The sequence below is a fragment of the Balearica regulorum genome, chromosome 11 (genome assembly GCF_011004875.1).
Source record: "Balearica regulorum gibbericeps isolate bBalReg1 chromosome 11, bBalReg1.pri, whole genome shotgun sequence".
In the NCBI taxonomy this organism is placed as follows: domain Eukaryota; kingdom Metazoa; phylum Chordata; class Aves; order Gruiformes; family Gruidae; genus Balearica; species Balearica regulorum.
Genome location: NC_046194.1, coordinates 23,305,101 through 23,444,343, shown reverse-complemented (window position 1 = coordinate 23,444,343; position 139,243 = coordinate 23,305,101). Strand labels below are relative to the sequence as shown.

General features: G+C 50.5%; 4 protein-coding genes and 2 long non-coding RNA genes across 16 annotated transcripts; 3 read left to right on the top strand and 3 right to left on the bottom strand.

Moving 5' to 3' along the window:
• Positions 1 to 12,398: 12,398 nt before the first annotated feature.
• Positions 12,399 to 14,080, top strand: LOC104637720 (brain-specific homeobox/POU domain protein 3). Its single transcript, XM_075763048.1, has 2 exons — positions 12,399 to 12,558; positions 13,175 to 14,080. Exons 1-2 carry the CDS (start codon positions 12,439 to 12,441, stop codon positions 14,078 to 14,080), a joined length of 1,026 nt encoding a protein of 341 aa, XP_075619163.1. The 5' UTR covers positions 12,399 to 12,438.
• A 40,729-nt stretch (positions 14,081 to 54,809) lies between these two features.
• LOC142603398 (uncharacterized) lies at positions 54,810 to 71,073 on the bottom strand. 5 transcript variants are annotated; one of them, XR_012837324.1, is made up of 5 exons: positions 70,751 to 71,073; positions 64,339 to 64,430; positions 60,798 to 64,160; positions 60,257 to 60,683; positions 54,810 to 56,099 (listed from the first exon to the last, which is right to left on the bottom strand). It is a non-coding gene; the product is annotated as an uncharacterized LOC142603398 (long non-coding RNA). The 5 variants fall into 5 exon arrangements; XR_012837325.1 differs by having other exon boundaries at positions 60,257 to 60,943; positions 61,339 to 64,160; XR_012837327.1 differs by having other exon boundaries at positions 60,257 to 60,405; positions 61,339 to 64,160.
• Positions 71,074 to 72,992: 1,919 nt separating this feature from the next.
• On the bottom strand, positions 72,993 to 89,490 carry LOC142603399 (uncharacterized). Of its 3 annotated transcripts, none has more exons than XR_012837330.1 (4): positions 84,050 to 89,490; positions 82,395 to 83,769; positions 81,261 to 81,774; positions 72,993 to 74,225 (listed from the first exon to the last, which is right to left on the bottom strand). It is a non-coding gene; the product is annotated as an uncharacterized LOC142603399 (long non-coding RNA). The 3 variants fall into 3 exon arrangements; XR_012837329.1 differs by having other exon boundaries at positions 82,395 to 84,266; positions 84,707 to 89,490; XR_012837328.1 differs by having other exon boundaries at positions 82,395 to 89,490.
• A 6,330-nt stretch (positions 89,491 to 95,820) lies between these two features.
• On the top strand, positions 95,821 to 108,829 carry LOC104643156 (endothelin receptor type B). 2 transcript variants are annotated; one of them, XM_010312369.2, is made up of 8 exons: positions 95,821 to 96,128; positions 100,191 to 100,718; positions 102,068 to 102,180; positions 102,660 to 102,864; positions 103,558 to 103,707; positions 104,482 to 104,615; positions 105,266 to 105,374; positions 106,284 to 108,829. In XM_010312369.2, exons 2-8 carry the CDS (start codon positions 100,269 to 100,271, stop codon positions 106,431 to 106,433), a joined length of 1,311 nt encoding a protein of 436 aa, XP_010310671.2. In that variant the 5' UTR covers positions 95,821 to 96,128; positions 100,191 to 100,268; the 3' UTR covers positions 106,434 to 108,829. The 2 variants fall into 2 exon arrangements, with proteins under 2 accessions (XP_010310671.2, XP_075619874.1); XM_075763759.1 differs by lacking the exon at positions 95,821 to 96,128 and adding an exon at positions 97,781 to 97,908.
• A 724-nt stretch (positions 108,830 to 109,553) lies between these two features.
• LOC104643157 (DNA-directed RNA polymerases I and III subunit RPAC2) lies at positions 109,554 to 117,001 on the bottom strand. The gene is made up of 5 exons (XM_075763765.1): positions 116,848 to 117,001; positions 112,405 to 112,502; positions 110,689 to 110,765; positions 110,081 to 110,163; positions 109,554 to 109,752 (listed from the first exon to the last, which is right to left on the bottom strand). Exons 1-5 carry the CDS (start codon positions 116,884 to 116,886, stop codon positions 109,705 to 109,707), a joined length of 345 nt encoding a protein of 114 aa, XP_075619880.1. The 5' UTR covers positions 116,887 to 117,001; the 3' UTR covers positions 109,554 to 109,704.
• On the top strand, positions 116,935 to 137,748 carry VAMP7 (vesicle associated membrane protein 7). Of its 4 annotated transcripts, none has more exons than XM_075763761.1 (8): positions 116,935 to 117,070; positions 124,023 to 124,177; positions 127,359 to 127,416; positions 128,008 to 128,145; positions 132,047 to 132,137; positions 132,720 to 132,787; positions 135,011 to 135,103; positions 135,779 to 137,748. In XM_075763761.1, exons 2-8 carry the CDS (start codon positions 124,032 to 124,034, stop codon positions 135,845 to 135,847), a joined length of 663 nt encoding a protein of 220 aa, XP_075619876.1. In that variant the 5' UTR covers positions 116,935 to 117,070; positions 124,023 to 124,031; the 3' UTR covers positions 135,848 to 137,748. The 4 variants fall into 4 exon arrangements, with proteins under 4 accessions (XP_075619876.1, XP_075619877.1, XP_075619878.1 ...); XM_075763762.1 differs by having other exon boundaries at positions 116,943 to 117,070; positions 124,019 to 124,177; XM_075763763.1 differs by lacking the exon at positions 116,935 to 117,070 and adding an exon at positions 117,264 to 117,380 and having other exon boundaries at positions 124,019 to 124,177.
• Positions 137,749 to 139,243: the final 1,495 nt, after the last annotated feature.

Here is a 139,243-nt window from a genome sequence, read left to right as displayed (position 1 = left end):
TTGCTCCGTGCCTCAGAAACCAGCTTAAGCGGTGACGCAGTGACCCACCCTCGCCCCACACCACCCATCGGACCGGGAGTTGGGACCACCTTTCCCTACACACCTTGCACCAACCCATGAGGTAGCTCAGGCTGGCACTGGGGCTCAGACCGAGTCCAACAGCTGCTGTGGCGCTTCCCTTCTGCAGCTCAGTTTTGGGATGAGCCAGACAACGCTGGGGAGATGTCTTGTCCTTAGGACAAGTCTTGTCCTTAGTCTTGTCCACAGACTCCAACAGATGCTGACCAGGCAGCAGGGATCTGAGCACAGGCCCATTCTCACCTTGATCTTCCTCACATGGATTTTTTTTTTCCCCCCCCCACTTTCTACTCTGCTGCAAGGCTGGAGCCTTCATTTCCTATTTTCCACGTGATGTGTCCCACGAGGCAGCTATCTGCCATGAGTCACATGCTATCCTGCATCCTCTTGTGTGTCTCCTCAAAGGTCCCCTGTAGAAAAGATTGAAGGAGAAATCACTCCACTCCACTCCCAGCCTTCCTCCCTGCTCCGTGCAACTCTGCAGCCATCTGTCTGTGATGTGGGCTGACAGGGATGGAGGACACCTGAGTGCAAGGGACACGTGGATATTACAAGCTCTGCAGGACACACTGGGGAACATCATTCAGAGACATCCCCGTGGGGCCACCTCCAACACAGCAAAATCTGTTATCTCAGAATCAGTTTTGGTAGCACAAGAGATTTGCAGAGACGGTGGGAGCTCTGGTGCCAAATTTACCGTTTCTGGGACATCTGATTAATATGGGTGCTGTGCCTGCACAGAGGGAAGGACCCATGGAAGGAGAGCAGCCAACAGCAACAGCAAGTCCTCAGGACAAGGGGGACAGCAGTCCTCCGTGCATGGAGGGGGTGCAGAAGGCTCTGTGTCCATGGAGGTGGGAAGGACAGCATCCCTCGCTTGCTGCAATGGGGACTGATTTCGGATTCCCTCCAAGGTGGAAACGTTTGGGATGGGACATCTCTAGTCTTCAGGATCAGGTCTCTGAGTCCTGGCAAAGGCTGAGGAGGTGAAAAAGGCTCCAGTTCCTCCAGCACCTGCCAGGCTCATCTTCTCAGATGATTGCAGAGCTTCTGCCTCTGGGTGTAAGGCCAATGTCCCAGCCACCCATGCTGGGCTCCCAGCTGGTTCCCTGTGCAGAGGAGGGGGCAGGGGGAGACTCCTTATTGAAAGGAAAGGGACTTCATTTGGACCAATTATTCTCAAACTGAGGTGGAGGATGCCATCATTTCAGCATTTCCTTTTTTTCCCCTCCTTTTACATTTGTTGTATGTGTGTTTTTTTTAACACTCTGGCAATGGCTGAATATCACACAAGTGCCCTGTCAAGAGATATATTCAATACACACTTGACACCCAAGCTCAGGAATACATGGCCCGTGGCAAACATGAATTATTCAAATGGAAATCAAGATAATTTTGCTTCTAACTCAGAAAACCAAGACTCTCTCTTTCCTTCCTTATTTTTCCTCTCTTCCTCTCCTCATTTTCTTTCTGTTCTTTCCTTCTTTTTTCTTACAATTTCTTTCTTGTTCTTTCTTTCCCCCTCTCTCTCTTGCTGGAAATCCTAACTGCATTAGTTTCTAGGGAACTCCCTCTTCTGAATAAACCAAAGTGAGGACCAGAAGGAATCTCCTTCGGATGAGGAGATAGTTTGTCCCCTGTGGCTGCTGTATCCCTTTGGCTTGGGCTCGTGAGCAGTGGGTCCCCTGTGGCCAGGTGCCATGGAGGTGCCACTGCAGCTAGACGTTGGATCATCCAGCCAAAACCTCATCTCTTAGTCAAATGTGACTTATTTGGGAGAAGCAAGATGTCATCACTGGCCTTTGGGATGTTTTTCCTGCATGATATGGCCTTTCCTCTGCTAAAGTCTCCCGCGGGAGTTGGTCAGGATGGGGTGAGCTTATGGCATGAGGGGTCTGGGATGTGGGGGTTGCATGGGCAAGGCTGCTTGGGGAACCCTGCTCTAGAAGGACCTGGGTTGGACTCATGGGACCAGGGATTAGCAGTAGGCTGAAGAGCTGAAAGAATGTGGAAGAACAGGGCCACAAAGTAGAAATGGGAGCGATGCCCAAAGCTGGAAGGAAAGAAGGGACCTCTGTTCCTACCTCTATTCATGATGTCCCTTCCCCTTCCTCTCCCTCCCTCAGTTCTTAGAAATGTGGTCTCCAGCTGATCAGCACCAGGCGGTACCAAGGGCACAGGCTCATGGCAGCTCTTCCCCAGCCTGGGACCAGTGGGACGCTGACGCCCTGTTGTTTTCTGAGGAGAGCCCGAGGTGACTCTTAGGAAGGATTTAGAAATGTGATGCCTTGACCAGAGTCTTGGGCAGCAGAGGGGGCATTGCCCTGTTCCCTCCCACCATCTGGAAGGTCTCTTTCCTGCTGTTGATGGACTTCTCTTCCATAGACTGATTGAGCTTTGGCCTCTCCGCTGACTAACGACTTGGTGCTGGGGAGCGCTGCCTGCTCAGACATGGGCTGAGGTTCTGCACCGAATCATGGCACAAAAAAGAACTTAAATTTTTTGTCTCTGCACAGAAGCACGCTGGGTTTTGACCTGGTGCTTTGGCTTACAAAGAAATACAACACGCTTGAGCCCTCCAGGCGCAGCAGGGACTGTTCACAATGGCACTTCTGGGCTATGCAGGCTTTGAGGTGTGCCGACACGTGGAGCGGTGCTGTTCCCACCGGTGTCTGGAGTGCTTTAGGAGCCACAGGGATGCACAATGGGTCAGAGGAGAAGCAACCCCACCAGCAATCCACAGGGTCTCAGCCACCAGGTCCTGGCAGACCCTGACAGCCGGTGGGGCAGTGAAGATGCTTCCCACAGCATCCATGGCTGCTTCCATCTGATCAAAGCCGTTAACTATTTTACGGCTCCCCTTCCTCCCTTCCCTGGTAACATCCCCCCTGGGTGGGAGTAGGCTCCAGCCAGCTCCATCCTTCCTTCCTCTCCCTTTCTCCAACCCTGCTGGCAACGCTGGAGTTTCCCCATCCCGGTGAATGGCCGTGGTTACTTGTGAGGTTGGGACTGGCTGTCAGCCAATCACAGCCCAGCAGCGGGGATCTAATAGCCCCGGCGCCAGCCATTTAAGAGGAAGGAGAATATAGGTCATCAGTGACATCATCTCTCGGAAAGGGGGGGGGGGGGGCTTGAAAGGAGAGGGGGAAGCAATCGTTTAAATTTGGAGAGGAGCTAACTGGAAATTTGGGCCATCAGGAGAATAATGGGCCGAGAGGAAGAGATGGGGATATTAATAGAGCCGGTTTCTGTAAGAGCTGGAGCGAGCAGCAAGGGATGGAGAACCACAGAGAGCCTCCGTGTCGGCAAGCGTGTGTGTGCTGGAGCAGCCTGGGAGGTCCCAGGGGCCCGGGAGCATCAGCCTGGATTCCTGCGTGGCCACGCTCCACAAAACCTCCCTTGGCATCGCAGGAGCCCAGCAGGTCTCTCCTCCTGGCCCTCACCTGGTGGTCTTCCACCCCCCCTCCACCCCATCGTCCTGACCAGCTGCCCCTGTCTCCCAGCCGCAGCAACCACCACCCTGAGAAACCCTCTGAGAAACCCCAGTGGGCTCACGGGGACCGGTGAGTAGCTTGGTGGGGTCCCACTTGCTCCTCTCTGCCCGGTCGCTGCGGCCATCTGAGCCCAGTTCCCTTCACCTGCAGCCCCACAGTGTTTGCAGGCTAAATCAGGCAGGTGCAACACCCCCAGGCAAGTTTTGGTTGCATTGGTAGATTAAGATCCTTGACACCTCTTCCTGCTCACTCAACAGGGACCCAGAGAGATGATGGTATCTCCGTACTCAGAGATGTTCACAACCTCGTTATATAAAAACCCAAGCAACTGGCCTTGCTTCAAACAGGGTGTTGGACTGGAGACCTCCATGTATCTCTTCCAAATCTGTGACTCTTCAAAGAGCAGAGGACCTGCAGACACCACCGGGACATGACTTGGACATCCTTTTCCAGAGGGCAACACCACTCCACCTTGCCCCATGTTCCAGGTACATCCCAGGGCAGGGCTGTGTCAGTGAGTGGAAGGGGAAACAGCCCCCCCGGGTACCAAAACTCTCTTGGCAGCATCTTACACTATCAGTGTACTCCCTGGTGTGGTTTGACCCAAACCGAGCGGAACCCTGCCACAGCAAACTGGGGGTGCACTCGGGGCACAGCGCAAGTCCCAAAAACAACCTGCACAAGTCAAGGGTGTCCAGCAGTGGGGACACAGGCTGTTCCACATTTGTCTACCTCTGGACCAAACACCTTTTACAGGTACATTTCATGCTCTTCGCTCTCACCAAGCTCTCACTGTGCCTGGTCCGTGGCCACCTCAATTAATTCCCCACCTCCCGTGAGTCTCGGTGTTGCTGCGGGGCTTTGCTGCGCAGCCGTGACACCGCAATGGAGAGCAGGAGAGGGAGAGGGGCAGTGCTGCCAGCTGAAAGAGATGCAGGAGTTGAATATGTATGAAGAGGGGAGGGAGAAAGGAAAGGGGTGTTCCCTTGTTAAATATTTACCATCCCAGGCGGGTGATGTGATATTTCCTACCCTCTAGGAATTTCTAGGGACTAGCAAGGTTGGCCAGAGAGGAGCAGGGGCTTTCTCCCAGCCTTATCCGAGCAGCAAAGCCTTGTCCCCATGCCAGAGGTGTTTGAGGTCTTGGGGGCAGCACTGTCCCTGGAACGGTCTGACCTTTCAGTCAGTTAATCCTTTGCTTGTCGAGGTAGCTGGTGGTGCTGGGGTGGGCTTGGACAGGCTCTAGCAGACCTGGCCAAAGCAAGGACCTGGGATTTCCTCCCAGCTGGGAGAGGAAGAAGGGCTTTATTCCTTATGGAAGAAAGTCTAACGGGTCAGAGTTTATGAATTCACCTTTCCTGTTTCCCTCCTCCTTTTGCAACCAAATATCTACGGCAGCCGTTGCGGACTGTCTTCTGGGAGCTCTTTCTTCTTTGCCTGAAGAAGGAGGTCAACCACCTCTTTCCTTTTCTTCGTCAGCATCCTCCAGTGACCACCAAACTCTATGTACCAATATCTGCCTATTGTTCCCGTACCTGGGTAGAGCCGGTGTTACAACTGGAGCTGCCCAGAAGCATGGTGTGTGAATGACTTGAAGTGTGCGTGCAAATAAAATACTACTAGCATTTTTAATTTATTTTTTTTTCGGGAAAGCAATGCTACAATTCTTTGTTTGTCTCAGAATGTGGGTCAGTTATTGCGGGTCTTAGTTGGTCTTTGTTGACCTTGATGTAGTTAACTGTGCTCACAGTGAGTTCCCAATGAGCAGTGCTGAATTCCCCAAAAACCACAGTCAGGAGGACAGTCCAGTTGGCAGACTCAGGACATCACCAGAAATGCTTCAGTCAGTTGCTTGTCTTGGTAGAGGGGCATCAGGGCATCACTTCACCTGTGATTTCCAGGTCAGCCTGGCCAGGGAAAAGCTTCCCAAGCTGAACAGAAATGCTTGTTTGCCTCTTTGCTGCTAGAGGAGTCTTCCTGGTCACTATGCAGGGCTTATCTCATCTTTGGTAGTCTGTTCCTGGCTGCTGCATCTCTTTTTTCCAGCTCCTAATTTCATGATATTTTGTAGAGGTAATGATTTGAGGCCTTTGCTGCTATTCCTCAGCAGTAACTTCAGGAGGGGGTCCTCCAAGGGAAACATGTGAGGTGGCTTTGCCTGCTCCTTCAGCATTTCATCAGGCAGCAGGATTCACCTCCTGTGGCAGTGGAGTCCCTTAAAAGAGAGGTCCCTGTACAACCAGGGAAGCCTTGTACATGTGTCCCCTTAGTTTTCCAACCAAATCAAGCTGCTGAACTGTGCAAAGGGAAGAACGTGAGCTGGGGCAGATCCCCAGGTCAGGAAACAGGCTTTGTAAGCAGCTGAGCATCTCCCAGGGGCAGATCGCTCAACCGCTTTGCTGTTCTCCTCTTTGCTTGGGCTAAGGGACAGTTGTTTTCTTGGGACCAGAGCTGCCAGTGGCAAAAGCTGGAGTGGAAATAGCCAGGATCCATGCAGGGTCAACCACTGCTCTTCTGATCAGTTTTCAGGCTGGGCTGCACTGCTGCATGTAGGGACCAGGGCTGGACGTAGCCGTGGTGGGGAGGAGGGATGCGGTATGTCCGTCCCATGGAGGACAGTCAAGGAGGAGGGTATGGGGCAGGGGTGAGACCTCTTGTTCCTCTCCTCACACACCTCCGTCACACCCAGGTCACTCTGAGTTTGCCCACCTTGCCGTCCTGCGCCTGATGGGCACCTTTGCACAGCCACCGTGATCTAGGGCAGGGAGCAGCACCTCCAAGCCGTGGACGACAGCAAAAACTGCTTTTCCTGCTGGGCAGCCGAGGAAAATGCTCCCTCTGAGGCACAGAAAGAGAAACTTGGGCTTCTTATGTAAAATAAAACTGTTGGTACAGGGGAAGAGCCCCTGTTTTCCAGTGGAAAGCACACGTTCCTGCAGAACCCAAGTGCACCCTAAAAGTGGGCTAAAACATGCCCTTTGCAGTCTGCACGGGCTTCAAACGAGCGTGCTTAGCACCAGTTACACAATAGAAAGGGCTCAGGTACTCTCTGGCTGCAAATACATTTGATACACTGAAAGGGTTGCAGGAGCGTATCAGACGAAGTTCCTTACTTTGCTCAGGCAGCCTATCAAATATTTAACGGGCTGCCATAGGCAATTACATTAGAGGAGATAGTTAAACACCCCCTACCCTAGGGCACCCCCCTGCAATGTAAATCAAACAAATTGGACTCTTTTCACAATTGACACACACGATTTTACTTACTGTAAATAATTTAGTATTAAAAAGTCGAGCTACGCTTTGCCCCATCTGGATTTTCTTTTCTCTTGCTCTCTCTCCTGCTCCGCGGAGTTGAGCAGCACGGACTCCGGGCTCCTAATGCAATAGATGGAGTGGAGGAATTTTGCTGCCTGGGTGAGCTGTTAAAAGATTCCCATTTCCTAATGGAAGAAACCACACTCAGGAAACTTGTGAAGTTGCCCATTTAAAAACAGTCAGAGATGTTCCCTGCCAGCTAACAAGGGATGGGAAAAATCCCTCCCTCCGGAAGGAGTTTAGTCTATTGCTGGTTGGCATCTCCTGGGGTCGTAGCAATCTCCTATAAAAGTTGGCTGAATGGTTGCACTTTTTAATTAAAAGCTATCTTTCACGATTAGGCTCAGCGGGGTTTTAATAAGGATTTTTACAAGCTGGCTTGCAGCATTGGCCTGCACAGATAGTCTTTCTCTTACACCTAAAGTGCTAGACCTGTGCATTAAAATACGCTGTGCTATTCCGGCTAAGGAAGAGATCTCGTCGTCATCAGGAGCTATTTCTGTATTCCTCTCCCAGCCTCCAGAAAAACAGGCATTTTGAAAGCATGGTATTTTGAACCATGACTTGCTGTCTTTTTCTAATTCCAGCAGAGAACTGGGATCCGTTGAGCATCCTGTAATGCCACCGTTTGCCGCAGAGGCGCGTGGGGTATCGCTTCGGTGTGTCGTGATCCTGGTTTTGGTCTCACACCATGTTTAAATCAACACAAGCACCCTGTCCAGGAGAAATGTTCTCCTCGATGCCCTGTGCCTCTCTCGGAAGTGAGACAGCTTATAGGGTTTAGTTTAGTTAAAAAGCGCTTGGGGCTTGATTTTCCGTTCCTGCACTCAAGCAGGCAATTTAAACCATCACCCGAGCACAGGGTACGGACCTCTGGCACGTAGAGCCGCTTACACATTTTCTGACAAAACCAATTTTCATCAGAAAACGTCAATTCTGATGAGATCGAAGCATTTAATCCCCAAACATCTTAATTTTGACGGATGGATGGATGGATCCTCCCCAGGGTTTCCACAGGTGGCGGTGGGTTGTGTCAGATCTGCCAGGCGGCCGAGCAGGAGACGTGGGGGATGCTGCCAGAGGACAGGCAGAGCCGCGGGCACCGACTGGGACGGTTGCCGATAGCGAGAACTATCTGCTATTTGGGGCTGAAATGAAGGGTGAGCCTAAATTTTCCAGTGCGCTAGAAATTCACCATTTTTGGCCACTTCCACCTGCTCAGACCCTGCTCAGGACCACAAGGAAAGGGGAGGGGGGGAGAAGGGTCCCCCTTTCTTGTCACACTGACCAGGTCGGGGGAGACCCTCTGCGCGCTGATTTCCTGATCTCCACATCACCGCACACAAGGTTTTCCAGGAGCGGTCGGGACAGGCAGTCCGTACAGGTGGGTAGCTGTCCCCTAACATCTCTGCCCACACTTTGGGGTGACACCCGCTCTCGGCTGCCCACCAGCATCCATCACCTTTACCAGCCCGCTGCTGGAAAACGTGTCTGAGCTCGCACAGAGCGAGCCTGGGACCGCTGAGCCGGACCTCCGCTGATGAGAAGAAAGTGGCAGCGGTCACCCGGGGCCGGAGCCATTTCCAGCCAACACAGCTGTCTGCTCAGGAAGGGCCCCGTGCTCCACCGTTCTGCAGAAAGTCGTATCCCTTTTCCGCTGGATCCTCTCCCGGAGACCTGGAAGACCGTGTCCCCTCTGCTCTGTGTTAGCGTTATGCTGGAAGCTGTTAATCGCTGCCAGCGGGTTTAATTGGTAGCTAGAACACACAGACCCCATTAAAGCCCACGAGGGTGCCAAGGGCTCTCATTCAGGCACAAATGAAGGAGCAATCAAACCCACTTAGGTAATAAAAACAGCTGGAGTCTGGAGGCAACTGCCTGAGGCACCAAACCACATGGCAGGCAGGACAATCCTCTAAAAAGTCTGCATTGAGTTGTCCTTTGATGGAAAACGTGGGGATTAGGCGGAGTGCTGCAAGATTTTATTGGTTAGAGACAGGAAGCCAGACAGAGAAACTATGGGTCATCTTCAAAAAGCAACAGAGAGATGGAGTTTCTTGAACACGGATCTTGGTGGAGGGAGTCTCCAAGATTAGTTTCCAGTGGGAATGACAAATGAGAGCATCTGATGCTCTGGCTGTAGATGTCACGATACCCACAATATCCCTGGCCCCTTTTGCTAATTTTTCGTGCCACAGCAGGTAACCACAACATCTGACCATCACAAGGAGCCATGGTAATGTGAAAAGCTTTCTGGCTCTTCATTTCCGCATTGGGATTTATCTCAGAAAGGATTCCCAAAGCCACCAACCAGGCTGGGGTGCCAGCTCTTGGCCCGGAAGCGGGGCTCCCCCCCCACCCCCCCCCCCCCCGAAGGAGTTTATTTTCCAAGGATTCAGACCATGAGGCTCTTTATTCAGTGTATTTATTTGATCCTAATAGGAGAGATCCTGACTCTCCTCTCTTTTATCCTGATTCTGGTGAAATACCTCCTGCTTCACAGGAGTTACTGATATGGATGGATAAGAGAGGGGAGCCTGGACTATTGCATTTTATGGGATGCCATTTACTTCATCTGTTTCTTATCTAATTTTCCTAGGTGAACACCCAAGGCTAGTTGAGTCTTTGGACCGGCCTGGGACAGCTGTTCTACTGCTCTAGCAATCGTTTCAGTGGTTGCAAGTGTGGAAAATGACATCAGAAATGGCTTCGTGCACTGGAAAAGGTCTTTCTGTGCTTCCTGCTGAGCTCGCTAGCCTGGTGCTGTCCTCGGGGGCTGAGTTCATTCAGGTCCTGAGCTTCCTGAAGTTGTGGAAAGCCAGCTGCTGAGCCCCTCAAAGAGAAGACTCTCCGATTTCTCCCTGCTCCAGCTGACTCTTTGAGTGATGCGCAGAGGAGGAGCGTGCCCAGGTCTAATCCCAGAGTCCCCAACCTCCTGGGCACGTTCTGGGGCAGGGTCTGGAGTCAGCTCCTTGCAGGAAAATGCAGCTTGGGACCAGGTTTGCTTCCTTGCGGGGAGTTAAATCCAGAGCTAGGAACTGAAGTGCTCTCTCCAATCTTCCATCTCTGAGCTGCTGAAATGCAGAGACTGAGGAGAAAGAAGATAGAGGGGTCACCAAGAAGAGCCCAGCAAAAGAAAGTATGAAATACCCTGAGAAAAGCTTCTGGCTGTCACGAGAGAGTTAAATCTCTCGTAAGGGGAGATTTAATCCAGGGGTTGTCAGCTGAAGGGGAGAGAAAGCGCCTGGGCACACTGCAGAGCACCCAGGAGGGACAATTCGCCTTTGCAATAATTCTGCCTGAGTCTCCGTTGTACAGAAAGCTTCCAGTGAACCTCTCTGGCAGCCGCTCTCCTCTATCACCTGATGCTGCAATCTCTCTGCAAGCAGCAGAGGGGAGACCATGACTCAGAGAGCTCTGCTGATAGAAAGCAGAAGGGGAAGAGGCTTCGGAGCTCCTGCCTGCTTTTGCCTGTGGATAGTCAGAGCACCAGCTTCTTGGCAGGCCACACTGCTGGGCCCGGTGGCCTCCGGCACGTGTAGGATGCTGTAATGAGCAGGAAGGTCTGCCTGGACCGTGTGTGTAGGGGCTGCCCGCTGGCCCTCTCCCATCAGGCCACCAGGGACGGGGCTTTCCTGGCAGCACCACAGTGCCAATGCAGTTCTCCCCCCAAGCAGACTACTCCAGCGTCGGGACTCAGCCCCCTGTGGCGTCTCCTCCATCCCTCTGCACAACTGACGTGCTACGCAGGTCTAGTCTAGGGACCTTCTCGCTGCAGAAGCATCGCTGTTTGGTGGCTCTGCCTGGGCAGCACCACACATCGTGATGGTTGCTCTCAAAGTCTCCTGTCACGGGATCTGACCTTTCCCCATGCATGCCCAGAGCCAAAGCACCATCTTTTGGGGGACACTTCAGCCTCCCAGGTAAGGCTGCGATTAGGTTAGGACTTGCCTTCCCTTGTGACTCTTGTGACCCCGTGTGAGCCAAGGTGCCCGGCAGGGTCCCCAGGAGAAGGGACGCCTCAGAGGATGCCGTGTGCTGGCTCTGCAGAGAAGGGGCCAGGAAAGCTGATACTAGCCCTGACTCCTAAAACACCGGCACTGTTGTCCTTACACACATTGCTGCGGCTGGATTTTCTGGGCTGGATGAAGACACACTGTTCCCTTGAGAAGGCATTCGCTCTGAGCGCGACCAAGCACCCTTCCATCCTCCATCAACCCCATGGCCGCTGTCCCCATCTCCAGCAGGCGCTGGGGGTCCCCCTCCATCAGTCCCCCTGCTCTGGGCTGACAGTGCTGCTGCCTCTTACACCTCTCGTGCGCCTTTCCGCAGGGCTGGGAGCAGCTGGGGGGCTGCACAGCCCCCCCCATCCAGCATGCGACCGTCAAACTTCACCTCCACGCTTTTTTTTTCTTGCAGCAATAGGATCCAGGCTTGGTGGCAGGCGGGGAGGAGAGGAAACGCCATGGGCAGCGGGCTGCCTGGAAATTCATGTGGATGGGTAAGTTCGGAGGCAGAAAGACCGTCAGGCAGAAACAGGCAGCAATGGGCTGGAGAGGGGAGGACAGAGACGTTGCAGAGACAGACAGACAGACGCGGAGCCCGTGGGACACCGCACTGGCAGGAGGATTTGGGTAATCGAGCCAGGTAGCTTCCCCGAAACAGGGCAAAAAAAAAAAAAAAGTTGGTGAAAGTTTTCCTTATTGTTCTTATGGTTTTTAACCCAAGGTACTTTTTCCCTCCAGAGAAGGAGAAGGGGGATCGGGAAGGCTCCTGCTCACACCCGGGCTGGGGTCTGCTCTGCTCCCCGAATCCCCCCCGGGGGGGAAAGCCAGCTCGGAGCGGCGGGCAGGGCGGGCAGGGGCCGGGCAGGGCTAGACGGGGGCCGGGCAGGGGCCGGGCAGATGTCAGGCAGGGTTTCGGCAGGGCGGGCAGAGCCGGGCAGGAGGATGCAGCCGGGGCACATCGGCGGCCGTACCGTACCGTGCCGGGCCGGGCTGAGTCGGACCGTGTCGGGCCGTACCGTGCCGTGCCGTGTCGGGCCGTGCCGGGCAGTACCGTACCGTGCCGGGCAGTACCATACCGTACCGGGCCGTACCGAGCCGAGCCGAGCCGCGGGGCTGCTCGACGGCGGCGTTCCGGGGCGGGAGCAGGACCCGGCGGCAGCAGCATCCCCCCGCCGCCGGTGCGGGCTGGAGGGACCCCGGAGCGACACCCCCCCCCCCCATCCCCGCGACGGGAGGCGGGGGGGACCGGGAGAGCGGCGCGGTGGCGGGGACCCCCGGGGCTGCGCAGTGCCGGGGCGGGGGGCAGGGGGGGGTGAGCCCCCGTTTGGGGGGGGGGGGGTACAACCGGAGGGGGGGGGGTGAGCTCACTGCCCGGGGGCGGGCGGTGGGAGGTGCCTCCCGAAACCCGTCCAATGAGCGGGCGGGGGGGCGGGGGGGCCGGGCTATAATGCCATTGATGCCGGGCGGCGGAGACAGACAATACCGCGCCCCCGGAGCCGGGCTGCCCGGAGCGCCCTGCCCCGCTCCGCTCCTCTCCCACCATGATGTCCATGAACAGCAAGCAGGCGTTCAGCATGCACCCCATCCTGCACGAGCCCAAGTACCCCCACCTGCACACCAGCTCCGAGGCCATCCGCAGAGCCTGCCTGCCCGCCCCCCAGGTAAGCCCGCACCCCGGCGGGGCTCCGCGCTCCCCCACCCCCTCCCCCCCGGGTGGGTTTTTTGGGGGGGGGGGGGGTCCGCACCCGCGGACCGTCCTGTCCTGCGCCATCCCCAACTTACTTCGGCAGCCGACGAGTTCCGTCTGGGTTTGGGTTCCGTCTGGGTTTGGGGGGGTCCCCTCCCTGCTCCAGGGCGGTTGCTCGGGGGCGCTGGGGGCTGTCCCTGCCGCCGAGGGTGCTCGGAGCGGGGAGAGGGGCTGGGGAAACCGGGCACGGAGCGGGGAGGGTCGGTCCCGGGCTAGGAGGGAGCCGCCGTCTGACCCAACTCGGCCGTGCCAGCCGGGGGAGCGGAGGCTCTGCGGGGCTGCTCTCTGTTTTGGGGAGGTCGCCCTGGAGGAACGGGGCGGGGGATGCCCGGGGTCCAGCACCCTGCTCCTGGTCCTTTTATTTGGGGGGGACACACACGACATACGCGGGTTGAACTCGGTCCATCTCACCCGTCCCAGGCACTGCTGGAGGGGCAGAGTGGGATCTCCGTAACGCTGCTTTCCTTTTAATCCTCTCCCGCTCTTTTGGTTTGTTTCTACTCCCACTTTTATCCCCCCACCCCGTCCAGATCCAGGGTAACATTTTTGCGGGCTTTGACGAGACCTTGCTGCGGGGTGCTGAGGCACTGGCCGCTGTGGATATAGTATCGCAGAAAACCCACCCCTTCAAGCCGGATGCCACCTACCACACCATGAGCAGCGTGTCCTGCACTCCTACCTCGTCCTCCGTCCACCTGCACCACCCGTCCGTGCTGACCACGCACCATCCCCACCACCACCACCACCAGCCCTCCCAGGGCCTGGACGGCGAGCTCCTGGACCACCTCAACTCTGCCCTCCCGCTCGGAGGGGTGCCGGGCCCGGATGTGGGCTCCACACCTTCGCACCCTCACTCCCACATGTCGGCCATCAACCACATGGCCCACCACTCCCAGCCTATGAACATGTCCCACCCTCACGGCCTCGCTTCCCACACTGTCATCTCTGGCCCCGAGACGGAGACGGACCCCCGGGAGCTGGAGTCCTTTGCCGAGCGGTTCAAGCAGCGGAGGATCAAGCTGGGGGTGACCCAGGCGGACGTGGGCTCCGCGTTGGCCAACCTGAAGATCCCGGGGGTGGGCTGCCTTAGCCAAAGCACAATCTGCAGGTTTGAGTCCCTCACCTTGTCCCACAACAACATGGTGGCCCTCAAGCCCATCCTAGAAGCGTGGCTGGAGGAGGCCGAGCGGGCCCAGAGGGAGAAAATGACCAAACCTGAGATCTACACGGGGGGTGACAAGAAACGCAAGCGCACCTCCATCGCTGCCCCCGAAAAGCGATCGCTGGAGGCCTATTTCGCCGTGCAGCCGCGACCCTCCTCGGAGAAAATCGCCGCCATCGCCGAGAAGTTAGACTTGAAGAAGAACGTGGTGCGGGTCTGGTTTTGCAATCAGAGACAGAAGCAGAAAAGGATGAAATTTTCTGCCACCTACTGAAGAAGGGGCTGGGAGGGCAGTGGGGGGGGGTGCCTGCCCCCCCCAAACCGGCCCGCCGCAGTCCTGGCCCCCGGCCCCTCTGAAACGGGCAGGGTTTGGGGTTGTTGGGGTTTTTTTTTCGTTTGTTTAAAAAAATAATTGGGGAAGAAAAAAAAAAAAAGGAAAAATAAACCTTAAAAAAGGGAAACCTGCCCAAAGCGAAGCGAACAGTTTGGTGCCTGCTCCTCACCCCCCGGGCAAAGTGGCCCTGCTGTTATGACTGGTACAGACTGCTTTTGTAGATAAAACTGGAAAAAAAGATGGAGAAAAAGAAAAAGACAAAACGAAAGGCCTAGGGGGGGAGTTTTGGGGTGCCCGGAGTCAGGGCAGCAGCGGCGAGAGCCCAGCGGGTCTTTGTTGCAGCCCCTCGCTCCTTCCCGGCTCGGCCATGCAGGCGGAGGCCACGGCACCGCTGTCTCCTGGGTGCCCGGTCCTCTTCTTTTACAAAATTAAAAATTAAAAAAAAAAAGAAAAAAAGAAAAAAAATTAAAACAAATAAGAAAGAAAACGAGCTGGAAGCTGCCCCGGACGGCTGTAAATATGGAGGTGCCGGCCCGCGCTCCCCGCGCTCGCTGCCGGGGTCCCCCCGCACACACACGCACACACACGCACTTGCATGGTTTTGTTCGCTCTCCCTTGCCCCCAGCAAACCCATCGCATTTTTGCAATAACGTTTCTGTTTCTACCTCATCGGCTAAATTAAAAAAGAAGGAAAAAAAAAGAAAGAAAGAAAAAAAAAAGGATTAAAAAAAAAAGAGAAAAGAATAAAAAAAAAAAATTTGGCACGTCCCTGGAGTCGCGGTTTGTTCGGGGAAAATTGAGATTTATTTTGCTTTGGTTTCACTCAAACTGTTCGATATCCGTATGATATGATAAAAAAGAATTCCTACGCTTCGACAATCAAGTCATTGGGGCTCACAGGAGCGGCGCGGCCGTGGCGGGACCGGCCCGGGGCAGCGGGGATGCCCGGGCAGCCCCGACCCCCCGCGGGGGCGGCTGCCTTTGCAAATAGGGAACTCTGCACTTTCTAAGGCAAGAATACTTTTTTTTTTTTTTTTGCTTTGCATATTTAATAGAGAAATTTGCCTCCTTTTCCTCTTTTTTTTTTTTTTTTTTTTAAATTAAACGAGATTTCGTTTCGCTGTGTGTGTGCTGAATGAAATTTGGTGTCTGTGTACGCTGCAGCATTTCAAATAAATCATGCACGTTTTACCTCACCCTCCTGCCTCATGGAGTTACTGCGGCCGCCGGGCAGGGCTCCGGGCAGCCCCCCCCCCCCCCCGGCCCGGGGAGCCCCTTTCCCGGGGCGGCTCCTCCAGCCCATCCCCGCCGCCTCCGGCCGCCGGCTCCGGTCGGGATCGGGGCTCGGCCCTTCCACCTCCGCGGGGAAAGAAACGAAACGCAACGAAAGGCAACGAAATCCGGGCAGAGCTGCCTTTCCCCACCCCGGGACGGAGCGGGGGGCTCGCCCCGAGCGGACCCGCCGTTTTTTTCAGCCCCGCCGGCGGCTCCAGCGGGGTCTGAAGCCGGGGGCGGGGGGTGTGCGTGTTTTCGTCCTTTCCCCACCCGGGACCAGCCCAAATTCTGTGTGTTTTGAAGCCCCACGTGTCGGTCCCGGGGTGGGTTTTGCTTTGAAGCCCGGGCGATGCTCCCACGGGCTAAATTCGTTGGCCGGGGTCGGGCGGAGCGCAGCCCGCATCGCCCGGGCTCTCCCGCAAACGACTGCGGCCACGGGCCGTGCCCCTCGCCACCCCCCTTCCCGGGGTGTGGGGGGATCCCTCCAGGCATCTTCTGCCACCTCCCCGGCCCTGATCGAGGTGCGACTTGAGAAAAGGGTATTTTAACTCCGCTCGTCCCCGAGTTTCGTCTCCCGCAGCCGCTGGCACCGAACCCTCACCCGGATCGAGCGCAAACCGCCCGGCAGCTGGGCGGCGGGGGGAGCATCCCTCGGGCTGTGCTCTGTCCCGGGGGGGGCACGGAAAAAGGGGGGGGGGTTCCATGCTTTGTGGTTTCATGTTTGTTTGTTTGAGAACTTATTCGGGGGAGGGACGGGGACGGGGCGGGGGAACATCCGAAGGCACGGAGCGGTGCGTGCGGAGGGAGCGGGGGTGCGATGCTGCACCCCGACAGCCGGGGCCCTGCGGCAGGATGGAGCGGCTCCCGAATCCGCAGAATTTACAGGGGAAAACAAAATGATAAAATAAGCTGAAAAGAGGGAAAATCGCGCAGCGCCCGAAATAACTGTCGGAAGAGCAGCTTCACCTGAGCGAGCGGGGCAGGCTCGGCGGTGACGGGCAGAGCCCTGCCTGCCCTGCCTGCACGGTGCGAACGGGAGCAGCACCGCGTCCCGGCCCCCCGCCACCAGCCCCGGCCCCCCCCGGCCCGCACATCTGCGGCCGCACGGCTCCGTTCCTGGGCGCTTCGCAAAACCCCATCCCCGCCTTTGTTCTTTCGCTCCGTTCCTGTTTTTTCCATGAAGCGAAAAGCGCATTTTCATAAATAGACCTTGGCCAAGTGCTGGCGATGAAATTTTAATGAAGGCTGGATGCTGAGTGCTGCCCGGGGGGGCCTTGGAGAATCAGCTCCGCGCAGCATTAGCAGGGCCCTGTTCGCTCTCCCCCCCCCGCCCTTTCCCCGGCTCTCCCTCGCAGACATAACACATTCCACTCTGCCGCTGCTCCTGCTCGCAGCGTGTCCCCCCCCCCCCGGCCGCCCCCTCCTCAAAGCCGAGAGCCCGAGCCCTGCCCGGGATGCGGCACGGGGCGCCGGGGTCTCAGCGCCGGGCTGGGGTCGGTGGCCGGTGCCGGTGGTTGGCAGGTGCCGCTCTGCCCCCGCTCTTAAAAAGTTTGCAAAGGCGAGCGATGCAATATTTATCACCCGCGATCATAAAAAGGCGAGTCGGTATTTCCCAGGCACAAATGGAAAGCGCTTAGGCAAATGCGCGCTCGGCTCGGGAGCTGGAGCGGGGCTGGGCCGCCCGGGGCTCCCCCGCGGCGGGGAGCAAAGCCCCGGTCCCGGGACGGCGCTGCCGGCCGCCAGGTAAGGGGGGGGGAACCGTCCGGCTGGGGACTGGAGCAAAGGATGGGGCAGCCCTGGACTAGGAGCAGCAGGATCCAAGGCAGCGGCTGCGGTGGCCGGGAAGGGCGGGCAGCAGCTCCGGGAGCGGTGATGAGGCCTGGAGGACTCATCACACACGGGGGACTGGGCAGGAAGGCGGCCCGGGGATTGATCCTGCTCCTGCTCCAGCAGCGCCCGCTGTGCCCAGGCCGGGTGCACGGGGAGGTGGTCCGGGAGGAGGTTGAGAAGGGCCCATTTTGTATCCTCAGTAGCCACCTCCTGGGCACAGGTTGGGGAAAAGCTGCTGGTCCGTCCCGGCAGAAGGTCCCAGCCCTGGTCCGGCGTCTCAGTTTCTGTGCCCGGTTCCTGCTGCTGCTCGCCAAGGTGCCACGGTTGGGGAAAGGCTGGTGGGCAGGAGTGGGCAGGGAGCCCGTCCCAGAGGCTGCGGGGCTTCCCTGCTGCTCCTCTTCTGGGGCAGCACATGCGGGTCTCACCTCGGGCCCCGGCTGGACACCTAAAGGGAACCCAAACCCCTCCAAATTCAGCCTCTCTGCAGTGCGCTTTGCACAGGGCAAGGACCAGCCGGCAGAGCTTTGGAAGAAGGAAAAGAAATACACGCAGAGAGGTGTCATGGGCACAAGCACACTCCCTGTTCCTGGAGTGCAAAGAACGTCCCTGAACCATGACCCTAGAGCCAAAATAGCATTAAATGAAAGGAATATTGGTTGCACTGGCCACTCAGCTCTCACCATTTTTTTAATTTTTTTTTTTTTTTCGTCTGAGGTTTGATACATGAGCTAGCCTTGAGATTTATCAAACCTGTTGCTTTGGCAGCAGGTCCACCTCTAAGGGTACCTGCTCACCCACCCCTGATCAGCTGGTCCAGAGCTCAGTGAGAAGGTGATGGCCACCCTAGAGGACTCGGTTCTTAATCTACCTCTAAGCTGGTGGAATGGGTGGGGCTGGGGTGGGCCAGACTTTCTCCAGCACTCCAGCCAGGAGATGAGTCATCCTGGGAACTCAAAAGCATCACACACAGCTAACTCACCAGGGATTTGAGCCTTGATATAGATGCATTTGGGGTCTTCAAAGCAGGGGTGCACAGGACCTCTAGGTTCCAGTTACGGTCAATGGAGAGGAACCAAGGAATCTACAGGGCAGTTCACCTCTTTTAACATTGACTTCTCAAGTGGGGCAGGAGAATGGTACTCCAGAGGCATCTTACTCACCTTCAAGACTATAAAGATGCTGAATGACCAGCTCAGATGGAGACATCTATAAATGGGGACATGACAGCTTAGCAGAGATGAGTCCTACCCCTGATGCCGCAAAGGCTTCCTGAGGAAAGTTGCCCACCAGTTCTGGGCTGCCGAAGCTCTCAGACATCGGTTCTTGGAGCTCTGCCCAGTGAGCCTGGGGAGCTGGTGCGTGACCCTGTAGCAAGGATCTCTCTTGCAATACAGCGCTTACTTCTGAGCTGTTTAGCTCCATGCCACACTTTATTATTATCCCCCCCCCCCCCCCCCCGGCTATAAAAGCCAAGACTCTTCAAGAATTTGGGTATCTAAGGCCCTTGAGCTTATAGATAAATGATCAGGCCAGTGTGTCCCTGCCACCGCCCATCAAAGTGCGCAGGAATGTGCTTGAAGTTACCCATGCTCTGCTGAACTAAGTCTGGCAACTTCAGGCAAGTGCAGATGCGTTTGAAGAAATCTTGGGGGAAGCACTGTCCCTCCTTTATGTTTTAGAATAGATTAATTTAGGATGGAGTATGGAGAGTGATTTAGGATGGAGTATGGCTGTAACGCTGCACCAGGTCCCTTCCACCCCACTTCGTTTCACAGGCACAGGGACCGACTGCGGTTCCTGAGCTGCAGGATGACAGCAAATGGTGCCAGCACAGCTCTTGTGTCAGCACCAAATCACACAGCCGAGGGGGACATTTCCCTACCGGGGAGGCAAACAAGGCAAGGAAGGTTGTTGATAGCTGGAGACCATCAGTGGGTCCCATCTTTCCATCCATGGAACTTGTAGCTCTAGTCCTCATGAAGAGCTTTAAAGGATGCGGGGAATCAGGAAGGTGGCCACCACCACCACCAGCCATCCCCAGGAACAGCGACAGGCATTGCCTGACCCCAGAGGAATAACCCCAGACTGCATGTGTGCCACTGCAACCAGCTCGTAAACCAGAGGAGGGGTACGCGAAACCCCTCGTTCAAATATTACCGACACGTCACAGCTTTGCACTCAGCTTTGGGTCCGGAGGAGAGAAAACGCTCCATGTTCTTTAAAAGATTCCTGCCTTTGAAAGTCATACAGGTAAAGGGTGCCCCTGCTGACGGACTCTCTTCTATTATTCTATGTGTTTTAGTGCAGTGCAGAGCAGATGTATTTTTAAAGAGACCGGTGCTTGAAGTAGGTTCTGTTCCACTAGAGGGGAAAAAGGAGTAAAACAGTAATTACAGGCTTCATAGGTGCCCGAGCAGGGAGGAGGACAGCCAGGCTTGAGGGGGAACCCGGGAAGAAGGCTGGCAATTAGCTGTCTTTGGAAAGAGTTTGGGAAATGGGGCAGGGTATTGCATCGGGCAAAGCCCATGGCTGACCGCAGGGGAGCAGGCAGGACAATTATCCCCTTCCCCGACTGATCAGTCGCTCCTCACGAGTAACAAGTCCTCGGTCAGGCCATAGGTTTCCCATCTGTGCTCTTTGCTCTCCGCTACCAAACCCTTCCCCCAGCTCGGGGAAGTCGCTGGGGATTTTGACTGAGCAGGGAGTGCAGGATCAGGCCCCATATCGTACGTTCCTACCGGAGCTCAGCTACACCAGGTGGGAAAATAGAGCTCCATAGAGCTGCGCACTCATCCCAGTGACCATAAAGGATCCTAATAGAACTACAAGATTTTATTTATTTATTTATTTTTTTTAAATCTATGTTAAAGAAATACTTCCAGAAATTTAATCTGGTACTTTTCCCATGCAAAGACCAAGGTCTTGATCTCACCAACCCTCACCTACAGGAACAGCCCTCTGCTTACCAGCAGTCCTACTGAAGCCCTGCGGGAACCGTACCTCATTTTTAGCCACAAGCTCTAAAGAAATGCTGTGGGATTCGACTTTGGATCGTTGGATGAATCAGAGAGTAGGGAAGCTCACAGGGGATTTCAGGAACTTTGGGATCCTGGAGATAGAGAGATCAGAGATAAAATCTGTATTTCATCTGCAGCATCTCACCAACATTTCCAGCAGCTATAGGAAAATAAGAGCTCTCTGAGAAATATGAAAATGTCAACTAAGAACGATGTTTTATTTATACCAGGCAAGGAAGGGTTTTGTTTCACACAAGAAAAAAAGTGTTTGTACAAAAAATCTTGCTCCACTGTTCTGTGACTACCCAACTGCTACCTGTGAATCAGAGGGAGGTTGGTGGGTTTTTTTTGCAGGGTGTTTTCAGAGATGTACACCACAGCCCTTGTCTCAAGCTAGTCAGCAGAAACTCTGCCTCGTTCATCGCCAGCTCCAGGAAAGCACTTCCCAGCCTCACTGCACATTACTGCTGGCTAAATGGTGGAGCAAAGTCATGTCTCTCTTCCACAAAACAGAGCACCCACCTGAAGGAGGAAACGCCTGTTGGTCTTGCGATACGATGGGGGAGTATCCACCACACGTGTTCATCCACTCTGGATCTTGTGATCTGTCCAGATTTTGAACTAGTTCCTAACACCACGATTAACATTCAGTGCAGAATTTTTCCTGTCGTTTATCAATATTTTCACTACATTCCAGACTCTCAGCTTAGGAACGACAAATTCATTGTCCCATTTTTAGCCAGGCGCTGCTGACACTAAAACATGAATGTGGGGCTGGGTCAGGACCCCACTGGTGGTAGTGGAAGTTCAGGGCAGGAGTGTTATTTTCATGCAGTCATCAAAATCAGTCAATATAACTTTGGAGGACCCTTTCCTCACTCCGAGTCACACCACGAGTGAATCTGTTCCCCAGCGTACCCGCCTTTTGACTTTCTATCTTGCCCCTTCATCTTCTCCCCCATCTCCTCCATCGTTTCTTCTGCTCCCCCCCCCCCCCCCCTTTCTCGTGCAGGACTCAGTCCTTGCAGTCTGCCCTCTCACGTGAGGTCCAGCCCACCCACTCGAACACCCGGGATCTTGACTAGCCCATCCCATGGGAAACGGTGGCAGTGTGTCCCTGGCTGAGCATGGCTCCTGTTGTGTCACGGTCTGCGCCGCCTCAGCCAAGAGGGGAGGGATGTTTTCCTCCCAAACCCACCCAGCCTTCCTGGTCTGGGGGACACTCATGTCTGGGGGGTTTCCTTCTCCTGCTGGGAGGACCATCTGCTCCTTCAGAAGGACCCTTCAGCGCAGACCCGCTCGCGGGTCTGGACATCCCTGGTCTCTGCTCTGCTCTCCCACCGCCTGCAGCCGGAGCTGAGCGGGTCTGCTCGGGCAGACAAACCGGGACCGAACCAGCAGCAGAGAGGCACCGAGGGAGTCCCAGGCTCCAGCCTCTCCCATTAGAGACCCAAACCTCCCCGCAGGGAGCCGGGGAGGCAGCACAGCCTCCCGTGCATGGGCTAATGGCTTCTGATGACTCTTCCCGGAGATGCTTCAATTGTCTTTGCCCGGGTTTCTCCCTCGCAGGCTGCTCCTCTCGGCGCCTCTTATGTACTGTTTCAGCACTGTGCCTCTCTCCTGCAGCCAGCGCACGGGAGTGCTCACTACCTCCGGGTTCTCGCATGGATTTTTTCTTACCCTAGCTGTGCTGTTTGGTTCAGATCTAAGTGAGCTTTTCAAGCGTGCTGCCTGTATGTCTTTATTAAAAGACACAGCTTAAGGAGGGGGTTGAGGGGGGGGGATCAGCTGTAGATGCACTCTGTAGCCAAAACCATGGGAATCTTCTGCTCTACAACTGTTCGCAGCCCCCAACAGCTGTGCAGTACAGCCAGCCGGATCAGCAGGACATGGGGTCAGTTCTCCGTCCATGACTAATTCATCACAAAGTGCAGCCCCTCTGCTTGTTACCTTTGTGCTGCTGTCTCCTCTGGTGTAAAGGCAGGTGGACAGACAGGGACATGTCCCCGAGGGGTGCGAACAAGCTGGGGGGGGGTGTGTGAAGGTGGGGGTGGTGGTGGGCAAGCTAATCGAGGTGCTGAGTTGTATTCCTTGTGGCGGAGCTCAGCTCTGTTCTGAGACAGGATGAAAAGTGGTCAGCCTGTTGATGATATCAGCTTATGAGGTATAGGTTTCCCTCGGGAAACTTTGAGCCCTGGGTCAAATTTTGTTCTCAGCTACTTTGAAGTGGAGGCAACCATTCCAGGCAGTACCGACATTGTTCACAGCACCCAACGCTGCCTGGCCCCTGGGAGCAGGGAGTGAGCAGGCTCCCGGAGCCTGGGCATGGACCTCCAGCCTTGACTTCTTGCAGAAGTTTCCAAGAGCTGTTAGTGATGGCAAGTGATCAGAAAACAGGCTTGCCTTTCACCAGAGAGCTGGTGTCCCATCAAATCAACACGGTGCTGCACCAGCCTGGAGGAGGGCAGAGACTCAGACACAATTATGGACTTATTGCTGTGATGTACTGACCCTCAAGTCCTGGCCAAAGGCTCTTGACCTTCTGCCACCCCAAATCGACCTTGCAATCCAGTTTAGACATCATGCTTTCCTTTGCTCCTTGTCTGGAAGAGTGCTGTTACGCAGCTGCCGTGCTCTGCACCAGAAGCAGCTGCGTTAAGTGCTCCTCTTGCCGGGGGAAGTGGCTGATTTTTGCCATGATGGCTGTGCATCCCCCCTGTGAACGACTGGCTGTTGTAAGGTACTAACTGAGCCAGCCACATGCTTCATAATGTCAATTGTAGTTCAGTGTTAATTATTTATGATAAAACTTCATAATGTGCTGTTAAATGGGCTGCAGGATATTTTGGTTAAATTAAGGAAACCTTAAAGCTCCCTCTGTAGGGCCTTGCTCTTTGGGCCTTGCTGAGAGCAAAGGTTCAATTAAAGCTTCGGCGTTGTGGCCTCTGCCTATGGCCTCCAATTACTGAAATCATGGGAGCGTGGAGATCAGTTCAATAGCTCAGCTTCGTTGTTTCCAACCGTAAACTTGTAGATGAAGTGCCTGAATCACTGCGCAGACTCAGGAGCCCAATGCGCATTTGGGATGTGTCTGGGAACCAGGTGCCTCAGAGGGATGTATTGTAGCACTTGGGTGTTTATGGGGTGCTGCACCCCAAAGAATCGTGGGGAACTTGAGCCTAAGCAGGGTCTTGAGGCCAGTTCCCCTGCTTCCACCCTTGCCTTTATTTCATTTTTTGGGTTTTTACTGGGGCTACACCTTGGCAGCACAACACGTTGCATCATGTTCTCGGTGACTCCTGACTTCACCAGCCTTTTGCAGCCTTTTGTAGACGGGGCCAGTTCGCTCCCAGAGTCTCCTCTTCCTCGTTCGTGGGCAGATGCACTGGATTTTACTCTCACCTGATCAAGCGGTTCCCAGCGAATGGTTAAGGAGCTGTTTGCAGGGCCTGTAGCTCCGTTCATTTGTTAATGGTGCTTTGCTCTGCGTGCTCACCGATGGGTTAGACCATGACGTTTCAGCTCCCTGCCTGGAAAGGGGCCAAAGCCACAAAGTCCTCTCGGGGCGGCTGGGTGAGTGCACCTTTCATCGATCTCCCTGCAAACTGGGCCATGCACAAGTGCTCCCTCTGCTCCCTGGGAAGCCTATGGGGATGCAAATGAAAACAGCGGTGAGCCCCACGGTGGACTTTACTTCTGCAAATACCTACATGCTTTCACGGTGGCCTATTCCCTCTGACAGAGAGCACCATATCTAGACTTGTCTTTAAGCTACCCTAAAGCCTGCAGTGGGCAACCATCTGCACTGAAAAACTTATCTCAGCCCCCACAGCCCACTTGAGCACCTTCGTGGGGTTTTGTTTTTCCCCCTGTTTGTCCCTTGGTCCTGCTGTATGTTCAGTACTTGTGCAGCTGCGCGAGGCTCAAACAGAGGAGACCCTCTGGTAGCTTCCCCAAACTCCCTGCATCTCTTATCTTCTCTCCACAGCCGAGCACAAACTCATCTGATGAGAAGAGTAACGCCTGGAGGGTCTTTGACATCATGTGGTGCCAAGGAATGTTATCTGTGCAAGGTGTAAGTACTTTGTGGGTGGCTTTGTGTGCCCATGGAGTATGACAGAGATGAGGATGGTTCTTGTAGCTCAGTTTGGGAGAAGGTTGACTCTGAAATCAAATTAGGCTTCTCCAGTACCATAGTTCTGACACTGAGAGTGGGAGGGAGGAGTGAAGCTTCTACTACCTAGAGATTAAAGGCTTTTCTTGCTTTGGTTATTGTTGATCAACAGTTTAACCTAAATAAGTTCCTTCTGCTCACAAGTGCCTTGCCGTCAAATCTCACATCCTGAAAACAACACGTCCCTGCTCAGCTTGACCACCCGACTATACACGCTGGGTGTATGCCAAGCCTTGAACTTCTTTCATCGCATCAGACAAAATCATGTCATTTAGCATCACATTTTAATGCCCTCTGCTCTGTGTGTGCTTGAGAATGGGAGAAATGGACTGCTGTGGTGGTTCCTCAGCAAAATCAGGCCTTAGGACAGCCCCAGTCTGGAAAGAAGTGGACTGGCTGATTTGCTCTCTGCTTTCAGGTCTTCCACAGCAGATAAGAATCATCCTACCTTTTCCCACCCCTGAGATGCTTCTTGACCACCACCTCTCTTGCTTCTCTCCTGCCATGGGTTTTCGATGGGAGCAGACACTAATTCAATAAAGCATGCCATGTTCCCAGCTGGAGAGCAGGGAAGGAGATAAGGTGGGGTGGAAGGACCCTAAAGGAGCCTTTTTCGTCGGGTCAGTCTCACTCTACTTCTCCAATTGTTTCATGGCTTGGACCATCTCAAGCCTACTATGAAGTAGTGGAGGAGCAGCTCTCACAGGCATCTGTCAGCAGCATCGTCTCTTGACCCTGGAGGTGAGACCATTCCAAGGCTGACGCTGCTGCCCTGGCACACGCAGGTCTGCAATCGTAGACTTGTCAGTGTTTGTGCTTGTGGGCCCTCAGCAAGATGTGGTGTTACCACAGGACCGAATCAGGCTGGTGACGCAGAAATAACCCCCTGCCTGTACTGCACTTGCTGTGATGGCTATGGCAATCCACAGTGATTTTTAGATGCTCTAGACAGACTTTTTTTGAAGCCTCGTTAAAGAAGCCAATTGACACAACTCTGACAGAAGAGGCATTTTGAATTCTTACCTGAGTATCCCCTTCGGCCATGCTGTTTCTTCCCATTCTCCCACCATTTATTACTAATGTATTGTATCGACACGGCTTGCTATACTTCTCATGAATGAGGGAACATCTCTCTCCCTTGACTGGTGGATCAATGTCCTTCCAGACCAACTTTCACACCTACAATTTTTGCCAGCCTTGCTGTTTCCCTGCTCTTTCTACTGCCAAGAAAAAAAACCTTGATTAGTAGAGGTTTCAGTCTACACCATGAGATGAGGCCTTCTCCATGCCGGTGAGAACATCTTCTTCAAGAGAGACAGATCACAGATTGGGCAGTGTGAGGAATTTGCCCATGGGGCCATTACAGTGTCTGCTGGTGTCCCCGTCCCGCAGTAACGCCCATGTGCCCACCTTCTTCTCGTTGTGCCATTTGGTGCTGGCATCATCAGCAGTTAGACAGCTGACCCCAGATATCCCTGGTTTATGAAGTGTATGAAATTGCAGATGTAGTAAGGGCAAGCCTAAACAAATTATCATGTCTTCTGCTACTGCTAGAGTACTTGCACCCAAAGCATCAACTCTCGCCACAGCTACTGACTGCAAAAAATCCCTGTAGGAGGTGTGCATAGTTATCATCAGCAGACTGCCCTGCAGTGCCCAGGGCCAGCTAGTTAAAGCATTCGATACAGTCAAGTATTCAACTGCCTGAGCACCAAAGTTTCTGGGAATAACAACCCCCAGAAGCATGGGCAAGGTAGGTCCCAGTGGTGAAGTCTCAGGGTTGAACCAGTGATGAGTCTAGTTGTTATGAGACAAGAGCCTCCCTAGATCCTCTGCGCTCCCTTTGTCACATTAGCCTATGTGCACATCCTGCAAGGATCGAGTCCCTTGTGCACGGCACCGTATTTTCATCTCAAGTAGCCTCATGGTGCAAAGACAGTCTCTTCTAACAGGCCATAAATATAAATAAGCCAGTTGCAGATTGACGACTCTTAGGCATTACCACGTTTATCTATCTGACCCTAGCAGATGTCTTCAGGCCATCCCTGTTAAAACCTCTGCCTCAGTTATATTTTTCCTCATTCCCTCCCTCCCTCCCATCTCCAGTTCAGCTCTTGCCCGATTCAGCAGGTCCACTGCAGTACTCCCTGAGGTAATGCAAGAGCATCTCCTCCGCCGCTGGTGTTTACCCACCTGCCTTGCCTGCAGTCGGCAGCAGGGCAAGGGGCTGCCGATGTCTGTTGAGCTCCGGCTCCTTCGGCTGCCGGGCTGGAACTGCCCCTTAATGCGGTGGCATCGCTCTGGGACGGTGTCAGGGTCTGACCTGGGGACTGTGGCTTGGGGAGGGCAGGGAGAGAGGGGAGGTCACCCTGTGAGGAGCACGGGTGGGAGGGAAGCTGCTTGTCCGCCTTTTTCTGAGCACTGGCGGCACACAAATGTTTGCCGGCTGGGGACAGATCGCCGCGTATCGTACTCTTTTTGCTGGACGAGGTTGGAGTCAGGCAGTCACTTGCATGTTATAAGCCATGACCACCAGCATAGAGGATTTGATAAAAACCTGCTCCTGGGCATCTTTCCAAAGGCGGGTGCATGGAGGAGAGAGGACTCGGGCTGATTGGCAAGGTGTTGCTTTCTGCTCCCAGCACAGCCTTCCACTCCAGCAAGGCAGCTCGCTCCTTAAAAAAACCCAGCACCTGAAAAACAAGTACAGATACAGAGAGTGCAAGAATCCACTTAAAACAAACTGGGAGTGACTGTGCACTTTGCAGGGGATGGAAGTGCAGCTTGCCTCTGCGCCAAGCCTTGATGGCTTCATTCTGCTTCGTAAGGCTCTTTTAGCTCCTGTGGCTGGAGCCAGACTCCCTCTGAGGGCTGGAGAGGGAAGAAGGTGGCCTCCTGCAAGCCACTCCAAATATTCAACTCAGTAAAAAAACCTCTCCTGTTCAGGGGTCTAAATTCTGCTGTAGGTTATCATCACGGCAATAGATGCTAATTGCCCTCGGAGGGATCCAGGTGATGCTAAACACTGCCGAAAGGAAATACCTCCCCTGTGCTCCAAGTCCCACTGCAAAAGCACAGTCACTGCCTCCATATTAACTTTTTATGGAAATAAAAAAATAAAAAAAAAAATAAAGCATCCAGCAAACATATACATACAAAGATCTTCTGCCTTCATGGCTCCCTTTGCTAAAATCCTCATTAGATAGCAATTTTCCCTGATGGTCTTAATTCATCAGCTCTGAAACCTTCCCATGAATAAAAGGAGATCTTCAGGAGTGTGATACCAGGGGAAGAGAGCTGGGCATGGGGAGTGCTGGGGAATTTGAGATGCTGGGTTTATTTACTGCACGGTGTCCCAAATCAGGGTACTTGCTGGTCCCAGGCAGTTTTGGGGTGAAAGCAGCCCCCTGAAATTACCGTTCTATCCCCCTCCTGTCCTCATTGCAGCTCTGGGGACACACATACGCCCCCAGAGACGTATCTTCAGCATGTCTACACTGCTGTCACCGCAGTTTCCACCACCAAATCTGAGCCCAGCTGGGGACTGAGGTTGCGGTGTCAGGAAGAAAAGCACAGTCACAGAGGCTGCCCCGGAGGTGGCCAGTGCAGGAGGAGATTTGTGGATGTGTCAGCTGTGCCCAAGCCTGTTGAATAAGCTCTGCCACTTCCCCTTATCACAGAGATGCTCCTGGTCCAGCATCTGAACTCCTGGTTTATCCCTCTTAGTCATGAACCTAAAAAGATATGGATAATCGGGGAAGGCAAGGCAAGGCAAAAAGCATCCTCAGACCATTGCAGAAGAAGGGTTCCTGTCTTCACCCTTGCCTGGAAGAGGGTGGGGGCTTGGACAGTTCCCCATCTATGCTTCCATGATGGACGACAAACCTTTCCCTCAACCTCAGTGCAAGAGGACCCAATCCTGCTAATATTTTATCACAGCCCTGTCCAACAGGGACACCTTCTTATCTACCGTGCCCAACTTCGGGCCTCTCCTGGTTCCTTCCTACTGAGAGTATTTCCGTCCCCTGTGGAAGAGGAGCTCAGAGTATGGGCAAAGGCAGCATAGAAGCTGCTCGATTTTGACTCTGGTTGGAGAGTAGCAAATGGCAACTGCTCCAGCAAGAGACCCTGACCAGTTCTCTGTGAGCCCCACCACAGAAATGGAAGAAAAAAATGCTCCCACTGTCAGCTTCAGCTCCCACCTTGTCAGAGGTGTCAGCCTCTTCTGAATTTTGGAGTGTTCTTTCCTTTCTTTTTCTCTTGCTGCTGTTCCACCCCCCCCCCCCCCCCCAGCTTTTCTCTTCCTCTTTTTTTCTTTTTCTCTTTTTTTCTTACCCCCCCATCCCCCTTTGCAGCCTCTGTTCTTCATCCATTATTTAGGCTTTTCTGACTGTAACAGCAACATTCGCCTTGTATACCTTGCGTGGGGTTTAAAATATAGATAAAAGCAGAAGGTCGGACTTGAAACACAGATTCTGACGGTTGCTGCTGACTTTGTCTGGAAGCTACAAAATCTGGAGCTGTCTGTGCCCAGTGATGGTATTAGTACAGTTGGTTGGTTGGGGTTTTTTTCTATTTTTTTTTTTCTCTCGTTGTTATTCCTGCAAACTGTCTTGGTATTTGATGTTTTCATTCAGCCTTTCAGTTTCTAAAAGTTCTGGGGCCTGGCTGGCTTCAGGACAGGGGAGCTGGACTCATGCAACTTTTGCTTTGAGGCTGTAGATCTAATCTTGACCCAACATGGCAATGCCTGTAAATTCCTGCTGCTCCCCTGTCCGAAATGAGCTGGGAAGGAATAGGCAAACATCTCCACCCAGGATCCAGCAGTCTCTAATTGGCACCTCCGGTAGGAGATTCAACAAAGCTGAGGACTTTCCCTTTCAATTATAAATGGCCATGTTTCTTTTATGTCTGCTTTCTTCAGCCATCGAAGCAATTGGATTTCGAGGACAAATGTTTGTGGGAAACAAATTTCAAAGCCAATGTGTGACCAGTCCCAGAAAACATACTTTCTGTCAGAATGGCCAACAGGGCATCCAGGACATCCTTCCAACCAGGAGACAGAGATGTGCCGTGTGATAAAGCCAGCCAATTTCAAACAAGCTCCAATTTTGAATATTCATGATGGATCCGAAGATCTGCTAATGAGTCTGAGAACAAGCGATGGACAAGGGAATTGCTCACCAGCTAGGGACACTCCTCAAGCATAGAAAAAGAGGTGAAAGTCAGCTAACAAGATGTGATTACGCGCTACTCACCAATGTTTGCAGTTCAGAAATATACAACACATAAGATTAGGAACCAGGAGGTCCATCCTCACTGAGCCCAATACCTTAAAGTTACTTGTATGTGATTCCTTTATTCACTTCATGCCTGAATGCAAAAGCTTCATGGAAGACATCAGTCCTACGGAAGGATTGAAATTGGCCTGTTACGGGTTTATGGGCCTTCAGAAACAGAGGTGATATACCTTTAATTCATCAACAGGTTGGCCAAGCCAGGTCCATAATTTGCTCTTAAACCTCAAAAGGAAATAAATAAGACTTCCAATAAATCCAGGAATCACAGTACTGCTAATCAAACAGATTAAACAGACATCATGAAACTCAGAAAGTTTTGCGCTAGGAGTACGGGAATCTTTTTATCTACCCAAATGTCTCCCTTCAAATCCTGCTAACTTCCTTGCCTCAGTGGCAGGTTGGCATTCAATAATTATCCATTTTTAAAGCGCTTTCCTTGCCACCGATGTACGGTACATTTGGGAATCCATTTCCATTCTGATGCTTTGAACGTTCGCTTTCTGACACCTAAAGCTAGGTAACCATCCCCATGCTTAAACACTGAAATATTAAAAATCGCTGAATACCCTACTGCTCCTGACGAGGTCAATGAGAATGGCAAGTCCCCAGTGCTCTGGGAAGGGAACCCAGAATTTTTACCAAGAGGACTTTCCTCTGGGCTTTGGTGACAAATGTCCAATGTCCCAAGTTCAGCCTGATGCTTTTCTACAGTCCTGATGGATACCAAGTGCTTGATGCTCCCACTGATAGCCGTGAGGACTGAAGACACCCCAGTTTTCCAACATCAGGTTCTCTGCTTGCAATCATCTCTCAGAAGCCTGAGAGTTACTTTTGTTTTCTTCCACCGGTACTGTCCATTTTGCCTTTGGCAAGCATTGATTTTCCACAATTCCCTGAAGCCCTTATAAAGCAGCTGCCAACACGGCTCCCTAGTGGGCCACTTCTTTTATTTGTTGAACAAAAGAATCATCAACATTGTCTTCAGTGATGTTTGGCGAGTGGAGTCCGGGACTAGGATGCCGAGCTCCCTCTCCTGGCTGCCGGATCAAAAAGAATAGCTGAAAAGTCCTTCGCACCTAACAAATCTGAATTGCCAGACTCTGGCTGAAGAAGGAAGAGCCCTTCCAGCTGTTTTGCAGACTTTCAGAATTTGACGTGTTGGAAAAAAGTTGAGGTGGAACATTTTGGAGAGAGGTATTAACTATCTGCATGCAGAGCCTGCTTCCCCTTTTCTCTCATCTGTCGCTATCAGGAAACAGATCCCAGTGGGCAAATAACACTGAGAGTCTCTGCAGAAAAACCCACGTTTGTCTCTCACTGTCAGTTATCAGTGAAATGTTACTCCACGGGGAGAGTGTGGAAAAGGACACCCACATGTTGCCCGTCCTGGTTTGTCAGGGCAGAGAAAATCCTCACTTTTCTTCTAAAGAAAGAGAGTTAACATTTCTCTCAGTTCCTGCCTGAAATCACACCAGCTCTCACATGCACAAGGAAGAGTGAGCAGAGCACAGGTCGGGATGAAGGGTCTGGACCAGCCTATCATGAGATGTGGCCAGTGAAGGTCAGGTCAATGTGGCCCCAGTGGTGCTGAAAGGATCGTGGGTGGCTATGCTGGAGACACAGCATCTGCAGGACCAGCACGACTGGATGGGAGGCAACCAGCAGCACTTGGGGCTCACAGCAAGACAGTGGGGAGCTCAGCCAGCTCAAACACTCAAAATCTTCAAGTCAGCGTCACAGTGCAGGTGCTAGACACAGCTTAGTTCCACGAGACCATTAAATACCTCCAACTGACCTTTGCCGTTTCCAGATCAGGATGATCTTCCTCTCTCTTTAGCAATACGTAGTAGCCCAGCACATGCTGTGGACACGTAAAGTCTGGTTTTAGTCTTGAGCTGGGATCCTATAGGAATTTGGACTGAAAAGCTCATGGCTCTGCTTTTGCACTGAGGGGTAAAAGCACTGATGTCTTTTGAAAGAGCATTGTGAGACTCGTGTGTCCATCCTGTTGCACTCTCTGTGAGCAAAGGTGTACCACAAAACAAATGTTAAAATTCAAGAAGCCCTGGAAAACTTTTAGTCTCCCCACAATGCAGTTACATGACACTCCAGGTTGGCTCAAGTCTAGGGAGTATAACAGTACTCGTTGTCTTTAGAAATGGTAAAAGTCTCCTTCATTGTAAGTCTCCTTGCTGACACGGCTCTAGCAACTCCCTGGGGCACCATGTGGGTTTGCCCAACCACCCTAGTCCCAGCAGTCCCCGTGAATTACATTTCAGCTGCCTCCCCTCTCCAGCTTCCACACCCAGGCAAAATCTAGGAGCAAGTTGCCTCCTCCAAGAACAAGGGCCGTTATCCTGGGAGCTGTTTAGAAAAGGCTCAGGCTAGGACCCTGCCCAGGTTGTCCACGGCATAAAAATGAGCTACTCTCATCCACGAGCATAGGTGAGCCACTCCATCCATCTGTTCCGCACTGTTTGTCATCATTGGCCACAAGGCGTCAATCTTGGCATAGTCAGGGGATGGGCCAGTGCTCTGCTGGTCACCTCACATGCATCAACATGTGCATGAGTAGAGAATACCATGAAAATCTACACCTTAGGCAGACCTGTCATCACCAGCTCATTTGCCCAAATCTTTTATTTCTTTGAAGCAACTTCACTGCTTCAACCCTGTTCTCAGATAGGACCTAGAAGAACAAGGAGAGGTGCAGACAGAGGTAATAAAGGTGGCCAGAGGCACACAATGGTCTTTAGAGCAATTAAGCTGCCATCCTTCTTCCATCAGTTTTGGTAACCTTGTGGCATATCCTGGCCACAAATCCTCCCATCCTTCTTCTGCAACTGCCCAATACCTTACACCTGTCAACCCTTCTCCTTCCACAGCAGCAACTCACCCTTAGCCACCTGCTTTATTCTCTGTAGCCCACCTCAGGGGCTTTCAGATAGCAACAACCCAATGAGAAGTGTGTGAGCTGGAGGCAGATGGATGTTTGGGAGAGGAGTATGTCATGGTCCTGGAGCTGTGCTCGGGCACGGCAGATAATGGGTCACTTTCTCCGTCTTCAAGACAGATCCAGGGCAGGCAGACCAGGTGGTGGAGATGCTGATAGCATGAGCTGCAACACCCTCTCACTAGTGTCTTTCATGGCCAAATCCTACTTGAGCGAGACTTGTTCTGACAAGACGGGAAAATGAGCTTCACAGCATGGTGATGAGCGGCTCAAAGGAGGAAGAGACTTCCTATGTAAAAGGGAAACGAAAGCTCAGCAACAAGGTCACCTCCACTGCCTCAGGCAATCTGAGGGATGACAAAAGTTGAGACATGTAGCACATCGGCAGAAGACAAAAGCCATCCCTGGAGGGCAGAAAGACAGAGGGAGTGCACAGCATACAAGAAATTTAATGTAGGGAAAGCTACAAGGATTTCTGCCGTTTAAAGGACACCCTCCTGTGTGGATAATGTAGAGTAATGGCTCACAGGAATCTTGGTCAGGATTCTTCAGAGCCATTTATCTTCCAGATCTGGCACTGAATCGTGGTGACTGCTGATGTTGAGCAGGTGGCCAAGTGGCACCCAGGAACACAAATAATTGTGGGAACTGGGATCTTGTCTCCAGGTCTACAACTTCTTTCTGCTCTGCCCACACAATCCGAGTCCATTGGGGATGGATGGGAATTTGTAGTGAACCAAAATGCAAGGCTCAACAAGCCTTTCCCACCATCCAAGCTGCACCAACAAGTACGCAGGGAAATGGTTTGGTTTTGTCTAGGAACTGGATTGTTTCTCTTTGCTGAGGACTTGTGACTGTCCCATTCCATAGATCCAACAGTTTCTAAGACCAGAAGGGTCAGGGCAACTGCTGCCTTGTTTGGCCTAGGAGAAGTACAAATGGCCTTAAAGCCGACAGCACGCGAGATGCAGATGGCTCTTAGGCGAGAGAACAGCTGGGATGTGCACAGGTTTTCCAGAGACGTTGGGGGAAACCGAATGGAGGTTGTCTAGATCCGTGGTGCAAGTTTTAGCAGAGCAGAAAATTGGACATTATTCAGTGCAAAGTGCTTGGCACAGATGGAGTAACTGGGAATATGTTTCAGGGCAGCATTGCAGACTGCACGAAGACCGTGCATCTGGAGTCAGAGTCCTGGGCACACATCCTTTTATTGCTGGGAGAGAGACTCACCCAAGCTCTGCTCCAAATGTGAAGAAAAGCAGTCTGGGAGGTGTTGATTCAGTGCTTCATAGCCGTGACTGCTCTGAGGGCAAAGGGGAGAGTGAAGAGAAACCAAGTCTGAACTCTGCAAGCTGCCAAGACACCCTGCACGGGGGGTGCCAGTGCCTTTCTCCAGCCCCCCGGGGCTCAGCTGGCTCCAGGCTCTCTCAGCAGCACCGAGTGAGCATCCTTCAGTCGTGGCTTGGGTGGGTGCAGCGTGTCAGCACAAATGTGTCTGCAAAGAAAAGTAGCTCTGTGTTTCTGATGGAAACTCCGGAACGGAGGACCTCACCTCGCAGCCGTCTGAGGAGAACGGTAAAGCCAAGATTTGCGCGAGGGAGTTGCATTCTGAATAGCTGCGGCATTTCAGGGGAATTCATTCAGGCACATGGATGACTAAGGAGCACTAAAATCTTCCCATCCTCTCTTATCACCCACGTTCTTTTGAAATCCCTCTCCTGGGTGCCTGATTCACTTGGGATCCTTGAAGATCCCACTGCAGAACAAAAGTGTCTTTCAGCTCCAAATAAAAGAAGAGTTAAAGTGATGTGTGGGCAGCTTGAAAGCTGGTACCACAGCAATATCTTTCAGTGAGGCAGCTGTATTTCCCCTTTCTATCACATGCATTTAAAAGCTTTTAAGAGAGCAATCTATCCCCTCTGCTGGCAAACCCAGTGCTGGGCTGTTCTTTGGGTTCTTAAATCATTTTAAAATACAGAGCAATATTGTTTTAAAAGCCTTTGCTCTCTCCCGGCTGCAGGAAACCTCAGTGCAGCTCAGTAAAGCTCCCTGCACTTGTGAGACACCAGCTCAGGGGCTTTCTGGGGATCCATTACAAGCCAGGAAAGGGCTGGGCACTGCCTGACAATGACAACGCATTGGTACAAGCAAGGATTTTCTCACTACGTCATTTCTAGCCACTCAACGGGACTGCGTGTGTAGCTCAGACATTCCTATTTTTTGTCTTTTAGTATATTAGATCTCGGTGCTCAAGGTAGTATTTTATATTTGCTAAGCTGCTTGAGGACAAGAATGCTCAGCTCCAAAATTCACTTTCAGAGAGTGAATGTACCCAAATTCCTGGTTGTTCAGGCAGGGGTTTGGCTGCAATGTCCTTTAACCTGCCATTCTCACACAGGCTTTCATTTCCAGCCCACATAATTCAATTCTCCCACTTTATCCTTTGCACAAGACGTTGCCATGTGCTCTCAGACAGAGAAACAGGGGTGGGAAGACCCAGAGGACAGTATCCCCTACCCAGGAGTGGGAACACATCTCCTATTTCATCTTCCCCTTGCCAACATCTGAAAATCTTGGCCATTTTCAGTCCCTTTGGCAGTGCAGAAGCCAGCATGCTCCTCCCTGGGAGAGCCAGCCACCCGCTCCTAGTGCCAGAGGTACAGCCAAAGTTCAGCAACCGGAAAAAAACCCAAAACATTTTGCAGACTTCTGGATATACTTTTTGCAAGCTTGTAAGCGTGTCTGGGACCTGTTCCTGGCCAGTTTAAACAGCAGGCATAACATGTGTGGAAGGAAGAGGCTGGAGGAGTCATCGAGGGCATCAGCCTGTGCAGTCAGGGCAGCAGTGCCTCTAGATGCCATCCCTTAGCGGCTGTCCTTGCCAGACCATCCAAGAGATGTCGTCCCCTGATTTCCTGACTCCCTTCCCTTATTTCTGCTAGACAAGATACATGGGAAGGGTGATGGGAGGCTGCCCCTGGTGCGACACAGACATCCCATGCTCACCTGCCCAGCTCATCCCTTACAGGGGAGTCCAGTCCTTTAACTACTCACCACCCAGGCAAGGAGAAAAAATGCTTGCTGTTTTCCCACCAGGCTATCAACCAGCAGCCAGCCCATCTTCCCTGTGCAGGAGGGAAACTGTAGCCTTTGATTTGTTTGTTGGGGTTTTTTTTTTCCCCAGGTGTTTTTTTGTTTTTTTCTTTTTTTTATGTTTTGCTCTGTTCCTGCTGGGTTTACACTCTGGGTTCCCGGGACAAACCTACGTGGCTGCTACCTCCCGGGGAGTCAGGATGCCTGTGCCGTGCAACAAGTGACCCTCAGAGCGGGACTGCCGTGCTGCCTCGGCTGGGCAGAGATGCTCTGCCCCAGGGTCCAAGGCTTGACTGAAATTTCACAGCCTAGAAGCTTCCCAGCAAGTCTGGAGAGGCAGAGGAGCCTCTGTTTCCATTTTGTTTCCCACATTGCAACCTCCTTAGCTCGCGGAGGGCAAAGCTTTGTCACTGGAGCGGCAGTCGGCGAGAAAACTGCTATGGTTATGGGGTGCAGCGTGGAAACAGCCCAGCTCAGGCTGGAAAGGAGGCAGGAGGAGCCCTGAAGGTTAAAAAGGGAGAGGAGAGAGAGGATGTTTCTGCCAGGTGTGGTTAGAGCTGCTCTCACTAAATCATGCCCTAGCAGGGAGCACGGAATCTGCTGCAAACACAGTACAGCACGGTGGATGCAGGGGTCTCTCCCACACCCCAGGATGTTTGCTGAGTGAGGGAAAGGGCCCCCTGTCCTTCCTGCCCCCCCTCCAAAAGGGCTTCATGCTGCTCCATCTCTGCCTGAGCCCATCTCCGAGTTGCTGAACTTTCTCTGGGCTCAGCCGTGCCGCTGCCAGGGATCCTCCCTCTCGTCAGCGCTCGCCGCTTCATTTATCTGCAGGATCGGTTGTAGCCGTATTGATTTTTCCTCTCTCCCTCTCCTCTCTGTGTTTGCTTTTTGAATTATGCAGCGGTGCAGTTTTTCCTCCTTGCGAGAAGCGAGTGAATTGCGGAGGATCAATTGAGCCCTGCCATAGTTTAGTCAGGAATCCCCAGTAGGGGCCAGAAGAGAGAAAGGAGAAGGGAAGATAATGAAGACGGGGTCGATCAATCCAATCGTGGTGCAAAGGAAAGAAAGGAAAAGAAGAGAGAAAGAGGCTTGAATAATCAGTCAGTTTTCCTCATGCAGCTCTCAGATCCGCCAGTCTCAATCAATAATCAACTTTGACACTCATTGCTTCAGAAACAAACACACAAAAAAATTCCCCTAAACTCAAATAATGTTGTGCTTTATAGGATGAGAATAAGCAATGATGCCCTGGTAAAGATGAGGATAGGGATAAGATTTCTTCCCCTTCTTCCTCTTCTCTTTTAAAAGTACATATTATGAAGGCTGGCTACATCTTGGCTGAGCCGAGATGAAAGGAGTGCAAACAGGGCTTTTAGTAGTTTTGTTGTTGCAATTATTTTGCCAATAGTAATGATTTCAAGACAGGACGGAGGATCTTTGATGCTGTGCTGGTGACGTGGAGGGGTGGACAGAGAGTTGCTGGGTTTGTTCCAGCACTGCATGCAAATCTAGGAGATGAAACCTCGCAGATGCAACCAGACGTTAGCTTTGAGCGTGCAAATGAAACACAAGAAAAGTGCCCGACCGAGGCACAGGGACCGCAGTTACCATCTGCGTGTTGGGACAGCACAGCAAGGGATATCCACAACCATTTCCCTCAATGCTGTGCCTGGAAAGCTTAACCAGACTTTCATGTCTATCAAGGATTTCAGTGCTAAGTCTCTGTGTTTCGGGGCTGGCTGCCTTATTTCCAGAAGGATAGGCTGATTCTGGTTCTTACTCCATTTCAAACAGCTCAGGTCAAGTTCAGTTCCTCAAGAAAGCATTATTTAGATCTGGAATCTCAGGACCTGAATCTACCAGTCCACCGTCTGTCGTAAAACTGTAGGAAAACTTTGGAGTCCTCCGAGTCCTGCAACCCAAGCAAAGTGACTGCTCACGCTGGTGTCTGTAAGGTCTTCACATACCATATGGCTTCGCTGGTCCATCCCACCCTGCGTGTGAATAGTTCCCGGCCACAGCATCCTTGGACAAACCTTGCTTTCCTGTAGTGCCAGAGCCAAGGTGCAGACAGGGAAGACTGAACCTTTCACCAGTTTAGGCACAGGGACATTTCCTTGGACATCTTCTCTTCACATCTGGCTGGTGCTTTCCCTGCTGGACATGAACCCTGGCATTTAAGATGGCTCAGTCTAAGGAGCTTCAACAGGCTTTTCCAAGTCAACCTTCCCTCTTGGCTTATTGCTCAGTCCCTCCACGAAGGAAAGGTCACCTCCAACCCATCCTGGGAGCGTTAATCATGGGATTACAGATGCCTGAGGAAGGCAGGAGGCCAGGCTGGTCCTCGAGCAACATTACGGAAGTAGCTCCTTCCTCGCCTCCTCCCAGAAGTTGTTCCACATTTTCTGCTAATAAGGGCATGGGGAGAGAGAGAGACAGAGAGAGAAGAGGAGAAAAACTGCTCTAAATTATTCATTGACAATATCATTATGTGTCATAACAGTGTGTCTGTGATGGGAAAGAGTGAGTGTGGCAGGGGCTGGGGTAGCACAGTCCAGGCTGCACAATAGCGAGATCTGATTAAATATTGATGTGCACTAATTGGCTACAGGGTTTCAGGACAGCTTGGGCTTTGTTGGGATCATTTGTATTCTTGCTTTGGAAATGGACCCCCCCACACACATAAACCCAACATTTTCATGTGCAAGTCTTCTCCCTCCTCCTCCTCCTCCTCCTCTTTTCATCCACCCTCCCTCTCTCCCTCCCCTGCTTCCAGTCCTCCCGATCCCCCTGTGTGTGTACAAATTAACATGATCTTAACCTCTCCTGATTTTCTACAGCACTGACATGCTGCCAACACCTCTGTGCAATTAGGCTAAGCTTGCAGAACTGCTTTTTGGTGCAGAAAACAGGCCTTGCCCTCCTGGACTGTCCTCTCTTTGCATCTGTGTCTGGCCTCTTCTCCTAGCCCTTTTCCCGTTTTTGCCCCCAGAGCAGGCAGAAAGTCCTTCCCAGGCATTTTTTCCTCCTGAAATGCTCCAGATCTTGACTGGAGCCTCTTATGGCCTGCACCCATGGATCTGGGTACAAGCCTGGGAGATGTGAGCAGTGTGAGGGGTAGTAGCTTGAAGTTTACAGGTCAGGTCATTTCATGGTTTAACTTAAACATCGCAACGTCTCCAGCGCTTGGGCTGCTCTGCCCACAACTCCAGCTGTTCTCAGTGTCTCCAGTAGATCCATCAACTGGTGGTACAACAGCAGAGTCCCTCTGCCTCTCCCTTTACACCTAATAAGCAGGTTGCCACAACCTCACGCCTCTGCCCATGGGCTGTTCCCCCACAAACATCAATTTTTTGGCCATGGGGACCCTCCCTTCAGGATGCCCCACTGAGTCTCATGATCAGCCTGAGGTCCTTTCACCCTCTGATACCTCGATAAGAAACAGGCTGCGTTGTCTGGAGCCAGTAGCTGCTCCCAGTAGAACAGTCTCAGAGCAAGGGATACTTCCTGCAATGCTTTGTGCTCTGCTTAATACCTTTACCCAAACTTTTGGCATTTTGACGATGCTGTTTGCAAAGGTGAACATCCAAGTGAACATCCCCAGTATCGGATCAGATGAGACAGAGACCCAGCTAAGGAATTAACTGGAGCTGATGATAACTTTTTTTTAGTTCTCTAAGCTCCTGGCTTTTTGATAGTTATGATTAAAATTTTAAAGAAAGAATGACACGCATGATCTACACTATTTTTCAGCTGAATGGCTGAGAGGTATAGTTTGGGGAAAGGTATTTGCTAAAGATATTTCCCAAGCTACTTTTAAATAAATCAGATGGCACAGAGTGAGGTGAGGACTGGATGAAGCACCTCGCGCGCTCTGGGGTGTGCTTTGCTGAACGTATCCAGTAACACCCTGTTGAGTTTTTACTCCAGTGAATGAAGACAGGACTTCCCAGAGGGGTCTGGTTAATCCAGACAGCATAGCAAGAACAAGACATACCAACATATGGCATACCAACACAAATCAACTCGTAGGGCCAGATCTTGGACTCCGTGGTCATTTTCACTGAGGGCTTGCTTCCATCAGGATGAACGAGCTGGCTCACTTCGATAAAGCACATTGCAATAGGATTCGAGCGATGTGGGCTCAGTTCTTAGCTTTGTCTTTGATTTGCTGCATGACCTGGACATATGCCTGTATTCCTTAGTTTCCCTAGGATTTACCCACCTTGCAAAATCTGGAATATCTACAGGCCAAAGCCACTCTGTATCTCACGGGCTGAGGAGTAATAGTCTGAACCAGCCAGACACAGTAATCTACGAGGGTGAATTTCCCCATCCTTTATATTATTATCCATTTACCCACGCTTCCTAAGGAGAATAACTCTTGAAATGTCTCTGTATTCCGTGGAAACCTTCACACAAAAATCATACTAATACTGCTACCACTTACCCTCAGAACTGTGCTGTTTCCTGTGCAGGAGATGTACCAAAAGCTGAGATACGCACCCCAAAACAGCCGTTCGCTTTGCCTGTTTCAGGCCCTGCCTGGAAGGCAGTGGGCTGCAGTTTCAAACCCTGTTTGCTGGGATATGCAAGAGACTCATACACAGCCCAGACGAACCATAGAGAGAAGGAGCTTCTAATTCATTAATACCCCCTCGGTGTCCTGGTGACTGCCAGACACTAAAGGAAAGACTTCAATGTTGCCTGCAAATCTGAACAAGGATCCAGAAATTATCTCCTCTCCAGCAAGAGCTAATTAAGGATTCTCTGAGAGATGTTTTCTGCAGAGACAGTTGAGATTATCTTGAGAAAATGAGTAGTGAGTACGTGGGTCTGAAAAATGCTAGCTGTATGTTGCAGACATCATCCTTTCCATCAAAATCTCACATTGCTCATTTTAGGGCCACCCTGTGCAAAGTTATTGTGCTTTCCAAGGCCATGTGTGGTTCTGACGGAGAGGGATGCAGTTTTTCAGACCAACACAAAACAAAAAAACCCCAACTTCTGAATGATATCTCTGGTAAATTTTTCCCCTCTGATTTTTCTATAGAAAACAGAAGAAAGGCAAGTCTCCCTGGAATAAAGAGAAAACAGAAGAAGAAAGATCTGATAATAAAAGAAAAGATCATGAGTCTAAACTATTGTGAAAAACAATGAAAAATTTTGGACAATTTTACTGGGAATCTGGAGAAGAAGAATCCAGTCAAAGTACTTGCATGGTAAGGTATTTTCTCCACTAGTTAAAGAAGAAATGAGGTAAACTGCTAAAAAACTGTGATAATCCTGGCTGAGCTTTTCAATCCTGATTCCCACAGCTGTATCCTCACTCAGTACATCCATTGAAAGGACACCAGTTAAAGCCAATCTGTGCGGAAGGAGACGCAGCCCTTCCAAGTGACGCTAGTGCAAGCTGCACTGGTGGAGAAGTTGTTGTTTCCACCTACCTAGAGAGACTTCTCCCTTTCCTTACCCACATACACAGCCCACTGTAGCCAGTACAAAGCCCTAGTCTTTTTGGTCAGAAGTCACTTTTTATTCTGCCCTATCTGGAGAAGTCCGACACATTAAGGAGTGCCTTACCAGGAGGTAAATTCACTTACCACTCTCTTGAGCGTCTCGTTCATCCCAGTGCCTAAAGCGACTCCAGCTCCAAAGTGATGAGTTTGGAAGGTATCTAATCAGTCATGGGAAGTGGTAGATTCTCCAGCTCACAAGGTCTTCAAATCTGCCATAGTGCTCTGTGGAAAGATATCTCAGAGCCTGGTCAATGGCCAGGCCCTAAGGGGCAGCTCCTTTGGACCTGGGGGGGGTACCAAGGGCGGCAGGCAGAGATCCCTCCCCACGGCACTCTCTCTGTCTGCAGCAGCATTTGGCTTGGGCACTTTCTCAGGAGGAAGTGATATCCTTATTTTAATTCTCCCTGGTGGATCTCTATTGCCTGATTTGGCTGGCTACCTTCTGAACCCATGCAAACCTTCGCCATGAGCGTTGCACCTTCCCTCTGCCACGTGAGTTACCATGTCCTCTTACTTGTTTTGAACCTGCCTCCTGCATGTGGAGGGTCCCAGATTTCTCTTAGCAGAGATGGCGAGCAGCCATTCCCGTGTCCAACCCATGACTCTGATGGTTAGCATGGAAAAAGAGAAGGCAGGTGCTGTGTACGTGACGGACGTGGCCAGCCGCCGGCTGACCTGGGTGACTTCTGAAGCGCCTGTGCTCTCAGGATGAAGCTTGGACTGTTTGTTCTCTTTGCTTTAACGATCCTTCTCCCTCTTCTTTGAAATCCTTTGCATTATTCCTTATAGGAATAAAACAAAAAAGAGTTTAGTTAGTTAGTTTGTTTATTTATTTAGGACTAACCCTTCCCTTCCCTTCTGCGTTGAGTAGCGCCCACTTCAAAAGGGGCCACGTGCAAGAGTCTCTGGTGGATCCCACGATGTGGGGGAGATGGAGAAAATGCCTGATTGATTATCAGAATGGAGCTAAGTGAGATGAAAAATAAAGTGATGGGATTCATTTTAAAGGGGAACAGGCCTATCTCAAAGACTAAAATGCCATCAATTTTTTATTAAACAGAATCTTTTCAATAGACAAAATGAGCTCTTCTGTCCTCACTCCTTCACTTGTGTTTTCTCCTTCTTCCCCCCATTTCTGCTTGCCAGTGCTGCCTCCCACACGGGGAGATTCTGCTTTTCCTCTTTCTTTTGTGCTCCTGAGTCGGGCAAGAGGTGCGGGGTTAAATGGAGACCTGGACTCCAGATGTCTGTACATGTGTTTAAGGCTATTACTGGTCCAACAAGCACTGAAATGTGCCTAAAGCTATGGTGAAGGCTCCTCATCAAAAGCCCTCTACTCTTTTCCTCTGGAAATGTTTTTCTCAGTCAACACAAAAAGCTGCTGGCAAGGACAGGGCTGGCGAAAGCAAGGTCTGCTCTCCGCATCTTCTGAAGAGCTCCTGGGTGACCATTTGCCATTGTTTCCTGCTCCGCTGGTGGTGAATGAGATTTTCCGTCTCTCATCTCCTACATCTCTAGCCCACCAATTTAACAAGACCAAGGCCCTTAAGAGCAATCTGGGATTTAAAATCCTTTTGAGATGTAATTTTTTTCTTCCTATGTGTATCTTGCTACCTAGCACTGTAGAGCTCTGGGGCGTCGAAGGCTCCTTTATTGTAAATATCTGAATGTTACCCCCCTCCCCTTGCTCTGGAGCAACCTCATCATCCAAAGGATGGAAAGAAAGATGTGCCGCATGATGCTGGTCCTGAGAAGGTGGGGGATACTGGGTTGGCACTGGTACTGCTGTGGCTAACAGGGGAGTGTAGCAGCAGCAGGAGATGCTGCTGCACTGGAAAGCACTCAAGAAAAGCCACAGGAATGATTAGAAAACATAAGGACTGGGCTCCAGGTGTTCAGGCTGGATCATCAAAGAGATATTGCAGAGGTGAGCTGATCGGGTACAGAAAGTGCCCACAGCAGAAAAGAAATGTCTTGGCGGAGAGGTGTAAGTTATGGCTGTGGAGTGTGCACAGGGAGGGAAGTGAAGGCTGACGCAGAGATCAGTGAAAATATCCTGTCACCAATGTGAGTGACAGCTGCATCCTAGAACTCATCACCAGGGCTTATCGTGTGCCCCAGTGTTGGTATAAAAGTTAGAGGAATGAGAACAAATGCAAAGTCCTGCCCCAGGAAGGAAAAAAATCCCTGCATCAACACAGGCTGGGGCGTGAGGTTGGCTCTGCTGGAAATGTCCTGGACTCCTGGAAAATTCACCATCAGATTGCCCAGAGAAGTTGGGCAATCACTCAAGACCTGACTGAATCAAGTGCTGAGGGTCATAGCTGACCTTACTTCAAGCAAGAGTTTGGACTAGAGACCTCGTGAGGCTCCTTCCAGCCTGAATTATTATTAGCCACAGGGACACAGCGAGTGTGGCATGTTGGTGTCGGAGGTGCAGAGAAAGAGCTGCAGCCAGACACAAGATCCAGCAGGTCGGAGCAGCAGGAGGGACGACCCTGTGAAGCAAAGCAGAAGGCTGGAAGGAAAGAGGCAGCAAGCGGGGGTGGCAGAGGCGTGGGAGGCAAAGAGAAGAGGGGATGGAGAAATCAGGGGGAGGCAGAATAAACCAATTTATTTTCAAACAACCCAAGAGTGACTGAGATTCAGAGCAGCTTTGGGCTCAGCTGGCATCACAACATCACTGGAGATGCTTTAAAAGTCACTTTCCATGTACTATAAAATATACATATAGTGCAGCTCCCCCACCTTACCTGGCACCACGTTACAACCTGTACAACAACTCCTGCTTCCCCTCCCAACCTCTGCCTCGCTTCCCGGTGGGATTTCTTTACTGGCAGGTTTAGAAGCAGGTCCCATCACCCGGGCAGCCCAAGCATCACCCAGCGCCTGTGCTAAAAGGTTAACAGAGTGGCGACAACCTCCAGAACTGGTACAGGCTAAAAGGGGGTTTTATTATCCCCCCTCACCGAGGCATGTCAGAAGAGCTTGACTCTTCTCCGTTCATCTGCAGGGACAGCTGTCCGTCTGCAGCAGGCTGGCATCTCAACGGATGGCTGCATCCCGGCTGGTGTCTCTCGGTCTGTCCTACGCAGATGGGCAGAAGACGACCGATACAGTAAAAAGGCCCGTGTGGGTGACCACGATTTATTCTAACACGTACTTTAATTTATAAACCATCCCACTGGCTTTCTGATGCCTGTGTGTGTCAAGGAGCAACCCAATCTCTGAGTCGAATCCGCCTCTGCAACCACGGCCACAGTGTTTGCTGCAGGTCGCACAGATCGACGCTGCATTTATGTGCTTTGTTCTCTACTAATTGCTACTTAGCGAGGAATTTAATGAGAGACTGTCACCCACTTGCGTTAAAATCACCAAAGTGTGAGGAAAGCTGCTTAGTGGCAGGTGTATGTACATGCATGTGGGGCTGAGTTGGAGTGTTTGCACTTGTAGCTGGGGAAAGCCTCTGGGCGTGTACGTGAATACAGGTTTGTGGCCCTTTATCCACGTGTGCTGGTGCATCGAGGGTGTGTGGAAGTGTGTGTGTGTGTGCGCGTGTGCTTGTATGAAGGTGGTTGTGTGCATGTGTTTGTGCCTTTGAGTGCTGCTTCCCAAGCCAAGACAGGGACACGACCAATTTCAGTTGTGCGCTATATTTTTGTGTGTGCATGAGCGCTGGGCTTCTGTATCAGGGAACACGTGTGTGTGTGTCTGTGTGTGTGTGTGTTGTGGGTATTTGTGCGCGTGCAAGAGATGCAATGTACAAGGCGGCTGGTGTTTCTCACAGGGGCTGCCTCTCATTTGCTACGTTACAGCTTTATCCATGAGCTCTCTCTCGGCGTGGAAACCTTGCTACGACTCCAGAATGTACCAGGGAAAAAACCCCACCGACAACAATGCGTGTTTAGGATCCATTTACCAAGGGGATTTCCCCCCCCCCCCCCCCCCCGCCCCGCTTCTCTTAATCCCTCTTGAGCTGAGTGAACGTGAGCAAAAGAATAAAAAAACACACACAAAAAAAGAAAGGGCGAGAGTGAGGGAGAAAGAGGATTTCCTTCAAATCTGCTCTTTCTGCCCATGATGGAGTCTCATTCCCATAATCATTTTGACAGGTGTGCAATGGTTGAAAAGTTGGGGGGTACAAGGGCGAGGCAGGGAGGGGGAGCACCAGAAACCCGCTTTCTCGGCGCGGGCGGCCCAGTGCGCCCAGCGCGCTGATTAGAGATGACAAGCACACCTGCCGTCTCCGCGGCCCTGCAATTAAAGCCTCTTTGAGGTCCCAGGAAGTGACCGCATTAGAAAAGCCCCTCGCAGCCAGCTCCTTAGCATATTTCCAGTGTCATTAGCAAAGCGGCAAAGGCAAGGCACATCGGCGGAGGGCTCTGACATGACCCGTGCTCCCTTCCCGCTCGGGGAGGGGATGCAAAGTGACTTTTAAAGAGGAGTCTCTTCTTTTTTTTTTTTTCCTTCCCTTTTTTTTTTTTTTTTTGGTCTTTAAATTTTATTTCCAAGCCCCTCTCACCACTCCCTCCCTCCTGCTCTTGGAAATGTTCCATCTTCTCTGGGGTCAGCAGGGGGAAGGGAGCCAGAATTCATTAAAGACAGAAAAGGACTTTGCTAAAACTGGGCGGCTTCTGGGAGGAAAAACCAATTCTGGATTCCAGTGTGTATTCTCGCTCTGCTCCCTGCTTTCTCTTCTTTCTCCTCTTTTCTGCATCCTCTTCCTCTCCTCCGTCACCTCCCTGTCCATCTCTCCTCTCCCACATTCTGCTCTTGCCGGTCCCCGCCGCCCCGGGTGTCCCTTGCCCGGCTGGTTGTGGTCATTGTGAGTGGTGGGGACCAGATGGTGACTGTCTGGTGCACACCATGGAGATCCTGGTGGGAGCCGGCTCGCCCTTGCAGCGCCACGTGAGACCAGAGTCACGGGCATCCACACCAGGCAGCCGTCCATCCACCCGACCTCCAAGGGCAGCCCAACCTTGCAGCTCCTCTCCAAGAATGGAGAGGAAGGGCCAGGGCCGGACCTCCAAGAAGGGCCCCAGGGCCAGACCCCCTTCCCCTTTGCCACGGGAGATGGGCAGGACTTCTCCTGAATGTCCCATGGGTTCACGTCGCTGTGCAGGTCTGAAGGAGGTTTGCGAGCTTGTTGTGCCCCCAAGCCATGTGAGCTGGGTGGTCCCCAGGAGGAGTTTGCCATTGGCCCTCGATGTTCACAAGACCTCTGGAGGAGGGAGGCTGTGTCCCTCGAAATTCCTCAGTCTTCATCACAAGTGAAGCCCTAAACCCATCTCCGTTCTTACTCCATTCGCTCTCTCTCCTTGCACCTCCCGAGCTTGCTCTAGAGACAGGAATTCTTCGCTGGCCTTCAGACACAGCACCTTCTGCCATGCTGTGAAAGATGCTTGGGAGAAGATGCTTTCCCTCCCCTCCACAAGCCCTCCTCGCTGTTCTCCTTCAGCCTCTGGCCTCGCTGAACCCTGTCCTTCAATTCTCTCCTAAAGCAGCACAGACTGCAGCCACCCTCGCTTGTCCGGGCACCTGGACCTTCTCTTTGGCCAAGAAAGACCCTGATCCACCATGACCTCACCACACTCATACTATCCCCTCTACCGTGGCAGGACGGGGCCGTGCATCAGCAGCACCGGAGCTGCGAAGGCATCATATCACCCTGCAGCGTGCAGGTGAGTGTGACTGTTAAGTGTAACAATCCTGACAATAATAAATAATGCACACCGAGCTTTCCAGCAAAAGCATTCAGGGTTGTTAGACTCAGCTAAGAAGCCCAGGCCTTGACAGCAGAACAAAAGGGTCCCTCAGGGACCGTTGCTGATTCCTTCGTGAACAGTGGGGATTAGCAAAGCCATTTTAGCAAGGTACTGATAGGTCCTTCAGCTGCGGAGCATCGGAGCACTGCGCAGACTGTAATGGATTCGTGTGTGCAGCACTGCAGAGGTGGGGTAGGGGCTGCCTCCGTTTTGCACAGGCACAGAGGAAACACACAGCAGATTAAATAAGGTCAAGAGCGGAGCCCCGGGACCGTGTCCTGGCGTGACTCGGGGCCAAAGCAGCAGCTGGTACCGCTCTACCCGAGGACACGTCAGCGGGTGGCACTCACTGCGGAGCAGCATCCAAGCCGGCTCCTCCTCGGTGGTCCCCAGCCCTCTGACAATTGACATCAACCCAGACGTGCCTCCTGGCCCCCGAGCGGTAAGACAGGGCTGCGCAGTGCTGTGGCATCCCCTCCCAGTGCCACCAACTCCTCAGCCTGAATTGAGCACAAGGGTGTCTGCAGGGAATTAGTTTGGTGAGTGATGTGCCTGGCTCTGCCTAACGTCCCCTTTGGGGCACTGCTCTGCTTCCAGATGATGCTAGTTGTCCTTCTGGGACCTTTTCCCTCCAAAAGTGAAGGGAGGCTTGGAGCAAACTGGTCCATCAGTGGGGTGGGAATGAGAGGCGAGGAGTCTCCCCGGCCCTTGTCCGCTCTGGGGATCATAACAGGGAAAAAGAATCAGAAAAATGGATTTGTTGAAAAGCTTCAAGTTCAAATATTCTTCCCTATTTTTTCTGAATTCCTTTCAAGTATCTTTAGTGAAATCTTGAAAACAAAATGCTTCAAGCATCTCCATTGAGGCTTTCCCTTTGTACCACCATGGTATCAAGGACAGCAAGCACTGGCTCCAAGCCTAACAGACCCAAACTCTGCTGAGTGAAAGAAGGAGAGGGGGAAGAGAAATAGATGTGGAAAGAAACATGGCCATGAACCTAAAATAACGACAGTTTGGACTGTCCCACAGTCCTGTACATCAAACCCTTCGTATGCACTCTGGGTGCAAAGGTCTGGATTATGTCCTGTACAATGCTCGTGCCAACATCCGTAATAACGACAACCCCACCGGCCAGCTAGCAAACCTCCTAATCCTCCATCCATGATGGTCCCTGACTTACAGGCTGCCTGGGGAAGGACAGGAGGGGTGTCCTTCTTTTCTAGGAAGGACGTGGAGGGGTGTTTTACAGGCACAGGAACAGGAGAAGAGAGGAAGGCCCCCCTCAGAACAGATACAACTCTGCAAACACCCTATGTGATGATACTCAATTTCTGAGAGCTTCCCCCAACCCGTGGAGTGTGGGTTTCGGCCTTATAATGGTACCTCAGAGGTCCAGGCTCCTCTGAGAGCTGACCAGTGCCCAGATGCTCCATATGCCACTGCCTGCAAGTGTGATGGAGGCCAGCACAGCAGGTCCTCTGGGGCGGCTTCAGCTTATCTACTCCAGTGGTTAATGGTGAGGGGTCTAAAGCTAAGCTGGCCAGTTGCCTTCTTATCCAGGGAGAAACAGCTCCAGGGGAACTGGAAGGATGTCCCTGCAGTGGCTCCTTAGATGATGCAGAAATAAAGCAGGTTCAGTTGCTCACACACCTTTAGGAGGAGAGGAGGCAAATCCCACCCTCCAGGTTCACAAACGCCCCTGGTGTACGGTCACCTCTTGTCACTGCTACCGCTGTGTGCTGAAAGCTTCTGCAAGAAAACTCCCTTAGGAGCATCCCTTCCGACTGTGAGGGAAGGGATGCAGGGATGCTCATCAAGCAGTGCCTGCCGGCGTGCAGCCGAAGGCAAGCGGTGACGCTTGGAGCTGCTGCTGTGTCTGCAGAGCACGAGGCTGGGGCAGCAGATGTGTCTGTCCTGCTGCTGAGTGCAGGTGGCAGAAGCGAAGGGGACAGAAAGCTGAATGGGAGTGGGAGGTGGAGCATGAGATGAGCAGAGAGTAAAGAGGAAGAGGAAAGAAAGAGGTGAACGGAAAAAGAGGAGCTAGAGGAGGGGCGAATACTGCAGGAGGAGTGAGGCAGAGCCTGAGGATGAGCTCTGATCCCGCTCTGTCACTCCAGGTCCCCCCAGGGGACAGGTATCCAGTCTGCGGAGCAGGCGAGTGCTGTTCCAAAGTAATGGTTAAATCAATGTGTTTACGGATGATGACACTAGAGTGACACACAGTGGAGAAGCCTCATGAAAAAATAAACAGGTAATAATCACACTGCGATGTGCACACTCCACTTCTCATTATTGCAGGAAAAAAAAAAAGCCCACCAGGGTGCAATGCTTCAGGAGATTAACCATTCCTTCCCTGGATGGGACCCTCCTCAGGGAGTTCTGGCTCTCAGGGGGTGTCCCCTGCTCCTGCCTCCCCCATCACATAGCAAAGGGGTGCAGCAGTACTTGCGGGCGATGAGATCTCACTTAGCTCAAGTTGAGGGGTGTGATGTATGGGAAAGTGCAGGGAAGAGGCACTCACAGACCTGGATAAGCCGGAGAAAGGCTCCAGCACCAGAAGGGGAAGGCAGCCCCGGTAAGAGCTTGCTGGCCTCACACAAGAGCAGCTTCCACTGCTATTTCTGCACAAACCAGCTGCTGCTGTGGGCATTGCTGACCTCCACATCTCCCCCAAAGCCCCTTTCTGTACCCGTGGCTTCCCACGCACACACAGGCAGGCCCTGGGGACCTGCTCCCGCACAGCTCAGTGCAAGTACGGACCCTCTGAGCCAACTCGTCTCCTCAGATCCTCCCCTCTGCCTTCCTGCCCCAGCTGCCCCCAAGGTCACAGAGGTCCTCTGGCCAAGTAAAACAGCAGGGAATCAACTTTTCAGATGTGTTATTTAATACACTCATTTGCAGACAACTTGATGAGAAACATTTAATGAGCAAATGGTGAGAACACCACTTGGCTGAGTCAGCAGGAGCCGTGACTCATCTGCGAGACCCTGGAGGCAGCCGAGGAGAGCTGGTGGGTCATGCAGGGCTCTGCGAGACCTCCAACGCCAGTGACGGGCTCTCTCCATAAAGCAAAGGTCAATTCAGACCACCAGACCTGCCAGACCACGGCTGTCTCTGTGTCCATGGAGAGAAGCAGGAGTGTTGACTTGAGGCTGTGATTTGATCACTCATAGAAAAGAGCTCGATCTGTTGGACCATGTTGTCTTTTGCTGACAGTAATGGGGACCCAGAGCCTCTGGGATGGAAGGAGATGGTCCAACCGCAGGCCTCACTGCTTCTGTCACAACCCCAACGGGGAAATTACAGCAACAAATATGTCCTATGCTCTTCTAAAATGGATTCACAGGCAAATGGTTGCTGCCACTGCCCTGAGCCGCTCATTCATTGAAACTTTGGTTGCTATATAGAGGAAAGATGGGAAAGGAGCACCTCTACCTGTGTGTGCCTCGATGCCCTTCACATGCCCCTTCACTGGGGCACGCTGGCAGAAGAGAGTCGCTTTGATTCCTTCACTGTTCAAATCTCCATGAAAAGAGACAGAAAAAACCCCCTACAAGTGGCAAGTGAGTGTTCAACGAGTTCTGGGGAAGACTCCACCTTTCCTAAAGCTGTTCTGAGAGCAGCCAAACTCTTCTTTGCCACACACTTTCATTGCCTGCCCTTTCTGTGTTTAAGTGACTACACGCTATATGGCCCCTCTATGGGGGTGTCTCCCATTAGTGTCAGTAGGAGATAGATAGGCAAAGTTGCTCAAACTTTGAGAAAAAGCCCTAGAGGGATCTATGAAATAAATTTGATACTGGAAAAATATTCCTGGACAGACTGAACTAATGCCTTCCCTCTCTTGCAACAGGAAAGGTTGAAAGGAACATCTTCTCCTTGTAGGAGCAAGAGATCTTTATCCCTCCCTGCTGCACATCCCCTAATCTATTTTCTAGCACCTCCGTACCTCCACTGCCAGATACGCTTAGGAGTGGAAAAGTGCAGAGAGATGATGGAAGCTGGTGTTGCACCAGTGAGCAGAACCACCCCCAACCTGAGCAGGAGGAGAAGACAGCATCCAGTATTGGGAGAGCCGTTTGCTACGAGCATGCACCAGACGTGCCCACCACCATTCAGTGGTGAGGTCTCTGCAAACAGCTCAACGCCCTGCTGGGGTGGGAATTGCAACCCAGAAGTTATCAGAGAGGAGGAGAGGACAGAATCCATGTCCACATCACTGTACAAGCTTTACTGCAAGGGGTTGAGGTTTGGGAAGCAGAAGAGGGAGCTCCCATCCCTCCTTCCTCCATCTCCTGTCTTGGCAGGGCAGGAGCCCGGTGGGGCAGCTGGAGGAGAGGGGCAGGAGGCAGAGGGTGACAGCAGCAAGGTGACAGTGCAAGCAGGGACAGGACTGAGAAGGGGAAGGGGCTTTCTCTGAGGCACTTGGTCTGTCCAGGCGTTTGCACTTCAGCCTTTGGCAGTGAGGACTCCAAGGTGGTGGGTACCACCTCTCAAGCGCTGTCTCCAGAGGGCCTTCAAGCACCAGATGTTGTCCTGTCCACTTTTCAAACAGGCATGTTGAGCTAGGGGAGGGCATCTCACCAGCCTCAGGAGGACCTGTCTCCTGTACAACCCACAGGGAAGGTCTGGACAGCAGGACAGGGGCAGCGAACCATCACTTCCAACGCCTGCAGTTCTCTCTTTGCCTCCACCCAGAGAAAGCCCTGCCACGGGTGTGAGCAAGGGCAGAAATGGGCTCTGCAATTCACCCAAGCATCCCCCAGTGTCACCATCTCTGGGTGGCACTTGAGGCTGAAGGATGCCACCTCCTCCCCTGCCTGCAGCTGGGAAGCCGTGTGCCCGTCTCCTTCCACTAGTCTCATTTCTTGAATCTGTTGACTCTGGAACAGCTTCAAAGTGTCAGCGCTGGCCGTCTCCCAGGGAGAAGGAGCGTTTTGTAAAATGTTAGCCGTGTCCCTATTCATTACGAAGCCGTGAAAGGCCCGCAGCACAGAACAATCGCTTCGCTGCTGCGTGATGGGAACAGCTTCTCGGCTTGGGCGGTCGAGACAGGCGGCTTGGCCCGATCCGAGGGGCACGCAGCCCCTTCCCTCCGGCACACACACCGCCCTGGGCGCTGCCCCCCAGCCCCACGGCACCTGTGGGACGGCCCTTTGCATGGAGCGATGGATGGAGAAAGCAGCCAAGCCACCTCTCCTCCACGCAGCAGTGCGTGGGTGGTGAGGGAAGGGAGAGGGAACAGAGGAGGAGGTAGAACTACAGCTCCTTGTTAGTTTAAGCAAGATAACTGATATTAGATGTAATATTGGTTTGCTGCGCAAACCATCAGCCCCTGCATCTAAGAAGAATTTCAAATGCCATCATAGTGTGCCAGGGCTTGGGATGCACCCATGGGTCCATGCACAGGCCATGCTTAAACTTCCACTTGCCAGCAAAAAAGTATATGCAGACGTGTACCCTCTGCTTGCGTGGCTCAGCTCTGCTCACGCCTCCGGCAAGCACATGAGCAGGTTGGCTTCATGCAAATTCTCAAGACAGGCATGTTTTGCCCCAAATCATTGATAGTTTCCGCCGACAGGCAGCAGAGCTGGCTGTAGTTCTTCGACTGCAGGAGAAAAGCGGATCTTGCCCTAAATCTGCTCGGAAGAGGGCCCAGATCCGAGCACGGGGTCGTGGTGCAGTCTACGCTGCATGATGCCCTTGAGGATACAGACTCTTGCCCACTCTGATCTTACCGAAGGCTTGAGCTCGTTGCCTGAGGTTCCCCCTGCTCACTGCATGGGATCCTTTCACTCCAGCCCCATGCTTAGATATGGTGGGGAAGCCCCGAAGCCAACGGAGGGGGCTATGAGCCACTGAAAAGACACGGAAATCCAACCACACCCTGCCCTGAAGCATCTGTGTAAGCTCCTTTTGGGAAGGATTTTGTTAATGCAGGGAGGATTACATCAACAGCTCTCTTCTGCGGCACTACTTTGTTTGGGATGTTGGACAAGCAAATCAATCAGCCTCAATCCAACCCTGAGAGGCAGACAAATGTTTCTTGCCTTTATTGTGAAGACTGGGAAACTGAGGCACATAGGGATTTAAGTGGCTTTATAAGAAAGGGGAAAAAAAAAAAAAAAGAAAAAGAAGATAATCACAGAGCAAGTCAGCCACAGAGAGAGGATTGAATGTAAACCTCCCGGGTGCCAGCCATCAGCTCGAATGACTTTCCTCTGCCGGATGGGGCTCCCCGGTTCTGCCACAGCCGCAGAGCGCTGCTGGACCATGGACTGAGTTATGGGCAGGAGGCAGAGGGCTCCTGGACAAGGACACACGGACGGACAGACAGCACAGCTAAACTCCAGGCGGGAAGGGGAGGGCGGGGGGGAAGAAGACAAGGTTTTGTTAGACAGTGGCTGGACCCTCAGGACTGAGAGCTCATCCATATTTCAAACACCAGTTAGACAAACAAAACAAGAACCAGAGAGGCAAGCAAGGAGCCCGTTTGTCATATCAAAAGGGGTTTCAGTGGTACCTTCCTTGCCCTCCTGTCCCCTTGAAGTTTGTAGCTAGGGGGGGAGAAGGGACAGCTCCCTCTCCAGCCGAATGGCTCTCTGCCACAGCTGGAGACGGCCTGTGTGTAATTAACCTCCAAGCCAATCCCCCAGTGGTGGCTGCCAGGCAGATCAAAGAACTCACACATCTTTGTCTGAAACCGGCAGCCAAGGGGAGCTGGGAGGAAAGCAGAGTAGGGGTGGGAGAGAGAGCGGGAGAGCGCGCGTGTGTGCTCCTAATTGATAAAAAGGGAAGAGCGTCTTCCTCCGAGAGATCTCAAGCCCCATCAAAATGCAGGAGAAGAAGAAGAAGAAGAAGAAGAAGGGGAAAGAAAAAAAAGATTTCCTTTCCCTTACAAGAGCATGCTAAAATCCAACTGCTTTCAACAGAAGAGGTGGTCACTGCTATGGGGGCCAGGTCAGCCCCCAGCCAGGGCTGGAAGGAGAGGGCATCGTTGGTTGTGGTACTGCTACTGCTCGGCGGGCGTGTGAGCCAGGATGCTGGCTTCCAGCTTTGCCCAGGGTGGGGAGGGTGGAGGGGCTATTCGAGGTTTGCCGTGGGGACCCTTTGCAAGGCGAGGATCTGCAGAAGCACTCAAAAAGATGAGGTCAGCCATCCGCCTCATCTTCTCTTGCAGCACCAGTAAAAAGAAGGGTGAAAACCAGCACAGTCTACATCTAACCTTGCGTGTTCTGGCATTGGGCTTGGTCAATTTGTTTACCACCTAACTGCATTTTTTGGAGAGTGGCCCAGACAAATGACTAGGCCACTGAGGAGCTCCTGGCTGGAGCGCAAACTACTGGTCTTGACAGAAGGAATGACCAGATGTGAGAGATGCCAGTGTCAGAAGATGACAGAAGAAAAACTACCTTGTGAGGGATAGCTGGATTTTACAGGTCGTTAAAGGGGATTGACATGAGAAATGCTTGAACTTCACAAATAACTGGGGGACAGTACTGGGGGACCTTCCGGGTCTGACCTAGGACAATAACCCTAACTTCTTGTTCTGACCACAGCACAGGTGTCTGCGTGCTTCTGCAGCCAGGATGACCAGGAGCATCCTGGTGTCACCAGGCATCTTCACAATCAATTCCAACACTGACACTGCAGGCCAGAGGTCTTTCCTACAGCCTCACATGCAAAATACAGCTCACACAGCTTCACCCATCCAAAAATGAGACATCTGAGCCTAAGCACCCCTTTGCAACCACTGGAGAGGGACAGCAGTGCTGCCCAAAGCTGATTTACTCGCCCTGAATTTGAAGTGCGAGACAGATGGAAAAAAAAAACACCTGCCAAAGGAACTGTTCTTTTTTCACCATTTGCAACAAAAACCTGGACTTCCCAGGAATCGGAAGATACATCAGTCTTTTCTGCCCCACAGACCATGGTGTTTCATCGAGTTGCTCCTGACCTGAGTCCAACAGTTTGTGTTTGGTTGAACCACAATTTTAATAAATAGCATATTCGTTGATCCACAGGATTCAGCGAGGCCAGTCTTTTCTTGACAAAATGCCAAAGGCTATGTCCACACCAGCGAGTTAGAGATGTGGAGATGAAAACACAGAAATCTCCATATGGCACCTCCTCAAGTGCAGGGAAGTTCTGTAGGCATGGGCATTCTTGGGTGCTGCATATATTTACCCCAATAACTACTCATACTGTTATTTACACTTCATTATTTTGCTGTATGCAAAGTCTCACTTGGGAATAAAGCAACCTGATTTGGTTAATTTTTAAGTCGTACTTTTAAAAATGCACTAAATAAAAGGGTTGAAGCAGAAATATCAATTATTTACTGCAATGCAAATTGGGGTGAGCACCACCCCTACATCAACCTGCTTCAGGCAAGTGAAAGTCAGTTCATGAAGAAGGAGAGGCCAGATTTACCATTTTGGTTGGCCGTGGTTTCCAGGGCAGGAGTCTCATTGCGGAAGCTTCTCATTTTGCTTTGCTCTGCTTTTAATTCAAGAAGACACAAGTCAAAAGAGAAGCTTGCTGGTGATCAGGCAATGTAGCATTTAGATTGTCAACATGGGCGTAAGTGACTGAGAAGGGAGGAAGCGGGAGTTGTTTGTAGATATTGTGCTCTGGAAATATGCAAAGAACCTTCAAAGGGACTGTGTGACCTGATAAAAGAGCATATTAAAACTGGGCAACGTGTCAGGTTACGTGCACAATGTGTTAATCAGAAGCCTTCCACTCCTGGACTGTCGCAGACAATACTGAAGAAGGGGACACCAACACACTTTAAAACAAAAGCAGCAGTCTGAAGATTGTGCAGCCTTGGATCTGGGAAGTGCCCGGGACGCGCAGCTTCATCCCCCCCCGCCCCGAGCACAAGCTATCCTTGTTGTGTGACAACGGGGGTGTGACAGGGAGCACCCTGGAAATGCCCCACTCACATCGTGGACCGAGATGAAACTCATGGGTGGGACAAGGCACTCGGGATCCAGAGCGGGTGGCATGGTCCAGCCACATTTCCAGCATCTGCAGGACACACAAAGGGAAATAAGACGGATAACAGACGCAATCAGTGGGAACTGCTTTTAGCTGCAAGATTTCTGCAGACCGTGTTTTTGCCTTCAGAAAAATCTTTTTTAACTTACTCAGGTTTGGGTTAAGCTAATATTCCAGTTCCTTCAAGTCCAGAGCAGCTAATGAGGCTGTGCTCTGCTGCTTTTCTTTCTTTTTTTTTTTTTTTTTAAATCCTGTGCTTATCCTGCTGGTATATCAGCCCCTCTTCAGTTATATTGCAATAATATATACTGCAAGGCTTTCCTAACCCTGAGATTCCCCCAGGCAGATTTTGTAGAGTACCCATTTAAAATGATATTAATGAAACAACTTTTACTTAATTAAAGCCAATTATTGACTAACCCATATGCTCAGCAAAGCTTGCTTGCTGACCGGTATAAAATGGTTGGATTTCCCATCTTACCACCCGACTCTGAGCAAGGATTTCAGATATTAGCTAACTTTCTGAAAATCAGTGTGCTGTTAAATGGTAAGCAGCCAGGCTTGTGGGGAACCAGTAGCTCGTGGCTCTTTGGGTGAGCTTTTACTGGGCACTTAATGGAAGTACTGGGGTCAGGTAAGGGCAGGTTTTTGCAGATCCTAGAATTTAGGGATTCTACTTTATGGTAAATTTGCAGAAACTTCATTAAGAAGCTTCCTAATGAACTTCAATAGAGCTGATTTTTGGTCTGAAGACATGTGGAGGACAGGAAGACCAGGAGGCAAGTAGTCTGCAGGTTATTGTAGCTGGTAAGAGGTTGAGGGGTTTTGGTTTGGTTTGGGGGCTTTTTGTTTAATTTTTTATTTCTTTGTATTTTTCAGAAATAATTTTTATGCCCTAAACTAGCAAGTGCCAGGTGTTCCTTCCCATTTGCACCATTTGCATTATTTTAGCTATTAATTTAATCTCATTTCTTCCCATGAACAAGACTCAAACTACCCAAATGTCTCATTTCAGCATTTCTGTTAAAAAAGAGGGTTTCTACTTCTCGGGCTAGGTTCACAAGAAGCCCCTTCCCAACCAGCCTGAGTGTCACCTCCCCTCTCCTAGCCCGAGGGCTCAGCACCCATCCACGCCGCCACGACTCAGGCCCCATCCCTGCGTCTTCCGGCGGGGCTGTCAGGTAAAAGGGGACCCTTGCTCCCACCATTTTGTAACAGCACCCTAAACCCTGTCACGAATCCAGCCCTTTGTTTCTGCAGCTCGTGCCTGCAAAGAGATGAAAGGTGCTCCAAGAAAACAAGTTACTCCGCAAGCGGAGGAACTAATGAAGCCCAATTCCCCACAGGTTTGCCTCTTGTAGTTGGATTCTCTGATGTCTGGAGCAGCGTGAACTCAGACTAGAAGATGCCCCACACCCAGGGCATTCCGAGCGGCTTTCTTCTCCCAGGTGGATTCTCCAGTGTCTCATTAAGGTTGAACACGTGCTGCAGGCTTGCCCTCTCTCAGGCTGTTAGTAGGGTTTTGGTGTTACATCTGATTGCTTCATTTCATTCTATCTTTTTAGACCGCATTTATCAACCACAGCTAAATGTGGTTAAAGCTGGCCAGTGAGTTCAAGTGTCACTGGGTGGAAAGACAAGTGGTAGATGCACACACAAAAATGTGTGATTGCAAACATCCTTTTTTCTTCGGAAAACAGGTTAAAAGTGTTCTATTTATAGGTGCCACAAAATTGCAAATGATACCTATTTGAGGCTGGCCCAAAACCAAATGGACACAAATTTTCAGCTCAGTCCATGAATGTAAGACTTCCTTATCATGAACAAGCTCAAAGCATGCTCCTCTCCCTCCCTCCAGCCCCACCAAGGATTGCAGCTCGAGCAGGATGTAAAGGTAGCAGTACCCAGAGCCCCATCTCAGCACCGGCAAGCGCAAGCGCACGTGCTAGAACACAACCACGGGCTCAGAAGAGCAGAATAGATGAAGATAGCGAAGCAAAGATGTGCACGTGTGAGGGTGTTTGCACAAACCAGCTTGCGTGCACATGGTAGATCAAAGCTGATATTCGTCCACGCCCCTTATGCTGTGGATACTGCAAAGTCAGTGTGGGTCTGGCCAGGATCGCGGTGCTCAGAGACGTTACTCGTTGCAATCTCATGAGAAACTAACGCTGAATCGCAAAGCTGAATGAATCTTCTGGTGAGAAAATAAAAGTGCGCACAGCTTTCAGAGGCAGTCTCAGCTGTACTGGAGGGCTGTCCCTATGGCTGGGGCAGGGTACCGTGGCTGATGTGTACGGTGTGCGCAGATCAGGAGACGGCTCACTGTCACAGGCAGCAATGGTGGGGTGTAGCCCTTCCACCGGGGAGGAAGGAATCAGTATCAAAATCAATAGCTCTTCTTCCGAGGGATGAGAATTATCCAAGCAGGGAGAAGTGGTTCCCTTGCAGCTGGTTGATTTTGGTAATCCATTATTAATGCTTGAGTTACAGGCCTGGCACTCTCGAAGGTCATGTTGGTATAAGAGCACGTCAATTGTTTTGAAACATTTCACCCTGCAGCACCTTTGCCGTGGCCCAGGGACTTAATATGGCAATTCTTCTTATCCTTTGCCTGTGGTTTCTCTCTATGAAGATCTCCAAGAAGCCTTCTTCAATGGACCATGACAAATTCTTGGTATGAGGGCAAATACCAAAATACAACCCATCCCTTTGGGGCTGCATTTCTGTCATCCCTGTCAGAGAGGAGAACCTGCTGGGCAGAATTTTGTCTTTCTTGCCACACTGAGGTGCTGGTCACTGAACAGTCTCAAAGGGAATCGGTCACATTACAGATGGGGAACCTGAATGAGAAAGCTAAGGATGCAATCAAAAGGAAGGACGCTGCATTTGGCTGAGGTCGTGGTTTAGTTCGGGAGTTGTGATGGTGTTTGGATCCAGACTTAACAGTCTTGACATCTAGCATTCATGTGGCTTTGAAGCAGATAGGTGAAACTATCTTACATCCCTTGCTCCCACAAGATTTCCACCGCTTTGAAGGTATATCTCCCAAAAACATCTCAGATTTTCTGAGAATAACTGTATCACAGCATGGAATAGCTCTGAGCCAAAATCCCAAATCCAGATCCAGAAACCTATCTTAACTATTGTCCAGCCCCAAAGAGCCTGAGCTCTAAGAAAGATTATCTGAAGTTTAGTTGAGAAAGAGATGATAGGACCTCTTGACTAATAAATAAATAAATGAAATCAGTCAATAGTCTAAGGAACTCTATTTAGAGTCAAGCCTGAAGCCACAATGGGGTACTAGAGAAGTTCCTTCAGTATGTTTTATGGTAGCAAAAATTTGCTAAGACTTAGGATAGGACAGAAAACATTTGCTTTTGTACCCACCATCACAACAAAATATTCTCCTCCAGTCAGGCACCTTCTTGGCGAGCACAGGGCTGGATATAGTTTAGACTTGACCCAGCTTCACAACAAAGGACGAACTTTCTGAGGTCTCCATCCAACATCATTTGCCAGAATTTTATTAAATTATTAAGTCCTCCCTCTACAAAAGCTGTGGACAAATTCCACCTCCATCAGCGTTACATGCTTTATGCTGAAACCCTTTCCTTCACAAGAGCATTCGCTCCAGGAAGCGATGAGTGGGCTTTGCCTATGGAATCCATATGGGATGGGAAGACAATCTGAAGAGAAACACCAACAAAGCCCCCTTTTTCCACGGAGAAATAGAGAACATAGATGAGAGTGAATTCCAGCAACCCACATGAGCAAGGGTGCCCGTCTCCATCTTACCAGAGGAGCTGGTCACTTTACCAATAGCGATGCTCAGAAATATGCTTTTATCAATAGCTGAATATACTCAAGCCAGCATTTAAATGATTCACATTAGTGTCTCTGTTGCCCCTGTATCATGTCATGAGGTCACCTATTGCACATGTTAATGACCCCTAGGGTAAGAGAGTGGTTTCTGGTGCCTAGCCCACACTCCTCTTTATTCAGTCCCTGTGCATGCCCCAGGTTTTCGCCCTTGTCACTTATTTTATTCTGAATCCAAACACTGCCACACAATGCACTTGACCTTTGCCCTGGAGGGAACACACTTGGGATGAAGGAAGAATTCACTCTTTATTCCTTTCTAATTCTAGTTGTTACTATACCATCACGGACAAATCCCCACTTACACAATAGAAATCAAGTCGTCTGTTCTCCCTAGTTCTGGGACTTTCGACAGGGGTTCCTCCTCCTGCCACAGACGGTCCAGCTTTTGCCCATGTCCGGTTTTCACGTTCTACATCTGTCCCGATTAACCCTCTTCACAACGTGGCAGCAGCTGCAGAAAGGATGAGCGGGACGGGTTTTCTGCCCCTGCCACCCTGGTTGTATATGACAAGAATCTGGCAGAGGCGGGTAGCCAATGTGGCACGTTTCACAGCCCAGCACACAACTCTTTGCTCTTTGGGGGGTTTCCTGGGACTGTTCATCTGCTGTAGATGTGTGTGGCCAGGGTAGGGTGAGCTCTGGGCTGCAAACCAAGCGTGAAGGACATCCAGCTTTCAAAATAAGCAGCCATCTGCACAGGGCATCCATCTAGCCAAACTCTGCAGAGACCTGAGGAGAAATGGCAGGTCTGGACTCTGCCAGCAAGGCCATTGCATCCTATTTCCTCAACAGTACTGACTCCTCCTGCTTTAAATTATACGTTCAACTGAGGACCCACATTACCTGAGGTTTCCTTTCTGGTTGGAAGTTGATTCTGTCTCTCTAAGATACGAACCACCTTTGGAAGGTGCTCCCATTTTTTGGAGTCTTTAGCAGGATCTCCAGAGCATCCTTTGTGCTCTTCTTTGGGTCATGTGCTGAGACGCGGACTGGAGAAAGTCAGTCATTCCACTGAAGCCAGCAGAGCTCCTACAGGATGCTGCTGCCTTGAGAGCGAAGGCAATGGGCTAGATGCTGCTGCTTAATTAATTGGCTTAAACACCTGAAAACTGGGAGTTCCCAACATTTGAAATATAGAGTGAGATGTGGGGGGGAAAGAAAAGATTTACAGAGATTTTCCTCACACCCTCCTTTAGCTTTCATCAGCTTTTAAAAGTGCGCTGAGATCTTTAGGTTTCCTTACCGGTAGGACCCTTCATGTCCTACTCCAGTCCTTCATGGACTGGATTAGACCAGCTTTCCCACAACACACCTTGCTCTCAAATTAGCAGTAATTTGTATGGAGTCTACACACTGATGCCATGACAGACTCATATTTACTCACCGTGTGCATCTGTGAAACGCATGTCGTTGGGACACGAACCTGCTCTCAGAAATTTCAGCTGTACAGATGCAGAAGGCCGAGGTCAGGCTTGGCTCATCTTTCCAAGTCCCAAGTCCTTCAGACACTAGTCTGCTCTAAGTCATTTTTGTATTAGTGATTCCTATGGGTAACGACTTCACGTCTTCTTGTTATCTATTTGTGTTGATTTACTGCCTTGAAGTTGCATAAGTGGACTAAAACCTATCTGTACCAAGAGCATCGTGAATCCTGAGTGCAGAGATGACTCCTAAATCAACGAGCATCTACCTAAATGCATAACAAAAGGCAGAAGATGGAAGAAAAACTGATGTGCAAAAAGCTCAACCCGTGGAGACCGTGGTCAGCTTGGTGAGCCCAGTAACAGCGCAACTGCTGTCACAGCTCCTGAGAAGGTGTCCAAGCAAAGAAGAGTTTGGGGAGGGTTCGTGAGAGGACAAGCAGGGAACTACCACGGGGACGTTTATAGGGAGCTCTTCCAGTCTGCTGGGACTTACCTGTCTTCACACCAGATGGAGGGGTGGGCGGGAATGTCCCAAATATCAGTCTGCACCTTGGGCCATTCCACCTGCACCAAACCAGCTGATGAAGAGCCTCGTGCACTCCCTCACTTCTTGTCTGTCCATCATCTACACGGGACACCTCAAGGGAGACTCAGCTGGAGCCAAAACACTTAACCCCCTGAAAGACCAGTCCCTGTTTTCCCAGAGAACAGCCTTCTTCAGCTACAAGCATTTATTCACCCTTTCTTTTTCTTTTTTTTCTTCCTGTTGTGTTAACAGAGCATCTAATGTGACTAAATAGGACAACCTGCTCTCCCATTCCCATGAAAAATAAATGATGTGCTTTCTCTCGACTACCTCCCCCCGCCTCCTGGCGCTTTTCCCACCAGGCAACTCTTGGACCTGTCCTCATGGAGGGCAGACCTCATGGAGGGGCTCGGGGACCTCCCCCAACCACGCCGCGGCAGTGGGAGCCATTGGCTTGAGCCAGCGAAGCGCGGTGGAGGCAGGAGTTTGGGGGAGTCAGAGGAGGGTGGGAAGGAGGACGAAGGGGGTGTGCGTGTACGTGGGGGTGGAATCTATGTGCAGAAAGCAGCCAAGTGGCAGCTTACCCTGTTAAATATTAATCATCTCTGCTTCTGCAATTTCGGCAATGCGTCTAGGCCCACCACTGCTGAATATTTCATTAACACCACTCACTTCCAACTGCACTTCTCCCATTTTTCTTTCTCCCATAGACCCCTCTCCCATCCCTGCCCCCCAGTCCTTCCCCCACCAGTGCCACCAGTGCCAGCCATGGCCGTGACGTCCATCCCCTAACCCCACATCCTTAACTCCCCAGTGGTGACCACCAGCCCAGCCCTGCTCCGTCCACAGCCCACCGATCGCGGTGTCTGTGCGGGGAGAGAGCGGCGAGGCCGTTCAGGGGAAATGAAGATCATCAACTCCACTGGGAGAAAAATATAAGTGCGCATCAACAAGTCCCGTGCTAAATAATACATGAGGCAGGTCAGGGCAGAAATGCTGACTCTGGACTGGGAGCCTTTTAAACCACGTAGTCTATGTTTCTTCATCAGTGGCTTGCTCCATGTGAGTACTTTGGGAGTGCAATCAAACGTGCTAAGGTGAGCTTTGCTGGGCCTGAGCAATTTTCACCCCAAGCTCCCAATCGCAGCTCCCCCTGCCCTCTTCTAGCCACCGATGGAAAGAGCCCACGCGGTGTGCAGCGCGTTGGGTGGCTGCAGCCAGCCGGGCAGCGGCAGGAACCGGGACTAGAGAAGGACCATGCTGGAGGCACCAGGGTCTGCCAGGGAAACCAAAGCAAGGCAACGTGCTGCTGCTCTAATCCAGACTCGATGGCTCAGCGTGCAAGTTTACCCCTCTATTCTCCCCAGACGTAGGTGCCTCCTATTAACACCAGTTGCGAATCTCTGCCTCTCCCTGCTCCGAGCCCTTCATTCCCATCCATTCTTTCCTTCTGTTCCACTCTTTCTCATTTCTCCATTCCCAAGCCTTACTCTTTTTCCTGTCTATCATTACATTACTTTTAAAACTTAAACCAAATCGGTGATTAGAAAGTTCAGGTTGACCTTTGAACATTGCACTTCTGAACAACTCCCTCCTCCCACTAATTCAGGTTTAAAAGTTCGTATGATCCCAATGTCATTATGAGGAGGTGGGGGAAACAAAACAAGCTTATCTGGGTCCAGACTATCTGTCCCCGTGGCACGCACTGTCACTTTACTCGCCGGTGGAGATTTCTTATGCTGACAGGGAGATGTGCCAGAGGTATGAAGTCACAGCCTCTTGCTCCAAGAGGAGGTGGCCATAGTGGGATAGAATCGTAGAATGGTTTGGCTTGGAAGGGACCTTTGAAGATCATCTAGTCCAACTGCAATGAGCAGGGATGTCTTCAACTAGATCAGGTTGTTCAGAGCCCCGTCCAAGCAAGATACCTCACTGAAACATCTGGATGCAAAGAATTTAAGTCTGAGCTGGTCCTCTCTCCTTCCCTGTCACCCTTTATGATGAGTAGAGAGAAAAAAAAAAATGACTTATAGAATCATAGAATCTTTAAGGTTGGAAAAGACCTCTAAGATCACCAAGACCAACCATCCAACGACTTGCAGCTCGTGACCTGTGCCGTCAGAAGCGAGGCACCTAAGGCAGGTTCTGTGAGACTCATTTCTCTACGCTGTCCTGGGATGTCTGGCTTGGCCTTGGACATCTAATTTTCAGATATCTCATGAGAGGTGAGATAAACCACCCCCAAGATCATTAGCCCTGGTGAAAAGAGGTAAAAAAGGAGCAGACAATTATTATACCTGAGGTAAATAAAAGGCTCTCTGCCTGTCATTGGTTCTATGTGGTTTAAGATCAGCTGGAAGCAAATCTAAGTTAGCCTCCGTGTTACGTGTATTGACGTCATCACTGACGCTATGTGACAGAGTTAGCTACTCACTTGGAGAAAGACACTCAGGCATCATCCGGCGTTAGTTGTTCCTCTTCCAGCTGCAGAAAGTACAAATCCCAGGCAGGTTTTAATGTTGTTATCTGTCAAGAACAAAAAAAAATAAGATTTTGATCAATAGCTGAGGGAACGCCTCAAGCCAGTGGTATGTTTGTTGCAAGAGAGGGTTTTCTATGCAGATCTCACTGGGGGATCGAGATATTCCTTTTGTGTAATATATTAAATAAAATGTGCACTGGAGAAGTCACTTGAAAAATATTGAATGAGATAACTTCATCTGATTAACGTAGCATGCTTTCTTTCCCCCTTTTTATTAAAAATTCACAAGGCTTCCCATCCCTTATCTCAATTATGCAACTTGTTTGTCAGGATTATTTGTTACGCATTTTCATAAACATTTGATGAATTATATGCAAAAATCTCACTAATGTATTAACAAGACTGAGGTTTTAATTACACAACACTCAAGGAAAGCGGGCTTAAGGCTCCTCCCGTGAAGTTAATTGTGCTTCCTTGTGTGTCTGTGCATTGCAACAGGAATTTTCCTCTGGGGAAAATCACGTTATAGTCTGCAGTAGCATCATACCCGCCCAGACTCTCTGCTAGCTCCAGCTGGCTGAGCATCACTGAATCCAATCACCTCAAGAGCTTCACTAGCCTTTGCTAAAAGGCTGCACCTTCAGCTCAAACTTCAGTAGCAAGGAAAGGAGTTTGGAGTTGGTACAATCAGTTTTATATCAGTTCTTATTTGTTATTTGTCACGTGGAGAGAGCGTTTTCAAGGGACTTCCAATACAACAGGAGAAGGGTCGTGCTTGGTCCACCCTCTTGAACTTCTCAGTTTATGAGGACAAGGAAAGTTTCAGACCATTGGCTGTCCTGGTCTGCTACATAGTCAGTGTAGAGATTCAGGCAGAACACCAAAGGTCAGTACCTTCTGCAGGTGGTCAGACTTCAGCCCTAAGTCCTCCCTCTTGACTATCATAGAATCATTAAGGTTAGAAAAGACCTCTAAGGTCATCAAATCCAACCTCACCAGTTTTCAGGTCCCAGCTCTTCGCAACAGGCAAAGAGCATTTGGTTCAAGCCAAAGGGCTGTCAGAGGTTAAGGAATCCCCCATTATTGCTCCCAACTTCAATTAGTCTGGGACAGAGTAGAAAGCCAAGCTCTTGGTAGGTAGTCTTTGGAAGGCTTAACAGACCTTGAGTCAAGGAGTGATCACCATGTCACCTGCTATAATGGACATCCAGTTCTTATTTTTCCTTATAGATGGTAACTTGAGCAAGGAGGAAGAAGGGGAGGATGCTTGGAAGGAAGAGAAGCCACAGAGCAACCCAGGTCTGAGCAGTGACTGGAGGGTTGCCTGACACATGCTCAGAAGAGAGGATTTTCCCCTTAGCTCCCGTTTTAGTCAAACTCTCCTTTCCTTAGCCCAGCCTTAAGATAAACACCTGCACAAACCTCTCCTTGCTTTGTGTCACCTCCTTCCTGTGTTTGGACAGCACTCCTTGCTTTGATGGAGGGCTCTAAAGAGCTCATCATTGCCTACACTGCAGCTGTTCGTTAAACGTTTCATTATCTGTTCAGCGCTCTGCTGGGATCTGGGCTCCTAGAAAACCCCAGCACTGAGGTTTTCCTTCCAAAAATGCCCAAGTCAAAACTGAAACGCTTTTGCAAAATCATTTGATTTTGATTTCCACTCGTTTTAGAATATTTCACTTCCTGAAGATAATTTAGAAATCCCTGAAAGTCCGCTTGGAAATTAAACATTAACTTGGGTCTAATACTTGTGACAGCATTATTCGTTAATATAATTTCTTTATGTTTCTATATGTTGGAGCAGTGCATGTGTCACTACTTGTTAGTACTAATGACATGTCATGACATATTATGATATGATAGGATGGCCAACTACATTATTTATTCTATTTTTAACATTATTTTAAAGCTTCTGGTTTTGTTTTCTGTTCGTTTCATTTTCCAGACTGGAATATTTGCAGTGTTTGAGTTCCTTATTTTAGCCAGGCAACAATTTCAGACATATTTTCTAAAATCAGCTGCTACCCTAATTAGTACTGAGCCCTTATCTCTTTCTCTCTTTCAAAAGTATTAAAACATTGAACTGTTTCATTAGGCCAGTGAACGCTGCTGCCTTTGATTAATAAAGTGAGCGTGTAATACTAATTAGAGTATTACCCATTCATTATTGTGTCATTTGTTTTGTGATACATAACCAATAACGAGTCTTACAGGACTCGTTCTAGACATCACTCATTTCTCCTGCAGGTTTGTCACGGCAGCATTTAATTCAATTACAATATTAAACTGAAGGAGCAAAATTTTAACAGCGTATTAGACAAAACTAAAAAAATAAATTGTTTCACGACTCGTATTCCATGGACAAGGAATTCTCCTTTTTGAGCACAGCAAAACCAAGTTTTGAAATGCCTGAATTTCCCTGTAAAAGGATGTTGGGTTTAACCGTGCTGGCGGTGACACCACCAGTTTTGCTGGCATGGAGACGCCTGCGAAAGTCCCCATCCCTCCGACGGCTGGGACCGCGAGATGGAGAGGGGCAAGATCGGTCCCTGCGCCTCCCGCGCCCCTTCCCGCTCCCCCCGCCACCCGGCTCCGGGGCTCGTTGCTCCCTACCGAGGCCGACAGCTTCCGTACAGGCGTGAGCTGTATTTTTCTTTCTCGCTCCCAAAGTCTATCTGTGGGAGCCAGTGAATACAAATCAAGGCAGCAGCGTTAATATTCTCATTACATTTAAATCTAATGGGCTTTTTTAATATTCAGAATCAAAGGCACTTCACCAGATCTTTTTTTTTAATACTTTTTTTTTGTTTTGTTAATAAAAGGAGCCCTGCATCTCATTCCACTCTTCCTCCTCCTCCTCTTTTTTTATTTTTTTTTATTTTTTTTTTGTTTTAAGCCAGGCTAAACCACCAGGGAAGGGCCGTGCCTATAAACAGATGCCACTCACAGAGGGTCTGGGAAGCCTTCACATCATTAGATGATGGTGAACTTTGAACTTGTGATTTGGAGGCTGTGTTTGCAGGAGAGGAGGAGGAGGCGGCGGCAGCAGGGATGAGGCCGGGGTGGAGGGTGGGGGGAGCTTGACGGGGCCTCTCTGGTGAATTGCTGGTCTACCCAGCACAGGAACGCTCAGGACTTCAAATCGGCTCCAGTCACTTTGAAGCTCCTCTCTCTTAATCTCTCTCTCTCTTTCCCTCCCTCCTTCTCTCTCTCTCCGTCTTTTTCCCCCCTTGCATCTATGAATCATTCATGCCTTTTTTTTTCCCCCTCAGAGGTTCCTTTGGAAAAAAAAAAAAGAAAAAGAAAAAGAAGAAAAAAAAAAGGGAGAAAAAAAAATATACATGCACACTCACACAAAGCCCTGCCCGTGTTTATGTTCTTATTGCTCTGTGTAGCTTATTATCACCAATGTAGAACAAATTACTTACATGATGTTTGCAACGTGCTGCCATCCCTCAGAGCGATGCTCATGATGGGGCTGACTATTTTGTTTTAAATGTTAATGTACAGCGGGGCACCACGTTCAACGTAAATACACGGTGAGCAGTATTTACACGGCGCACGGAAAGGAGCCTGGCCCCAGCACTGGAGCCGCTGAATGCAAAGATGAATTTGCACACGCGTTTGCCAAAGCCAAGGAGCCAGAGACTAGTGCGGACACAGCGAGCACAGCTGGGCGGGAGAGATGCTTTTTGCTTTATGTAGGCACATACGTACCTGTAGGAAGGGTTTGACAGCCTTTGGGGAAGTATGTGAGTTTCAGCGTAAGCACTCGAACGATGCAATACCCAGTCCTGAAAACTAGACGCTTTGACGTTCAGAACACATCTACGCTCCCAAACAAACCCAGGGAGGGGTTGGTCCCATGTTTGTGGTTGCACCCATGTTCATTCTCGGTCTTTGTTGAAGAGAACGGTGCGACCTGCCCTGCCCGTGGGAGCAGTCCCTGCCCTGGGTCACCCCAAATGCTGCTTGGACCTCATCTTGGTCCAAGCCAAACCAGGCCAGTAAGCGTGTTAACACGTGTGCAGTCTGACTTTGGGTACAAACTGGAACAAGTGAGAATCCACCAAGTCTTCACTGGGACAAGCCCATGCCATGGGGATTGGTTCCCTCTGATAGCCAAGAGGAGCCCAGGACCGGCTCTTGCACTGAGCTTGGTGTCGAGCAGAAAGGGAAAGGAGAAAGAGCAAAGGGTGTTTGTAGAGGAGCGTTTGCAGGGAGGGATGGAGACTCCATGGTTCCCACAGGAAGAAGAGGGGTTCATAGATGGGACTGGGGGGACCTTTGAGTAGGCGATCAGTGGTGTTACTACAGCAGTGTGGGGACCCTAAGGCACCAGCGTCAGTTTTCAGAAGGATCCCTTGGGTCTTGGCCACTCCAGCATCTCTTGATCTCATTTGCCACCTCTTGTGGTTGCAACCAATCTGTTTGGAGCAAATGGCACTAATGGTCCCACCACAGCAAGCCTGAGCTTGGGAGTTCACAGAGCTGCAGCAGCAGCAGACCTGCTCAGCACCTGCTGCTCAGCACCCTGAATAATATGAACATATTGGATCTACTGCAAATAGCTTGCTTTCAGAAACCTCATGCCCCTGGCTGATGTCATCAAACTAAATGGAACTGCTCATCCCACCCTACAAGACTTGTTGAACCCCCCCACATGTTGTTCACATCTCTCATGCTCCCCTTCTCCGCTCACTTGCAAGTCTAATCCTGGACTTGCAAAAGACTGCTAATGCAACAGTAACCTGGAGCACACCTCAAGTCCCCAAAGCAAAAGGACACCCCAGAGGGACTACTACTCATCTGGAAATGGGGGAAACTGAGGCACAAAGGGTGGACGTAGGTTGCTTGACACCACCCAGCTGGCTAGTGGAGATGGGAAGAGTCAGCTCTGGAGCCTGGTGTTGTCCTTCACATTGCTGTGAGGGTAGGAACAGGGGCTTCACTGCCTTTGGAAGGGAATTCAATGAGGATACCCAGCTTTCCTTAGCTCCTGGAAGGCCTAAGAAGATTGATGTGGGGTTAATGCCATTGGATGGGGATTTTAAAATGCCGGGGGCTTTGTGCAACACTTGTTTCCCCCCGACACCTGGACTTGGCAGCAATTAGTTTCTGATGCACTTAAGCATCCAACTAACTTCAAGATTTCAGCCTCTGAAGCTCAGGAAGCTTTGTAGATATTTGCTTAATGATGTCTCTGAAGGGGGAAAAGAGCATTTGCTGTCACCATGTGCCTCCCAGTCACTTCTGGGATCCCCAAGGGCTGGTCGGTGCAATCCCATTTCTAGACTGAAGCCCAGTCTAGGTTAAGTGGTTTATCCATCTTGACACAGGGAATCCCTGGATGGGCTGAGACTTGAACCCGCATCCCCTGCTCTGAGCACACCTCTTGGTCATATTTCTAGACCACGTCCTGGGAGACACCAGAAGAGGCCACACAGTTACACATAAAGGAGACTTTCAGTACTCCTGCAAATCTCACCGAAGACTATCGTTTCCGAGTAACACGGTCTGCCCAGCCCAAGCAGGGACTCCTATGTTCCCACTCTCTGTTCAGACCTCAAAAGCAAAAATCTTTCTCCAGCCCAGCAGAGCCAGCACCAGATGCAGAGGTTTTATTAGATGAGATATATGACCTATTTAATATGTAAAAAATAAACAGCTTTGGTATTAATAATAAATATTTAGGGCTCATTCAAGCTGTTCTTGTGTAGCTCTGCAATATACTGTTTACCATTGATTTGGTTTCCCAGGAAAATATTTCTACTGATGCAATGCTTTGTACATTCCCTATATCTTTATTCTGCTTTTTTTTTTTTTTTAAACATATAACCTAATAAGTTTTCTAAGACCTTTAGAGCAATAGGTGTTAACAGGAAAAATGTGAGAGGCTATCCACCTCACCTTCCAGGGGTGTGTGTGTGTAATTCATCTCCCTCTCTCTGGCTGATTTAAACCCTGCATCCCAAGCACAAGATCCGAGCTCACCAGCCAACACAGCCCAGAGAAGCCGATACGAGGATGTAAGGGAGTGATTCACCTGGCAACAGATTTAATCAAGCCAGAGGCAGTGCTTTCCCACACCACAAGCACACCGGCTGGGGAACTCTGTCACGGGATGTGAAGCATTCACGAGCAGAGGACACGCACATTTTGGGGCGGAGACCTGTAACCTCCCAAGCAAACCTGCTGGCATGGGACACCCTAAACTCTCTGTTACTGGAAGCTAGAAAAACATCAGGAGAAGGACTGCCTCTAAACACACACTTTTCTTTTTCTCTCCTCTACATGGCTGCAACCTGTGGCAGGCACAGGGAGACGACCACGGGGATGCACACACTGGGGATGGGCTGCTTACCCTGCCGGGGGACAGGCAAGGAGACCTTAGCTGAGCAGATGTTGGCTGGCCCGTGCTTCTGGACCGGGGAATGGTTCCTGTCCTGTGCAGGTGATGCTTTGAGAAGACACAAGGAGGCTCCTGGGGACACAGGGCAGAGTCATTTTAAGCAAACTCTGAGCGTGCACCAGCTACGGGCATGTCCCCTGTCTCCCCAGGGCTGTCACCAACAACCTGCCTGCTGCCTCCAGCCTGTAATGCAGCATCCAGAGCTTCCCTCCAATGCCTTTCCTCTCCTCCAGCATCCTCTCAGCAGGGTCTGCATTGAGCTGTATGACCCCCTCACGCTGGGGCCAGGAACCCATTTCCCGCCTCTCTCCAAAGCGGAGGTGCCACCTCCCAACCTGCCAGGTGTACAGACACCCTGGGTTGTAGCTGGGACCCCCACGGCAGGGCTCACAGTGGTAGAAGATGCTGCACCTACATCTCACCATATAATTCCCCAACCGAGCTCGACAGATCTCTAGGAGCAACAAGCCCTCCCGCAGCCTGGGGAGCATCACCCGACTGCTTTTCATCACAGTTTCTGAAGAGAACAGCCTTGCTCTCCCCATGCTTGCAGGGGTGGGCAGCTACCCACAGCCATCTGCTCTGACGGCTGGGCACGGTGGAGGAGGGAGGGAGGGATGGACGGACGCCTCCCGCCGAGCCGCTCTGGGCAGGGACGGCTGCGAGTCCCCGGCAGAGCAGAGGGCACCAGCTGCAGAGCCGGCTCCAGCCACAGACGCGATTTAGAGCGGAGCAGGGGGTAGGGAGAACAAAAGTGCTGTTTGTCCTCACCCCAAAAATCAATAGAAAAAGGTTTTCCCCAAGAGCCTTGAAGGAAAAGTATTTGGGTGCTGTGGCTGAATACCAGCGCCTTCAGCATCAGGGAGTTGTTACCTTCCCCAGCCCTTTGCCCTCCCAGTCACTTTCACCTAGAAGGAAATTTTGGGACAACGGGAGCTTCATTCCTGTTTGAGCTTAATCTAGTGATCAAGAAAAACTATTTTTCTTAGACTTACCTATTTACATGAGAGCCAGGCACATACCTCCACAGCATGCCTTTCCGGGAGAAAATGCGACGCTCTGGGAAGATGCACGCTGCGTGAATCGCACCCGCACCCTGGGAGAGAAAACACAAGGGTTAATCACCAGACTTTAGGGGAGGCTCCTAAAACTTCCCCGCTCTCTGCACAGAGTCGGTAAATACACGAACGGCACGTGGAAAAGCATCAGGTCTTCCCAGGCTATTGATTTTTGACTTTCATTCCCCCAGCCATCGCCCAACTCGTTAGCTTCGGATCAGGCAGCCTAATCTGACCTGATTCTTAGATCTCAGGCTGACCAGTCTGAATAAAAGTCTCCGGCCCAGCCCTAATGCACTGTCTAATGGGCCATCTGCATGTCTCCAGGGACTGCAAGACGCTGGGAGCTCGTTAGGGCCCCGGGAAGGATATCGGTATCTGAGGGTTTCCCCGGGCTGGGGAACAGGTTCCCCCCATGCATTTGCAGCAAGGCACAAGTCTGGGTCAAGGTTAAAACCAGGCTTTGGAAATAAAGCTTTGAGTTCAAGCGCAGAAGGGACTCTGTGTGCATAGACTGGTTTCCAGAAGCCAAAGGCTGGTGCCAAACCTTGCTAACGCCCAGCATCGCTGGTGGGACCTGGGGTCTGGCATCCAGGTAGAGAAAGAGGAGCGTGAACAATCAGCAGGAGCCTTGTTTCCTGCCACATACCTGCAGCGCTCGGTTGCACTTATTTTTAGGTAGAACCAGATGACACTGGTAGATTTTTTTGGCAATTTGGTCAAGAAAAAAAAAAAAAGGGAGAAGGAAGTAGGCTGAAAGGAGCTTTGGCATATGAGAGCAGGACAACATTGGTTTAGACCAAGCCTAAGTTCTGCATCCCAGTTTGCTGAACTTTCAGGCAAGTAACATTGAGACCACCTGCCCTTTTTCCAGGCCATTAATTTCTACCCTTTGTGCCTCAGTTTCCCCACCCACCAAACAGGGATTGCCCCCGTGGGGTCTCCTTTTGCTTTGAGACCTTGAGAAACACTCTTTGAGGCTCTTACTGCTAATTTTCATCAGCAAGCCGTGCTCCTCACACGGCTCTGGGCCACCAAGCCTGTGCTGCACAGGCTCACAGACAGCACTGCAGCCTCCAGCCTTTCTCACCCCTTTGCTTTGTCGACAGCCGCTGCAGGGGAATTTACCAGCTGCACGGGAATTTACCAGCTGCATGGTGCTGCCAGCAAGATTTCCCAATAATTTGGACCAGGGCTGAAAAATTGACTTTACTGCTTAAATCGTGCCAGCAGCAGAGAGCTAGGGGAGGCAGCAAGAGGCAGAGGAAGGGGGAGTCTGGTGTGACCATCACGTCCCATCAAGACATTAGGGCCAGAGGGCAGAAGACCCCCTGTCCCACCTGGGATAGACCTTTTGCCCTCAGTGGTCAGCCATGCTGAGCATCAGCCATCCCTGGAGAAGCCTCTTGGCACGTCCACCTCAGCCCACCCCTGGGGCTCTGATCCTGCGTGGACATAAGGAAGATTTTTCCACGAGTCTTATGGCTTAAATCTGCATCTGTGCAACTGATGCAGGTGAGCCAAAACATTTCTGGATCATGAGAAGCCCTTGTCCTCTCCCTCTGTCCGGGGCTCACTCTCCTTCCCTTCCCCACTAGCTTTCAATTATTTAATTTCCCCTCCCCCTGCCAGCATCTGAAAGCCAAGCGTCTTAAATACAAATCACCTCCAAATCATTACGTGCAGGACCTTTCGGCCCTCTTCAGAGCAATGGGCCGTGAGTAATGAGCTCTGCTGAGAGTTTGCTGGATTTCACGTACAACAGATGTAAAAGATGGGGCTGGAGAAGGGGGAGGAAAAGGGGAAGGAAGCCGGATCCAGCTGAGGAGACAAAAATATTTCCCACTCACCTTTTCCTTCATCTGCAGCAGACAGAGGAGGTTCAGGTCCTCCTGCACTTCTGTGATCTGGCTCCTGAGCTGGGACCAGGTGGACAAACAGGCAGGGTGCAGCTTGAAATTTAAGCCCTGAGCCCTCCAGGTGGTCAAGCATCCTTCCCCGGGTTCTGCCCCCAGCAGACCACGAGCAAGCCCTCATCTCCCAGGAGTTGTCCCCTCCTTCCTGCAGCAGGAGATGCTGAGGCACAGGGCGTGGGGTTGTCTGAGATGCCAAGACCTGGGCTTGGGTCCAGCTCCTCTTGCTTTTTCCAGGTGATGCCCAGGGTGACAGAGCCTGCACAGAAACCTCGCTGCTGAGACATGATGGATGGTGAGGAGAAACGGCCACAGGCCAGGCTGGCTCCAGACAGAGCTCACCACAGAAAGGGACAATCCCTGAGCTCACCCGAATTGGTCAACTCCTTCCCTTGGAGGGACTGTCATGGACACCCTGATGGTTGCGTGCCTCTCACACGTCTCCATCCCCAGTTCCTTTGGTGCAGAGCCAGGTATTTTTGGTGGTGGACAAAAAAAAAAATAATGGTGGAAGAGACTCACAACACACCATCCTGCCCTCCCAAGCTGCCTCTACGCCTCCCTTGCCATGCACTTTGGGCGTTACTCCGTGCAGCGTGCATGCTACCACCCACAGCATCCCACAAACCTGGGGGGCAGGATGCCATGTGGCTCAGGGTCCCCAAGGCCAAGAGAGGCTTTGCACCAGATCTAGGATGCTACAGGTTCAGGTCCTGAGGATATCAAACGATGCATGGGGTGGTTTCACACCCAGAGCAAACGGTTTGCTCCCTCCAAGGGCTCTCCTGGCCCCTGCTGCCAGCAACCATGGCTTTCCTCCTGCTCCAGCAAGCTCCACCACACAGAACAAAACACCCTCCACCATCACTAGCAAGACCACAGCCCCTGACGCTGGGAGAGCCAGACCTGGCCAAGGCTCACCCTCCCCTTCCTGCCTGGGGAAAGGTGGGGATGGAGGGGGGAGAAGGAGAAAACGAGAGCAAACCCTTTCGCTGCAGACTTCAAAGTCATCATCAGCAGGAGCCTTCGGAACAGTTTAAGTACAAAATGAATTGTTTTAATATTTAATCAGTCTATAATAGGCCCAGGGATCCCAGTGGAGACAGTTTGCAGTTGAAAGGATGTCCAAACTGAGTATCCCCCCCTCCAGAAGGGACAATGGTCCTGTAGGAGCCCCTGCCCCCGAGACACACGTAAGGACAATCTCTCTACCCTCTCATCCCCTTGATGCGGCACAGCACCTGGAACCAGCTCCCATCCACTCACCTGACGTGTACTGTGAGCTTTGAGAGCCATAACCATAAATCCTCATCCTGGAGGCTAATGATTTAATTCTCTGATGAGCTCAGAATAAATTCCAGCCCGCTCCCCTCCCACCCCATAACACCCTTCCAGAAGGGTCAGACCCCCTTAGTGCGCTGCACCCAACCATTCAAAGGGCAGAGTCCCCAGCGCTGGCATTACTCGGGCTGGGGGGAAGCCCTTTGCCCTTCTGTGACTTGGGGTTCTTGGATGTGCAGGGAATACAAACCAGATTTGGCTCAGCTCTCATCCTTCCACCTCCAGGATCAAGCTGTGGTCACTGCCAGGCTGTTACTGCAGCAAGTCCAGATCACACAAGCTGGGTTCAGCTCCGGTCCTGCTGCAGGGTCCCCAGTAGCCTCACCTGAAGGGAGGGATGCCAAGGGACAGGCATCACTGGAAGGGTCCTTTCACATGAGCACCCAGCACGTGCACTGGTGCCCCTCTCACTTGCTGGGGTTAGAGCAACACCTTCCAGCCCTAGAGATCCGGGCTCCCTCTGCCATATCGCGTGCAAGCCTTTCGGGTGGTGCAGGAACAGAGCATTGCTGTTCCGCTTTGCGGGTTGGGGGGTAGAGCCCCAAAGCAATGTCTCCAAGGCAGATCTGAGCCCCAGCACCAAGCACACCTGAGATGTGCACAGGAGTCCCCAGGGCATGAGGGACAGAGGGTGCTTCCACCACTTCAGCTGCCTCCTTTTTCCTTGGGGAAAGGGAAAAGCTTCTGTACCCACCAGGAGGCAGAAGCAATTTGCTCAGTGCCAAGTCCCTGATCCACCACCACACTCACAGATAGAGGCTCCTTCATTCCCGGTTAGCGCTTGAGCACGATGCTAAAGCAGCTTCCTCCTGGTAGTGGGATTCCAGCACACTGAAAGTCTCACTCCTAACTTTCTGGAAATCTCTTATTTAAATTGTCCTAGCTTGGAAGACTGGAATAATAGACCCAGCAGAGAAATCAGCTCCTGTGCAGCAGCTCTCAGCATGCAGCAATCTCTGCTTTTGGTAGGGGCCGCTAGATATTCACGTAAATGCCATGAGCAGGCTGAGGATGAGAGCGCAACACAGTACTCAGACTAAAGCAGACCTCTGCTCATCGCTATAAATACAACTGTTTGGATCTTGCAAGGACTTTGACAGTGAGAAACATGTCCCATCTACAGCAGGGTTAAGGGCTGTGCGCTGGCATCTGGTAGGGAAGTGCAGGAAAGGGTGCTGTTCTCATCCCAAGCAACTTTCAGGAGTGCATCTCCAAATGTCAGCAGCACCACACGGCTCAGTCCCAGCAGCCCAAGGCCATAGGACGTTGCCACCAGCTCAGGCTCCTGGCAAGCCCACGTAGGTGCATAGATGGGAGAGGAAAGAAGCCTGCGCTGTGATAGTTGATGGCTTCTCTGCTTCTTCCCCTGGCACAGGGGCAGGTTGTTCCCTGCACCAGGAGTTGGGATCCCTGCAGGCGCTGCCAGACAGCGTGGGCAGGAAAATGGGAACAGCCACAGCACGAGCGGCAGCACCTGGAGGGACCAGAGATGCTGGTGAGGCTCCGCAGCCCATTGCAGGGGTGACTTGCTCCCAGAAGGGCAGTGCAGCCCAAAGCTGCAGCAGAAAGAAACAATTCCTGCATTTTTACAGCTTTCGCAAGAGGGACACCTCCACCCCGAACAAGACCTTCCCCAGGATGGGGTGTCCCCTCTACCATTTGCTACTTTTTGGGGGAACCCCCAGAGTTACCCCACTGTAGGGCAGCCTGGCCTGACCCAACCATTCAGGAAGATGTTATGAGAAGGATCCTGGGGAAAAATAAATAAGCCTAAAACCATTATCAATCAGGGTTATGCTTCCATTAGTTGCCCAGAGAATCCTCTGCCCAGAAGCAGCCTTCGCCTCACAGGTCTCGAGTTACTGCAGTTTAGCTCTCAGTAACCTCCTGGATGCAATAAATAACTCTGAGCCATGCATGGTGGATCGGGGACCATTAAACATGCTGAGTTATTTTTACAGTGTTTCTTGGGGGGGGGGGGGGGGGCCGAAAAATAATCTAAACTCTCCTCTACCGTCAGGAGTGCAGCAAGGTCTTCAATCACTTTCCTACCAGCACCATCTTCTGGCCAACACCAGCCCCTTGCCCTGAGGCTGGAGTGCAGGCAGGGTCCTGCCAGACACAGGCAGCTGAAGGCTCAGGCTGGAAGGGTTGTGTTGGCTCACGGTGCTTTGGGAGCACACAGGATTGCAGACCTTCTCCCTCTGGGCTGGGGACCAGGGGCAGGGTCCTGGCAATCAGCGCTGGTGCAAGGCGGAGCCTCCCACCGTACTTACTCCAAGCTACCGTTTGGGTTTGTAACTCAGAGGCCCAGTTGCTCCACCCTGGTAATGCTGGAGGGAGTTGTGGTGAGATCAGCCAGGGTGCCCAGAGGAGATGCCCAGCTGTGCTCACCTCCACATGCTTGGCCAAGGAAGGTTTCCTCACCAAGGAGCTGAGCACCAGAAACAGCCCAGGCTACAGGGCAGCCCATGGGGAGAGCTTTGCCATCCCACGGGGACTCACTCTGCCTCTGACCCACAATACCACTCCTGTTGTTTGCAAACATGGCTTTCAGACCAGCCTAGACACCTGTCCCTGCGAGGCAGCTGTGCAATATCTCTAACCCTTCCTTGGACAGCCCTTCAGTCCAGAGATGGATGCTTTTATCTCGCTATCACTCCTGTTAAGGGGTCACCATTGGAAACACCATTGAAGAAATAAAATTAAAAGCCTACAAACACTGACTGTATTCCTGGAAATGATGTGTTAACATTCATGTCCATTTCCATCTCTTGACAGCTCCATACAATAGGAGGAATGATACCTTCAGGTTTTATAACTCTTGGATGTTTCCCAGGAGGTGTAAGGGGTTTCTTAGAGCAGCCATCATCATCTGGGGCCAGAAGGAAAGCCCAGGAGATCTGTCCATCTGCCTCAGCTCCTCTGCTGAGGAAGGAGCAGAGCCCTGTGAAGCCGGTGCTGCTACCTGCACGCCAACAGCCAGAGTCCGGGTGACGGGTACCTCTGGAAAGGGCTGTTCCTTCCCAGTCTTTCTTGGACTCATTTGGGATAGTTAAGGAGAGCAAGGGATGAACTTTGCCAGCTGTAAGGTGGTCAAACACTGATGTGTACCAAAAGATTTTTTAAAGCCTTCAGGTTTAGTCGTGTTGCCAACCAAACCACAGTGACTTAATTTTTGCCTTCTAGCCCCATAACTTGGGAAAAACGACTGTGTCCTGTCTCAACCCAAACTGATTTTCCCCTGAAGTCCACCCATTTCCTCCTGGCTTTCAGTAAGTTATTACATCTCCCGCTGTCCTGGAGAGCTGCAGGCTCAGCACATCACAGTAGCTCCGAAGAACAACCTCCCCTTCCACCTGCACACAGGGCTGTGGATTTGCCGTACCACAGCACCGCTGCCCTCCAGCCCTCTCCAGCCACAAGGTCTGATCAAGAAGGCAGATATTCATTAGTATCTGTGATTAACTGTGGAATTAGCAGCTGGGTTTTTCCCCCTCTATCAGCCCTGCCCCTCAAGGATGCTAAAAGGTAACTCCATGGGGGAAGTGCTCACTGCTCAGATACTTTTGTGTTCCTGGGACACTGCCCAACAGCTCACAGAGATCTTGCCTCAGCAGACAAGAGGGCAGATCACCAGAGGGGTGAATTCACCCGCTGCTGGAGGTGGCTCTTTGAGGCGCAGTAGAGGCTGGAGATGGGTTGTCACCACCCAGACTCCACGCAAGGGCAGCATTCTCCACCACAAAGGGACACTGGTCTGAAGGACCAGTTATCAGACCAGGACAGAAAGGGCATTGGCAACACCAGTACTAAGACATGGAGCTTAGTGAGCTCTGCCTACTCAACCATGGCTCCATATGCTTGGGGTCTCACATGTGACAAGTATAGGCAGGAGGACAAGAGCCACGTGGCAAAAATGAAGCTACCTGACCTCATTTTTCCTCCTGAGAAATCCCACAGTGATGAGCTAGCTGTTTCCTCACCCCTCCACACCAGAAGGCTCTGGGGTTTCACCCTTGTCACACCCCAGATCCCTTTCTTTAAGCCCTGGTGCCAGCACAAGTAGGAAGCAGACAAGCATCATTTGAGGGCACCAGGAATGAGCAAGCCCTACGGCCGGGGCTTCAAGGGAGCCCCAGCAGCCCAAGTTCAGCCCATTTTCCCCAACCAAGGGACTGAAGTGGTCACCAGCGACTGAGACTGCGTTCCTGCTGCGTCAATGCCTCACAGGGCAAGGACACCATCTCTCCACCTCCTCCTACCCATGCTCCTTGTCACCACTGTCCCTGGGAAAAGCCAAGAAGCACCCAGCGATCTTTTCTGGGCTCAGAAACACAAAGTCAAGTCTCCTTTCCCTCCTACATCATTTTGCCCTTCAGGAAGTCAATTCCTGGCAAGACCAAAAATAACTACCTGAGTGAGGTGATGACCAAGGCAGTCAAGTCAGGGCCAAAACAAGCAGCAATGGTCTCAAAATAGCTCCGGCAGCATCCCACTTACTGAGGGGGAGGGAAGGGCTCCTCACACGGCCGTCACTCCCGTTCCCACCATGGCAGTCACAGAGCAGGTCTTCCAGCTTCATGGGAAAGGGAGAGGAGGAGTCTTCCCATGTACTCCACTTTGGCTGAGCACTGGGTACTCCTGGCACAGCAGCTGGTCCCTCAGGGACCCCATCAGTCCCTGCAAATCCTCCAGACCTACTCTTCTTCAGCTTGAGACTGGGGCTAGAAGGCACCATCTTCAGCCCTGTGTCCTGGCCTCACTGCCCTGCCAAGGACAGAGGTATAAGGGGTCTTTGCCAGCTCCTTGGTGGTCCCTCAGCAGAGGTGCCCAAGGTGGTGCAGACAACACCAGGCAACAGCAGCAGCCAGTCTCAGCTTCTCACCATCCCCAAGCAGGTGACCCCGTGCAGCTCTGTCACCTCAGAGCAGCAGCCACTGGCAGGTGTAGAAGACTCCCGACTGCCTCGTCCACAGAGACGATCTAAAGACCCCCTCAAGACCCCCTCATTCCTAGTCCTGGCTGCCACAAGTGCTAACAAAGGTTATAGACACATACAATAACACGTTGGTGCCAGAGAGTTTTTTCCCCAGCCCTGAGAAGTCGCACGGCCTGATCAGTACAGCTAGACCATCTCCACAGCAAGGTCCACATCTAAGCTGCATATTGAATTGCAGTCAGGACTCAGATGTCTCTCCTTGATGGGAGTACAAGAAAAATCCACACTGCCTAATAGAAGGGAAAAAAAAAATGGGCACAATTTGCATAGAAAACCCTGTGGATGTGTGATTGTTCAGCATGTTTGGGATGGACCCTACACCCACCTTCCCAAAAGACAAAGCCAGATGGCTGTTAGAAACTCCTGCAGCATCCTTGCTTGGCTAAGACACGCTGTGGTTTCGTAGGATAGACAAGCAGCTTTTGAGTCGTAATGAGGCTGTGGTTAGCCTTTGCAGATGAGCTTTGAGAGAAGCCCCAGTCAAAGGATTTCAACCTAGCACGGTGTTCACCAACAAGTCCTTACCAGCAACCTCCAACCATCAGGTGGACACGGTCCTCCATCCCCTCAAAGGCAGCTATGGTGGGCAGCCCTCCAGGGAACCATCAGCTGCGGAGCTGAGGACAGAAAGACTCCACTATTTCCAGAAGACATCCAGGCATGAAGGGTCACACTGAGAACAGAGCAACACAGACCTGTGCTCCCCGTACAGCACCTCCTGATCCCTCGGTATCACAGCCACGTGTTAGAGAGATATAGCCATGAGAAGAAAGGCCAACCACTCGTAGCTGACTGGGTGTGAAAGACAGCCGAGCCATGTCAGGACACCAAAAAAGCATCATCAGAAGCCATACTGTCCTGCACATTTCTGCCAGTGTCCTCTCCTGCCACCAGAGTACAGGGGAAGGACGCAGAGGTATATGGGGCCAGGACCCCTTTAGTTTGTTGCCATTGCCACCACCCCAAGCAGTTGGCCCTGGGAGTCATTTTCTCATTGTTTGGTAGCAACAACATCAATACTTTCCAGGAAGGGAGAGAGAAGAAAGGCACAAGGAGTTTGTTGCACCACCCTTCTCACGCACCCTGTGTGTGGGCTCTGTCCCAGTCCAACACGCACACAAACATACCATACAGACACTTGGACTTACAGCAGTCAGGTCAGTCGATGCCAATGACCCCATATCTCTCCATGCAGACAGGCAGGATATGAGCAAACCGGCAGCTTGGAAAGTAGTTCAACTCTGGGCAAATATTCTGGAGAACGAATTCCAAAGAGTCCTTTCTTCTCTCCGGTTCATTGACACATCAAAAGAAGACACTCATGTACTGCCAATAAGGCTGAGATAAGCCTTGCAGACCATTGCACTTTCAAGCAGGGCTTGGGGTGACATTATCTCACTTGAGTTCTGGCTTCTGCATTTTTCTCCCATCGCGTGGCTGTGGCCCACTGAGATGTTCCTGCTCATTATCTCTCCACTGCCCATATTCTGTCCCAAAGTTCTCATGGCTGCCTAGCTGCTCGTAGAAGGAGAGCTGATGTGAACCAAGGTGTTCGATAGTCCTGCTGGAGACTATGGTCACAGTGTCATATGCTCTCTGTCCACACTTAGCAGTCATTGACTTGTCCCAGACCAGGATACCATGAAAAACCATCTATAATTGCTGTAATGAAAGTCAAAAAGACACTGAGTGGTCTCATGTTTGGTGGCTCAGCTTTCTCACAGGTGACATAGCCTTCCTCCCTCAGAGGCAGCACCAGACCCCACCAAGCAATGTCAGGTCCCAGCGGCTCTCTGGGAACTGTGGGTCTCCACACCTTGCCCACAATTTGCAATGCCCACGCAGTCTGCTTGTGGTTATTGTCACCTTCACTGTCACGGGAAAACAGATACCAGAGACCTCTCTGACTGCAATGTCACTCCATGGAAATCACCCTGTGGAACAACCACCTCACCTTGGAGCTGGAATTTCTGATTACAGATTAATTACAGATTGGATTATATTTGTGGGCACAGTTAACATCATGCTGATGTCTGAGGAACTGACAACGGTTCATCTCATGGGGCGTGCAAGTTAGATTATACCCAGAACAGTTGTGGCTATAGGTTTGATCCCCAAGAGCTTGAGCTGGACCATCTGATGCTCACAAACCCAATGCCCCACCTTCCTCCTTGACTTCACCTGCAAGCACCATTTGGGGTAAGAAGGGAAAACTAAATCTGATCCAGGAAAAGCCTGGAAAATCCTCATCCAACCCTTTCCTCTGGCATGAGCATCCTTACCATCACAAGCTGCAGTTTTGCCAGTTCCAGTGGCAGCCTGGTGCCAGCTCTCTCCCTGGGGGCCACACCACTCCCATCTCAGCACCAGGGACAATGGGCAGATTGTCCTACAGACAACACCGCGAGCTGCCATGAAGCCGTCCCAATAGAGAGAGACACCAACCACTATCCTTCTTCTCTGCTTAATGGGAATCATCTGGAAGCCACACAGGGATTTGAGCCTGGCAGCACTGGAGATGTCTGCTTTAACCCTGGGGGCTGCTGGCAGAAGAGGTTCCTGGGCAGGGAGGTTCTTTTTTAGAGTGTCTGTGTTTCAGGGCAGAAGGTTAATTAGGTAGCAGGGTAATGAGGAGTCATTAAATCTGCCTGCACCATGCTGTTAGCATAACAAGGGCAGACCAAGAAGGTTAAAGCTGGGATTCTTGTTTTCCCATTGCCTTCAATTAACCTTTCTGTGTTTTTGCAACACTCTGGGTCCCAGAGATACGTTCTGGGTGCCTCTCAGAGGCTGTTAATTAGCAGAGCACAGAAACAAACTTTTCTTTTAAGTAACTAGCACGATCATTTTGGCTTTCAGCTTAAAATAAACAGGCAGGACCCAGTTTACCCTCTGAGCAATGCCACTGTCCCGTCAAAGGTTAGGAGGGTGAATTAGGTTCCTGGGGTTTATTTTAACTTGTCATTCTACTCTCGCTTTCACTACCCCAAGTGGAAAGCGCTGGGGGGCTCATCTCAGCCCTCCACCAGCGAGATCCCTGTACTCTGCACCCTGCATGTGCCAGGCACAGCTAGGGCAGCATCCCCTCGAGCTGGGGGGTAGGTGGGTTGTTGGGAGGAAGGCATTCCCACCACCTTATTCTACACAGCTGAAATTGTTGGTCTGTCAGCTTTCAAGAGTCTGTGGGACTCTTGAAGTCTCTGTGGCAGTCAACTGTGGCCAATTCAGTGCCAGGAGATTCAGAGCTCCCATTAATTAGCAAGCAGGGCTAGGACCTTGACTTAGTTACCTAGAAACAGGTGATGCTAACGACAAATATATCTGTGGGACATACAGGAATAGCAGGCACATCCCAAGGAGTCATGATATGGAAGCTCTGACTAATCCACCACCTGGGGAGGATTACTCAGTGGGTATTGACACCGCTTCCGTGACTGGGACAACACGTTAGGTGTACCAAACTGCACAGGATGGGGAACAAGCACCTGGCTGCAGGATTCCGTTCCTCTAACACTGACTTTCGCCTAATCTTATGCAGAGAGTATCTCCCTCTGAGATCTTCAAAGACTTCATCCTGCCTCCATTGACTGGAGGCAGGCTCTTACTCTGGGAGACATCTTCTCCAGGAGAGACAAAGTACTTGCCCAAGTTTTCACCCTGCCATAGGAAAAAAAAACTTTGAATGAAAAGTCTTGTGAAGCATTTGGATGCACCTTCTGGATGGCAGGACATCTTCAGCACAGTGGGCTGTAAGAACAAGACAGACAATTGTGTGTGGGTGATGGACTAGATGCTTTCTGGGATTTCCTGTTGCATAAGATTTCTTACATGTGAGGAAGAGCAGGTGAGGAAGAGCAGGTGAGGAAGATCAGAGAAGATTGATGGTTATCTACAGTGAAGGAGACAGAAGAGAGTCTGGAAAGGTCCAGGTCCTTACTGTGATAAAGTCCCTGCCTCAGTGTAGGAAGTTCTTTTCTCCTATAGCTTTTTATCATAGCACCAAGACACCTTTCTTCCACTTGACTTACACTTCATCTGCTCTCTGTTGGTGCTCTTTCCTTCTCCCATCTTTGATCTGCTTCAGATGGGTGGTGAGAGTCTCGTGGTGTCCCAGCCATCTGAACCAGGTCCTTCCTTCCAGAGGCTGTCAACACCTGCTAGCAAAGTATTTTCAGAGTCCATGGTGCATTCATTAGTGGAGAGACATCTCAGCATAAAGGAACCTCCCATCATCATATGTTTAGCAGGTAAACGGAGGGCATCAACTACTGCCCATATGCTGCTGTCCTATTGTAAATCCCAAAGGAGATTTGTGGGTGACAAATGAGAAGTGTCCACAAGAAAAGCCTTCTCCCCATCAGCCCATAGCAGCAAGAACCACGTTGCACAGCTCCTGTGCCCACAAAGCTCCCCAGAAAACATTTTATAAGCCTAAGATGGGATATTGGGAGTATTTTTTACATGAAGCCCTCCAAAAAAACCCCCCAAAACAACCCAACATTTCCCTTCCCTCGCTAACTCTCCTGCTTGTGGGAGTTAACGGAGCAGGGAGAGGCTTCCCGAGACAGGATGTCCCCACACACGCTGTCCTTACCTCCACCATGGAGATGGATTGGCCATGGTGGGGCCCACACTGGGGTAACAGTCTCCAGTCACATGCGCTGCTTGTGACCCAGCAGCTCTGCTGGGACGTGCAGCCCTCCACAGAGGGCCAGTGTCTCCTCCGCACAGACACACTATTGAGGAGCCTCACATGAAACCAGTCAGTCCTAAAACACGTGACTGGGTTTTGTCTCCAGGCCATCCTTGATTTACAAGGCAACTCCTTTTTTTGTAATTTTTTTTTTCCCCCCTTCCCCCTTTAGTATTATCCCAGCTCCACTCCAGCAGGATGAAGACCTTCTCTATGCCCCTCCATATGCCCATGTCACTTGACTCACCCTTGGCTCTGGGGGCAAGTTTTGCGTTGCCTCTCTTAGCACATCCCCTCCAGCATGAAGCTAGCAAGGACAAGTTGGCTGCTCTGGTTGGAACAGACATTCATAAACATGAGTGGGACATTTAGGATAGTGACCAGGGTTTCCAAAGGGACTTGGAGGTTAGTGGCATTAAGTTCAGGAATGGAACTGAGGAGTGCTACCTGCTGTTGGCATGAAGACAACCTTGGGGCATTTAAATGGGATGTTTACTTCTGCAGATGAATGGATTTCTAGCTGACAGTTAATTTATAAAGCTAGCTTTGTGCATGTGCACTAAATGCATTTGCTACCTCTTCCTTCAAGATTACCTTGCACCAGCAAGATAATTACTAACAGGGAGGAGAAGGTTCATGACAACTCTTTTCTTTCTCAAACTGTTTTGGGGACATTAATTTCAAGAACCCAGTGCCTGGCCCAGAGAAGACCATCACACACCATGGTGTGGAGCTGCCTACCTGCAAGGCTCTCGCCATCGTACCACGATTCAGCCGGTGGCACGAACCCCTCACAAGACTCCCGAGCAATAAAACTCAGCTGGTTATTATACAAACCCTCCTCCATGTCACTGCAGACCTCTTAATAAAAGGGTCAGATCCTCTTTTGGCAGTTGGGACTTCTTAATTTTCTTTGATGGCATTTGTGAACCTGTTTTTTCTTTAGCAGGGTCCAGTTTTCAAAATTTGAAGCCAGTAGGTGCTGGAACAGGCCAGTTGTAAGTTAGCCACCACCTACATTAAATTCTGGTTATTCGCAGCTCGTCCCTGAACTGTCTACCAAGTTATCAGTTATCAACAAAGCCTGAAGTGAAGCAGGTCTTGAGTTCCTCGCTGCATCTTTGGCTTTTACTCACTTTCCCCAGGGGTGACCAAAGCTCAGACTATAGGAAGAAAGCATCCTCTGTCAGAGGTCATACACACTTGTGTTTTACTCCACCTTCTCTTACTCCAGATACATTTTTTCCGCTGCCTTTGAGGCATTTTGCACTTCACCCTTTCTGACTTTATCTCTGGTAAACAGCCAGCTAACGCTGTCTGCAAACTGCAGCGTGGCGGGGGGGCGTGGTGGTACGGATTGAACGTGGGGAATTGCATCAGTCTTGCTCTCCCCGTAATTTTAAAGAGTCTAAATTACATTTTGTTTACCCAATCCATCTCCCACTGCGTTTCCTCATTCCCATTTCCTGGAAAGGTCATCGGTACTTGAAGATGAAGCCTGCATTGGTGATTCTTCAAGAAGAGGCCATTAATCTTTATATAATTATCTGCAGTTATTTCAGGAGCAATAACCCATTTGTCCAAACTTTTCTCAGAAGCTTGTTAAGCAGAGTGAGGGAATGGAAGGTAGGAAAGACTGGGAAATAGTCCAGAAAAGTTATCACTGAGCTTCTGGGTACTGCGGCTGTGGTTGCTCCTCTGCTGTGTTGTCCTGCCAAAGTCAACGAGGATTTCCACCAGCTGATCAGCCAATGTCCCATTCCCACGTTGGCAAGATCACAGGAGGATCTAGTGATCTCCCCAGATTCTCTGTGGGCTTTATATGAAGTGGCTGGATCTATGCCTGTACTGACAGTGCCAGGATTTACTTTAATTTATCTCACTTGTAATACCCCAGGAAGGTTGTTCCTGAAGTGAAAAAATTCACAGCTTCCAGGTCTCAATCTGAAAGAAGCAGCTCCTCAAAAACACATGAAGATAATAAGCAACATTCAGACATTAAACAAAAACCCAAATCCATTTTCATTTTCTATCAAATTAATAAAGTTGCCACATAAATACGCAAAGGATATTTTAAAGGCTGTAGCCATTACACAGGGCTGAGTTTGCTCAGCTCTGTGAAGCCCTATGATATTGTTAGTTTTAAAGCCAACAACATTCAGAATTCAGTCAAAGAGCTGGTAAAGGGAAATTAATACAATATTTACGTCTTGGCTCTGCTGCCAGATGCAGTAGCCTACCTTTAATCAGGCTTGTTAGCTAATAGCATCAGTGCCTTCTATGGAAGTTCATATGAGATCTTCCCAAAACAGCTCAAGGAAACACACCTCGTGACGTACAAAATCCAGGTGAAAAAATGAATCCTCTAGTATATGTTATCATATAATATCAGCTCACACCTGCACAGTCAGCACCATCTCCTGTTTGTCCCACACTGCAAAGCCACGTGCCCGCCCCAGCAGCACACCTGGCTAGCCTGGAAGAGCTCAGAAGCTGGGGCTCAAACACTGCCCGTGCCACACTCACATTTCCAAACCATCCACCAGATCAGCTACGGACCAACCTATGAACCTCTAAGGGAAGCACAGTTCCACATCTGTCCAGGAGAGCGGGGACCTCCTGGATCTGGGAGCTGCAGCAGAGCCCTGGGTGAAGAGGGACATTCTTCTGGTAGTGCAGCACCCATGCTTGGGGTCACCTCCCATTTTGACAGCAGCAATCCTGCCCTTGTGGTCCTGAAGGGTGGGACTGCACTTGCAGATTGGTACAGCTTCACCAGGAGGACCCAAAACACTCCTTTACATCCATCTACAGCCAATTTTTTTTTTTTTTTTTGTTTTTTTTTTAAACCTTGGTAAAATGTGCTATGTCATCTGGCAGAGTATTTCACAGCTCTCTTCAGTTCTACTCATCCCAAAGTCAAACCCAACAGGGGACTAAACTTTTGGGGGTACCCAGAGAAGATGCTGCCATGGGCTACTTTCTGAACGCATTAAGGCAGACCAGCCTTATGGATAGTTTTTATCCTGAAACAATCACACCCAGAATAAGCTGGAAGTTTCCCCACACTTTCCCAGGGAGGAGAATTACCCCTATTTACTTTTATTGATAGGTTACAACTATCATAGTTATAGGGTTTGTTTTTTTTTCCTGCCTTGTGCTTTTGTTCGGTTGGGTGCCACCCATGTCCCAGCCCAGCCTGACATAGACCAAAGCTGCTTTAGAGAACAAATTTGCACAGTAGCCTCCATTCAGTTCCAGGGCTCCGCTATCAGCCTTGACAAGACCTCAGGATTTCTTGTTATGGGATGTCAGGGGATGTTTCCTCTTCTTCAATACTGTGAGTTTTGTCTGTTTTCCACAGACTTTTCTGAACTAAACACCCTTTGCCTGTGCCCCTGCACTGGGCTCAGCCCGCTGTTTTATTGTGTGTTGTTTTGTAAGAACATCAGAGCCACAATGACAACTCAGCCAGCTGAAGAACAAGTGTCCCGAGCCCCGGTTGCTCACTGCCTGCTACGCACACCAGGCAAACAAGCCACTGTCCCAAGTCTGACCAAAGATCTGGACCCCGGTCCCCCAGCTCTGGGGGTGCCTGACCCCCAGGCTGTTTCAAACAGGCGTTTCCCATCCTCTCACCACCACATTTCCTCTTTATATAGATGACTAAATACTAAGTCGAGCAGAGAGCCACGCTCACCACAGGAAGGTGCCATTCCAAACCCCGGGCCCAAGCTTGGCAAAGGACTTGAAGTTGGGTGCTCCGCTTTCCAGGAGTGCTGCATGCACAAGGCTGCTGGATTTGCTCTCGCTGCAGACCACAAACCCCAACGGGGACGAGAGGAGCATTGTCACCAGACCCGAAACACTTCCACAGAGGTTTCCAATTTTGATAAAAAACAAAACAAGGGGCAGGGGAATAAATCAGAAAAAACAAAGTTAACCCAAATCTTCAAAAGGGTCTGACAGAAAACACCTAGTAGATGGAGTACACAGAGGATACTATTCTCCCTGCAAGGCAGCACTGAAGGCTGGATACTGCTCAGCCCTTTGCATCTCACTGGCAATGCCAGGCTGGCTTGAACACCAGTCTAATGCCTGGTAGATGCTTCCCCTCTGTCTCTGGAAAAGTCTTGAGATTTGTGGGGTTTCTGGAGAAACAAGTCCTCTTTCCATCAAGGTCAGAGTCAACATCCTCCCATCACACCAGTTTCAGCAACATCTTTGGAGTACAGAGATGTCCACAGTTTCTGGGGCTTCCTTAACGGCTCCCTCCACCCATGAGGAGTACAGTTACCCTGAACTGCGATGGTTTGCTGTCTGAATTCTAAGGAATCTGAAGATGACAAGAGGCTTCTGCTCGCTGCAAGCTCCAATTTATGAAATGTGAAGCAGGAAGTCACATACACACATGCACCCTCAGACTTGACACTAGGACACAATGGACAACCTTCAAAGAGAAGAAGCTGGCAAGCATCCCTTTCTATTTGTGACTGCTGTCATGAAACTCCCCATGCCTCCGAAGTCAGAGCTGCAAACGCCCTGTCATCCCCAGCCAGCTTGACTTCAGTTAGCCCCAGCTGATAAGAGAGTTACGAGGGAAAAAAAAAAAAAAAAAAAAAAAAAAATCCATCAAGTGCAGGGTCAGCATGGGCTCGTGGGAACAGCAGCGATCTGGCTTTGCAATGCAGAGATGCTTTCTGAGACATCCCCTCCTCCAACGGGAAGGAAGAGTCCCGGCACCCCCCGTGCTTTAAACAATCCTGTTCCTCCAAACGCTGGCAGCAAGACGTAAGGAGTACAACTAGAAATGCAGGCACTTTTTTTTTTTTTTTTAAAATAACACCAGTGAAGATGTCAGTTCAGGAGTCAGTTTCTGAGCTTTTGACATCAGCATTCCCAGTGCCTCAGAATTAAAAAACTAAACCCAAGCCTTCCTGGAGGATCACTACGCAAAAATACACTGAGCATTTACCCACCCACATCCCTAGAGAAGCATATTCCCAAAGGATTTGTTCATGCAGCTCCCCAGCAGTCTCCTCTCCAGAATGGTTTACCTGTTTGAATCCCTGAGGGACTGTCTCCGAGTTTTCCTGCGCAGGTCCCAGAGGAGAGCTGCTGTACCTGATGTCTGCATCAATATCCTCTCCTCCCAGGCATCCCTGCTCTTCTGCACGTTGCTTCCTACAGCAAGCTCCCTGCATTTGGGGTAATGCAGATTCATACCCTGGGAGATATGGGGAGGGGGGGAAAGCAGATACATCTCCCTGGCTAATTAGCAGGATTAATTACAGTCAGGCTCAAAGCGATGTTGACTGAATTATATTGCCTCCCATGAGCACCATAACTTTTCATCGTGCTGGGTGCATAGGAGCAGATGTATAGGCTGGAGAGGAGGACTCCTGTAGCTGAACTGACACAGGGCTCCAGGGCCCATGGGTGGGCGGGAGGTCTCAGATGAGGCTGCTCAGGGCCATTAAGACCAATTAGTGCCCTCAGGGTCCTGACAGCCAGTTCCAGCCCAGGCCTGAATACAGGTCAGGGTAAACAGCTGCATTCATTTTGCAGGGGGGTGAATGAGTATGTATGGGTCCATACGTTAGGGGGGTGTAAGATGAACCTCTTGAGTGATTCTTCCAGATATTTCTCTGCTGTATGACCACACCTGTACGATCTGGTTCCTCTCATATGATCACACGCAAAAAACAGAACACAACTGACTCTTTGTGGGACAGGTCCAAACTTATTTATCTGCAGGTAAAATCCAGTGATCCAGGCTTGAAGCAGAAGTGATTATTTTTGTTTATCAATGCTTTAAGGACTGCTGTTCTGGTGGCTTTGACTAGAAAGCCATCAACATCTTCCCACAGTTGGCAAAGCTATGAGGGATGGATGCCCTAATCTGTGCCTCTCTCCAGACCACAGAGATATGCTGATTGCACCAGTAAGCTGATTTCTTGCTGTGACAAAATATCATGGGACTCAGCTTTACTTTGGTGTTGCAGCTTTAAACAGTTAAAAGTTAGCTCCCAAGTAAAGCCATGCACTGGGATGACTTACTCCAAGATGAGCAGAAGGGCTGCAGATCAAAGGGCAGGAACAAACTCCATTTTAGCACAGAGCCCAGGAGAACTACTTCCTATGAGTGTCTCAAACGGGGAATGCTGGACCTGAAGTTACTGGTCAAAGACAGTCCCCAAACTTGGTTGCCATTCACTTCGTCTTGGGCTGACCTCTTCCATCACAGTAGCAGTCTTTTGGTTAGGCTCATTCAGAAGATCTTTGCTATGAGCGAAGAAATGCGTGCCTCTTAGGTTTTACCTATTAGCCCTTTCTCTTGTAGTATTCGAGTATCATATGGACAGGAATAGGTTGGGTAGGAATAGGAAAGAGCAGAGAGCTGTTGAGGGAGATGGCCCACTAGGTGATCCAAAGCCTACGCTAAGAAGAACGAAGGGATGTAAGAGGATGAGCACTGGACAAAGCAAAGAGATGAATCAGGTACTGGAGACAGCTACACTTAGTGCAAAAATGTGTTTTTTCCACACAAGATTAGCTTCTTGCATAGAAATTACATTGTAGAAGCCATTAAAGTTTACCTGCAGAGGTAAGTTTTCAGAGCGCATCCTTCCAGCAGCTCGCTAAGTTAAAAGCAAAAGCTATGTGCTCTTTCTTGTGATATGATAAGGCTGTGGTATTTCATTTCAACACAGATCTGCCTGTCTTCTCAACAAAGATGATTGAAGCATTAGCAGGAGACACTAACAGATGGATGATGGTCTTTAGCAGGATGTCATCCAGGTGCTCCCACAAGGGCTTGAGAGTATGTCTGATTTCCAAATGAAATCTTAGCTCCAAGCTGCAGATCAAGCGACCTGGCTTAAAGGCAGTGTGAAGACAAAGTATCGGTCTCCTTCTCACCTAATACATCAACGAGGAGTCAGTGTATTCCTGAGCTATGGCTCCTCTGAGCTTGCCATGCAGAGGACTAGCCAATCTTGCCAAGCCACCTTCTGTGCTGCTTGCATGGCAATCAGTTAAGCACAAATGGCAGCAGAAAGCCAAATTAATTATACCTGACATGTCATCTTTAAAATGGAAGGGCAGTCTGTGCAAAATGGATCCCGTGAAGCTGTTGCTTGCCTGCACGATGCTTGCTGGTTGCTGCTGGATGGTACCGTAGTTAACTTAATTCAGAAGTAGTTTCTTCATTCTGATGATTTAAGTGACCCTTAACTGACTTGTGTTTCAAGGACACTAGTTGACTGTACAAGAAGAAGGCTGTTTTCCTGGGGGTCTCCGAAGGGGGCTGGAGCTGCCCTTTGTCTCCAGCAGAACAGAAAGGCCCATTCATCCCTCCGTCACATGCAGAAACATGACTGTCCCAGAAAAGGGCTGCAGGATACCACCCCAGTGGGGTCGGGAGGAGAGGTGCCACGCGAGCTTGTGTGCTCTGGGAAAAGAGCCAAGGAAAAGCTGCAGCCCTCCAAAATAAGCCAAAGGGTTAAAGGAGGCATTGACCGATACGCCATGACTTCTGCCCTAGGCAGAGATGAGCTATTTGAGGTTCTTTTTCCTGATCTGTCTGGGGGGTGTAAGTGTGCAGGGGGGCAGACTCACTCAGGGAGCGATGGGAGGTCACCTCCTGATGCCCTTCAAAGACACCAGCCAGTAATGAACTTGTTCGCTCCCACCCTGACCCGCTGAGGTCCAGAGTTAACTTTGGGATACATGCTTTGCAAGTTGGAGACATCTATGAGCATTACTGACCAAAACGGAGGTGGGTACGAGCTGACTGCCCCTGAAGAGGCCAGAGATGGGCTGTACCCATCCAGCCCTGACCACTAGCTTTACTACGTTTCCATCCTCAGAGGCTCATGTTGGTCTGCCACATGCTAAGATGAAATGGGCAAGGAAGAGTGAAGCTGGAGAAAAGAAAGCAAAACGGTCGAGTCTAACCACTACATGGCAATGTCAGCAATGAAAGCGAGAAACAGGATCCTCAAGCAGACTCCACAGGCAGCCTTCTCCCCCCCCCAAAAAAAAGCATAAAGTGACAGTCACAAATAAAAAATTCAACTTAACAAGAAAAACAAACCATGAAATACAGATCCCTCAACACCTGCCCATCATCGGTGTTGCTTCTGGCACCTGAGCTGGTTAGACCAAAGTGCTGTTGGGGACACGTCTGTCCGTGTGCTACCACGTCTGTATCTACAGAGCAGGCGTGCGCTGAGACTTGAGAAGCCATGGAGAGGTGGGAAGGTGATGGATCCCTAAGATGGACTCTCCAGTTTGGGATGATTAATAGGATGAAGAGAGAAGAGCCTGAATGGAGGTTTTGTTCTCCGCTCTTCTGAGTGAGGAGTCATCTCCGATAATGAAGGCTATACAGTAAATAACATAATTTTTCTGTGGATTATCCACAGCTCTGATTCATCAAATCTTCAAGGAATCATGGAAATGATTCCGTGGAGAATCACAGATAATTTGCTTTCACACAGAGAAGGAAGAAAGTTCCCAAACAACTCATATGGATTATCTCTACCCTATTTACAAACCTTGACCATTGACAAAAGCTAGGCTGGTCAAATTGTCATTGGCATCTTTGCCAAATCTCAGGATGAGAGGGAGTCTAATCCATTCTTGTGTCTGGATCCACTCAGAAAAAAGGCTGTAACAGAGTGTACGTATAACGGTATTTTGTTGTGAACTTCTGCAGTTCTCCCATAAGTGGCAGAGACCTGCACAAGTTCACCCATGATTCCCGTGAAAAGGGCTGAAAATGGGTAGCCACAAAATTTGAAGGTGTTGGAGTCAATTATAAACCAAGGCAAATGCAGCTTCTCTTCTGTCATATCGCCTGGCAAATGACAGCAATAACGCTAGAAAGTTTTCCCTGCTGAGAGCTGTCTCAATTGTCACAGTCTGATCTTCATTACCTCTTGAAATTAGAAGTCCTTTATTAATTTCAAGATCTGTTCCTCATTGATATGGTTCTACTTATGCTTCAGCACTAAGTTATTTTGTTCTTTTCTCAGCTCCTAAAGGAGACTTGAACAATCTCACTTAACCTGGTTTAAAGACTAAGATCCATATCAAGACCAGTTCAAAGTTTCTCAGAGTCGCAGAAGAGATTTTTCTTGCACATCCCACATTAACGAGGATTTTGTTGTCTGTGACTCCAAGGTATCTGTAAAAAATTCTATCTTACAGGTTGGATAGGATGCCCACCTTTTGCTGTGAGGTGGTTTGTTGAGGTTGCAGTCAAGTCAGGAGTCCTCCTCGGTGTTTGGCGCAGCAGGGATGGACCGAGCTGATTTGAGAAGTCTCTGCAGGGAGAGTTTAGGAACTAGCATGGATTTTATGAACTCCCTGAATCTTGACATCTAACCCCCTAATCCTTCTGCTGACAAGGCAGGAAGCATCCACCGCACGCAGACGTTATTGCAGCCTGGCTGGATCTTCTCCCCGGAGAACAACAAACTTGTCCCACGGATAATGTGACAAGCCAAACCTGGGTTCTTACTGGTTTCCGCTCCTACCCCTACGTGCTCCCGTCACAGGAGTGTTTGCCAGGGTTATTTCTGGGTGCAGACAGACCCGTAACCCCTGCACTGACCCACCGGCCAGGGCAGGCAGTAGCTGAGCTCCACTTGCCTTCCTGCTACTGGTGATACTGGTTTGGGTTTGTCCTCTCCGCTGTGCTGGTGGAAATAAAATGGGAAACATGTTATCTCCGAGATGTTTGTCATTTTGAAAGATTTGGTCAAAAAAGAGATTAAACTCACTGGAAAGAAGGAAGCATGAACGAAAGATGGCACGATCTCGTTTCTTTACAGAACAGACCAGAGATAACTATCGTAACCTCAGTCTGATCATTTGTAGTCTGGGAATTGCCAAGGTTCAAAAGCTTGGAATTACCTCAGATGTTGGTCAAAGAAACCAGGTGCTACTCTGGGATCTTAGGAAGTCACAAAACCCCCAGGACAAGGATGCTTGGGCAGCACTGGGAGAAGAAGGGCATGCCTTCCAACAGAGGAGATCTTTTTTAGCTGAGGGAGCAGTTCAGAGAGAAATTTATAGAGACACAGAAAAAGAGAAAGCCCAAGGTTTTGGAGGCCAGAGTTTAAAGTCTAAAGAGATCTCAAAAACAAAGGAAAATCAGCATGAGAAATGTGTCCAGCTGTTTTACCACTGCGAGTTAATCTAGCCATTTCTTGTGTTACCTTAAGAAAAGAGCAGTCTTATGATTTCTTGCAAAATCCTCACTAAGAATTTCAAGAGAACTAAATAGTCAAAGATCTATGAAAACATATTTTAAGATATAGTAACTGAAGGCCAACATCGACCAACAAGGCTGAAAACAGCTGGAGTCCAATGTCCCATTTCCAGCAGTGAGCAGCAGAAATATCTGTGCTCCGAACACAGCAAACATCCCATAATGATACTGTGCGGGCGCCTGCTCAGCTCAGAAGCTTACAAGGACCAGAGTAAGACACATTGGGGTCTAAACCCAGCAGCCTCGTGATTGTCCAGGAGGAAAAATATTAACTGGGGCTGCAAGGGGGTCTGCAAACCCAGGGTGGGTATGGACCTCTCCTGAGTTACGTTGCCTGATGTGCTGCTTCCCAGCGCGAATGCGGAGTTTGCAGCGAAGCACCAAAATGGATTTTTCCCATGGAAACTTGTTCATCCGTAAGGCTGCGAATGTGTCTCCCATGTGCAGGTCCCCTCTGCCGTGATTGCGGTACTCATCTTACTCCTGAACATTTGCTGAAAAGCTCCACGGGGAGCGGCTGGCTCTGTACGCTCCGGGCAGAGAAGGCTTTGACGTCTCTTTTCCCCAAAAAGTTGGAACTGCAGCTTCCTTCACCAAAGCACAGCCACGGGGCTCCTCCGAGCCCGTCACTACAACGTGCCGAGCAGGCACGCTGCTCTGCGGCCAGCAGCCTTCCCTCAGCTCCCTCCCTCCCCCTCCAGCTTTATTTGTTTATTATTTTCCTCTCCTTCACAGAGCTGTCCTGCATTTCTCCTGCTTCGCCCTCCTCCTCCATCCCCATCCCGTGCTTCGCCTATTGGTCGCGGGGGCTGCGCTCAGGGGGAGCCCTGCGATTTTCTATATAACCAACCGCGACATTCAGAGAGACCTCAGCAAGTCACGAGAGGCAAGAAACATTCTCCCGAGCACGAGCCCACGCGCAAAAGCAAACTCCAGGATCTACAGCGCTGCAGTTCTCCCAGGGCCCGTGCAGTGGGAAGGAGCCGTGAGAGGGAAAGAAACTGATCCCAGGAGCATCCAAAGTTCGTGGTTACGAGGAAGGTAACTTAACTCCGATGAAAAGCTTTGCTGTTCCATGCGCTAATTTGCAAACGAAATTATTTCCTCCTTCGGGGTGAGTTTTTGCACGTTTTTCAGATCCCCCCACCGGCCCCTGCTCTGGGGGAGGCGTTGAAGGGACCACGGTGCCTGAGCGAGGTCTCGCAGGTGGGCAGGGAGAGGGTGCACGAGAAGGAACCCAGCACACCTCTGGGGAAAAGGTCCGTCTGCTTATGGACCAGGTTGGGTTCAGGTCAGGGAAGCAGCTGGAGATGTGGTGTTACCATCTGCCTTTCTCCCTCTTTTCCCCCAACCACGGCATTTTTGCTGCCAGACATGTTTTTCCACAGAAAAGGTTCACGTTTGGCAAGGTTAGTCTGGCAGAGGAGTGCAAGCGGAGCTGCTCTCGGAGGCAGCCTGCCCAGCTACAGGCAGGACAGCGGGCAGCGTGCCGCGGCACGAGAGGCTGCCCTGGGATGAGGACTCCAGCTGGGATGCGGTCGGCTCTCCTGGGTGAGAGGAATCCTCAGCCCCCCCCCAGCCCGCGCGTGGCACCTTTCAGATGGGAGCAGGCTGTGCGGGGTTTTCAGTCTCGTCTCCTCCCTGGGAACCATTCTCTGATGTCCGGAGACATCAGACATTCTCTGTCTCCAGGGGTTTCAGCTGCCATTTGGGCTGAGCACAGTGTAAAGGGCAGTTCCACCTCCATGCCTCTAAGCTATGTGCTGACAGAGGAGCCCCAGCCAGCCAGGTGGGATGGGGACGGCTCCTTCGGGCACCAAGTCACATCCCCAGATGATCAGCAACATGAGCAAAGCTCAGAGGATTTTTGGGTCCAGCGATACTGCCTTTGGCTTCACATCCGCTGGGCACCGAACAAGCTCCTTGACCCTCCCGTGCCTCAGTTTCCCCCACGAGTGATAAAGAGTTATGCTTTCAAGCACTCTGAGATGCGAGAGGCAGCACGGAGGGCAAGAAGTAAACGGGCCGTTGGACAGGAGAAAACAATGCTTCTCTTTTAGTAAATTGCTGGATTTTAAGGCAAGAAGCAGGAGAAGTGCTTTTCTTTCTTCAGTGCTTTGCAGCTGTGCGCTGGAGGGGACGGTCAGGATGGAGTGAGCCGTGTCCTGTGATACTTACTCACATGAGCTCCTCTGCCAAATCCCCAGGGGCTGAACAGCCACGCCAGGCTCCGCAGTCCTGCATCGGCCGGGGAGGGACACACGGACCCACAGATCGGGGCAGCTGCAGAGGGCACAGGACACAGCTTCCCAGGGATGCTCTGGTTCCCTTCCCTCCAAGCCCCCAGACAGCCCCGAGTGGCAGACACTTGTCTGCACCATCCAGAGCTGCTCCCTCTGAGCTGCCCAGCCTCTCATGGATCCCAGGCAGGAATTCGGAGCTGGGGCTGCTCTCTCCTATGAGCCCCAATGCTGTGGGCGTAGTGGGGAGGAGAGGAGGGGGTTGGTCAGGGCACCCACCAGGAGACAGCTACCCCCCGTGTGGCCTGGGGCAGGATGGAGAGCTGAGGACCTTTAGCAAGGGTGCAGGGTAAAGTCCTGGACCAAGTCAGAGCAGGGATTTGTGCCCAGGTCTCCACTGAGTCGCGTGTGTGGTCCCTTCCGGTTAATTATCCATTCTCTCCCACGTTTTCTTAACCCACTTCCCATCATAGCTGGGTGCCCTGAGCAGGAGTCACAGCTGAGAACAACATCAAAACAGGTCAGAGCAAAGTCCAACCTGGCCAGGTGTCTCCAGGACGGCGGTTGGAGCAGATGCTTAGGTAAATGTCAAGAAGGAGGTGGTGGCGGAGAAAATTCTCCAGTCACAAGGTCCCGGATTTGGCAATGAGCTGATTAGGGATGTGCTGAGACCAGGGATGGTACCAGGACTTTTGTAGCCACCAAGGACCAAGACTGTTCCAGCAAGCAGGTGGGAACATTCCTCTCCACACACTGACTGGTGACAACTTTATAAGTCCTCAGCTTTGAGCAACGCCATGGGCTGAGGGTTTCCCCAGTTTTCAGATCCCGTACAGCTGCAGATACCCCTCGGTGATGGGATACCTACGCGCCTCTGAGAGCAGGACCAGATATGTGCTATTTCCCAGCCATCGTATGGAGACTCTTCTCTAAATGCTCTTCAGGTCATTCAAAACTGCTCTTTTTTTCTCAGCCAGAAATGCCTGTTCTGGCTCGCAGTGATGCAGTTTATCTGCAAGATAAGTTTGCAAAGCTGTTTGAGTCCGCACAGATAAAAGGCACAGAGAACACACAAGATTGCGAAGCACCAGGCATGAATATTTTAGCAGATAGAAGCATGCCTATTGTGAGCTGAAAAGTGATGGGATCTTTAACTTTCCTGTGGTGAAATCGTATCTAAGGTGCAGTTATGAGGATTCAAACTGGAAAAGAAACATGTTTAAAACCTGGTTGTTTTAACAGAACTGAAAACTTAACTCTCTAGTTCATGAGGTCTAAACTGTGATTGAAGGGATTCGGTTATTTTTGGTTATTTTCGACACATAACGGGGAGTAAGTTTTAGGCTTCCTCCTAACACTGCTTGTTTACAGTTTAAAGTACTAAGGACGTGACCGAAGGACATAAGAGGGTCGGGAAGGACTAAGTCTGGTGTAGATTCTCTGGCAAGAGCAGTAGGATGAAACTGAGGAAAGGGCAGATCTGGCAAGGCTGGTTTGTTGGGAAAGAGTCCAGCTTCGTGCTGATTATGCTTCCAAACAAGCAGAAAGGCACAGGCGTTTCTGCAAAGCCTGGCCTGAGTCCGCGACACCTGAGGGACGCACAGCTGTGGTTGTACCTGGTGGGACTCGTGGTTGGCTTGGCCATGCCTTCCCAGAGTGGGAAGAGCATGCTCCCACCATATAAATAAAAAGCTGTGAAGTTTCATAGTTTGAGAAACGTGTTCTTCACCCGCTCTAACCAGGAGACCCAAAATCTGTCCCCATCTGGGCCACAGACAGTGCTGGGGCACAGACTGACAGGGTGCTGACATCTTCCACCGGTGGCCAGATCTGGATCATCCAGAAGCCCCTTCCACAGATTCTCATCATGCCAGGACAGTGCTACAGCCTTCCTCGGCTTTCTCACGTGGTTGTGGAGCTGCAGCTTAGCTAGTCCTGCCTGAAAGCATTCTCTGAGATTTGCAAAGCAGAACCCACTCTCTGATATTTATTAGTCGTGCTCCAGCCTCGGTGAGCTTGAGAGACCTTTTACTGTGTTCAGCAGTCAAAACTGCAAACAGCACAGGGAGATTTATGTCTCTGAGCATTGGGTTGAACGGGCGCAGTGGATTTGGAAAGGAAGTGGTTCAATTAACGACGATAAGGATGGGGAAGGAGGGGCTGTTCTACTCGCACATAAATTGGAATAAGATGTCAGGTATCAATACAGGATTTCTGGAAAAACCCTTGTAGTATTTTTCCATCACGGTTCCCAGCAAGACTGTGCTGAGTCTTTTCGCTTTGCACTGAAAGACGGCACACGTCAGCCCCTGGGATCTGCTGAGGAGTGGGATGTTAGTGCTGCTCCAGTCTTCCCATGGCACAAACTGGAAGAAAAGGTCCACTGGTTCCGTGCACCCCGAGACGTGCAGGTGTCAACAGGGTGGGTGCCCAAAACTGCTACTTCAAACAGTCAGAAATTAAGAAAGAAGTGTGGGGTGGGTGTAAAAAAGGCTGTGCTGGGCAGAAAAGTCGTATTGGCTGGGTGAGCAGCACGACCAACCTCAGAAGGTGCAATAGCTGATTGAACACACCTATTTGAGAAGGGGCAGGTGCCCTCATTTGCTGAAATACTGTGTAAGAGGCATAAAAGACTGCTTGTTTTCCTCTTAGTTTGTGTTTCTGAACAGGCATGTTTAATTTTAGCAGCAAAGCCTCCTACCCACAGGGGTCAGCTGCTTTGACCAGATGGGATCTAAACTGGCGTTATTTCTGATCACTGTGATGATGGGCTTTCTCCAGCAGTTGCTTCCATTCAGTCTCATCTCGTTCCCTCTTTTTCCACTAACCAATTTCTCTCCTTCGTCCCTTTCTCCATCCGCAGATCCAACCAAGACCCAAGCAAGGACGTCCCACGAGCACTGCAAGGACTCCTGCACCCAGCTTTGCCATTTGGTCCTCAATGGCGAGAATCCTATCTCCCACCACGCTAGCCATTTTCCTGACTTGTTTCTTCTTTGGGGCACATGGCCAGACCCCAAGGGCTTTCCAGGAGAGCACCATCCCCTTTGGGGTGCTGAGCCAGGAGCAGGCTTACAGCCTGGTCCAGCCAAGCCTGTTCCAGGGTGCCAAGCTGTCGAACCACTCGGAGAACCTCCCCAGGAGCACCAGCTCTGAGCCGCCCCTGCTGCCCGTCTGCGTGAAGCCTGCAGATATCAGACACATCTTCAAGTACATCAACACCATTGTGTCCTGCACCATCTTCATAGTAGGGATCATCGGGAACTCCACGCTCCTGAGGATCATTTACAAGAACAAGTGCATGAGGAATGGGCCAAACGTCCTCATTGCTAGCTTGGCACTCGGAGACCTTCTTTACATCCTCATTGCTCTGCCCATCAACGTATATAAGGTAAGCTCCCCACGGCACGAGTGCCGCAGCAGCCTGGCGGTTGCAGGGATGGTGTCTGCTCCCACCTGCCTCGGTGCCCTGGGGAATATCTACGCTCTGCTCTTTATCGCAGGCTCCGTTTGTGCAAGGGAGAGGGGGAGGGTGTTCCTGCTCTCCAAAGGATGAGAAAAAAAATGAACAGACGAAAAGCTCAGAGCACATTCCTGGGAAAACAGAGGTGTTGTCAGCTACAGCTGTGTTGTGCACACACACACACAAGCACACAACCTTCCAGATCTTTTAAATCTCATTTAAAATCACAAGAAAAGAATCACTTGGAGTCTCCTGACATTACAACCCGATGTTTATTTCAGCTGAGCAAAAATTAATGTTCTTGTGCACTGGGGACACTTCACCCAGCACTGTTCAGTTAATCAGCCTCAAGCAAATATCTTTTTTATTCTAGCTAAACGTGAAGACTCATCCAGGAATGAGGAAGAAGGCTGTATTATAACATAGGGGCTTCTTTCAGAGGCACCGCCGCCTAAGCTAGGGAGAAGAGGCACAACAAATAATCAGGGGAACCTGAGCTCTGCGTGATGCAGTGGGACAGAGAGGGCCAGGCAGATGTGGGCAGCAGACCTGAGACCCCACTTAAGAGTAGGAGATGTGTTACAACGTCCGTGAGATGTGTCTGGGCTATTGCAGGTCTTTCTCGCCCACTGCTTGAGACAGGCTTTGGTGGGCTGGAGCCAGAGGTTTCTATGAGGGGTTGGAAGGGATGCCATGGGGTGAAGGACTGGGAGCTCAGATTTGCTTGTCAAAGGGACAACCTGCCCTCAGGACATCTTGTCCCCACTGATACCCTCTGCTTGCCCCAGCTGAGCTTGGGGCCACACTGTATGTGTTCGATAAGGAACCTAAGTGTGGAAGAGGGTCAGAGTATGGTAAGGGCTTAAGACTACATGGCTTTGAATGCCACCTGAAAGAAGCTGTCCTTGCTGGATGTTGGCTGTTTCAGAGAATGACACCCATTTTCCCTCTGAAAGCAATCCAAAGCCCATAGTGGCATTTAGGATTCAGCTCCATCCAAAAAAATCATGGGGTATGGATTCAGAACCTGGTGTCTGGACCATCCTTCTATCTGCATGACAACTCATCTCACAACAAGCCCTTTGGGAAATGAATGGTTCCCAGTACAACACAAAATACCGGAGAGCGCACACCGCGTAATCCCAGCGGAGGTAACCTCAGAGTGCTTTCAGCTGCTCTTTGTGGGCTTCTCACACCTTGTGGGTAACCACCCGCTATTACGGGAAGCCGGACACGCTTTCCGGAAGCAGCTTGTTAACCCTGCGGTTCTTCCCCAGCTCTTGGCAAAGGACTGGCCCTTTGGTGTGCAGGTGTGCAAGCTGGTCCCCTTCATCCAGAAGGCTTCAGTGGGCATCACGGTCCTCAGCCTTTGTGCACTCAGCATCGACAGGTAAGAAACAACTTCTACAGCTGCACTGCCCAGCCTGACCCATGTCCTTTCATCGTAAGCAAGAGGCAGACTGAGGGGCGGCTCGGACCCAGGCCAGATTCAGAGATGGGACAGGGTGCTGTCACATAGAGTTGGAATCCGACAGGAACTGACTCTGGTGACAGAGTTTAAATCCTGCTGGAAAAGGTTGAGGGGATGATTATGATGTGCTGGAACAACTGCTGGGGTGGTGGGGAAGGGTGGCACCTCCCCAGTGGCAAGTAGACATTGGCCAAGGATGGCTACCATCCCATTCATCCACTGAGCCCCTGTTGCTGATCTTTCTCATTCCACTGAAGGGGAAGGTTCCGGGGTGGAGGAGGAATGCGTAAGGGAGAGGGCCTTTGAGGACAACTCTAATCTGAACCTTCTCACCCCCTTCCTGATGGCCACTCTTCTCACTCCAATCTGCTCTTGTTGCGTTCCCACACGTTGGGCAGGTACCGAGCAGTAGCGTCCTGGAGTCGGATCCAGGGGATAGGAATCCCCATGTGGAAGGCAGTGGAGGTGATGCTGATCTGGGTGGTGGCCATTGTGCTTGCAGTCCCCGAAGCTATAGCCTTTGACATGGTGGAGCTCAGCTACTGGGAACAACACCTGTGGGTGTGCATGCTTGCCTCTGAACAGAAATCCAGCTTCATGATGGTACGTACCCTGTTCCACCTCAGCTGCAGCACAAGGGAGGGGGAGACACAGGCAACCAGGGCATCCTCCCTCCTTGATCAGAGGCTTAGATGCTTCTGTAAATGGCTTCTTCTAGCCATCGGGGTGAACACAGGCAGAGCAGGATCAGACAAAGCACAGAACACCCAGCATTGCAGTAAGATGGGGCAGACTGGCTTTGAATGTGGGGCCAGAAAACAGGCAGATGGTCCTTAACCTGTGCTGTGTCTTCATGCCAGGACATCATGACCATCTCAGGAAGCTTCAGAACATGTTACACTGTCCCAGCAGGCTGAAGAGTGTCTCCACAACCAGTGTGCATGGGCGATCTTCATCACAGGGTCAGCTAAGGGTGTGAAGGGGAATGAGGACCCTTACAAGGTGTCAGAACTTATCCCACCATGTCTACCAAATAAGCTCCTTGCAACTGTTTCTTGCCCAAGAGTGCTAGATTGGCAGCCGGATGTAAACAGCATTTACTTCTTTACATTAAACGCATGCACCAGCCTTGGGGGAAGATAATCCCATGTGCATTCAGCACAGGAGCTGGTACACGTTCACACAGCAGAAATGTCTGATACAGGACAGCATCGGTGTCAGGGACCGGGTTGGTTCATGCCCCAGGTACCCCCTGCCCTGTCCCCAGTTTCCAGTTGCTCTTTCTTTTGCATGCAGTTCTACCGTGATGTGAAGGACTGGTGGCTTTTTGGCTTCTATTTCTGCCTCCCCTTGGTATGCACTGGCATCTTCTACACCCTCATGTCATGCGAGATGTTGAGCAAGAGAAATGGCATGAGAATTGCTCTGAACGACCACATGAAACGGGTAAGAAAACCTGGAGGGCAGAAACTCCGATATTTCCCAATTTCAATTTCCTGTGGCCCAAAACAGGAGGGAGTGCTGTCGAAGGGGAGAACACGCATCTGTCCCTGTAAAGGACACGTATGAGCTGACATATAGCCTCACAGTGGTCAACGGATATTGGCACACTGATGCAGATGCATGGATTAAAACAGGGCGATGAGCCTTCAGCTCTACAATCCCCAGTGTCAGGGACCACCCAAACCACTAGCCCTATGGCCATGGACCAGCCTGATTTTCAATTTCTTATGGTCATTTATCTCTGGCCGTGCTGTGCCAGCCCAGATCACACCAAACTGGACCAAATGCTTAATGTGCTGTATCACAGGCAAGGACTGCAGGGGAAAGAACAGTTTTGCAGAACAATCCCTTGAGGCAGACTGGCTGGTTGTCACAATAATACAGTGTGAAGGGTGGATGGATGAGGCCCCCGTGTCCCAGGGAGTATCATCATCCCAGCAAAGTCACCTGGAGCAATGGTGGGAAGGGATCTGGTCCATATTGTGCTGCTGGTGGCCTACCCCTTTCTGCAGCCTGGATCTCAGAGTCCTCCTCATGATGCAGGATTTGGGACCTGAAGGTTGTGCTTTGGACTCACAAGAGGTGCCCAGCCATCATCAGATTACAGAAATTACTTGAAGGGCCCTTGCTCAGTACGAGGAGATGGTGCTTTCCTCCACCCGCTCTCCAATGTTCAGCCAGACCATCCCTTCTGTCCTGCCCACCTTCTCTCCACAGCGCCGGGAGGTGGCCAAGACTGTGTTCTGCCTCGTGGTGATCTTTGCACTCTGCTGGCTGCCACTCCACCTCAGCCGCATCCTCAAAAAGACCATCTACGACCAGACGGACCCCAACAGATGTGAACTGCTCAGGTAGGGGCATCAGCAGGAGGGGACCATGCTGGGAGCCCCTGCGGGCACCGGTGGAGGCTGTGCTGGGCTCATCGCGGGCTGGTGGAATTGCCTTCCAAACACCTTGTTTCAATAGCTCCTTTCTAGGTGGCATTGCTCTCCTGATAGGCACAGAGAAGGGGGGAACACCATAAAAAGAGAAGAAATTAAATTTTGAAATGTGTCTATAAAGCTATGGGTTAAAGAGGTCTCCTGGGCAGAGAAACATTCCCTGCAGGGCTAAAGGGACTGCAGCAAGTCTGAGAGCTGTGCACACTTTCTGCCACGTGTTAGGTGCCCGTCTTCCCTTCTCCTCTTTACCCATCACACCAAAATCCAGTTCAGGCCAGACACTGCTACTGTGCTTGAGTTTGAGAACATAAAAGTCACCAGGGGAAATCAGATCTTACGCTTTTGGTTTCCTCAGGAAATGCTCCTGGCAAGAAAAAGTGTTGGGCGATTGCCCAGCTCAGGAGTTTGTGCTGTTTTGTGCTCACCCATTACCAGTCGCTGCCCTCCGTGGAAGCCGGTTCCCAGGCCAGCCAGTTTGCAGGCAGTTTGGGAACCCTCCTCTGTTCTCCACTCAGTGACCTTCCAACACGTCCACCCTCTTCTCTCCCCTCCTGCCTCAGTTTCCTCCTAGTGATGGATTACTTCGGGATCAACATGGCCTCCCTCAACTCCTGCATCAACCCCGTGGCTCTCTACTTCGTCAGCCGGAAATTCAAGAACTGTTTCCAGGTATGGTTGACCCCTCCAGAGCTCCTGGCTACGGTGACCATTCCCAGACACCAGTCCCAGGGGCACAAGGTCGCACGGACCAGGCACGGTGCGGCCAGAGGCACCCCCGTCACGGTGGACTTCTGTGCTTACGGGATGAGGGGGAAGGTGGAGAGCGGTTTGCAAACACACCCAGCTAGCAGCAGCAGAGACAGGTCTGGACCTTGCAGCTCCTGGCTCCCAGACAAATGCCCCATCAGGGACACGCTGGGGCTGCCAGCAGCCCACAGGATTCCCCCATTTGCTCACATACTGATCGTATTTCTCCTCCCAAATTTCCCCCCTGCTACGTGCCTCTCTTCCCAGCTTCAAGTACATGAGAGCTCACCTCGTGCTATGGGGAGGCTTTTGCAGGACCTAGGACAAGCCAAAAATGTCCCTGTCGTTCTGGATCAGAAGCATCCCCACAAACCATTAGACCAGGGACTGGGGCTGCTTTAAACTTCAAACCCAGGTATTTGCAGATAATTTTCAGGAGCAGAGGAGCCCTGAGAGAGGAAGGGGAGGAGATGGGATGGGACGGGATGGGATGGGATGGGATGGGAGTCACCTCCCAGCTGCTGTGGCCAAAAGAAGAGTTGAGCCCAGCTAAGCATTACCTGTATTTTCCGTCCCCCGAGGACGAGAAAACACAACTGCAAAAGGTAGCCGAGATTTCGGTATCTTCATTTCCAATCCACACCAGCCCTGTCTCGGAAAACCTGCTCCCAGCAGATCTGCAGGACAGCAAGGCTCAGAAGTGCAGGCTGAGATTCCCAGCCCGGCACTGCGCAGGCTGACTTGCCAACATCAGTGAGGGAATGTTTCCTCCTCTTTCACCCTGTAGCCCACGGTTGTGACCTCTCCTTCCACCCTCTTGTCTCCTCGCAGTCCTGCCTGTGCTGCTGGTGCCAGAGACCGGCTCTGAGCATCACGCCGACAGACGAGAAGGGCTCTGTTGGGAAGTGGAAAGCCAACGGGCAGGAGCTTGGGCTGGACCGGAGCAGCTCCCGCTTGAGTAACAAGTACAGCTCTTCCTAAAGCCGTGCCACCCGCGGGGCCGAGAGGAGAAGGCACTGTGCCCAGATGGCAGGACCCCTCCATTTCTCTTGCACGGCTGTTTCCCGGCTGGGCCTGAATCGTTTTTGCCTTCGTGTCGTAACCCACGTGGAAGGGCCCCTGGGACTAGCTCTGAACACAGCCTCTGAACCACGCTGATCCGTCCTCCGGTCCGAGCCGCCTCTGGAAGAGGGGGAACGGGATTCAGATCCTTACAGGACTTTTCATTTCCTTGCAGGAAAACCCAGCGATTTACGGCCATTTGTCTCGGGTGGAAACGTGGGGTGGGGAGATATGTGTGAAAAGGGAAGGGAGGTTGAGATGTGGCCACTTTGAGATGGATGTGGGATGAGGAGGAGAGGGGAGCACCGTGAGTCTGGGTCACAGCAGGTAATTCAAGGCCAAGAGATGCACCGAGCAGAGCCAGCTTCAGCCCCAAATCAGACAAGCTGAGGATGCGCATGCACGGATGCAAGGAACGTGCCATCCTCTGTCCTGTCCGTCTCTGCCCTCCTGGCACACACACTGCCCTTCTGCTAGCCCAGGTGCCAGTTTTTAGCCGGTTTGTTCCAACCTGCCCCTCAATGCCAGTCACAGGGCTGCCCTTAATTAAAAAGAAATAATGCCAAATGAATTGGAATTGTCAGAAGACACGATCCAGGCAGAGAGTCAGGAGAAGCAGCTTTCTTTAGAAACAAGATCGTTCCAGACCCAGGAGGGATGCGGCACCAGCTTGTTGTACCAGGACAGGGGGAGGGAAATACTGAGGGGACACAGGAACCAGCTAAAACACACTCAATGCCTCAGAGAAGCAGGAGAGAGCATCAAACTCTGCATGTCCTCCTGGCAGAGAAGCGACAAGCGCCAAAAAGGGTGAAATAGCAAAGAAAAAAAGAAGCTTAGGAGTTTATAGACCTGTCCCTGGTTGCTGCAGCCCTCCTTGCTGCAAAATAAAGTTGGTCCCAGCCTCATCATGTTAAAACGAGCAAAGCACACAGCCATGCAGTTCAGTGCCTGCCAGCAGCTGAGCAAGGGTTGTTCTGTCGCATACTTGCGCGGTGCATGGGAACAAGTGTGTTTAAATGCCCAGCTCCCATTGATTGCAGTGAAGATGGAAGCACCTTGACAATTTCCCAGCAGGGACCTTCGGTCACGCCATAAGGAGCAGTGTCCCGGCCCCCGAGGAGCCACGATCCTCTCATCAGGACAGGCAGAACAGCCAGGACCTGCTAATATTCACAAGGCAGACACCAATTACAGGCACACAGGGGAATCCTTTTACCTTACTTAACCTCCTGGGCCCCAAGCGGCTACTGGCTCTTTTTATGCTCCAGGAGCAGATTTAATCACTCCTGCATTAGCAGCTACACTCAGATCAACATTTTAGCATTAAATGGTTCAAAACCGGTCTCAGATCTGCACATTATTAATATTGCAACAAACAGACTGACACGAATTCATCCCAGCTCTGGACGTTGCTATCACTTGCTGCATGTCTGTTTAACAGTGACTTTTTGGTATCACCTCCCCCTTGTGTTTTCCTCCCAGATGTCTCCTATTAAAACCAATGTTGTAAAGTTTGAGAGGGGAGAGGAGAGCTGAGATACCAGCTGGAAACAATAACCCTTTTAAAGCTCCTACATTGGGTTAGCATCCAGGCAGCATTTTCCTGGCCCTAGAAGGTCTCCCTTAGGCTACAACCAACATCGGGACCAGCGAGTTTCAGCTCAGAGGGGAAGTAGTGAAGATCAGAAAAGAAGGAACACATGCACAAGCTGCTTGTAGCTGCTCATGGAAGTGCAAATGCAAAGGCAGCTCCTTGCTGCCAGCTCCTGTTGCCCATTCACAAGGGAGAGCCGTACAGTTACCGGCATGCCCATCCTTCCCTCGCTTCCTCGGGCAGAGGGTGTCCAGGACAGCGTGGTCCTTCCAGCCCAGCTCAGGGAACACATAACTGGCCCACAGCAGCCCCTGGACATTGGGTTTCAAGACCTGATAAATATTCTCCATGACACCTGGGCTGAGATTGAGCCCAGGTGTACGAGTCTGCTCCTGGCTTATTGATGCCTTCACCCTCTCCCCCTGCCCCAGGAAAACCACTTTACTGCGTTTTTACGTCTCCCTCTTGTCCTGCGTGTGGGACCACGCTGGCATGGGCAGGGTGAATCCCTTGCCGCAAACTGAGAGGCAAAGGAGCCTTGCAGGGTTCAGCTGGCTTCTCGGCCTAACGCCTGCAAACACAACTCCACCACAGCCTGTCAGAGAGACCAAGTCTGTCAATTTGTATTTGAGAGAATGATTTTTCTAGAGAAAACCTGACATTTTACACCCTCCCTTTTATTCCTCCTTTTGTTAATAAAACATGTTGGTGTTTGAAAGGAAAATCTCTGGGCGTTTCTTATTAAGCAGCAGGGGGTCTGCAAAGTCTGCTAAATACTTAATTGAGTGTCAGCAGGTTCCTTTGGTAGCTGAGACCTCCACCACAGAGACAAGCGGTGTCCCCTCTGTGCAGAGCAAACCGGAAAGGTTCACAATCCTGCGCCCGGCACGGAGCAGAAAAACTCCCGCAATTTCATGCCCCATTACACTCAACAAAAGGCTTTCACTGGGCGAGCTGCCAGCAGATCCGAACACGGCCAGGGTTTCAGCCTTGCACCCTTTAAACGTGTGCACGAGTTGTGGCCTGGGTTTGCCTTTGTCTGCGTTCTTCAGGGGGTTAAAAAAGGCAAGTAGTTTTCTTTACTCACCTCACCCCCCAAATGAGCAGAATATCATTTTATAATGATCTGTTTAAAAAGGAAGGCTGGCCCTATCTGATGAAGTCAACTGCGCTGGTACCAGTAACAGAAAGATTTAAATCAGGAGAGGGTGCTGCTGCTCTAAAACCTTGATTTTACACAGCACTGAACCCCTTTGCTTCCTGTGGACTCTGGGGTCGACTAATTCTGTGCACCAGACTACCTCCAAACTCTGGGATCTATACATCGTGGGCAGGAAACAGTAACGACACTCTGAGGGAAAGAAAGAAGATGGAAGAGTGAAAGAGCTGCCTTCGAGCTATCATTTTCCGTGCCTGTGTTGAGCTGAACACAGTGTCACCTCTGCAGCATCAAAATTCATAAACTTTATTATCAGAGAAAATACGGGTTTGCATCAAAGCAGCCATAAAAACCCAACCAACCAAAAACTCTTGACACAGGGAATTCAACACACCGACGTTAGACGCATCCATGGGGACTGCCATCCCCAAATGCTACTGCATCTCTTCCTCCCTCTGGGCCCTGTATTCCTTCATGCTCCTCTGCAAACAAGAGCAAAGGACAAACGTTAACAGCGCGTATCTGAGTGACTCACGTACCACAGTGCCACCACCCTGGTCTGTCCAGGGCCTGGAAACGGTGAGGGACCTGAGAAGCTCTGACAGAGCTCCAGGTACTTTCACAAGTGCCTGGGCTTTACAGTGACTCCAAGGGAAAGGAAGCCAGGCCACGCTGCGGGTCAGGCAGAGAATATCGGAAAAACAAGTGTTTCATGTCAAAAGTGCCTATGACACAGGGCTGAGGCCATTCCTCTCCCCTCTGAGACCAAGAGATAGAAAAGGCCCCTGAGCTCTTCAGGAATAGTCTCACCTCAAAGGTGTTGAGCACGTGTTGGCAAACACCCATCAGGTCGTTCAGCCCCTTCCGGAATGGCTCAACTGCGGGAAGGGTTCCTTCAGGAAAGAAGATGCGTTAGTGAAATGGGAGGTGGCTTCCAAAGGGGTTGGTAGCCCTCTTCCTCGCCGCTCCGAGGCAGCCCAAGGGCAGTCCCCATGACAGAAACAAATTATCTCATTGTCAGCACACTTTGGCTTTCTTTTCCAATCCCCGTGGTGATTTAGGGGCAGATGGAGCACCCGTCGCCTGTGACAGTGAGTAGCAGATCGACTCCACCCCTGCACTGCAGTTCGGTGCCTGCCGCCAGCCAACCCAGATACCAGGGACCAGGCAAGGCTGTGGGCTCCTCGGGGCTCGGCTGGCTCAGCCCTTCAGCTGGGAAACAGAAGAGCTGTAGCACAACGGCTCAGAGCAGCCCCTCCAGCTGAGCAACAGGGCACAGCAGTTGCAGGTGGCTAGCAGAAAAGGGGGAGAAAAATGCTTTTCTTTATTTAAATGACTCATGGGGGAAACCTGACATGAGCAGGGTGAATTCCACAAAAAAAGGGCCCCGGACACAAAGGAAACACACACATCCATACCTCTGGTCTGGATTCGGAAGTTGATCTTGCTTTCAGAGGGGTGTGTGATGCAGTAGCCACAGAACTCCACATCAGGGCTGCAGGAGGGGAGAGAGGAGAAGAGAGCAGTGAAACCCAAGCCAATCCACAGGAAATCTCAGGGAAGTCAGAGGCTCAGGCCAGCCCAGACCTGCTGGGGCTCAGGATGTCTCTGAAATGACTGAGGGTCTTACGGGAGGGACGCGCTGAAGGGAAACTACCTGTGTAAACTTATCCACACCCCCCACCTGTCTCTGAGCTGCAGCTGGAGCTCTGCAGAGAAGGGCACGGCTGGCACGCAGGCACCATCCTGGCACTGGCAGGCCTGCAGAGTTCACACAGGGGATCCTGGTTGCTCGGAAGCCTCACTGCACACAAACCTGCTGCAGTTCTGCTGGGCAACACGGGCTGAGGGGCTAGGGCGCTGCAAGGATTTGTCAAGGTTTGCAGGCTGCACGGCATCTGCCTTCATAAGCTGAGGCGGTTGGTAGAACATCTGTGTGCCCAGCAGAAAGAACAGCCCTTTGCAAGAAGCCTGCTGTTTTTCTTGCCATGGTGATTTATCGGAGGAATTCACATGACATTTGCAATGTAACTGCCATTTGAGATGATGCACTGAACTTCCTGCTGTAATTCTTGCGAGGCTTACCAGCAGATCTTCACAAACCCGCAGTGCTGCCCAGTTTGATAAAATCGGGCCACCAGGGTGAACCTATTTGTATATTTTGACTGGGGCAGCAGGATAATTAATTCCCAGCACCAATTCCTGCATCTCCATGCAAGCATGAAAGATGATCAATTTGCTTAATGCTGGCTGTTCCTACCCTCTTTTCTGACAGCGCTTGTCCCAGAAGGAGACATAGATACTGCCTGACCTCGTGCACTTACACGGAGTTCTGCATCATTTTACCCAGGGCCAAATAAGACATTCAGAAGTCTTTCACATGTCAGACATTAAATTTCCTCCGTAAATAACCGTCAAGGAGCAGTGAGAGCTGGCTGTTCCCTAAGGGATGGGGAGCTGGAAGCCACAAACGCTAAGACAGCCGACAGGGCAGAGGCCTCACTAGCTAACCCCATCCCACAGCACCCAAGCGAGGGAGTAGGGTGGGTGCAAAGGTGGTAGCCAGGGTCAGCCAAGGGTCCGGATCGTCAGGTAGCTTTGTGGGGATGAAGCAAGTCCGAGGTCAGGCCAGGAAGTCAGTCTGCAGGTCAGTGTCATGTGAGGTGAGGGTACTGAGGGTCAGACACTACCCAGTGATCACCCAGCAGGAGTACAATGATGAGGAAAGGCTGAGGTCAGGTCAGGATGTCAGTCCATAGGTCAGCATCCAGGTGAATGGAGTCCACAGCCCAGTACAGCCTGAGCTGGAGACCCATACTCCTGCAACACAGCTCAGGAGGGACTGAAAGCTCTGAGCTGAGCTTAAATGGGGCTCCTGGGCCCATGGGCAGGGGGTGGGTGGAGGCCCATTAGCGCTCTCAGGGCCCTGACACTAATAGCACAAGCAAAAAGTTAATCCTGTGAAGAGAGGTGGCAGGTAAGGAGTCTTTGGCACCATGTCTGACATAAAGACCCTAACAGGCATTCACAGAGGTTCTCATTGTTTGCCTTCTTCCAGCAGCAGCTGAGATACAGGACAGTAAGGAGAAGGCCAGAGCAGGAGCGATGTCAGGCACTGCAGAAGCTCCACTTACTTCTTCATGACCATGTATCGGAGGGAGTTGCCAAGTGTGTGGTCCTCATCGTGCAACACAAACGTGACGCAGTTTCCATCTGTCCCATCTGCCTGGACCTGCCGCAAACAGGGAAGGAAAAGATGCTGTAAGGCTCTCTGAGGGAAGGAGCACTAGCCCTAGGGTGAAGAACAAATATTGTGCTCAGCCACGCGAGAGTAACTGGGAGGGCTTGTAGGTCTGGCTGGGCCATCCCTGGCTCACGTCTCGGGTGCTGCAGTGTGACCTTCGCAGCAGAGGGAAAGGTGCAAAATTACAGAGCTCAGAGAAACCTCTCCCTGGTTATCAAAGTGCCTGTGCATCCTTCCTCTCCACAGGAGGGAAGAGGAGCCCTAAAAAAGCTGGGGCTTCAGGACCCAGGCTGGAAAGCGGCTGGGAGTGACCGCTCAGGTTGGTATGATCCCAGGTCCCATCACCAGCACGTGGCTAGACAGGAATGAGAGGGACAGTCAAAAAAATCCCCAGGGAGAAATGCTGCCTGACAGCAAGGAAATCTTATCCCAGCTTGAAAACAAAAGGAGCTGTAAGCCCAAATTCACACGCTTAGGATGAGCCTGGGGAGCCCACCAGCGAGCAAACAAACCCCGCAACGCCAGCAGCCAGCCCCTAATCCTCCTGCTGCTTTTGGCTCAGGCGCCCGAAAAGAGATTTACCAGCTAACGCTTCCTGACAAGACTGGTTTGGGATCCCTTCCAAAACCAAGAAGTCACCTAATTAATCGCTTAGCTGTCAGAGGGCTGCTGAGCCTCTGACCTTTCCCCAGGCTCAGCGTAGCCACTGTGGAGCCTGACATGCCCAGACAGCCCCCAACCGCTTCCTCTCTCAGCAGCAGAGAGAGGTTTCAAGGTTAAGTGCGGAGCCAGGCTAAGATGAGTGCAGATTTCTTCGCATCCTGCCCGTGGCCAAATCCTCAACCACTCCAGGGTTTTATAACTCCTCACATTTCCCCTCGGGTAGTAATTCCCCCCTAGCAGTCCCATTCCTCCTTCTGCAGGTACGGCTGCCACAGGGAATTGACTCAGCAGTTCAGAAGGAAAACGCAGACTGATTTCCGTGGAGGAAGAGATCACGCAGACCTGCAGCACAATTCAAGGGCAGGCTCCCTGCACACCAGCTATCGCAGAAGGGTAGGTGCGATGCAGCAACATCACATCAACAACGGGGATGTTGGACTGATAGGGTCTCACTCGCCTCCCAGCATCTCACAATCCACAACCAAAGGGGTGATTAAAATAAGGCCAAGAGTGGCAAAACCACCTTCCCTTGGTGTGGGACAAAAATGTGTAAGGGATTAGACGCAGGTCACTCGGGCAGCTAGTGGCATGGATGAGACACCCTTCCTGCTCTCCCACTTGCTAGACCCGGCACCCTCCTCCCTCTTCCCAGGAGCAGAGACTGGCCTCAGTCTCTCCTATCGTATGGCCTTGCAAGGAAGTATTTATTAAAATTATTAGCACCAATCATACTCAGGAGCTTGCTTTTTCCACTATAGGCTCAAACAAGAGCAGACTAACTCAGGAGGCACCGCCTGGCTCCCAGTTTGCTCCCTGCATGCAGTCACAGGGTTAGAAGCGTGCCCAGGTGCCAAAATCCCAAGTGCCCCCCTGCCACGAGACAGGTACAGCTCTGTTCACTGGGACAGCGATGCTCTGGCAGTGTGGTCACACGACGGGAGTTACACCTTAGCTTGGGTGTAGCTCTGCACGCAGGGGAGCAAAGAGATGCTTTTCCAGACGGAAAGCAAATATTTACACCTGAGTTAGAAATGTTGCGTAAAAATGATTTGAAAAATAGAATAACTGGGAGTTTAACGCGCAGTTCTGGGAGTTGCACTGACTTCAGCCTCCTTCCCAGAGCTGAAGGAAGATGTGGGTGTAGGAGGGAAGGGACAGGATGCATCTCAGGCCTGGTGGCTGGGCCAGCTTGTGGGGCTGCAGCAAGTGCCTCCAAGCAGCAGCCCAATGAATTTCAGCTGCCCCTGCCTCCTTAGCACAGCCTGCGTACCCGAGCATAGATCTGGCAGGTGAAAGCCAGAGTATGGCTCTTTCAAGCAGCTGTAAGGAATACATTGTGCTGAACCTGTCTGGTCCACAGAGACTCAATTTCTCTCTCCTCTTTCCTGTAGAGAGTCCTTGGATACAATTCTGGATCTCAGCAGGACCATCAGCTTCACTGCTTCTCATCTGGCCATTGGCCCACCTAGTCAGGTATCTTGCCTCTGGCACAGATGTTTCCAAGGAAAACCAACACAGTCCCCTGAAGGACAGATTCTTCCCTGGTCCCTGCAGCAACCGGGTCTCTGCCCTGAGGCAGAGTCGCATCTCAGAGGTGTCCAGGTATCGTCACAATCATTATTCATCAAAAGAAAACTTGTTCAGCCAATGTGTAAAAAAAGCCCTGATGCCCTGGAGTAGGGAATTCTGTTTGCCTGGAGTTTTCCCTCTTTGGTCACACACTGATTCGCTAGGGTCTTCACCAAATTGTCCTTGTTCTTGTATTATGGCAGAGGCAGAAGGAAAAGCTGATGAGATCTCGAGGCAGCTTTAGGATTGATCAAATTCACTTGAATCCCTCAGAGACAATAGAGATGGAAAACCCTGTGCCTCCCCCAAGATAATCGGGGGTGCCCCCTCCCTGCAAGGTCAGGATACAGCCCCTGCGACCCAGCTGCCCACGCATCGGACACCCTTCCTTCTCTACCAGCTAGGCAAGCCTAAGAGCTGCAATCTCGCATCATCCAGAAGCTCTCCTGCTTAGAGGGGCTGTGATTTATGATGATGAATTATTTAACGTTGTATTTGGTGCCTAGGTAGTGCTGTGGCGGATACATTAGCACAGCGCTGAGATAGATGGGATCAGCTAGACACGAACTGGGTGGGGAACAGTCCTACAACTCACTTGTTCCTACACTCACTGCAGTTTATGCATAACTTGTCTTTCATGTCAGGATATATAGCCCTTTGCTGGTCTTCGTGAGCCAACATCGCTTCCTACACGCCCTCCTGTTTTCTGTATGGTACTGCATTCCCCACGGGGGGAATCTGCTGGTTTGTTGCCATGGGCCCCTCTAGTGACTGCAGCTCTTCAAAGACCAATTTCATTCATCACATCAGACAGACAGGATTAGGATTGCGCTTCCTGGCGCAATCGTGACTTTCAGCCTGTGTCCTGCACAACCAGGGAGAAGAATGTGGCTCTACAGAGCCTGAAAAAGGTAACTAGCAGAAGGCAGACCATTGCTAAGAGACTCTAGGGTCTGTTGTGCCATTAGGAAAAGTTATGGGGCTGTAGATTGAGAGACTACGGAAAACCGTTGTATTAAGCCTTCCCCAAAGGCAGCTTGTAAAACCAGGCAACTTACAGAGCCTGCTTGTTTCTCCTGTACGGCTGTCGCGGTGCTCAGCTCTCCCCGTGTCCCACTGACAGACAGTCAGACAGACAGACTGGCGCAGGGAGCACCCGAAGGTCCTGTGCCAGCTCTCCCCGCCATCCTGCCCGGGTGTAACCGCCAGCCTGCAGCCGTTAGGTGAAGCGCAGTGCCATCTAGTGCCTTCTGCTGCCTGCAACGCGTTCTGGAGGTGCACAGAGGGTCCCCGAACTCCTGCCACCGGGCTCGGCAACCTGAAACGGGCGCAAGAGAGGAGACAGGCACGCTGCCGACGGCCAGCAGGCACAGCCACCCGAGGCCTGATGTTCTGCAGTGCTGAGCAATTCGTCTTTAAAAAGCAAGGCTTGTTTTAGAAAGTGTTAGTCCTAACTGGTTTTAAAATAGCTAGTCTTGTCCTCTAGCTGCTTCTGTCCCCTATAGGGCAATCTCAGACACCTAAACGTCCAGAAATGTAAGGAAAAGGTGTATTCCTCTCCGTCCCTCCTATTTCAGGGAACCCCGCTTTGCTTTCCTCAGCTGCTTTCTCCCTCTGCAGCCGCTCCGTGCCAGGCAAAGCCAAACGCTCTCACGGGTTGCAAAGAGCCGGGCAGGGCTGCGCGGGCCCCTGAGGGGGGACGCCCGGGAGGACGCAGCCCGGGCCGGGACACGAGAGGCTGCAACGCGGCCGGGCCGCAGCCCGGGGCCGCTTGGCGAAGGGCCCAACCGGGATATTTGCTGTTTCCCGCTGCCGGCACGAAGCACCAGCCCGGGGATGCGGCCGAGGGCGACCCGCAGAGACGGATTTCTCTTGGATCTGTCCTCACTGTCACGATTTATCCCGACGCCAAGGCCGTACCCGCCCCCCCCCCCCCCCTCCCCGAGCGGGCCCGTGCTGAGGGGGCCCCACCGCTGAGCCGGCACCCGCCGGGCCCGGGATGCGCCGGGGAGGCCCCGGCTGCCGCTGGCCGGGGACAGCAGCGCTTCAGCTCCCGCCAAGCGATGGGATCCGCCCGCTGCCCCGTCCCGCTCTCACTCACCGTCTCCAGCGCGGCCTTCCTCTCGCCCTCCTCCGCCATGGCGGCCGGACCACAGCTCCCAGCGGCCCGCGCGGCCCCGGCCCCGGCCCCGCCTCCACCGGAAGCGCGTCGCGGCAGCCCGGGGCCGGGGGGGGCCGGATAAGGAGCGCGGCGGGCGGCGGGGCCCAGGAGCGCTCCCACCTTCCCTCCCTCCTGCCCGCCATCCCTCCTGCCGCGGCGGCCGGTGAGCGGCGGTGGGGTAGGCCGGGCCCCTCGGGAGAGCCGCCGCGGAGTCGCTTGTTGCCGTCAAGCGGGCGGCTTCTGTCTCCGGTCCCCCCGGGGGCGGCAGGCCGCAGCGGGGCCGGGGCGGGCTGGGCTGGGCTGGCTGACTGACTGACTGACTGGGGTGGCGGCGGGGCCGGGCCGGGCCCGCAAGACCGGGAGGCGTTGCTGTGGGGGGAACCGGCGGCGCCTCCCTGCAGGCGGAGGAGGCTGGCGGGGCGCTCCCGGCTCCGGGGCGGGCCGGTGCTGCCGGCGGTCAGAGGCCTCCTTCGGTATCCGCGGGACGTTGGGCTTCGGGGGCTTGGGGAGCGGGTTGCTGGAGGCCGTGGGGGTCCCCCCGGGGGGAGCTGTTGGCGTCGCTCGGAGCGAAGGCTTGCTGGGATTTCTGAGACGGGATTGTGATAAATAATTACAGTTATGCTTGTGAGGGGGCTCTGGGGGTGCTGTGAGTAAGAACGTTTTAGGGTGTACGTGTTACTTCTCTAGAGAACTGCGTGTTCAATAGCTGTGACATTCTCTCTTTGCTCCTCTTTAAAAGGTTACCTTGCCTTCCTGGAAGAGAAATCGGATTAATCTTGTGATTTGTTTCCATAATGGTGAAGTGGAAGTACCTGAAGTAGGCTATGCAGGCAGAGAGGTAGCTAAATGTCTGCTAAGTCAGTGCCTGAACGTCATGCATCTCAGGCTTAAAATGAACAAATAAACTACAGGGCTTAAGGTTGGAATAGCCTTTAAAGAGATAATAACTGGCAGATGCTGAGGAAGGGTTAAAGGGAAGTCTAGGGTACTTTCTGCTGAAGTCACCATAGTTAAACGATCTTCTTATTGCAGTCAGGCAGTTTGCAACTTGCAGGGTTGCAACACCTACACTTGTTTAAAGCCAGTTGTGATGCTCCATACTTTCTGTAAAGAGGATTTCTGGAGATATAAGCAGGAACCTCCTCTGTCACTTGTTGGCACTGGGGCTGTGGATCTTCTGGTGAAGAAGGACTGATGAGTCCCCCTTGGCTGGTGAGGGCAGTGCTGCTGATAGAGGATGGGGACAGTTTTCTGGGTTCACTTCCTGCCCTGGCTGTCATAACTGCCATCCCATAGTTTATTCTAGAGCTTCAGTGAAGTCAGAGCAAGAATCAAGTTGTTCTGTGTCTCACTCGAAAATAATAAATCATCCTTACTGAAGTTCCATCACAGTGAAGATGGAACCTGTGTTTCTGATATTCTTTAAGATGCTGCAGGTTTTTCTGTGCCCTTCTGTCAAATACCATGAGAGAGCTTGTAGGCAGCAGCACGCTGCACCTTGCAGTGTGACTTGCAATGAGAATGTAGTCATTGTGGTACAAATGCAATACTTGACTCGCCTTTGTGCTTCATCTCTGTTAGCTGCTGGATGCTTCTGGCACTGCTTAAGGAGCTCTGGATCTGAGATGGTTTCTGCGTGGCTGATTTGGAGACTTTCTGTGCCAGGCCTAACTGATATATCAAAGTGAGTTTTTCCCTTAAGAAGGTTTGGTCTTGGCAGTTTCCCAGATGATAAACAGTTGTGATCCCTAGGTTAGATGAAGGGATAAAGGGGTTGATTTTAACAGATTTAATTCCTGGCTCTCTTGTAACTTCTGAGGGGAGATGTCCTCTAGCAGTTTAATAGATTTGTGTTACTAACAGAAGTAATACATGAGTTTTTTTTACAGGGCTGGAAGAGGCGCTGCTTAGGGAAAGAAATATGCTCTGTGTTAATTGATTTTTACTTCATTTAATCCATTCTGCTCAAAGCTGGGGAACAGGGGTCATTGCACAGTACGTGGCTGTTGTTGCCTAAGTAAGGCTGAGGACTGAATTCAGTGAGTGGATTGTTGCAGGACTGTGGCAGTTCTGCAAATATCCAATATTAAAAGAACAGAGACTTTTAGAAGTTGTCTAAACCACCATCTTCAGTTTGAAGGTGGAGTTGTTCCCCTCTGGGAATTAAGGTGTCTCTTTGCTTGCGTGAGCTTTGCAGTTCTGAGGTTAGTCGCTTGCTGCAGCGCCTGTGGCAGGGGGAGGGTTTGTGGGTGGTTTTTCTTTTACAACTGCTCCTTTATATTGGTCCTCCTTGTTGAGCGACTGCAATGTGAAGAGATTGGTTTCTTGATACTCGGCAATCACCTGATTCCTCCAGAAGCTTAGTCGTGTTTGTTTGTTCCTGGCTGTGAGCTGGTGTTGTACCACACAGTTCTGGTTCAGTTGCCAACACGTTGCAGATGACTGTCCCTCGGTGGATTTGGAGGGACGTGGTTGTATAATAAATTCCTCTTGGTTTAGTTAGTGTTGTTGCAGATCAGCGTGCTGGTGTAACTGTTCACAGATTCTTTGACTTGTGCTGCTTGGCAGTTCCTCCTTGGGGAAAACCACGGTTGGTGGCACCTGAAGAGATCAGGTGTCGAAGGAGTAGAAAACAGAACAAAGTGCAGTTTGTGTAGTTGGCATTTTCTGGCTAAATTAGTCAAAGCTAAGGTGTAGGATGAGTCCTAAGTTTCTAGAGAATCACTTCTGAAGGACTGGACAGTTGGATTATTTTTTAAAATTTTTTTGGCCACAGTTATTTTTTGCTGGGAAAATGTTTGTGCTCTGTGGCCTTGTCAGACGGGGGTGAGCTGCTCTGCCTTTAATCAGGAGAAGCTGGGAACAGTTGTGTGGCAGTTAATGGGTTTTTACAAGATCAGAATCAGCTGCATGGCTGCCCTTGTCTTTGGTGTGATAAGCATTTAACTTGAGTTAAACCTTTAATCCAAGGTTTAGTTTTGTTTCATCTTTATAAACTTGTTGGGTGTGGCTTTTTTGACTTAGCTTCTCTTCTGTTAAAGCTTCTTCAGGTGGAGGTAGTGGGTCCTGCAGCAAGGTTCCAAGGAGTTGCTTATTCCTCTATGTTTTAGCCCTGAATAATCCCCACTTTTGCTCAATGCTACATCCAAATGCTCCTATCTTAAACAAACGATGCTGTGAGCATCAAGCTAAAGCTTTTGGTGTCCTCAGGTCTGTGGAGAGGGGACTTATGATTAGAAACTCGTGTTTAACTAGAGGTAGGTGAGCCTTGACTTAGGGTCACAAAGCAAGACTCTAGTGCTCGCAGGCTTCCATGTCTGCAGCACTGTGTTTTGAAGAGCTGAGAGCAGCTTTTTAAGGTCAGAGGTAGCAAAATATCACTGGAATCCGTGACTAATTTTTCTGCTCTAATGCAATCAGCATGTTGTTGATGCAGCAATTTAAAGCTGGCTTAAAAAAAAACCTCCAAAAAACCTGCTAGGTTGGCCACTTAGGCCTTTTGTGGCAGGATGTCAGAGAGCTCAGTGCTGCTGTTTTGTGTGTCTACAGGTTGACCAGTCTGTGAGCTCTTCTAGTCCAGCTTTCTGTAAGGAAGTTTGACTTTTCGGTAGTGGGGCAGCTCCAGCGCTTGGCGAGGTGTGATCTGGCAGGCTGGTTCAGTGCTGCTGGATGGAAGAGGTTGTGGTTGGGCTTCTAGGAGGCTTTGCAAATGACTTGGCTCTCTGTTTGTCATATGATGTTCTTGGTAGTTCAAGTGTTGCAAGAGATGATAGAATGCCTTGAAGTGTGTTTTTTAGATTCCTTTAAGGCTTTTGCCCTAAACTGGGAGTGCTAGGACTTTGCAGGGCTTTGTATTACTATTAATTGTTCCTGTATGAGTAGAGCAGTGTGGTGAGGAAGAGCAGCCCTAAACTTCAAGTACTGAGAGAGTCATAACCTTGACTGGGGCTAGACCGTGGGGCTGGACCGTAGGTCTGACTTGGCAGGTCATCTTCTTTGCTGCTTGAAGATGTTACTTGCTCTTCATTGTATTTCTCTCTGGAAAAAAATAATCCTAAACTTCTGTGGAGTGATTCTCAGTGTTACGAGTGGCTGCAGAGTCAGACCAAAGGTGGTCTGGCCCTGCAGTGACTGGTGGGATGCCTAGACAAGGGTGGAAGAATAGAAGAAACTCATGATAAACTCTTGGGCTCTTGGGTGGTATTTGTTCAGTGGTGATTCTATTCCTCCATAAACTTGTCAATTACTTTCTGAACCTGTGTGAACTCTTTTCCTGCACAATGACATGTGGGAATGAGCCTCACAGGATGTGTTGTGTGAAGAACTACTTCCTGCTGCTGGAACCTGTTCTTGAACTTTCTTTTCATTTGTGTCTTACAGGTAGTGAATAATTGTGACTTTCTTCTCTGCTTTATATTCTTTCTCCTTGGGTATCTTTGTGCTGTGGAGTTTCCTTAGAAAGTGTGTAAGGGGAAAAACTGTTACCCTTGCTCTCCCATGTTCTGTAACTCCTGTAATCTTCAAGTGGATGTAGACACTACTTAATTGAGCATAATAAGCACCATCTGTCCTGATGTTTAAAGATCATTTCCTCTTAGATGTAAAACAACTTGTGGGGTTTTCTCTGCAGTGCTGACAGACTCGATGTCAGAGGGCAGTTGTATGCTGGCTTGCAGGCTCACCTGTGACTGTGGGTGGAAACAAAACAAAACCTAGCTGTTTGTCACCTCTCTGTACCGACATTTTTAAATAAGCGGGAGCTGCTTGCTTCAGTCTGGGAGGGAGGGGGACAAGGCAGGGGAACAGCTGTTTGCAGCCCCTGTTCCCTCACCAGCAGCAGAAGGGGATCTGTTGGTGCGGGCACTCCTCACCTCCCATCTTCCCAACGGGCTTTGTGCAAGCGTGTCAGCTGGAGATAAATCCTGTTTAAACACCTGAGCTGTGTCCAGATGAGGTTGGCACCTAGGTGGGGGCGGTGGACAGGAAACAAGTGGTGCGTGGACACAGTGGGTGAGGACAAGGGAAGCTTTCGTATCGAAAAGAGCAGCAAGTAAAGGCAACAAGCTGCCTTTGTTCTGAAACCCTGTCTCTTGCTCTGAGACGGGGTAATGAGAAACGAGCCATGCAAAGCAGCACAAGGCGCTTCCCTCCTGCCCTTGGTAGAAGTGAAGGGGCACGTCTATGGGTCGGAGGAGTGCCAGCTTTCGCCAGGAGGAAGTGAAAGCAGCAAATCTGGCTGGGGGAGCTGCTGCAGAGCGCTCTGTGCTTCCTCCCCCTTTCAGTTATTGATGCACTTCTGCTGTATTACTGGTCAGGAAGAGCAAACAATAACAGCTTATCTGGGAACTTGTGTCTGCATGGTGTGAGGCTTTGTCTGGTGTGTTCTCCCTTCCCCTTTGCTGGTACTAGAACTCTTTTAGGTTTTCTAGAGTGCGCTTGCCGAAGCGATGTCCTTTGAGACCTTTTGCTGTTCTGCTCCCTGCTCTGCTTGCTGCAGCCCCTTGTCAAACTCATCCTTTGCTTTCTGTTACCTTCGGTGGTGCTGGGTCTGAATACCTCAGTGTTCCCAGGTGGTGGTGGCTTAGCCATGGAGTGTATTCGCTGAATAAATCCATGAGTTCTTTTTTTTTTTTTTGTCTCCAACATTGAGCTCTTAAACCTGTGGAAGGTTTGGGAGATTACCAGACTGTTGCAGGCCAAGCCAGAATCTGTTAAGCTCAGGCTGACAAAGTGAGTCCGGATGATCATATCCCAACTTCATGGCCTTGTTAACAGCTCTGCATTCCCCTGCCACCTCTTCCACTGTTGCCGTGATCATTTGTGCATCAGTTCGCATGAAAGCGTAAGCTCTTTGGGGCAGCTCTGTCTGCACAGGGCTCAGCAGGATGAGCCCCAATACAGAAGAGATGAAGAGGTCACTTCAGCCAGTGCCAGAGGGGAGGAAAGTCTGGCTGGGCATAGCCTAAGTTTGGTCTTTAGGCCTGTGGCCTTTGGATCCTGAAGCTGAACCACTGCTGCTGTCCCTATTTCTAGAGAGGTCTCCAAGCTGTCTGGTTGTGTTGAAATAGGTGTGTGGTCTTTCTAGACACAAAACAAGGCAGGCAATGTGAGGGGCAGTCAAGTGCAAAGTGAAAAATAAGATTTTTGCATTTTGCAGGGTCAAAAGTCTTCCTAAGTCTTTCCTAAGCAGAAAAGAGGCTTACGGATGTACTGGCTCAGCTGAGCAGATGTCACAGCTGTGGTCTGATGTGTGGTTTCACATGTTAAATCTTGGCTCTGTCAGTAGATTAATGTGATGATACTTGAGCTGATTAAGTGTGTCCCTTTATATGACAGCAGGCATGTTTTTCCAACTCCGGAGACCTCACAGAAGTCCGGCCCTCAAACACTCGCACCCCATAACCTGTCCAGTTTGATGCATGTACAAGAATGGTGCCTTGTTGCTGAGGTTAATCGGTTTGCAAAAGTGCTGTCTTGCTTTGAGACGTGCAGGTCACGTGTTTTTACAGAAATCTTGGGACAGCATGCACGTAGTGAGTGTCTCTAGACCATTAGAAGGGGATGCGTATGGTGTGACTCTAAGCAAGCGGCAGTTTTTCTACTTCAGTTTGACAGCAATCAGAGCCAAGGCCTTGCCCCTGAACAGTCGTGTTAGGGATGGTGGGCTTGGCCTGTATAATGAGCTGCTGTTAATAGCTGTGAGACAGTTACTTCCTTTCTGAACCTGAGCTTGCTGGCTGTGGGCAGATTTTTCAATTACAAGCAAGAAAAGACTTAAGGGTCAGTTGAAGAGCAAAAAAAAAAAGTACTAACAACTAGAAATCTAGGTGCAAGGCAAATGTCATGATGGGATCGCTGATGACTGTAGGACACCATGCAGTTGCAATAAGAAAAACCACCTTCTAGAGTTTCTTGAAGTCTTGGTGTCATTCTGAACAGAACCTAAAAGGGGAAGTAAGAGAAGCTTTCTGATACTGGTATCCTGTTGAAGTATTGAACGAGCTCATGCTTCCCTCCCATTACGTCAAGGGCTGCGAGAATGCTGTTAAGATGATGATGCTTTCTCTGCCAAAGAATGCGAGTCTAATTCTTGCCATGTTTTTATTTCCAGGTAGTGTGAAGTCATGGCTATCCTGTTCGCTGTTGTGGCAAGGGGCACGACCATCCTTGCCAAACATGCCTGGTGTGGAGGAAACTTCCTGGAGGTGACAGAGCAGATCCTGGCGAAAATACCATCTGAAAACAACAAACTGACCTATTCACATGGGAAGTGAGTAATGCTTCTCTCCTGGGTATGGGAGGAGAGACTGGTGAACATGCACAAGGACAGGAATAAACAGAGTGTAGCCAAAGTCATATTAGGATGCGTTCATGTGCTGGTTGAATGTGCAGTCAGCTCAATAGCTACTTTTTTCCGCAAGAACTTTGCAGCATAACCGGGACTTTAATTTAGCTTAAGCAATAAGTACTAAGGGAGTTGATTAAAAAAAAAATCAAGTTTTCTATTTTTGTACAACTCCAAAGTCAGTTGGAGGGTGCTCAGCTGTGGATGCCAAACTGTTGGAGTCTTTGGTATTTGGCTTGTGGAGTCTTTTTTGCTGGCTTTTCTGAGGCTTGAACATGGCTTTAGGTAAAAATGTCACCCTTCTCTGAGCACTAGTGGATCCTGGTTGCTTTAAGTCATGCTGGCAGATGTAGAGCCGTCCTGAGCTGCAACAAGTGTGATCTGTGGGATAGAAGGATTTTTTTCCCCAGCCCTTGGTCATTGTTGATAGAATGGAGGGATTAGATGTTATGTCACCTGAGTTTGTGCTGCCTTATTGCACATGTAAAGTAGCTAAGTCAGTGTGCTGGTCTGCAAACTAAAGAACGAACTGTGGAGAAAGCAAACGTAGAAGTGTTGGGCCCCAGTTCAGCTCTTTTTTGGAATTGGCAGTGTGGCTGGATTCTCAGTGTTGCCCAAACTGTTGTGTTAAAGCTGTTTTGGCTGCCTGAGGACTTAGGAGATCAGGACTGGATTAGGCTTCCTGCATCCCTCCCTGGCTTGGAGCACTAGGAGTCCCTGGGGCAGAGCTCTCAGAGGAGGCTGCCTGCCCTGTGGTCTAAAGTGCTTTGGATGCTGAATCTTTTTTTCTACTGTAATTTTAAGGGTACAGTAATTTTCTTTTGTTTTAACTTTTGTCTTGAGTGCTGTTCAGCCAACTACAAAGTTGAGTGTTAGGAATGCCTTACTGCATTTTTATAGATGAAAACTTGAATTGTGGCAGAGATTGATTTGCTCTTTGCTGGGGAGCACTGAGGTAGTTAACTAATGCATCCATGCTAGCAAAGCATGCTGTGAGGTGTTCAGTTTTTTGCACATTACTGACTGTTTCCTTAATGAGGATTTAACAAATGTGGCAGGTCACTGCAGTTTGTGGTTGTTGGGCTTTGCATTGTGCTACTAAAACATACAGGTGTGACTCTGCAACTCTGGGCACTGAGCTTAGCATCAGAGCATTTCCTCTGCTAAAGTTAGTCTCTTCTGACAAGTCTTATATTGGGCTTTTTCTATGATTTGGGCAACCACCTCTCTGGTCAGAATCTGCCAACCCTGCTTTCCCTCTAGGAGAGGGGAAGGAAGAGTTCCTAGCCATCTGTTTGGGGGGGATTGAATACTTTAACACACACATGCTTGGAGCTAGTGACTTCTTCCTGTTGTTGAAAAGGGAGGTTTTTGGTTTGTAGGGATAGAGAATAGCCTTTTTTTTTTTTTTTTCCCCTTGACCATGATAACTGGGCAAAATGTGAAAGCTGTGAAGCTGAGTGAGCACGAGGAGTTGTTCTTGTCTGTAGGGTTTCAGGGATCCTGCTGCCTTGCCAGGGTCCCAGCCTGTAGGCTAGAAAATTGCTGTGTTATCTGTTTGTCTAGGATAGTTTCTCCTCTTCTGAAACATGAAAAAACTTGAGTTTCTTTTAACTTTGTTTGAACTCCTTAAACTCATTTAATGAGTTCTTTTTGTTTTTCAAGAACAGCTGTGTCTTTATATATGATCTCCAAGGAAAACCACGCCTCTAGCATCAGGAGTTCTTGGGATTATTCTGTCTCTGCTGTTAAGATTCTTCTAGAAGTCACTGGGGAGCCTACAAGGTAGTACTGGACCAGCTTTAGCTCTCCTTCTAGGAAGGAGAAGCAATAGTTGCAGATATGCAAGGATTTTTTTCCTTATGAGTACAGACTTTCAGGGCAGTAAACTATACTTCCAGCTCACCCCTAAAGCTTATTTCAGTGTTGTCTTATTTGTTCAATACAAAATGTGATTTTTGAAAGCTGCTGAGCTGTGCCCTTAGAGCTGTACAAAGCAACTGCTGTGCAGCATGTGCATTGACTTGCTGTTATTCCAGAGTTTGTAAGAGGGTCCATGTGCTTTCCAGGGAAACTCTTGGGAATCCCCAAATGTCAGAGTAAAAGGATACAGAGAGGTTTTAATTGGGGGGGGGAGGAGGAAGTATTTGTGTGGCCTTTTTCGAACTCTATTCCTATTTTCTTCTGCTGTACTTGACAGAAGAATCCATCACCTACTGGAGCATGTAATAAAAAAGCCACAGCTAAAGCCAGTGAGTTGAGCTAGAACGCTCTGATTGATTGGTCCTGGTTTGGGTTTAGTTGTGTGCGAACTAAGGGTTTGGGGTTTTTTTCTGGTGGGCCTAAAATTACAGCTTGGTTTAATTTTGATAGGCAAATATTGCTTTGAACTGTTTTGCACCATTTCTTAGGATAGAGGCTTGCATTTAACTACATCTGTGTTCACTCAGCACCACCAAAGGCATCTTTAAACCTAGACACGTGATTCAAGCCTGTTGAGCCTGTTTATTGTTCTATCTAATTCATTTTCTGCTGTGGTTGCTTTTATCTATTAGCCATTGTGATGAAAACCAAAGGCAGCACAACCTGGCGGTCGTACAAATAAGGCTAAAGAAGCCGGTTGCTGTACCAGCGAGGTTCACCAAGGCGTTATCTTTCTGGTCACTTCAATTAACTGCAGCTCCTGTCATGTGTGAACTAGCTCGTGGATGCTTGTGTGCACGTCTGTGAGGATTAGACAAATCTTACCCCCGACTACCCTGTCAAGGTTTTGTTTTTAGGAGTAAGTAGCTGGAAGAACGTGGAACTGAAGTTATTTGGCAACTAGATGTCCCCCAAAGTTATTGCTAAGCACAGAGTGCTGTGAAGCATAGGAGGCCAGTGATAACACTTAAGTGGTTTCTAATTCAGTGTAGGTTATAGGAATGGAGACACTTACCTCAACGAAGATGGCTGCAATCTGTTGGCATTGCTGTGACTTCCTGTAGAGTAACTGGAATTTGCTCTTCTACTTCTTCAGCCCTTGGAGGCCCTGCAGGCAGTAGTGTTTTCTAGAAGCTTCTGTGGTAGCTCCAAATGACCTTTTTTCTTTTTTTCTTCTCTGCAGTTATTTGTTTCATTACATCTGCCAAGACAGGATTATATACCTCTGCATCACAGATGATGTAAGTATTTTGGTTACAGCTATTGTTTTTTGCAGGTTTTGGCTTTTTTTGTATCTGTAGGTCAAAGAAAGTCAATGGTGGGTGCCAATCTGATGTGGGTTTTTTTGTTTTTTTTTTTCCTGTTGGAGCTACTGCTTGTGTTCTCATTCACATCAGTTACAGCTTTGAAATCTAAGCCTGGAACTCAAATGCATGTCAAGAGTTAGTTTTGCCTAGTTTCTCTCTTAGCAGCCCCAGTGCAGTAGAATGTACATGTAGAGATGTGCCTTTAATAGTCAGTGAAATGTGTAATACTCCTCAATTCTGGAAGTGTTGAAGCAAAATTTTCTCCCTCACTGGAAAAAGGTATCGGGCACAGAATCAGAACTAGGGGATACCCGAGTAAAGTCCACTGCCGACCACTGTCCAGGAAACTGAGACTGAAATCTGGCTGCTACCCAAGCCGCAGCATAACCAGTGAAATCCCGTAGCATTGTGTGCAGCATGCCTGTTAAGAACTGATAACTTCTGTACAACTGGCTCTGTGCCCTGTACGCTTCGTTATTCCTGACTTGACGCAGCTCTGGACGTGGTCTGCTCTCTTCCTTCCAGGACTTTGAACGATCCAGAGCCTTCAACTTCCTGAATGAAATCAAGAAGAGGTTTCAGACCACATATGGCTCAAGAGCACAGACAGCCCTTCCCTATGCAATGAACAGCGAGTTCTCAAGTGTCTTAGCTGCGCAGCTGGTGAGCTCTGGTGCTAAATGGGCTTTTCCTAACAAGCCAAACTTCTCCCCAGAAAGTCTCCTTGTATTTTCTCACTCAGAACTGAAGTGCCATGCTGAGTCTGGGTATGAAGCTAGGGGAGTTGGCTGTTCTCCCCATGCTTACCCTGCAGCTGGGTCACTTCACTACTTGGTGGTAAAAGTGGGGTTAATAGCGATGCATTGTTTGTACCAGGTAGCTGTGCTGGAGATTAGATCATAATGGTAACACTTGAAATGTCCAACCTAGTTCCAGTTGACCCTCCAGTGCAAGCTAATGTTGCTGTCACTAAGAGCAGGACAAACATATGTTGCTCCATTTCTATTAAACTGAACTTCAGAACTTGAGTATCTAGTAATCCCCAACTGCCTCTTGCTTCTCTCCTCCTTACTTCATGGTAACTTCAGTGGCACGCTGCTGGAGTGTGACAGGGTATTTGCTTGTGGTACTGCATCCTTTTTAGGAGGAAGGAAAACTGGGCTTGGATTACACTCAAGTGCTGTACCCAGAACCACAGGAGACTCTCCAGCTAGCTTGCTCAGAGGATCCAAGGATTTCCATTCCCAAGATGGGTAGGAGGGTAAAGAGCAGGATAAATGACTTGTGGAAGGTCCCACATCCTCTGAGCTGAGATTTGCCTTGGACCCTTCCAACCCCAGAATCACAGGTGTGAGAATATTACAGAAGTGAGGACAGTATCTGTTTCACCCTCAACTTGTACTTTTTGGCTGAGGCTGCAGTGGTGGTCAGGATGATGCTGGGTTCTGCAGGCACTGTAGTCTTTGCCAGGTGAGTTGCTCCACCAGTATGATCCCGGTCTGGGAGATGAAGCCCATGTCAGTGGGGTCTGTGTGGCGCTGAACAACAGCTGCCTGTGGTGTAAGGTACCTTCTGCCCGCTGCTTCAGGCGTTACCAGATAGTGGCACAGGTTGGTGTCCTGCTGGGATTGCAGTGGCACCCTCTCCTGCGGTGGGACGGGCACAGTCTGTCCTAGTTTTCCTGCTGGAACTGCACAGCACCGCTGTCCTGGTGTGTTCCAGCTTGCGCTGTCTGATTTTATTGGCACTGTGGGCAGCTCGACTGAAGCTGAGTTCTGAACGCTGTCGCTAGGGCACATACAGAACACTGTCAGTCTCCTTTAGAAGAAGTTTCCGGGCTTCAGAAGACTCTATTCTAGCTACCCTGAGTGTGTTCTCGGACTCCTGCAGGGAAAGGCTGGGCTGGAATCTGCTTCCCTCTTGAGGTGCAGAGGAGTTATGTGCCTATTTTGCTCACTGAGGAATCTGATCCAGCCTTGCTGCTGCCATCCCACTTTCACAGAAGTGCTTTGCTTGCTGTGTGTTACATTTGAGGTGTGGCAAAGCCCACGGCTGCCAGACAGGAGAGGTTGGAAATAGTTGAATTGCTTTGTGTATTTTATTTGTAGCGGTATACAGCTGTAGCTTCTGAAATATTTAAGTGCACAGCATAGTGTTTGTTTGCATTTCCATTCAGCCCCCTATAGAATGAGATGTATTTGGCAGAGCTCTTTTTCTTAATGCAGTGTTGACTTGATGTGTAATGTGGGTCTGCAAACACCACCTTGACCTGCTTCAGTGGGGTTTTTGTGGGGGAGAGGAGGAGAAAAGGCAGAGAGCAGTTGCTGTAGGTGTGGGATTGGGCTGCTCTTAAAATAGGAGCTGTTAATGTAGTGGGGATGTTGCAGTTCACACTTGCCCTGTTTTGGTCTGCAGTGGGATACTTCAGCACCTGCAGGGAAAACAGGCCTGTTGCTAGATGTAATCTCAAATGAATGAAGTCAGATGGAAAATAGAGAAGGAATAAATAACTGCCCTGTGACTCATATGATCAATAGCCTTATTAGTGCACAAAACCTCAGGCTATATGGTCTACAAGGAAAGTGTTCTGAATCCTCTGTTAAAGACTTGAGTCCTTAATTGACTACAAACAAGGTCATAAACTGAGCAATGTTGGTTTGGGTTTGGTGGTGTTTTGGGGGTTTTTCTGAGACCTCCCTTGAATTAAAGATAAGATGTCCTTGGAATATTGGCTTTCAGAGCTTGTGTGCGGTCTGTATCTGGGGCAGCGACAACTGGTACAGTACACGTGGTGTAGGAGATTCTCGATGTGCCCTGCTGTGGCTGGTGCTGCTGCTGTTCTCCATGAAGGGCTTGGCTCTTTTCCTGCTGATCTCCTGAAAGTGCCGGGTTTGGTGATGCTACAGGTGTAGGAGGAGAGGTCCTTTTGTCACCTGTGAGCAAAGCTCTTGCCTGTGAGAAACTGGGCAAGCTGTAGGATGCTCTCCAGCAGTAACAGCTGAGGTGCAGGGTGATGCCAGGACTTGGGTGGGTGAAGGTGACGTGAGGATTTGTGCTTGGACTGTTGCTGCCTGAAGCTTGTGTTGGAGTTTGAAAGGAGCCGTTTGTCGGTGCCCTTGGTGACGAGCAGAGGTGCTTTGGAGCATGCAGAGTTGCGCACAGATTGTTGCAGAAACTGTTCTTTGGCTTACACAGCAGATAAAAAGCAATGAATAATAATGCCAGTGTGGCTCCAGAAGGGCCTGATGCATTGTGCGTAATAAATTAGATTAATTTCCTATGCGTGATAGGACTGAGTTTTTCCTCTCCACCAGGCTTTGATATGTTGAGCCTGGAACTATATGAAGTGATGACTCATCAAACTGTAAGCTGTTCGTGGCTGGAATAAGCTTAATGAATTGCTTTATCGGAAGGGCCAGGCAGTCTTCAGAGCCTCTACAAATCCCTGCCTTTCCATGGCTCTAAAGCACGAGAGGAGCTGCCTACCCTAGATTTTGCATATGCATAGAAATCCAAGCATCAACTAACAGAAGTTAAGCAATGACAGAAAGCTTTTCCCTCAAATGGCTCTAAAACTTGCCAAGACGACAGCCCTACTGTCAAACACTACACGCAGGAGTCCTGCTCTTGCACTGTCTGGGGGGTTCCTGTAACTTAAGGAGCTTAACTAGCGTGAGGCTGAGGGTGGAGGAGTAGGTCACATTGCAGTTCAGGGATCATGCTACAACTCATGTAGTGCAGAGATAATACCAAAAAGGGAGGCTACTCTTCCAGTAAAACCAGTGACCAGCTTTGGTAGCAGGCCAGTTCTGCACCTTCTCCTAAAAAGCTAACCTCTAAGGAGAAGGTCCAAAGGAGCTGTTGCTGTAATCATTAATTATGACCCAAGTGTGTGGATGCTGTTAGATACTCTTGTGAATCGAACAGTTACTCAGAGGAAAGTTGGGGTTTAAGAGGCCACGTGAGTGGTCATGAAATAGAGCGATGGGGATCTAGTCCTGGCCTCTGTCAGCCTCCTCGGAGGGTCTCTTAGTAAAGTGGAGGTGCTTCGTGAAGCTCTTCAGATGAGTGCAATGGCTGCAAGTTTAGAGGAAAACAATGGTTTATCTGAGTTTTGCTGTGGAGACCCGTGTCCCTGGATGAGGGTGACGTGAAGGGAGTGGGGTCACAGGAGCTGTGGCTAGCAGTGCTTGACTGCAGAGGACCTGTGATAAGAGTGGTGACCTAAAATCTCACAGATTCTTGTCCTGACTTTCCTTCCTTGCTGCCGATTTGCTTAGACTTTGAAAAGGGGGCTGTTATTTCTGGGTGCTCTGGCAGTTGCAGCTGCCTGGCTGCCTTGCAGCTCATGCAGTGCAGGAGCAGATGGGCATGTATGATCTGTAAGTGGCTGAAAAAGCCAGATTTTGGTCTATTACCCACTTAGCAATATCTTGGGTAATTTGAAAACTCACATTTATGTCTGTGCTATTCTGTAGTGACCAGGAGTTTCCTCTTTTTGTCTTAAGGAACTGAAGTGCAATGTTGAGGGTCCCTGCTCTCACTGACTCTTCATTTGTTACAGAAATACCACTCGGAGAGCAAGGGCACCGACCAGGTGGCAGAGACGCAAGCTCAAATCGATGAACTTAAAGGAATCATGGTTCGAAACATAGGTATCTGGCTTCCCTCGGTGCCATCGGGCTGGCAGTCCTGCCAGGAGCATTATCGCAAGAGAAGCTGATGATGGGGTGGCCTCTCGTGACAGAAGGAACTGATGAGGAAAGGGCCAGGGAGCTCCGAGTCTGCAAGCTGTTACTGCGTTGAACTTGGTTGAGGGTGGCATGTGGGCATGGGGAGAGCTGTTGGAGATGAACTCGCACTGCTTGTGATGGGGTGAAGCATGTTCTGCATCTGGTCTGTTTGGCTTTCCTGCAGCTGCCATGAGGAAAATGTTCCTCATAGCGCTTTTTTTTGTGTGCCAGGCTCTGGTTTGGGTTTTGACAAGTCTGACCACATAAAATAGAGGGCTAGATCTGGAATTGACCAAAATTGAGCCAGGTCAGCCCCAAAATGTAACCTGTGTGATATGAGACTTCCTTAAGTGCTGTGCCTAGCAAGCTCTGGAAGGCTGAGAGCTACTTGATGTCTAACAGGCCACTGCCAAGAGCTCCTGGCTCGCAGCTGGGCTTGGGTATTGGAAGCAGCTCTTTGCACTGGGATTCTACCTGCATCTGGATTTTTGTTTCTTTCTCTAGACCTTGTGGCACAAAGAGGAGAGAAGCTGGAGTTGCTGATTGATAAAACAGAGAATCTTGTGGATTCGGTAAGTCTGGGGAAGAACGTAGAAATGGGGAAATAAGGTTACTGCATCAGTTGTGCTCATTGGGGAGCAGTGGAGGTGAAAAGCAGCATCTAGAGCCCCTTTAAACAGACACTGAAGCATCTAGATCTACAGGTAATCTTTCCCTGGGCCAGACATGAGTCCTGTCTTGTTCCACCGCTCCTTAGAGCTGTTTCACAAGCCGTGTCCCAGCCTTGCACCTCCTTTAGGAGAGTGAAGGTATCCCGTGCATCTCTGTCCTGCCAGCACTGCTGGGATTTGTGGGTGACTGCAAAATACTAGGCAGCACTGCTGGCCAGGTGCTCTGCTCCATGGACCAGCTGCTCCATCCTGTTGAAGAACCATCTTCTCCTTGCTCCTGTTTGCTACAAGCGATGCACAGGATAACAGGCAATGGGGTTTCTTGTCCTTGTCTCTGGTGCCCAAGTTGGGGAAACCCCACTCTTTATCTGGAGCGACAGGAAAGCTAAAGATCATAATTAAAACTTCTCTTGCAGCCTGGTTTGAAGTCAGCTTGATGCAGATAAACTGGAAAAGTATTAATCTGTAGAGTTGTTCCAGTATACAAAAAAGCGCTGAGCTGTTTAAATAGTCTGTAAAAGACTTGGAAGAGCTTCATGGAGTGTTTCAAAGTGAGAAGAACTGGGGAAAAAAACAACCCAAAACCCGCAAATGTAATGTAATTCTAAAGCATGATGTTATCTAGTGAAGTGTCGTACACTCCACAAGCTTTTTTGTCTTTCCTCTGGGAATCCCTAGTCCTGGCTTGGTGCATGGTCCTGTTGGCACCTGACCCTTGAGACAATCCTCCACCCAGTAGACTGCTGGTGTCCCCTGTATGGGGCTTGTGGAGACCCAAACATCTCAAAGCTGGCAAAAAGTAGTGAGGGAGTAGAGATGCCAGGAGCTTAAGCATAGGGAATGCTGTCCTCTAGCTATCGGGGTGTTAAACCTCACTGCTTCATCGGGTAGTAGCAGGAAGTAGCCTAACCTCAGGTAACACTTTAGAGAAATGGACTGGAATTCCTTCAGCAATTAGATGGAATTCATGTGTGAGCTCTCCCAGGGAGTGTTGGTTTTGGAAACCACGCAGAAAATGAAGGAATGGGATATGCCTTTAGTGTGAGTGTCCTGGGAGATCCAGGGCTGAAGTTCTCAAATGTCAGGAGGGTAATGGACTGTGTTTTATCATTGCTGTACGAGCCTGGACCACCAGAACATTGTAAACCCACTGGTGGTCAGAGTTCCTCTGTCTGCTGGGGAACCAGTCCGGGCTGAGGTGAGGAGTGTTGGTATCCAGCAGTCTGCTTCCACAGGCAGGAACTGCACAGCCGAGCAAGAGAAGAGCCCGAAGTTCAGAGCGTGGCGGAGCATGGGAATCCACTTCAAGTCAAAACTACAGCTCAGGGGACGCAACTGAAAAAGTTGTGGGGTGGTTTGTGGGGAAAACCTGAGAATCACCAGCAGAGCGTGCTGCTGAGTTGGCTGTGGTGGGTGCTGCAGCGTGGCTCTGGGCCCAGGGCAGTCGCGCTGCTGTGGCGTGGTGGGTGCGTGAGGTCCCTTGGTGACCAAAACCTGTTTGGAACGGATGGAATTGCAGAACACAGAGGAGACTGGGAACAGGGCAAACGCATCCTATAAAGCACAGTAAGCCTGAATACTGGAGGAAAGTTCTCACATTAAAGGACTTGTCCAGCCCCGAGGAGCGGTTGTCAGGGGTACCTATACGGGTCGTCTTGTTTTGGTGTATTTACACTAATTAAGCTGCATATAATCTGTTTGTGATTAGATCAGTAATTCCATAAATATTTTGGAGCACTTTGGTTCCCAAAAGGTTGGAGGTCAAATGAGAACCCAACCAGAAGTACTCAAAGGGAAACTAATCCTTGTGGGCAGCCTACAGACCTGCTGGGGTTCTGCATTTAACTCCCCCAGGCTGAGCAGGGGAAGGCACAACCCCAAGCTGGTTCTGGGCTTTCACTTTTACTTTATCTCACCCCTGGAGTAGAGTTTTCTCTTGATGCCTGTTCAGTTTTGGATTTGTAACTGAGGAGTTAAAACAGCTCTGGAGGAGAAAACTGCAGTGGTTTGGGTTATTAGGGAGGTAGTAGCTGGGAAAAGCATGTGCCGCTGCATCTTGCTTCTTGGGATGCAGCTTCCTTTGCAGCAGGTTCAGGAATTAAGTTATTTTACTTTCTCTTGTAGTCAGTCACTTTCAAAACGACCAGCAGGAGCCTCGCTAGAGCCATGTGTATGAAGAACCTCAAGCTTACCATTGTCATCGTCATTGTATCAATTGTAAGTACGGAGCACAATAACCTTTAGCTCTTAAGCCAGGCTTAAATACTGGAAAAGGCTAATAGTGTATTACTGTCTTCAGACTCGCATGTACTCAGCCCTGTGCCTGGAAGGGTCCTAGCTGTAAAACAAGTGTTTTGACGGTCGTGTGTGAGGGGAGAGGAGAGGAGCATCAGGCCAGGCAGCTTTTCTGGCCAAGGCAATAGGAAAAGCTTTCCAGACAATTCTGTCAAGCCTCTAAGGGGCTGTCATAGCCAGCTGCTTTGCTAGCTCCATTAGAAGCTAAGTAAGGGTTTGAGTTCATGGCTGCTCTGTCATGGCTTTTCAGGCCTTAGTCCTGTTGGTATCTTGTAACTTATCTTTGAAGTAGCTTCTTTTTTTTAATGTGAGGGCATACCTCCAGCCTGTAATAAACATAAAGAGCACTAAAGTGAGGATGCTGAAGTACTTTGTCACCACTGAACCCTTGGTCATGTTTTGCTGGAGGATAGTTCTCCCTGTGTCGCTGCAAAGATGTGGAGGAAGAGGCCCTGGCACACCATCCTTGGGGCATTTGACAGTTCTTCAGGGTTTTGATAACTGGGGGTTCTGAGGTTGTTTTGATTGCCAGGCCAAGTCGGGGGCCGACTAGTGGGAAGTTGAGTTCTCTACTGAGTGGCTGTTTTCTTTCTCCAGGTTATCCTCTATATCATCCTGTCGGTTGCCTGCAGTGGGCTTACATGGCCAAGCTGTGTGCAGAAGTAACTGGAGGCAGCTGGTGCTGGTCACTTGGAGATGAGAATCACAGGAGTGTGAAGAAGCAACCTACAGAATAACTCTTAATCTCTCACTACTGACACCTTCTCATTCTTCCATCCCTCCAGGACTTCAGACTCTGCCTTATCACCCCAAACAGGCCCAGCTGGTCACTGCTCCTGTGCAGCAGTAACCTTGAGAATGGGCTGTTTTAAATTACTTGAAGGGATTTTTTTCTTTTTTTCTGTCCCAATGACAACCTTCTCAGCTGGGTGGGTGGTATGTCCAGCTCCAGAGGGGTATGTGCATGCTCGCCTGTGTGTCCATGTAGCTTTGCACTTCCATGTGAGCGTGTGAGCGGAGAGCAGTGCTGCTAGCAGCTGTCCTCCCCAGGAGGAGGGTGCTGGGGGCACTGAGCCAACTGATGGCAGGGGGTGAATTTCCACTTTCTGCAAATATTGGAGATCTGGGTGCCTTGCCTCATGGGGCTCTAGTGTTCTGACACGGAGAGGTCGCAGGTGTAATATTGGTAGAACCAAACAAATGGCTTTTGGGCCAGGGCTTTGCGCTGTAAGATGTAGGTGCTGCTGCTGCTGTACAGAATCTCCCTTTCCCTGGAGGTTTTTTTGCAGGTGGTAGGAGAGGGTGTGGGGTCACCTCAATGTTTTGACATGGCTGCCTCTTCATCCTCACTTCTTCCTCATCTTCCCCCCCTTAATTTGTGGCTAAATCAATACAGTAAAGGAGATGGTTGCATATAGTTAAGGTTGCAGTAATGTATCTGCTTTCTCACATGTTATTTCTCCTGTTCTTCTTCTGAGGGTGGACTAAATGAATACTAATGTTATCACTTGCTAAGGTGAAACTGGGGGCCAATCTGTGGATCTGGCTTGATAAGGTGTCAGGTATCTGCTGCTTGTGATTCTACTCTGAAAGCGTGTGCTGGGAACTGAGGAGAGAAGGGACAGAAGGTTGGAGCTGATGGATGGCTGCTTTCTCTATGGTCTGAGGAAGAAAGGCTTCTTCAGAGGATGTAGTAACAGGTACTCCTCTGGAAAGAGAAAACAAACCAAACCCAAGGCTAATAACCAAATGTAGGATCGTGTATGCTGCTGCTGTGCTGCTCAGGATTGGGTCTGCTCTGCTGCTGTTGGAAGCTGTGCACGCTGCATCACTGGGAATCATCAGGCTGGTCCTGGGCTGAGGGTGGTAGGGACTTCTGGTATCTTACTGGCTCACTTCCAAGAGAAGAAATAGAAACAAATGAAATCTCACAAAAGCATCACATGGTTACAAGGGAAGCTGTGTCTCTTTGGACCAGGGAAGTGGCTTCAAATGGCCGGTGGAAGTTGTGGAGGCGTGGGGAGGGGAGCCTTCAGTTGGTGACTACAGTGGAGCACTTGGTGCCGTGGGTCCCCTGCAACACAGGCTTGGCACAGGCAGGGTGAGGAGGTGGAGCTGCTGTTCCTTCACCTGCTTTTTGTCGTGTTACACTGACCTTGGAGCTTTCCAGCAGGTGCCAGATAAAGAGTTGTCCTCTTGACTTGTATAGTTATTTGGATTTGTCTTCTACTAGGCTGAAATTTAACTATGGGGAATTGGATCTTGATGCCCAGAAAGCGTCAGTGGTTCTGATCAGCACTGTGGTCACTGGCATGGTGTTGAGTTAATGTAAAGCTTAGAGAAAGATTTCCTTCCTCTTGCCTCCTACTCTTACAACCACCCACAGTTCAGTGTACAATTGTGCATGTTTTAGGGATCCTTGATGTTACTGTGTTCATTTCTATGATTTGTTGTCTTATGTACAAATACTTTTTAAAGACAATAGTTCCTTTCCTTTTAAAGAATGCACTGAGGCATTAGTGTAAAAACAAAGTTAAATTGATTTAAATAAAATTACTGTACAGAAAGCAGAGTTCTTTAGTTTTGTGAAAGGTGGGTCTGGCACTGGAGGTAGACTGTTGGTAGGAACGCTGTTCTCTGAAATCAGTGTGTACCTGAAGACAGACTGCAGTGACAGGCGTGGTGTCACCCTGCCTGGTTGCTGGGAGAAATCACAGGTAGGAGTCTGGTTCGGAAGTAGTTTCCTTGATGGCTGTATGAAACTCTCAGCTTTGGGAGGATTTTGATGTGGGTTTGATGCAGGAGCTGGAGCCTGTTGTGACTGGATGGGTTTATTCCTGGTGGTGGAAAGAATCTGCTTCTCCCTGTTGTGAGCTCAGAGTGTGAGTGCCTGGGATGAAGGGATGCTGGGAGACAAGGTGCCCATCACTTCTTCAGCAATGTAAAACCCCCTGTCTTGAGGGAAATGCCTAGTCATGGCTGCCTCTTCTCTTCCCTGCTCATAGCTGGGAAGAACCTGCTTCTTCCAGAAGAGTTGATCACACAGACTGCTGTCTTGTGCTACAGCCTCTGTAAAAACCCTGGAGCCTTTCATCTACCTCAGGAATGTTCAATGCTGATGTAGTATTAGGCTTTGGAAGCAGACTCATGCATCAGTATGAGGGAGTTGGATTTCCTCTTAAACTTGCAGAAACTGTTTGAATTCATTTGATTGTTATCTTGGTTTGAGGCAAAGTTGCATTCTAATGTTATCTGCTAGGGCTTGGGATGATAGAAAATATAAAAATCTGAAGGAAGAGCACTTGGTATGAGAACAGCTTAGCAAAATGAATAGGTAAAACTTAATTTAACATCTCAGTGTGGTCTTACAGAGCTGGGTTTTGTGTTTAATGTTCCTGATCTGTGGCCCAAAAGCAAACAGACAGCTCTCCCTCTTCAAGTGCTTGTCAGTATCAAACTCATTTAAAATGCCTGTGAACTCAGGCAGAAGCTAACCTCAGAGTAAGGCCCTGCTTTACCTTCTTGCCTGTTCTTCTTTTAGCATCTGGTCTTCTAAACTGTGTATCCAAATCTCTATTGCTATAGACATCCATTATGCAGTTCTTCACAGGAACAGTATCGCATGCCTGATAAGCTTTAACTAGAATATACCAAACTAAAACATTTTACTTTTCCAGATACTTAATGCTAGGTGAAGAACAAAATGTATCTGTTAAGCATCCATTAAATAGTAGCAGCTGTCTCTCTCACCTTAGGAGGCTGCAGAGAACTGCACTACATGGAAAATGCAGACATGTTCTTTACCGTGGTCTGTAGTCCAACAGGAGAACTTTCAAACAACAGTGTGACTTCTGCACAAGGGGCTCAGTCAGCTACTCACAGTGTCAGTCCTGTGCTAGCATTCTCTTGTGAGCTAGTCTGAAACAGCAATTTGATACCAACTATCTCTTTTTTTTTTATTTTGAAAGCAAACTTGATGCAGAAAGTGATCTCTGCTGAAAAGCATCCTGCAGAGCTTTCTGTGTGGCTTCTGCTTAGGCCACTTGTGGATGTTCTCCTAGA

Excerpts from the sequence above, each read along its gene's own strand:
- LOC104637720 (XM_075763048.1), top strand. The coding sequence starts at position 12,439 with ATGATGTCCATGAACAGCAAGCAGGCGTTCAGCATGCACCCCATCCTG. Across the intron at positions 12,559-13,174 it reads CCTGCCTGCCCGCCCCCCAG|ATCCAGGGTAACATTTTTGC; the intron begins GTAAGCCCGCAC and ends CACCCCGTCCAG.
- VAMP7 (XM_075763761.1), top strand. The coding sequence starts at position 124,032 with ATGGCTATCCTGTTCGCTGTTGTGGCAAGGGGCACGACCATCCTTGCC. Across the intron at positions 128,146-132,046 it reads GTGTCTTAGCTGCGCAGCTG|AAATACCACTCGGAGAGCAA; the intron begins GTGAGCTCTGGT and ends CATTTGTTACAG. Across the intron at positions 132,788-135,010 it reads CAGAGAATCTTGTGGATTCG|TCAGTCACTTTCAAAACGAC; the intron begins GTAAGTCTGGGG and ends TTTCTCTTGTAG.
- LOC104643157 (XM_075763765.1), bottom strand. The coding sequence starts at position 116,886 with ATGGCGGAGGAGGGCGAGAGGAAGGCCGCGCTGGAGACG. Across the intron at positions 110,766-112,404 it reads CGATACATGGTCATGAAGAA|CCCTGATGTGGAGTTCTGTG; the intron begins GTAAGTGGAGCT and ends CCCCTCCTGCAG. Across the intron at positions 110,164-110,688 it reads CTTCCGAATCCAGACCAGAG|GAACCCTTCCCGCAGTTGAG; the intron begins GTATGGATGTGT and ends TCTTTCCTGAAG.
- LOC104643156 (XM_010312369.2), top strand. The coding sequence starts at position 100,269 with ATGGCGAGAATCCTATCTCCCACCACGCTAGCCATTTTCCTGACTTGT. Across the intron at positions 100,719-102,067 it reads TGCCCATCAACGTATATAAG|CTCTTGGCAAAGGACTGGCC; the intron begins GTAAGCTCCCCA and ends GTTCTTCCCCAG. Across the intron at positions 104,616-105,265 it reads AACAGATGTGAACTGCTCAG|TTTCCTCCTAGTGATGGATT; the intron begins GTAGGGGCATCA and ends CTCCTGCCTCAG.